The sequence below is a fragment of the Argentina anserina genome, chromosome 6, assembly GCF_933775445.1.
Source record: "Argentina anserina chromosome 6, drPotAnse1.1, whole genome shotgun sequence".
Lineage (NCBI taxonomy): Eukaryota > Viridiplantae > Streptophyta > Magnoliopsida > Rosales > Rosaceae > Argentina > Argentina anserina.
In genome coordinates this window covers 3,682,936-3,791,031 of record NC_065877.1, presented here as the reverse complement: position 1 = coordinate 3,791,031, position 108,096 = coordinate 3,682,936, and the positions used below count along the sequence as shown (strand labels likewise).

Below are 108,096 nucleotides of genomic sequence, written 5' to 3'. Positions count from 1 at the left end.
AATTACACATATGACCTTATCAATGACCTTGTTCTTGCCCTTCTATTGATGATAAATTGATAACCCTAGCATTCCATGATCTGAATCCGTAATTTCAACCTTGGCTATTCCTGAGTGTTTACCATCTAAATTTGTAATATTAACGTGATATAATGCTAATAAGCGCGCTAGGTTGTAACAAACCATAGTAAAAATGGTAACAAACTAAGAGGATGCATAATTAAGGACCGTCATCAAGTTGCCAATTCACTGAATTCAGCATATTAAACTTCTGTGACTAGGGTAGATTTGGGAATAGCAGTGTCTTTTTAAATTGGGCAGTTGGAATTGTCGAAGTCTCCCACCCCTGTAGTAAAAATGGGGTTGTGAACTGGTGTAGAATTTATGATGGTAATACTGTCATACTCATACCTAACAAAAATTGGAAGGACTAAACCAGCTAGCAAAGCAATGGCCCTTAAATCCCAGGACACTGACCTTCACCCTTTACTTTGTCTTTATTAACTTTCCAGTCCCATGCTAAATCGTATATTTACCCCGTACAGCTGGCTACTGATACATTTCTATATATACAAAGGAGGAGCCTCAGACCAAAAAAAAAAAAAAAAAGAGGAGCCCTTTTGTAACGACCCCAAAATTTCGAGCTTAAAAACTCAAAATTCTAAAGTCGTTAAACACCAAATAATCTCAAATAAATCGAAATCATTAAAGCGTAACAGCGGATCACATCTGAGTTTAAAATATAACTCAGTCAAGCCGATTATTACAAACCCAAATGATAATTCAACATATAACAAATGGAATTATATAATCCTCACAACCTCACAATTTAAAATCACACACACAATCCACGCTGGAACCTCACCACGACTGGATGCGATCGACTCCGAGTCTTCGGAGTCGTCACTCAATCACCACTACTCAGCACCTGCGGAAGTATCCCCTACACCATTGAATTTGGTGCACCGGGATTGCAACACAAACCCGGTAAGCTTTACAGCTCGTATGAGTAAAATATAAAGACACAACTCCACATCAACACAGTAAAATGAAAATCATGAGAAAACGAGCAACCCATCTGGTTACTCTAATACTTTCACAAAATGGTAACTAATGAGCGCTGGTACACGTCCGTTACCCCTCACTTAGTATACCGCTGATGTTGGGTAACCACCCGCCACCCAACATCCAAAACAAGCTGAGTACCCATGATCAGATAACCACCCGTTACCTCATGCAGTACTATGGCAGACAGACTAGAGCTCTAACTGTATCGTAACTTTCGCCCGGCCAAAGGCTAGGTTCCGACTTGCCTCACATGTACAATAATCTCACATCATATTGTACCACACATCACGTCCGAAGACAAATCACAATATTTCACATTTTCCGTGATAAAATCACGTACAATAATCACACATCATATTGTACGTTTTAAAACTTTCACGATATATCCACAATAAAAATCATAACAGTATATTATATAGCAAACTATATACATTCGTATTTATTTACCATTTATACAATATATACATAGTCCACTATATCCTATACATGTCATATTTCATAAACACCTGAAAAATTACGTACGATAATCTCACATCATATCGTACCATTGGAATCACATACGAATGCACAATTTTCCTGTCACCGGAATGACTATTTTCAATGAATTAATAACAGTAAGTAATTTAATGAACTATATATATATATGTACTTATTACCATTATACTGTATATATGTAGTTCACTAAATTACATACATGTTGTAATTCATTTAATAAACACACTTGCAAAAATGTTGAATCACCGCGAGGGTAGATTCGTAATTCAGTGAGATTTTACTCACCTTATCGACTTGAGCGTAAATCCTCAATTTCCGATGATAATCCCTTTCCTCGATTTAGCGATCACCTTAAAAAGATAAGACATGCATTTAGAATCGTTTCGTAAACCTTTAAATGCCAAAACAGTAATAAACGGTTACTGTTTAGCAATTTTGGTCTATACGAAGTTACTGTTCACGGTTCACTATTCACAGTTACTGTGCAATACTCCATTAATACGTATTTCTGTACGTATAAGTACTATATACGTATTTCTGTACGTATAAATATTAAATACGTATTTCTGTACGTATAAATATTAAATACGTATTTCTGTACGTATAAATATTAATACGTATTTCTGTACGTATAAATATTAATACGTATTTCTGTACGTATAAATTTTAATACGTATTTCTGTACGTATAAATATTAATACGTATTTCTGTACGTATAAATATTAATACGTATTTCTGTACGTATAAACATTAATACGTATACGTACGATTTAAATGTAAATACAACTCAGTAAATAAAATTTACTAAATTACCCTTTTACAAATTACTTTTTACATTTACTGAAAGTAATTTATAATTACATTTACCGAAGGTAAAAATTAATTACATTTACCGTAGTAAATAAAATTTACATTTACATTTACCGTTACACAGTAAATTACCAAAATACCCTTTCAGTCAAAACTATTTACACCGCCTCACACGGCGGCGCGTGTGGTACACGCGCCACCTCCGGTCGGCCGCGCGTGGGGCCCACGCGCCGAGGCAAACCACGGTGCGTATCACGCCACCGCCGCCTCCAAACTCTCCCCCTCCTTCCCCTCTTCCTTCCTACGGTCCTAGGCCGCCTCCTACTCCTCCCACGCTCCTCCACGCGCCGCCTCTAGGCGGCGGTAACCCTTCCTCCTCACACACCTCCGATCTCCTCAATTCGATCCCAAAATTCATCACAATCACCATCCAACCATCAATAACAACAAATCATACCTTAATCGCAGTTAAAACCTCCGATTTGATGTCGGAAACGCTCGGATCGTAGGTGGACCTTCGATTCCTCGGGGAGGACTTGGGTGCCCCTGGGTCGATAGTGGAGGGCTCTAAGGGAGAGGATCGGCGTCGTGGAGCTCTCCCCCGTGCCCTTGCGTCGCCGAAGTGGTGCTCGATGGTGGCGCGATGCTTGCGGTCTCGGGTTGGAGCGCGGAGGTTAACGACATCGCGAGGAGACGCGTCGACCTCGGGGTCTGCAGAGAAGGGCCGTGCGGTGCTCCTGCGCTAGGCGGTGGAGGCCACGGTCGAATGGCGATGGAGATCGCCGGCGAGGTCAGTGAGGGAGAGAGAGCTCGGGGAGGGAGAAAATCGCGAGGGGGAGAGAGAGAAAAGGGAAAAGGGAGGCGGGGTGAAGGGTTTCCGAAAATGGAAACCCTAACCCTTCAGTTCTTTCCTTTTATACCCTTTTCCAAATCGGAAACTAACTTCCGTCGTTAATAACTTTTACGTACGACGTCCGATTCGAACGTGTCACATATCCACAAACTCGTATCGACGAGCTCTACAACTTTCGTGAAGGAAGTTTTCGCAACCGATCGACGGAATAAAAGTCGATATAAACGTTACTGAAATGTAACGTTTTTCAATTTAAACGTTCCGAGAACGTTTCCGTTTCTCGTTTACTAACGTCGCAACCAAATACGTTCATTCTAATAAAATTCAAAATTTTATAGAATTCCAAATCAAACTAACATTGTCTAAAATTTAGGGTTATTACAATCTATCCCCCTTAAAGGAATTTCGTCCCGAAATTCAAACTCACTCAACAAACAACTGTGGATATCTAGTCATCATGTCTGACACTAGTTCCCAAGATGCAGCACCCTCATCATGGTGACTCCACAGCACCTTGACTAGCTCAACTTCTCTCCTCCGAAGCTTCTTTGTGGATCTATCCAGGATACGAACCGGTTCGACAACAAAAGTGTCATTTTCCTTCACTTCAATGGTGTTATGATCGATCACATATGCGACACATCAGGATCATACTTCCTCAACATGGAAATGTAGAAGGCATTGTGAAAGTCCGGCATGCTAGTAGGCAAGGCTAGTTTTCCCGCCTTCTCGAGAATCTCAAAGGCCCAACATATAGGTGATCAACATGTCTACCTTAAGTGCCTCATAGGGTACCATGCCGATGCTGGAATAGTAACTGTCGTTGTAGGCTAACTCAATCAATGTCAAATGTTTTCACCGCTACCTTAAAACCCAGCACACAAGCTCTCAACCTATCTTCAGTTACCTCAAACTTCCTCCATCAGACAATCTGTCACATGTCCTAACCATAATAGTCGCATGTGAGCTACTCAAAATATAATCATCCTCCCGAAACCTAATGATGTTTTCAGCATGGAGGCGTCAACGCCCTCTTTTGTCTAGTTCACCACTCTCTTGCGATTTGACAGACTATCCTCACGTCATGAGTTAGCTCCTACCACTGAGCATGGTCAAAACTCTCAACATCTAACATGAGTCAACTCAATGATTAACTCATGCCTCCTACTTACATTACACATAGTGATTTGCAAATAAACATGCTTTATCACGACAATAACTTCATGACTTCACCACAATGCATCGCTAGAATAACGAATATACCAATCCTTCCAATTAACAAAATAATCTCATTTCAAGATCATCTTATTATAACCATGAAGTTGTCGTGCATGATACCCGCCCAAGTACCCTATTTGTATCGGTATCACGATAAGGAAATCTTAACTCGTCGAGTTCACAACCATCACGGGACACCATCTTGGACTATGAATTACTCTCAAACAGTTCACCAGAGAATCGACTAATATACGCAAAAGGCTGTAGAAAATTCTACCACCACCACAAGAGAGATGCATCACGCATCCTACCCCTCTCATCAAAACTTACCGTCGAAAATCAATTTCAGCTTCTTGCTTCCCTGAGTGGTGTGCCACAATTTACAAGTCAGACCAAGGTGGTATTTATCCCACAACGGTGAAACATGAAAATTAAGCGAATTTACAGCGCAAAATCCTACAAGACCGCGACCGAGATATACTTTACCCCCTGGTTCATACATGCCTCAAATTCATGACATACGGTCCCACACAAACGCCCCAGTGGCATCATCTAACATATTGATTTCCCCCACCGTCGTAGTACCAATAAGTTCTGCAATTAATTCAACAACAGAAGCTGGTTGTAGGGTCTATTGTCTCCTCAAAATCAACCCAAAAATGGTTGTTACACCACCACTCTAAACAGTTGTTTCTTTACTTTCATTAAGAACCCTCATGGTCAACGCATTCGGCCAAAATAACTTCTCTGCAAGCAGTAATATAATTGATTACTCTTTATTGTAAAATGTATCCCTTGTTGAACACTTCAGTCAACTTCCCCTTATCCAAAAATAAACAATCTGATGCATAGAGGAAAATGACCTCTAAGTCTCCAACACTAACGCCACTTGCAGTTGAAAAGAAAATTTAGTCCTCAACCATTTCTTTATCAGTTAGAAGGTACTTGTCACGACCAATTCGTTAAAACCCCACTAAGCTAAGGTCATCTCACACCTTACCTTCAACAGAGTCACTTCACCGCCATTGTGTCTCATTTGGACCTGTGGCATTGTGAAGTTCCAATCCCCAACACCAAATTAATTAAATCCTGAAAGGCCAGCGTTCTCATTTAAATGCTCATCTAGCAATTAATTAATTCATATCGCCACATTGATATTTCTCCATCACCTTATATTTCTCGCTCAGCCAAGAACAATGCGTAACATCAATTGTCTATAGTCGAACCAAAACAAGTTTGGAATGTCACGTCGACAAAAGTGAATCTCAATTCAATAATTGTATTACCACTTTATGGACGTATCATACGCCCTACCACTCTGTTACCAATAGAGTTAGAGATGCTAGTCACGAAAATTTTCGTTAACCACCTCCAACCTATGGTCTACACATCTCTAGATTAGTCGCACAACTAAAACCTAGTCCTCAACATTTAAACACTGAACATCCCTCAACATAGGGTCAACATTCTCCATCAAGTCTCCTTGATAGTTCTCTGCCCTGATAAGAAACTATATACTCAAACCTGTTAGCATCCCAGTATTTTGGATCGCATGTCAAACTCAGAGAGTATTGTAGCCTCTCTAAGCTGATCACTCTAGTCATTAAGTCTTTGAATTCATTTGTCCCGTCCATACGGCGTCTTCGTTATAGGGGCTATAACACAGTATCTCCTGAAACGTCTCACTTTACTCTGATATCACACGATGTCTGTGATAGCTTCTTCAGATCCACATATCCGACATATGCCATGACTCAAGCTCTCATGGCATTATCCGCCTCGAGTCAAAGATACGAAACTCTGCTTTCCTGGGTCTACGAAGGAACCCACCATGTCAAAACAATCAATCACCGCGTACTGCGGCCTCAACCAATCGATTCCTCAGATCACATCATAGTGTGGTCCGGAATCACTATCAAATAAGCAGAGAACTCTCTACTTCCAATCACTATAGGGTAAGCCTTTCATTGTCTCCAATTTCGAGGAACACTCCAAAGGTGAAGTGACACATAAAGAGTTTCCCATAGGCGTAGGAATCAATCCTAACCCCTCCACTGCCAACTATCCATAAATGAATGTGGCTATCATCGTCTTCTCTAACTCAGAGTACTCAATCATTACCAAGTAAGTCCCAATACTCTCGATCCAATGGTCCGCTACCATATGATCCAAGCGTCATGAAATGACAGCACTAGCAGCTCACTCAAGTCTGTGATCAACCTCAACACACGACTATCGTCTCTAATGATAGCAACAAGATCAACTTGTCTTTCCAGTGGAGCAGCCTCCTAATAAAGGTTCTATACATTGCGGACTCGGCCTGCAGCCCTAACTCGGCCTCGACCTCTCGTCCGTCCTCGGCCCTGTCCACGGCCATTTTCCAAATTCATCACCATTCAACAATTAACACTCAGTCATACATGTTAAGTCTCGAATTCGACAAAATAGATCCAACCAATATCAATCATGAAATTTCAGAAGAAGGTGAATCATCGGAGTATCGTCACAATACTCTCTACAGGACCAAACCATAAGGTATGGCTCCTAACACTCTCGCGTACCCGACAACATATCTATACCGAGGAGCATGTGATGGGAGCCCGCCTGCAGTCGGATCATCGCTCCTGGATGGTATTGATAATCGCCAAATACGCACTTAGGCTCTGATACCAACTGTAACGACCCCAAAATTTCGAGCTTAAAAACTCAAAATTCTAAAGTCGTTAAACACCAAATAATCTCAAATAAATCGAAATCATTAAAGCGTAACAGCGGATCACATCTGAGTTTAAAATATAACTCAGTCAAGCCGATTATTACAAACCCAAATGATAATTCAACATATAACAAATGGAATTATATAATCCTCACAACCTCACAATTTAAAATCACACACACAATCCACGCTGGAACCTCACCACGACTGGATGCGATCGACTCCGAGTCTTCGGAGTCGTCACTCAATCACCACTACTCAGCACCTGCGGAAGTATCCCCTACACCATTGAATTTGGTGCACCGGGATTGCAACACAAACCCGGTAAGCTTTACAGCTCGTATGAGTAAAATATAAAGACACAACTCCACATCAACACAGTAAAATGAAAATCATGAGAAAACGAGCAACCCATCTGGTTACTCTAATACTTTCACAAAATGGTAACTAATGAGCGCTGGTACACGTCCGTTACCCCTCACTTAGTATACCGCTGATGTTGGGTAACCACCCGCCACCCAACATCCAAAACAAGCTGAGTACCCATGATCAGATAACCACCCGTTACCTCATGCAGTACTATGGCAGACAGACTAGAGCTCTAACTGTATCGTAACTTTCGCCCGGCCAAAGGCTAGGTTCCGACTTGCCTCACATGTACAATAATCTCACATCATATTGTACCACACATCACGTCCGAAGACAAATCACAATATTTCACATTTTCCGTGATAAAATCACGTACAATAATCACACATCATATTGTACGTTTTAAAACTTTCACGATATATCCACAATAAAAATCATAACAGTATATTATATAGCAAACTATATACATTCGTATTTATTTACCATTTATACAATATATACATAGTCCACTATATCCTATACATGTCATATTTCATAAACACCTGAAAAATTACGTACGATAATCTCACATCATATCGTACCATTGGAATCACATACGAATGCACAATTTTCCTGTCACCGGAATGACTATTTTCAATGAATTAATAACAGTAAGTAATTTAATGAACTATATATATATATGTACTTATTACCATTATACTGTATATATGTAGTTCACTAAATTACATACATGTTGTAATTCATTTAATAAACACACTTGCAAAAATGTTGAATCACCGCGAGGGTAGATTCGTAATTCAGTGAGATTTTACTCACCTTATCGACTTGAGCGTAAATCCTCAATTTCCGATGATAATCCCTTTCCTCGATTTAGCGATCACCTTAAAAAGATAAGACATGCATTTAGAATCGTTTCGTAAACCTTTAAATGCCAAAACAGTAATAAACGGTTACTGTTTAGCAATTTTGGTCTATACGAAGTTACTGTTCACGGTTCACTATTCACAGTTACTGTGCAATACTCCATTAATACGTATTTCTGTACGTATAAGTACTATATACGTATTTCTGTACGTATAAATATTAAATACGTATTTCTGTACGTATAAATATTAAATACGTATTTCTGTACGTATAAATATTAATACGTATTTCTGTACGTATAAATATTAATACGTATTTCTGTACGTATAAATTTTAATACGTATTTCTGTACGTATAAATATTAATACGTATTTCTGTACGTATAAATATTAATACGTATTTCTGTACGTATAAACATTAATACGTATACGTACGATTTAAATGTAAATACAACTCAGTAAATAAAATTTACTAAATTACCCTTTTACAAATTACTTTTTACATTTACTGAAAGTAATTTATAATTACATTTACCGAAGGTAAAAATTAATTACATTTACCGTAGTAAATAAAATTTACATTTACATTTACCGTTACACAGTAAATTACCAAAATACCCTTTCAGTCAAAACTATTTACACCGCCTCACACGGCGGCGCGTGTGGTACACGCGCCACCTCCGGTCGGCCGCGCGTGGGGCCCACGCGCCGAGGCAAACCACGGTGCGTATCACGCCACCGCCGCCTCCAAACTCTCCCCCTCCTTCCCCTCTTCCTTCCTACGGTCCTAGGCCGCCTCCTACTCCTCCCACGCTCCTCCACGCGCCGCCTCTAGGCGGCGGTAACCCTTCCTCCTCACACACCTCCGATCTCCTCAATTCGATCCCAAAATTCATCACAATCACCATCCAACCATCAATAACAACAAATCATACCTTAATCGCAGTTAAAACCTCCGATTTGATGTCGGAAACGCTCGGATCGTAGGTGGACCTTCGATTCCTCGGGGAGGACTTGGGTGCCCCTGGGTCGATAGTGGAGGGCTCTAAGGGAGAGGATCGGCGTCGTGGAGCTCTCCCCCGTGCCCTTGCGTCGCCGAAGTGGTGCTCGATGGTGGCGCGATGCTTGCGGTCTCGGGTTGGAGCGCGGAGGTTAACGACATCGCGAGGAGACGCGTCGACCTCGGGGTCTGCAGAGAAGGGCCGTGCGGTGCTCCTGCGCTAGGCGGTGGAGGCCACGGTCGAATGGCGATGGAGATCGCCGGCGAGGTCAGTGAGGGAGAGAGAGCTCGGGGAGGGAGAAAATCGCGAGGGGGAGAGAGAGAAAAGGGAAAAGGGAGGCGGGGTGAAGGGTTTCCGAAAATGGAAACCCTAACCCTTCAGTTCTTTCCTTTTATACCCTTTTCCAAATCGGAAACTAACTTCCGTCGTTAATAACTTTTACGTACGACGTCCGATTCGAACGTGTCACATATCCACAAACTCGTATCGACGAGCTCTACAACTTTCGTGAAGGAAGTTTTCGCAACCGATCGACGGAATAAAAGTCGATATAAACGTTACTGAAATGTAACGTTTTTCAATTTAAACGTTCCGAGAACGTTTCCGTTTCTCGTTTACTAACGTCGCAACCAAATACGTTCATTCTAATAAAATTCAAAATTTTATAGAATTCCAAATCAAACTAACATTGTCTAAAATTTAGGGTTATTACACCTTTCCATTAAGGACCTCTTTGTTGAGGACTTAGTGAGGACCTTTAATTTATAAATTAAATCAGTGGCTGTTATCAGTTACACCAAAAAAAATTATGCACACCCAAATCACTCTCCATCTTCCTCCCCATCTCTGTTCTCTCCTCCCGTTAGAACCACCGGCCACGTTAGTAAATTTACTGAACACTTTTTTTAACTATTCTCATGACACTAAGATGTAAGTCACGTATTTTTTTATTTATTATAATTAATTTTTAAATTTCTTAAATTAATTATTATTTTTACTATATATTATTAATTTATATAAATAAATATAATTATAAAATAATTAATTTATGACACATAATTTTTATTTAAATAAGTGAGCATAAAAATAATAAAAAAAGGAACACTCTGATTTTCTTATTTTTCCAATTTCCTTCGCCCATAATTTCTCTCTAACTTTTTCCGATTACTGTTCCATCAGAGTCGATTGATTGCATCTCCTTACCAGTAGCTCTCTTCCAATTGCCATGATTCTCTTACTTATTCAAATTCACGAATGAGATAAACCTGACCACCCACAAATCAATTGACTCAACAAAACAGTAGCAACAACAACTGCAAGAATCCCTGCGGCAATAACTACGGCAAAGGAATCTGCAATCTGATGCCATTTTAGTTTATAGGAAGATTGGTTTCGTCTACAATCCGATAGGCAAATTTTATGTTTCGGTTTCAACTTTCAAGCCCGAAAATTTTGCGTTGATGATAAACAGATTTATCTACAATCTGATAAAAAAAATTAAAAAACAAAACTGACGGAAAAACTTAGAACTGGGATTATAGATTCACCAATTTTTTTGGGAGAAAAGAGAAAAGTGAGAGAAATTGGATAATGTAAGAGGTTTGATGAGATGGGTAATTGGTACAAAAGGGGGAGATTGAAGAAAAAAAAAACAGGGTGGTGGCGATGATGGTGAAGGTGGTTTCCATGGAGGTTCGAACGGGAGAGATAGAGATGAGGAGGAGGGTGAGACGATTCCGTGTGTACAGCTCTCTTTCGGTCTTTCCAATAACAACCGCTCGTTTAATCTAATGGTGTAAATTAAAGGTTCTCACTAAGTCCGTAACAAAGGGGTCCTTGATGGAAAGGGCTCCATACAAAGTATTTGACCAGCAGAGTAAAACCAGCAATATATATTGTTGCAGAAATTTAATTCGTCACCATCAAGCTGGTACCTACACTTATTTAAATTTTGAATTAGAAAAAGGAGAAAGAAGAAAAGAGAGGAAGCTCTGAGCCTCTGACTAAGCCACATGCAAATTTTAATACGATTGCATCGATCATGCAATCAAATATAAACAATTTTGAGTAAAAAAAATTACAGATATATATGATTATAGGGGTGTAAATTAGAAGAGAAGTTGGGGTGCTTTCGTACATTGCAGCATTTGCCACCTTCTACAATTACAGTTTGATTTGAAATAAGCGCATGCAGTGTAAAAAATTCACGTTGCATGGCACAAAACATATTTGCAGATCAGCAAAAAGCATATATATGATGCTCCTATATATATATACTTGCTGAAACCGATCACTTGCAAATTGCAATTGTTTTATTGACATGCGTATGTTTTAGTTGGCCTAGTTATCTAGCTTGAAACTGTATACATTTCTAAAGATTGAATCCTTTTCGTATTTCCGAATCATAACTGATAGACATGTTGCTCCATGAATCTGAAAGTAATAGGTAATCAAACAAAGAGATCGAATGATCTCTACGATGAACTTACTAAATCACCGCCAGATGTCCGTCTTTGCGGTTTGAGAGAGTGAAGCTTTACCCAAAAAATGTAGCGAAACAGATTTCAGAACGATTAGGGTGTCTTTAGAATTCTAGTGCTTGTAGACGACGTCGTTTGGATTATTAACCCCCATTTCACCAAACACGCGCGCACGACGTATAGAAACTTTAACTGCTGGGGTATGTTTGCAATCATTAAAGCGACAAATCCGTTGCAACACATCTTAATATCTTATATTATGGATCCATCCATACGTACGCACACATTCCCAAAAACTGTTCGTACCAAAATCTGTGCAACAATCAAGATCTAAATCCATATTCAGTACAACCAAAAATATTCACTTAATCCAAGACCAAACACGGATAAGAAATTTTAACCTAGCTCATTATTTTGTAGCATATATATCTTTGAAAACTGAAAGTAGAAGAAGTTCACATGTTCGTGAGACACAGAGAGTGAGAATACGCAATCTGGGAAGCTGCACCCTTATCTGGAATTTTGGGTGCATGCATAATGCATGCGTGAACTGATGAAGAAGATGAGGGTACGCACCAGTTCAAGGCGTTGCATGTGGAAACAACATCAACGTTCGCCGAGAATTCTGCTGCCACTGTGGATCACCACCTTCGATGGAATCCCTCAAAATTTCGTTTCCACGAGTTGCATTCGGGACCTGTAACTAGCATCAATATATATACAGACCAGTGACCTTATGCATGTTATGTCTGGTTACCAGCTGATTGTATGAGGGAGTTGGTATGGTGAAATAGATTAGAAACTCTTGCAAGTCTTTAAATAAAGTAGTATAAGATGGCATACCAGTTCAGATTGCTGGGCAGATATTATTGTCTGTTGAAAACTCTGCTGCACCTGTGGATCATCTTCTCGGGGGAGAGCCCTCAAACTTTTATTTCCGCTACTCGCAGGAGATGCAGCCTGTGAAGTTTATATAATGACAAATAAGTGACTCGATAATAATCATGCATACATTGAGCTCTTGTATGATACCTTATTAGATGACTCTGCATTAACCCCAGGGGACTTCTGAGAGCGGATTAGCGTATAAGCGTGTACCAGCTTATCAATCTTGTCAGCGATTTCCCATATTCTCCCACCTTTTGGCATCAAAGGTATATAAAGCCAAACGATCTCTCTGATGCATCTATCTGTTTCATTTGGTTTAGATGGCTGCATATCCATCAGCTCGTTGATGAATTTGTGTACCGTGTATTTACAACCCGGAAAACATGGAGCCTGAGCTTCTTCCACAAGTTTGATCAGCTCCGGGGTTAGTTCATTTGGCCTAACTTCTGGGTGTTCAGCTGTTGGTTCACCAGTTGCAACAGATTTTTCCATCTTTTCTGAGAAAGGTAAGACGATCTGAGATTAAATAAAATAACGGATCACTTAAGTGAAGAGCTTAATTATCAATTGTACAAGGGAAAGATTATAAAGAATAGTATACGTAAGTCAAGCACGATTGCTATATATCAGTAACCTATTTATATGATCTTCCACATGAATTTGTCTGCAAAATGAGATCCATTTCGATTCAAATACCAGTTATCATAAAAATCATTATACAGTTTAAGTGAATATATGTGGATAACCGAGCAATCTAGTTTACTAGCTCCCCAATTTGAACATTTGGGGGAAAATCATTACTTTGGAGTCTCGGCCGAATCAAAGTGTTCAGCATCAACTACTTTAGGAATGATCAATTTTCTTTACTAATCATGAACTTGGACGAAACACCAGTCTAGCTTGAAAGGGTAAAAGAAAAAAAAATGCAGAAGATGGATGTTTGGGACTAGAGAGCCACCGTACCATTGAACCCTAAAGTAAAAGGAAAATCCATGCTAAAAATTTCTGGTCCTTGATTAACAGAACTGACATCCAGAAAATCAAAATTCAGAGCATAAGTTGCTTACACAATTTGTTGGTTTGAATATATACCACTTTCGAAGTTTTTAAGACAAGTAGTACGAAATCGCATATACATACCATCAAACAAAGATACTCTCATAGTTGTCCATTTCACCACTACTGCTTACTTGATCGTCAATTTGTAAAGTTTCAAGTTCAATTCCTACATAGACTGTAGTTTGATCACAACGTACTATTCAGATATATATATAGTATAAACCATGCACGCTCAAAGGAAAAGCCGAACTTCGGAACTCTCACCAGTAAGAATCATAAGTAAACCGAAAGAGAAGTAGATGATTGTTTGGTAATGAAGAGAAGATAGAAGATGTTAGTTATAGACAGCTTACTGAATCAATTAAGGGGCACAGCTCGAGAAGGTAATCAAGGGGCACAGCAGATCAGAGATCGACCTTTCCTCGGCAACGAGTGGGAGTGGGAGTGGGAGTTGCAGTGCGGGGAAGCCACCTAACAAGAGGTTTTGTACAAATTGTTTACAGTACCGAGGAGTTTTTTTTTTTTGGAAATATCACATCATTTCTAACCGCTTTATATTGCTAAATAATTAATTACTCTTCATAATTTAAAACAAAAATGTTCAATTTTCTGATATAAAAGCAAAAACAATTAAAATAGAAAAATTAATATATTATAACTTATTCATATGTTTGGATCCGTAGACCAGTCGTTGTACGTGCTCATCACATGGCGTTTTAAGAGTCCAAACATGTTAAGAGTTGTAGTTCTCACTCAATATGACTTTGAGGAAAAAATGCAATCCAATAATTCATGGAACTTGTTAGCTAAAAGCCTAAACTCAGTCTTTGCCACATGTTTTCATTATTTAGAATATTAGAATAATGTTAAAAGTTTTAGATTTTAAGACATTTTTTTTCGTTCCCACCATCTCTTTGAAGGTTATGAATAGTTATGTTACGGACTTAACTATTTAGCTGCCACACTTAGTCAATGTGGCGTTCTATTACCTAGGAGCCAGCGTTATTTAACATGACAATAGATTGCTTTCGTTATGCTTTGGACTCATCAGGTAATCGGCTCTAGACCCTGACAAATTTGTGTTGGAATGGTATAATCTCTTCTTCGGCGTCAAGTTCTTAACTAGCGACAAACTCCTTAAATTTAACCGGATCGGCCTGCCTAAACTCCAAAGGACATCACACATGCTCTCACACTCTTTGATCTTGGAGCAATCAGATAACATATGCATGAGGCTCGTAAAACCAACGATGTCCACGATAGACACTCCCAAAAGTGGGACGTAACATCCTCCCCCACCAACATACACCTATGATGCCTAAAAGATGAAATGAGTTCTCAAAGATGGCTCAACAAAGCTTTGCGCTGGATTTCTCGTCCAGTCTTTCCTTTAGAGGCGCCCTGCCTACTCGACTCCACTCGTGGAGACCCCCCGTATCTAGGGACATGGCGATACGTGTGAGTGCTTGGTGACATAACAACAATGGTGTTGGATTGGCTATGATCTCACTTATAACGGACCTAGTCATTCGGCTGACACACTTAGTCTATGCAGCGCTTCATCACCTAGGAAAGTTATTAAATAACGATAAACTCCCTAAACTTAACCGGGTCGGTTTACTGAAATTCAGAAAGTCAACACACATATGCTCCCACACTCATTGATTTTGGAGCAATCCCACATATGTATGAAGCTCATAAAATCAACGATGTCCACGATAGACACTCCCTAAAGTGAAATATGACAACTAGCTCTATTACACTGCATATAACCAAAAACATGTGTAGTTACTTAATAACAGGCGCATATCTAGGGGGTTTGTGGGGGGACTCAAGTCGCTCAAAGAATTTGGGAAATAATTAACCAAGTATATGTCATATGTTCATATGGTGTAGTTTTGTATGTTTGGTTTTGAAGTTTTGTTAATATTAAGCCCACTCAAGATCAAATCCCAATAAAATATATATTTTTGTGTCTATTTTTTCATTTACTTCTAAATTTCCTCGATTTCTTTAACAAGTAATTAGTCTATTTTATTTTCATTAGGCATTAATTGTAATTAAGCTCTTTGATTAATTCTAAATTTCTCTTTGCAATTGACTAAACGTATAGTAATTATGAATGAATTGTTATTTCATATCAACAAGGTATATATCTAATACATTATAGTTAAATATTTTATGCATTATAAATTTATATCACTTTGGTCGTTGAGAAAAAAAATTCAAGTTCCCCGAATTTTGAATTATGGATCTGTCACTGCTTAATAATACTAATAATATATATGATTTGATAAAGGAAAACTACAATTAACCGACTACGCAAAATCAAATTCTTGAGATACGAAAAATGGCATTCCGCAATCCGCATTGCAGCTTCTCACTTCTTTATTTATTTAAAATTATAAGCATAAAATTTAATCAAAAGAAAGAAAACTCGGAATGAAGAAAAAATTCAGGGCTAAATTATACGTTCTTTTGTTCCCCGCCATGATAATCCTTGTAGCCAATCAGTAGTGTACTATTACGCGTCATTTGTACGTGCACACAGTAGAATTTTCAAGTGTAGATTTGGATGGAACAATAAAACAATATATACAGTACGTAGAAATGACTCGAGCACAAGGAAACCATGTGATGAATGACACAACTGGAGAAAGAACGAGTACGTTTGAATACAATAGTGCCCACTGCCCAGTAACGAGAGTGAACAGTCATGAGAGTGATGGCACACTCATCAGAACATCGACAACGCAGCATGAACCCCTACAGTTTTGTGGAAAGACGTATTGAACAGTCTGATCAAGCTGCAAAGTTTCTGCTTCTTTTTCCTTTCTTATACATTTAACTTCTCCCAATACGTTTGATTAGACAATACATACCAAAATGACGATGACACAGTCCTGCGTATGCAAAAGTTATGACAGATCAAATAACCCTTCATTAAGATTTAGTTAGAGTGGGTACGTATTTGAATGGTTCTTTAGGGTTTCTTGTGTGTATCGCATGATCCGATCTGAACCTGTTCTTAACTAGCATTCCGTACTCTTTGTAATTTAGTTGGAGAAGTTCAGCCAGATTGCCAGAAAGATCAAATCGATAAGGGTTTATGGCAAACAGAGACTTCAAAGTTCAAATTACTAGACAGAGTACGTGGTTCGCGGGTTCGAGATGATAGCATCAGGGGCGTTGCTCTTTGTGATTGGCAACTGGATTTCACATCGCAGCATCGATTCCTGCTGTGAGAACTGCAGAGAGAAGGTGTGCAACTTCTGCAAGCAATTAAGAAAGGATGAACAGTGTCCGTAGTTCCGTACACCACAAACTAACTAGTGTTTGGGGTGGGGATGGGGTGGCAATCACTAATTAGGGGTATGTAAACAGAAATTTGTCCATGCTAAATAGACGTGTAGATATTGTTCCTCTTGATTACAGTCATTTGTAATTTACTCACCTAGTAGAACATAACTCGGCTCCAATGCTCCATTGTCAATGTAGTTTCTTTCTATATCGAAATTCAAAAGTGATCAGGACTTTTCTGTGGTTTTCTTGATAATGGGTGTACATCTAGGTAGGAGGATTTGAGTTCTGGTTTCTAGTGGCTGTGCTTGCTAAGTTACGATTAGCTATCCATATATTAGCTCAAATTTCTAATACCTAATTGTATAGTCTAATGGTCATTTGTACATGTGATGTTACTAATTTAAGTTTCCATGCCACCTAATGATCGTATGATCTCTACGCGCAACTTCACAACTTCAAAAAAAGAAAAGAAAAGAAAAAAGAGATTAACCACTTACCTTTAGCTTTTATGAGAGTCTTGCAAAGTTGTAAATATATTTTGAAGTCTGAATCTACGCACTTTCTAAATGATCATTGGGTATGAACAAGGTGATCGATCAAAGAAATGGACAAAAGAATTTCATATATTAATCTAACGTAATGTAAAAGGGTGACAACAAATAAACAATTTCAATAAGACAAACCCTTTGCATTTCTGCTAGCTACAGTAGTTCACAACTCGATCTCGCAATCATTTTAGTTAGTTCACAACCCCGCACTTTTTTCTGATCTCACCTTGTTGTCCTGTGAGGACATCAAGGGAACCCATTTTTACCATAGCGGGTGCAAACTTCTTAGCCGAAGCTGGACCAAATCTAGCATTATTCCTCACCATCCCTGCCGTTGAATGGCTGCTAAAAAGAGTTTGATCCGACGAAAGTAGGCCGCGATGGTTCATCAAGTTAGTGTAGTACTTATTGTCTAGCCTGTTTGGTGTAAGACCATCAAGTTGGATCACATTGTTTGATGAGGATGGAGGGCACTTGGCTTTCAAGTCCCGAGCAAACTTGGGATCCAAGGAAGGGTCTTGTGGATGAGTTTCATTGAAGGAATACAAGCGGTTTGAGAAGGAAGAACAGTGTGACACACCAATGGAATGTGCTCCAGATAGTGTGACCATTTCATCTAAGCTAAAGCCTTTGCGTGCGAAACTGGCTCCAAGCTCCTTAGCATTCGAAGAAGGAGAGGGAAGATGTTGCGAAGGCTCGTCAAATAGTGAAGCCCTTCCGTCACGCCGCCCTGAAGGCACTTGGTAGTTTATGCCACCAACTGCCAAGGCACCGTCACGAGCCGCAAATGTAAGAATGTCAGCACATGACACAGTTCTCGGGCATAGAGTTTCAAGTTCCGCCTTTGCCTCATCAATCACTTCAAAGCCTCTTAAGCTTCCTTTGTTTTCTGGATGCTCTTGTTCGGATTGCTTTCCAGGAGTTGATTCAAGTAGGACAGATGCATCACAACCCTGTAAAATTCAGACATTTGATTACGTTCTATGTAATAACTTCGTCACGAATGAGAAATGAAGATGTATACATACCTAACAAAGCAATCATGGAAATGCATTCTAATGAGGCCAGCAGCAATGCCAGGATTCCTCGGCTTTGATCACCGCTTTTCTCACAATTGCTTCTGCAGAAGGACAAGTTGTTCTATAGAAGCCAACTCTGAGAGTTACGGCCGATGACATTAAGACCGTCATGGACATGGTTAGGAATATCAAACACAACCTTAACATTAAGTTACTCATTTCAAACTTCAAAGTATAGTGAAGCCGGTGGGACTACGAAGGACTGATTAATTGGAATTGAGTGAAGTGGTGAAGATTAAGTTAACAGTTGTAATTACATTAGTATTTATAGTTTAAGAAGAAAGGTGAAGTATGGTTTTGGTGAAACGCGTATAGTTTCAAATGCAGGTTCTGCAAGCTGTCTAAGTTTGAAATGTTTAAATATAGCAAAGTTTCACTTATATTTTGAAGATGTCAACTGGCAATCGTTGTCCATTTTGGTAATGTTGTCCACTTCGTGACAAACTGGCATAGCTAGCATTGTTTCTAACGTTTTCTTATAATATTTTTTGCAAATCGTACACTAAGATTTGTATCGTATTTAGTTGGCTAGCCAGTAATGGCTTCTAGTTTACACTCAAACAGAACATAAGTTAAGCGGTAATGAACAAATGAACTTGATGTGCGTTGAGAACCAATAACAATGCATATGTTTTTGGTGTTTGACCGTGCACCAATTGACTTAGCAATGGCACTGAGGCTTCTTCCTTGGACCTTGGTATTATTAATAGCTCAAGGTGTACGACAGAGATCTAATTTGTGGTTGACTTGGTAATGAAGCTAATTACTTTAACAACAATATTAGCCTCTAGACATGCATGACAAAATAACCATGGCATTTGCGGCAGCCCTTCTTTTGTTTCGAGGAAACGTGGACTTAATCCTATAGAACTATCCAGTATTAACTACTGCTATTTATACATTTGGCATGTCATGGATTTCTGGAAATTAACCTTCTTCCTGGGCATTTCTCAATCTAAACACTTAATTAGGAGACTGATCGATGCAAGAGAACAAGAACAAAAACTTCAGCTAGATCAAGTCTTAGGCATATTATTAAACTACCTAGCTAAGGCTACACAGGTCATCAGCCATACCCAAGGCTGCTCCAAGAGGGCATGAAAACTGAAAAGACCTAGCTAGCTAGAAGCCTAGAATGAGGGTATATGATCATAGCAAGGAAAAAGTCTTGAATGGGGTTGCCGACTTCCGTTCAATATTCCAACTTTAACACAAATCCCGACTCTTCATACGACGTATCAACGTATCTTACTGAATGTTGTTAACGACTGTCCAAATTAATCTAATGGTGGTACGATATTCAAATCCAAAACCTTCTCCTTAACTCCATCGAACATGCACTGATGCTCCCAATCTTCAACACACCGGAGAAATGGGGAGATTTGTCCTAACTTTAACAATAGCGTCGGCAGTTTACTCCATTGATCTGACTATTTGAGTGATCAACTTCAATATATGAAAGTTACCTAGGTGAGTCACAATGTCTCCTTTCGAGGTGTCAAGAATCACATTAGCTTTCGGGATTATGTCTAATTATCTATACTTTTAAGGGGGAAAACAGGATAAAATAGAAGCCCAATGGAAGGCCCAGAAGATAAAACAGAACAGTTTTCCTATATCAGCACAACATTGGAGCAGTGAAAGGACTCTCCCGAGTCTCCTTCATTCCCAAATCACAATTAAAGCAAGCCATTTGTGGCTCTCTGAGGGCAAATGGAGCCATTCCAGGAGCTTTTCTTTTTAGGTCAGGTTTCATCTTTATTGCTTGATTTTTTAACTACGCTTTACATTTACAATTACAGGTAAATCGTTTCAAAGTCTGATTAATTTGGATGGTTTGTGTTAGGAGTTTGCTGAAAATGTGGCTGCAAATCATGTTTTAGTCTCTGTACTGGGTTTACAAAGCTGCCGAGGGGCTTGTTCTTCAGTAAGCCTATCAATCACTTTGCTTAATGTTATTGATTTACATATTGATGAACCCATTTGACTGTTTAGTAGTTTGTTTGATTTCAGTTGTCATTTCCTAGTTTACTGAATTCTTACTTCAGTTAATTACCATCGACATGGTTCACTTCACTTAAAAGTATTCATACATCGTAATAATTTTCTCTTGTGTTCTTGATCATTGACTACTTTTAGGTGTGTAAAGTGTGTTACAAAGGAAAAAGGAAACAAAATAGAGGTATAATTTCATTTTAGTCTCGATCAGACAATCTAATTACATATCATCAAATCAAAACCTCAGTTTGATGTTGAAGGATGCAGTATGGCCACTATATTGATATGTAAAACTCAGAATATTGATCTGTTTTGGTCAGACTCATGATATGCCCTTGTTCTAGACAACGTTAGTTGTGTAGAGCAATATTATTGTGTTTATGACTATTAAAATTTTGAATTGCAGTAAGCATGCGCATAAATACGCATCCACAATCTGGTGTATGGCTGATTACATATAGGCTTATGTAACATAGTTGATTACAAGTCCAGTTGCGGAAAAGAAGAAGCCATTCTTAGAACTCGCAGGAATTTTGAAGAGTGAGGAAGATGTATCAGAGCTTGTTTCTCATCCTAGTGGAGTTTGGTGCAGCGCTGCATACCATACATACCGAATTAGACGGTGGATAGAAGGTGTCTTAAAATGCACATGGGATTTGTGGGGTGTATGAATGGTGGATTAGAAGCGCTGCACTCATGCAGCGCTGTACCATAGAATTTTCCGTTTCAGTAGTACTGTTTCCTTGTTTTGGGTCTAGATGGGTCTTAATTAAACTAAGACTTTCCAGTTTCAACTGATGTTGATTTTGACCCAAAAAAATAACTGATGTTGATTTTCATCATGTCTTAGTTAATTTTAATATCATCGTCTAGTTCTCTTCTCTTATCAAAATTTGACGTACAATCACTTAATTAGAAGAATCAATAAACCTCATTGTCTTTTATTTTGCCGGTAATTCGAGTATAGAACCTCCGTGACGCAGTAATACAAAGTTGGATACTGCTATCACGAACGACCTTGCAATTCAAGATGAATCTTCAATCCGAATCACAAATCCAGATCCTTATTGAACCCTAAACAACTAAGCACAATCTTTCCCGCCATATTTTCAACAGAGAATAATAATTTTCCCGCCACCGTCCAACTTCCCAAAGCCCAAGCCCAATCCCCCCACTTCTATTTCCCTCTCAACTCCAACGACGCCGTTTGGCACATATTCCCTTGCACTGACAAACCCCACCCCAAAACCCCAAACTATCCCTCTCAAAACTCCCAATGACCGACACACCACACGAAAACAAGAAGTCATAAACCCAAAGGTCAGGCCCATTTTCGTCACTCCACAAAAACAACCCCTCCTCTTCTAGAGCCCTTGAAGGCAAAAAAGCCTCATTCTCTCACTCTCTCTGAATCGAAACCCTTTCTCTCTGTAAATTTCTAATGGAAAACTGGAAACCCTATAAATACCCACCTCGACTTCTCCCTCTTCTCTTCTAAAGCTCCCACCTTTCACTCTCCCCTCGCTTCTCTCTCTATTGGGTTTTCGTTTTGGTTAGAATCGGGGGACTTGGGCGCGCCGCCAGGGTTGCATAGCGAAACCCTAACCCTAGTTCGCATTGTGGGCGCCGCGATATTTCGCCGGAGAACAACCGCCGGAGGCACCGAAAGGTATGAATTCCACTTGGGTGATGATATCTGTGGATTCATTGAGTAGTTTTGTGCTGTAATTTTGGGTTGTATGAAGCAGATGAAGACCTAATTAGGGTTTCGAGTTTGGGGATTTCGAAAAATTGAAAAGGGGTTGTGATATTTTGGTACTGTAGCTTTTGAATCTAGCGATTTGGGGTCGGGTAAGCACTTTGGGGAAACCCTAAAATTCTACTGTATATCGATTTTGAACTTTTTGGTATGTGAAATTTTAGTACTAAAATGATCAATCAGTAAATGAGACGGAAGATTGCTTTTTTATTTGTTTTCTCTGCATATTAGGATTGCTAGCTACTTCGATTTATTATGAGAATGTATTTGTTTATGAATGTTGCGAATTGTTTCGTTTGATGCCGATTAATGTAGTAGAGGGACTATGTTTGCTATGCAGAGTGAGTTTGTAATGGCTGATAATCGAAATGGAAATAGCAAGACACCTACGAAGGGTGGTGGAGCAGGAAATAACCCCTATGCCATCGATTTGAATGTCTTCAGTCAGAGATTGAAGGCCTTCTATTCGCACTGGAATGAGCACCCTGAGTTGTGGGATTCTAGTGATGTTGTTGCAATTGCAACTCCGCCGCAATCAGATGAAATCCGGTACCTTAAGTCTTCGGCATTGCAGATGTGGTTGGTTGGTTATGATGTTCCGGACACCATAATGGTTTTTATGAAGAAGCAGATTCATTTCTTGGGTAGTCAGAAGAAGGTGTCTTTTTTCCAAGGTGTGAAGAAGTCTGCGAAAGAGGCGGTGGGTGTTGATGTTGTGACGCACGTGAAGGCAAAGAATGATGATGGCAGTGCTCTGATGGATGCTGTTTTGGGTGCAATTGATGCTCAACCAAAGGCTGATGGTCATGATACTGTTGTTGTGGGAAGGATAGCGAGGGAGGAGCCAGAGGGGAATCTTTTGAAATTGTGGTTTGAGAAGCTGAAGAGTGCAACTGTTCAGCTTGGTGATGTAACAAATGCGCTGTCTGACTTATTTGCTGTCAAGGAGAAAGAGGAACTCGGTAATGTCAAGAAAGCTGCTTACTTGAGTTCTGTTGTCATGCAGAAAATGGTGACGAAGCTTGAGAGTGTTATTGATGATGAGAAGAAAATCTCTCACTCTGCTTTGATGGATGAGACAGAGAAACTTATCCTTGAACCTTCTAAAGTTGGTCTGAAGCTCAATCCTCAGAATGTTGATATCTGTTACCCTCCGATCTTTCAAAGTGGAGGAAAGTTTGATCTCAGGCCTGGTGCTGCCAGTAATGATGAAAGCCTTTATTATGATCCTGCCAGTGTGATCATATGTGCTATTGGGTCCCGTTATCACAATTACTGCTCGAATGCTGCTCGGACTTTTCTGATCGATGCCAATTCCCTTCAGAGCAAAGCATATGATGTTCTTCTCAAGGCCCATGCTGCAGCTATTAGTGAGTTGAAACCTGGCAACAAGGCCAGTGCGGCATATCTAGCTGCATTGTCTGTTGTAGAGAGGGATGCTCCTGAACTTGTTCCTAATCTGACAAAATCTACTGGGACAGGCATTGGTATTGAGTTCCGCGAATCTGGGTTAAATCTTAATGCAAAAAACGACAGGGTGGTGAAAGCTGGCATGGTTTTCAACGTGGCACTTGGTTTTCATAACTTGCAGAGTGGTATCAGTAATTCAAAGCACCAGAACTTCTCCTTGCTGCTGGCTGACACGGTTGTTGTCAACCATGACAAACCAGAGGTGCTGACAGGAAAGGTCTCTAAAGCTGTTAAGGATGTAGCATACTCCTTCAATGAAATTGTTGAAGAAAGGCCTGAGAAAGGAAAAGGTCTGGCTAGTGGAACTGAGGCCTTGATATCTAAAACCACCCTGAGGTCAGAAAACAATGAAAAATCAAAGGAGGAGCAACGCAGGCATCACCAGGCAGAACTTGCCCGCCAGAAAAATGAAGAAACTGCACGCAGGCTGACGGGTGATGCACCTGGATCAGGTAATAATCGGTCCACTGCAAAGTCTTTATCTGATTTAGTTGCCTACAAGAATGTAAATGATCTCTCTCCCAAAAGAGATCTGATGATTCAAGTTGACCAGAATAATGAAGCTGTTCTTTTGCCTATATATGGGAGCATGGTCCCTTTTCACATCGCCACCATAAAAACACTAAGTGTCACATCGGAGTCGGCCAGCGCCTATCATTATATCAGAATCATCTTCAATGTTCCTGGGACACCCTTTAGTCCCCACGATTCAAACTCACTGAAAAACATGGGTTCTATATATCTAAAGGAAGTTACATTTCGCTCTAAGGACCAAAGGCACATGAATGAAGTTACACAGGTGATCAAGAACCTCCGGAAGAAAGTTGTGTCCAGGGAGAATGAGAGAGCTGAGAGGGCAACACTTGTTACTCAGGAGAGACTCCAATTAGCTGGTAACAAATTTAAGCCGTTGAGATTGAGTGACCTGTGGATTCGACCTGTTTTTGGTGGACGTGGCAGAAAGATTCCGGGTACTCTTGAAGCTCATGCAAATGGGTTTCGTTATTCTACCACCAGGCAAGATGAGCGAGTGGATGTGATGTATGCAAATATTAAGCATGCTTTTTTCCAGCCAGCAGAGAATGAGATGATCACTCTTCTTCATTTTCATCTTCATAATCACATAATGGTGGGTAACAAGAAAACCAAAGATGTGCAATTCTATGTGGAAGTTATGGATGTAGTTCAGACCTTGGGAGGTTCAAAAAGATCTGCCTATGACCCAGATGAAATTGAAGAAGAGCAGCGAGAGAGAGCTAGGAAGAATAAAGTCAACACTGACTTTCGAACCTTTGTGAGTCGAGTACAGGATCTTTGGCAGCAACCCCAGTTTGAAGCCCATGAACTTGAGTTTGATCAGCCCCTCAGGGACCTTGGTTTCCATGGTGTACCTTATAAATCCTCTGCATATATCGTCCCTACTACAAATTGCTTGGTTGAACTGATTGAAAATCCTTTTCTAGTTGTCACTCTTGCTGAGATTGAAATTGTGAATCTGGAAAGGGTGGGGCTTGGACAGAAGAATTTTGACATGGCAATTGTGTTTAAGGATTTTAAAAAAGATGTTCTTCGGATAGATTCGATCCCATCCACATCACTTGAAGGTATCAAGGAATGGCTTGACGACACAGAGATCAAGTACTATGAGAGTAGAATGAATCTGTCGTGGAAACCTATACTGAAGACAATTACTGAGGATCCACAGAGCTTCCTGGATAATGGAGGTTGGGAGTTCTTGAATTTGGAAGGAACAGATTCAGACTCTGATCAATCTCAGGAGTCAGACCAGGGTTATGAACCATCTGATATGGAGCCCGAATCAGAATCAGAGGATGATTCTTCTGATAGTGCATCTTTGGTGGAGTCTGAGGATGATGAGGAGGAAGAATCGGAAGAAGTCTCGGAGGGTGAGGAGGGGAAGACATGGGAGGAGTTGGAGAGGGAAGCAAGCAATGCAGACAGGGAGAAAGGCAATGAGTCGGACAGTGAGGAGGAGAGGAAGAGAAGGAAGATGAAAGCTTTTGGCAAGGCTCGAGCCCCTCCTGCTAGTAGTATCCCAAAGCGGTCCAAGTTTAGGAGATAGATATGTGGTTGTTTCTTTTCTACCTTAGTTATTATGTTATGCTTTAATGGTGGCTGATCACATAGCTTGGAACTCTTATATTTAATTTCTAGTAGTTTGGTTTTCATTCTAATAGGTTATGTTGAAGTCTTCGAGATTTTTATTTTGCTTGTAAATTGGTAGCATCCTCGCTGGAAGTAAAAGATCCATGGTTCTTTTTCCTATGGTTTTCGCTTGTTCTCTTGAGTTTTGTTCTTTTGGTTTTAAGCAAAACAGTTTATGATCTGATGAGTTCAGGTTTGAGTAGCTTCATTGTCCAAACTCCATAGGCTCTGGTTTCATCGGACTCTACTATCATCTTGCTACCTTCTCTTTTATATATCAATCCTGTATAAGCCTCTCATTTTGGTTTGAATCGCAGATTTAGCTTCTACTTTTCTAGTTTGGAATTTCATGTTCCAAATTGGCTGTCACATGCGCTGATGCACTACTGGATTCGTAGCCAAAACTCGTAATGTACTCAATAGTGTTTTGTGACTTGTCTTTTCATAATTTGAACACTTGAGAGCCGAGGAGGTTATCATGAATCGGATGCTTGCTTCTGTTTGAGTTGAAAAAGTGATATTCCAATCAGGTACCACAATTGCTTGATATTCATTCTTTAGAAGCTCAAGAAGCTGGAATTTGTAGTCGTGGGGACAAGTTTTTGCTTTCCTGCCAAGCTCTACCCTCAGTAGCTGAAGACTTGACACAATGACATAAAATGAAGGCGAAAATCAACTCAGGAACGTCTTGACTTCACGTCAAATGCAAACAAACAGGTACCTACAAATTTATGATCGTTTTTTTTTTCTTTGATGAACAAAAGATATTACAACGAGAAATCTCTTTCACATCCTACATTTACAAGATAAAAGAAAAAAAGAGATGGAGGGGCTGGGTATCACATTCAAAGACAGAATTGGTCAACAATGCATAAGCCATTTAGACAAGTAACTGTTTCTTAACCTTTTCCAATATGCAGAAAATAAATATTCTGTCCATTGATAATGAAAATTGCATATGGAGCTGTCACAAAGCCCCAAGGAAATCTGGAAATGTGTGGGAAAATTGAAATTAAAACTACAGTATATTTTTACCGTGCAACATTGGAATAAAAAAAATTAAGAAAAGGAAAAAGAAGCAGACAATACAACTGAAAACACACATGATATCAAATTCCTAGCAGAGTTATAGTAGGCACTAGCCTGGAAAGCAAGGTGACAATGGCACCAGCATCAGCCTGGCGATACATCGGTCTCAGATCTGTAACAACAGGTACTGCTGCTTTAAGTAATCTAATACACCTTTCTTCACAACATTTTATGCCCCTCTAATTTGTGAAGGACACTTGAGTCATTAATAACCTTCAAAGTACCTGTGTGGCATTTCTCCTTAAACTAGAGTCAGAGATTCAGAACAATAAGATAGAGTCCTATGTATTGTTATGCAGATAAAGAACAGACTTATTACCACAGTGGAAAGTTAGGGATATGTAGAGATTACATTAGTAGTGTTAGTAATTGATACGAACAGGACGTTAATGAGATTTTTCTTTTGGTTACACAAGCACGATAATACAGGCTGTCTACAGTCTTAGTGGAGCTTAAATAAAACAATGAAGCTGAAGAAGGATACAGGAAAGAAAACTTAGTGCTGGCCTTTCACTTTCACCAATAGTCTCCACAGGAACACAATCCATCCTTGAAATGATGGAAACGTTTTGCATCCCTGACAACTATCTCCCTGTTGACAAGCTTAGATATCAGCTTAGTTGCTGCATGACAATTCACACATGCACGCAGGTTTTTACTTATCCTTAGTGTAGTTCCAGGAGCCGTACTGATGAGGCCATAAGCAATTGCCAGCCTTTCACTATGATTGCAAAGTGTCTCCTCTGTCTCTTCATAATTTAAATCATGCAGTACGATTCCGTATGAGGAACAAATCCAGCCTCCTTTAACCTATTCTCTAGACTCTCGAGCTCTACATAGATTTCCTCAGACCTTGGATGCGACTTGTCTCCTACATGAAATGCCTGTAGTTTTCCATTGATCTCAATCAAACTATGTCCAATGCCCTTAACCAGTTCTTTCTCCCTCATCAGAACTCGCACCTGTGCAACGCGATCCCATATTCGGGCTGAAGCAAAGAGATTTGACAGTTGTACATAATGTCCTATCTCATATGGATCTACTGAGAAAAGCTTTTCGGCAGCAAGTTCTCCCAAAGTCACATTGCGATGAATACTGCATGAACTTAGAAGTGCTCCCCATACACTTGTACCAGGTTCAACCGGCATCTTCTTTATAAAATCATAAGCTTGTTCCAACTGGCCTGCACGTCCCAGAAGATCAACCACACAACTATAATGATGGGTTCCAGGCTCAATCCCATAGACTCTCATGCGATGGAAAAGCTCCCATCCCTCATGTACAAGACCTGAATGGTTGCATGCAGTAAGGAGTCCAAGAAAGGTAACATCGTTTGGTACCACCCCAGCCTGCTGCATAGAATGGTAAACATCAATAGCTTCTCGTCCTCGACCGTGCAATCCATAGCCCACAATCATTGCACTCCAGACAACAACATCTTTATCAGGTGTTCTATCAAAGACCACGCGAGCAAACTCTACGCTACCACATTTTGCATACATATCAATTAGGGCTGTGTTAACAAAAACATGATTTCCATACTCACTTCTGCTGATATAATCATCCATCCATTTTGCCAATTCAAGAGAGCCGACCTGGGCGCACGCTACAATAGCAGACCTCAGAGTAATTGAATCAATCCTAACGCCTTTTCCTATCATCTCACGGAATAGCTCCACAGCTTTCTCAGCATGACCATTCTTCACATAACCAGAAATCATAGCATTCCACATCATCACATTTGGTCTTCCCATCCCATCAAACAATAACCTAGCAACCACCACCTGCCCACATTTCGCATACAAGGCCATAAGCGAAACCACCAAGTCAGGTTCAAATTCAAGTCCCAACTTAACCAAACAACCATGAACACCCCTCCCCTGCCCCAAGTCCTCCACATCACTATACCCTTTCAAAACACTAACCAAAACAACCCAATCCGGCTTGACATCCGTCTTCCTCATCAAACCAAACATCCTCAGAGCCTCCAAAGCATCCCCATTCTGCGCATACCCTGAAATGATCGAGCTCCACGACACCGCAGACCTCTCCCCCAACCCATCAAACACAATCCTAGCTCGCTCCACCCTCCCACATTTGGCGTAAAACGCCACGAGGCTGTTCTGCACAAATGCATCCGACTGAAACCCACGCCGAAACACCTGTCCATGAACCCGGCAGCCCAACTCCAGCCCCTTGACTCCCCCACAGGCCTTAAACACATGCGGGAAAGTAAAGCCGTCCGGACGCACACCCCTCTCTTGCATCAGGCAATACATTTCGACGGCCTCAAAGAACTCGTTGTGCTTCGAGTAGCCCCGAATGATTGCGTTGTAGAGGAAGACAGTTGGGTCGGGGAATTCATCGAACAGGTGGCGGGCGTAGGAGATGTGGCCGAGATTGGAGGCGGCGTTGACGAGCTTGGTGGTGAGAAAGGCGGAGGGGGGGAAGCCGAGGACGAGCAAGTGGGCGTGGATTTGGTGGAGGTGGGTTTTGTGGGCGGAGGTGTCGATGAGAGAGGCGAGGAGGGAGTCGGAGCCGGAGGTGAAATGGAGGGTGTGGTCGCCGGAGTTGAAGATGAGAGGAGAAGAGGAATAGGGATTGGACAGAGGAGAATGAAGTAGAAATGGAGGAGGAGAGGAAGGTGGGAATTTGGCGGGAAGAGGAAGCTGAGAGACTCTCTTGATCATGAGAGTCAAACTCACCGCCATCACCGCGCTTCAGAAATCCGCGGGTTCAATTGTTTTAAAGTAAAAACATATATTTTTTGGGGGGTAAATTTTGTTCATACTTCATATGTGGTACTTTGGTAGTGTTGGTATTTTAGGAACTTAAGGTCCATGGATACTTAGCAACAAATTAATTTGTATAACTATGTAGTATAATGACCCGAAAAACGCTCTCATTTCAAATTGTTGCGCACTTTTGTTCGTCTTCTTCTTCATTCTCGACATATCTTACTGATATTACGAGTTATATGACAAAAATTATTAAATATGGACTAACGTGAATTTTTTTTTCTCTAACAAGGAATGAATTATCCTACATTGTGAGCATAAAAATTGGGGTAAAGTGATATGGAGTAAAGCAATTCAACCCCGCAAAACTCTTGTTGTTTGGAAGGCTCTTCATGGGCGTTTACTAACTGATGATGCTTTACAATGACGAGGTTTTTCACTTCCATCTCGTTGCTCTTTTTGTGGAAGTCATGCAGAATCGGGTACACATCTTCTTTTGCATTGTTCTGAAATTGTGGTTTTATGGAAATAAGTTTGCCTTCTATTTTCTCATTCATTCTCGCCTTGGGATACCCTTGATGAAGTGTTTAATAGTGTTGGTGTTTCAGCGTTCCCAAAACCTAAACGTCAACTTTAGTTTCTAGTCTCTTGTAATCTAATTTGGTTTATTTAGATCACTAAGAATCTGGTGCGTTTCGAATGTAAGATTTTTAATATGTTGGAAGCCCAACGTCATATTTTGGAACTGTTCAGAGAATTTGCTTTGCATTCTTTTCATCCTTACAAGATGCATCACGAGATGTCTATTTTCTTTATTCTTGGTATCTCACAACTATCTGTCAATGCTACCAGCTTCATCCCGTCCTTTGATTAAAGATTTCTTGGCTGAGGGTTTGCTATTTGCTAGGGTTTTTATATATATGGTTTTGCATGTGTGAGTGTACACATGCCGGATTGAGCTTTTGTTTATCCTCTTTGTTGGAATTTATCAGACATAGGAGTTCAGATTTTTTTCCCTCCTCCTTTGTTAAATAAATTATTTAATTAAAAAAAATGATATTGTAATTTTTGTTTTCAAAGCGTAGTAAGTTGAACTGATTTTTGTATTACTTAATTGCAAGGGTATTACCAATGGTCTTAGGACTCTTGAAACCGCGTTCATCCGTTCTTACATATCGCCTTTATTAAGTTGGTGTGTATCCGCGTGTCCGAATCGAACACTCGCGTGTCCGGGTCGTGTCCAAAGTCAGTTCGCGTGTCTAAGCCCGTGTCCGTAGCTGTGCTTCATAGTTAAAGACGTATGAGCTTAGCTAATTACTAATGAAGTTGAGTTGCAAGGTACCTTTTGGCAAAGTTTGATGCGCAAAACCTGAGGCTAAACTACTTTTTTTTTTCCAGTCTTTTTTCGAATTTGGTAATGTGTTGGTTTCTATTACATGATCGTGGAAGCGAACGAATACCCAGATCCGCATCTAGTTGACTCTTTCTAAATCGTAGATTCTTTAATTGTGGCTAGTTGAATCCTCGTACAAGACTACAAGCTCATATAGTGTATCGATCTTGCTTTCATTGTTGTTATCAATCACGTCCCCATCATCTGTTTCGAATTCATTAGTGCAGTATATTTGTGTAAGAGAACGTTATATATCATTATCAATACAAATAGTAGCTAGCTACCTGGTTAGTAAATGGATGAACTGGCTTGTTAATTATTACTGGAATTAGAAATACCTATCTAGATATACAACTAGAGATATCAACGAAGTTTGCAATATTCCAGCTAATTAATTGACATCAAATCCCTCTTCTTTATCGTGGTCTCAATCATTAACCCATAATCATTATCACTCGATCGATCGAGGTCCAATCTCTCAAATTAATCTTCTGCTTCTCGATCTCCCTTTCACTATTTAGCAATAATCAGCTGTTCCATCGATCAGATAAAATCTAGTGGATCGGACTAATACATTAGTTGAACAAGCAAACCTTTGTCAACAATTAAGGACGCTAACATAAGAGCTGATCGAATAACTAGCTAAATGCATGAAGTATAGCAGAAATTTCACGTACGCACTCATGCGCAGGTGTAGTGAATAATGTGAATATGGGTGTGTATCGATGTTGAGTGCACAATTATCATGTATATGTACAGACTATATAGACTATTTTCCCTTTGGACAATTTCTTTGCTCATTTCGTACATGTACATATGGCATGTAGAGACGAGATTAGCATCCATTCACACAGACATGTTACTTGTAATATGGCATAACTCAATACTAAAAGTCACCATATATATTAATTATAGCATGCACAACCCCTAATAATGTTATAAGCAATTAATTAACATGGCAATCAGTTGCATGTCATTTTCGATCACAACCAAACCACTCAAGCACTATGCGTACGTAAACTGCAGAATCCTTGATTTCCAGGGCTTATTTATACCCGGTCGTTTTGTGCCCTAAGTATCTCATTCCAATCTGAACAAAAATTGTGTTGGTATCCTTAATAACAATATTCGGTCATGGCTATATTCGTCCTACTGGTCATGCTGTTTCTCTCTTCGAGTGGAGCAGCTAATGCTGCGAATACCTACGATTACATGCAGCTAGTTTTGCAATGGCCGGCTACCTTCTGCTATAATAATCCAGATTGTAGCCCAAATTTCCCGCGCGGTACTTTTACAATTCACGGCCTCTGGCCCAGTAACTACTCAACCCTTGAATATAAATGCGTTGGCACACCCTTTGATCCTGCTGAGGTGAGGTATATTGCACATTAGCCCCACTATTGCACGCATGCACGGATATGTATCTGCATTACTTAGGGCCTATTTTTCATTTCATTTTCCAAATTCTGTTTCTGACGAAATGAATCGAACTTGATTAGATGTTCGCTGCCGAAAACCATGGTCTCAGAGACTATTTTCTGCCGCAAGCATGGCCGCAGTTGAAAGCTGGTTATACCAACTTGGGCTTCTGGAGCTACGAGTACAACAAACACGGGACCTGCTCGGAGAACAATCTGAAGCAGATGGACTACTTCAGGCAAGCTTACTGGGGGTGGATTCGATTCAATCCCTATAATCTCTTTGGAGCCTCCCCTAAGCAAATCTACCCTGGTAATTATTACTATACAGCTGACATTGAAGCAGCCATTCAGATGGTCACCACGGAGAAGCCTCTGCTTATGTGCAAGAAGGTAAAAGTAGGTCCCGTTTATAATTGGCTACTGCAGGAAGTCATCATCTGTCTTGATCGTTGGGCAGTCCGAGTGGTTCCTTGTGGCCCACGACGGTCATCTTGCGACGGTCCAATTCTACATTATGGTTACTGATTACGTATGTAGTTACAACAGTGTGATATTTAGCTTCTGCGCTTATAATAAGGATCAGAAATGTCATGGGGATCGAACACGATGATTTGTGGATAAATCCCTCCCATTTCCTTTATATATAGTTTTTCTCTTATGCATGTACGTAATAATTAAGAATGATGGTATGAATAAAGCTAAAATTATTCCAGTCAGTAAGTATTGCACTAACAAAGTTGACAAACTGATCATCGATTCTAATACATGATTGCAACAGATCGAGACACTTAAGGCTGATACAGTCTAATCATATAACAAGCTTTGATAAGCAGGTGATTAGGAGAACTAATCGAGATATCGCAGGGTGTATTCAGCAATCTTCTCCCACGACTTGAGAGTCTTATCTTTGTAGTCAATTTTGTACAATGCAAGTCGAGTTATGGGGAAGCTCATGCTGGTAATGCTCTCATCCAGACTTTTAACCTTTTCTTGAGCTTTTCTACTCTCTTCTTCTGTCAGATTTCCATATAGCAGACTCAAATGTGGCCTAACACCTGTGCAAATAGCACACACAAATCGCATTCAAGGAATGATTTTTACTAACAAAACCAATTAATCAAGCTAAAGCTCGAAGTGTACTTTAATTATTAGATTTTCAGGTTTTGCAGAATTGTAGAGTAATAGCATTGGAAATTCTAATATATATTGTCTAAATACTCAGCAAGTCAGCAACAATTAATTAGTTTCTCTAAAATGCGCCCTTAATTGGTTTATCTTACTGTATCCCATATTTCAGAGGACAAGGCATATGAATAAACTTCATATTTAGCAATTTAGCATCAGATTTAGGGTAGCATTGTGATGCAACACTAACATATGGCATTTCTGCTTCAAGAACTATGTCATAATCAATTTAAGGAGAGCATCAAAGGCAGAAGGATTGACATCTTAGGGAATAAAAAGAACCTTCATCTAAGTACAAACAATTTGCTCGGGGTTAAAGTTCCATCATTATAGTTACAGGTCGAGATAGTCTTCATAGATTTCATAAACAAAAACGAGATTAAAAGCATAATGAATTTATAAAATCTTTATGCCAGTGGTGCTCTTCAATTAACACGCAATTGAAATTTGAAAGAATATTGGCAACTTAATTAGATTCAAGACTTCAGAATGCTGTATAAAACCACTTTCCCCGTCTCTTTCTCTCAAACCCAACAGATAATCAGATATTGAACATGAAAAATAATTTTATCTTTTATCATCTTCTTTTCGTCATCTACTATATTTTCAATCAGTTTTGTTTTGCATTTTTTACATTTTTTAAAAAGTAATACATTACTAAACACATTAAAATTGTGAAACTCATTTGAGATAGTTATATCTTTTTCTGTCTTTGGTCTGACTTCTTTATAACCAAAAAGTAACATTACTAAACATAGCAACATGATTCGTCTATGGTGTAGCGCTGCATACCATACATACCGAATCGAACGGTGGATAGAGGATGTCTTGAAATACACGTGAGTGTGTGAGGTGTATGGACGGTGGATTAGGGGCGCTGCACGCATGCAGCTCTGCACCATAGAATTTTCCCCAATAAAAAGAACTTACCATTCTTGAAACCAAAACAACTACCGCAGGATCCCGTTGCTGTCCATAACTGAGATAAAAAAATTAAAAAATGTACCAGTAAATTGCATATGAGAAATAATAAGATGTTTGAACAAAAAGTTTCACAATTTTAACCAAATCTCATGCACATAATGCATTTATTCCCAGACGCCGGAATATAAATAGACATTTTAAGTCATCAAAAGATCAGAATGATATCCACTCACAAAAAAATATATCAAATTGATATGAAAGTGGAAAGTTGAATACCTGATAGGACTCATCATCATTCGAAAATGAGGAATCAATGAGGAGCGAAACACACTGGTAATAGAAACTCCTAATTACCACACTGTTAACTTTAGCTTTGTAGCCAGAAGTAACACAAGACTGAAGAGATCTAAACTTGTTACACACATCCTCATGTGTCATTCGAATAGACCCCACAACAGTAATATGCGGCTCAATTTCCGGGCCACCAAACTCCGATCTAAGGCCCTGCATCACCTTCTTGACCCTGAGAGACACATCATCTGGTGGTATTGCCCATACTGAATACGAATGCCATTCATTGCCTACCACAGAAGATGGGAAAGAAGAGTACTCCCAAAAACAAGAGCCATCCTATAAAATAGAGTGAAACAACTATAATTTGGATAGTGCTCCATATCTGAACTATAGAAATTATTTATACATCGTGATTGATGCATATATATTTGTGTCAAGGACTTGAACAGAAAACATAGTACGAAATAAAAACTTACCATGGTATAATTATCCGTTTTCTCCAGCTTGTTGACACCCAAAATTGAAACTATACTGTAATTGTCATAAGCAACAACTTTAGAGTCATTTTGCATGCTTTGAATGGGAAGATACTTGCGCTTCTTGGTACTGAGGTTATAAGAGAATATGTTTCCCTTTGTGTTCATTGTGTCGGCCTCCGCCATAAGGATCTCATCATGCTTCAGAAATGCTAATGGCTTTTCAATGAGCTCGAAAGATACATGTTTGATCCAAGGGCTCTTAGGACCATCAAATTCATCTCTCACCCATATTCCAAAAGATTCACCATATAGTGATCCATCATTTTGCAATCCAAAAAGAGCAATCGATTCATTCCACACTAGGAGTTGATAGCTAAAACAATGTACGAAGGGATCATATAGACTATCCGGCAACAACATCTCATGAAATACCTCCTCAGCCATATCAAACAAAATGATAATGTCCCTAATGATTTCCTCATTCATCGCGTCATATATAAGTATTTCCTTATGCAATTCCTGTCCAGACCAATAACACATTCCATTGAAGTACACCTGGAAGCGTTCAAGCAAAAGGATAGTAGATTCTGTTTCCAAAGAAAAAGTCTTCATCTCTCTCCAAGAATCAGTACTCAATGCATATACAGCTGTTTTAAGAGGAAGCTTAATATCATATCCATCACGAAAATATTCCACACGAGGAACTCCGATGTTAACAACTTTGTAGTCAGTAGACCTGGGATCATAGCCAAATCCTAAATTATCCATGTACGTCCTATGTATAGTGTAGGGAACATCTTTAGGGTAACCCGGCGGCAGCACAACTATTTCTGGGGAATCAGGAAGGTATGGCTGAGGGGGAAGTGGCTTAAATTCATGAATTCCCGGGTTCCATAAAATCACCTCACCGGAAAGGGCTGGAACTAGACAGATGATCCCATTACAATGGCCTACAATATGAAGTGATGAGCCTGCAGTCCTTAGACTCAAAGAAAGAGGAATGTCAATGTCCTCTACCCCCTTAACAAAGCTATGTTCATCACTATCATTATCAACATCAATATTGTTGCGAAATTTAAGCGATGAGAACACCGCTCGAGTCTCAGTATCAGTGTCAGTGTCTTTAGAGACTAAACGCTTCAAAAGGATGCTAGGAGTTGAGCGATTGTTGAGGTTGGAAATGGACAAGTGCTTAGCTACGAACCTGGGATGGGTGATCAGAGCATACCACCTTTTAGATACGCACTTGAATCGCATCAAAGTCTTGGGAGGCAGAGTTGAGAGGATTTGTTCCACCAAATCTTGTTCAATGTTTTTCTGAACCTCCATTATATTCAAACGTCTTCTCTATCATTCACACAGAAACGAAAATGCCAGCCAGGTCAGAAGAGACCATAGTTATATTTGATCAACTTGGACACAAGACTCCACATTTCTTATATAACCAAACAAAGATTACAGTTTGATGATATCAGACGAAATCAAACAACAAATTAAGGAGGTTCAGAGTTCAGAGATTTCGGCAAGTTACCTGAAACCTTGTGGAGGAACAGAGAGAGACAGAGACAGAGAAGTGAAAACAACAACGTGACTGACAGTGAAGAAATGGTAGAAGCGAAATAAGGGATTAAGAATTGGGACGGGATGATCAGAGTGGTTAACTAGGGATTTTATCTTCTGTAGGTCTAACGGTAAGTCGGTAACTGTAAAATTTCTGCAGCAAAAACTAAATTTGGAATTATTAAGAAAGGAAAGAACCTAACCTGTACATATGGTAATCCTCTCCTAAATTTGGGTTTAGTTTCATGTAATTACCAAAAGATAAGAAAACGGACCAAAGTCAACAACACATGTCCAATGTGATTCGGTGACTTTGGTCTAATGGCATAAGTCTCGGTCTGAATTCACCTCACTACAGAGAATTCTTATAGCATAAGAAAACGAACAGAGGAGGTCTATAGTTCTGAATCTTTTACGGTCTCGGATCCTCTATCAAAGAATTCAGTCCTATTGTTCTTTATTGCTTCCGCTGATAATCTATGGAGCTTCATATTCATATTATTTTGCTTCTTCCGTCTTGTACCTTAGCACAAGACTGATACTTTTGAGAAGGGTTCAGACTTGAGAGAGCTGAACTCACACGATCCGTCAATAATATTGAGCAAGATGTGGAGGAACAAATCCTTATAACTCTGCCCAATCTCTTATGTGATTCCAGATTTCCAGTCCATCTCTGGATGCTTATTTCGAGAAGAAATCTGTAAACTATTTCAGTTGAGCCGTAGCCGTATGCAGGAGTGATGCAATAACGAAAGCTTTACGGATTTATATATTTTCTTCCTTCTGTTGTATCAAAAGGCAAATTTGAGATTTAATAATGTACAAAAAGTATTTGAGATGGGTAAGTCATACATCAAAATGGGAGGTCATTATAAAACTACTTAAAAAATATAATCAACTGTAAACACTTGGAAGGGAAAAAATTGAAGGATATCACATACAAAAAATTTCTCAACAATCGGCACAAAGATATGGAACTAGAGTACATTTTTAAATATCGGGTCTTGTGATGAACAAACAGTATATCCAAACTGAGCACGGCGACATTCTAATCTTCAGCTCCTTTTACCAGACTCGTGAGGGAATGTTGTTATGGCTTAATTATTGATTCATCACACTGAACAAATTATATGCTCCATCATTTCACAGATGCGGCATGCAATAAGTTTAAAAAACATCCTGCTGCATTGGAAGTGAGACAAAAGTCAAAAGGGGCTCATCTTTCACAGGCACAAAGGTAACTTGTACGGACATGGATAGTTTTGGTTATGTACTATGAATTTATAGAAAGATAATATTACCTCTATATTACGGATTTTGCTGGACTTGCCGGTGTACTTGAATCATCCAATCAACATAACCGTTGGTTCCCCCCATCTGTTCCTCCACAAGGTTGGCAAGTAGAAGATGACCTTCTCGAGGCTGTTCACCTTGTCTTACAAGATAACACAACTGATGATATGAAGGATCACTTTCCCTGAATTTCTTAAGTATCTGCAATAGCTTCTTTGACATCTCATTATCACGCTCACAAAGGGTCACCTGATTGCCAAAGATAATGAGAATAAAGCAAAAAATATGAGAATCTGATCGGTATTAAGCTCTCTCATACACAGAAAAATAGAGCTCTTTAAACGGCCGTCTTAGAAAATTCAGGAAATTATTAAACCAAAAGCAAGGGCTAGTTATTCTAGCAGAATAGAATGCCGCATAAATAAGTGGAAGCTAGATGTGTAAACTGGGTGAACTTGACGTTCCAAGTGCATCATCACGAATCAGACCACTTAATACAGTAGTTAAAATGTTGTTATTTTCCTTCTTATAATTTAATTTTCTCCCTACCTTTGATAACTCGGCTGCAAAGTCACTCCCAAGAAGATTCTTCGCTATATCAGGCGGAAGAACTCTACCAAACCATAGTACAAAGCGGAACCCATCATCATATATATAAAGCCCTCTGGAATCCAAGCTCTCAGCTACTAGTGGTAATCTATTAAAGTCATTAGCATCAGCAGAAGGCTACAAATACAAGAAACAGAAATGAGTTAATTATTTGTCCAAGGATATTACCCTGGAAAAAATTGAAGTGTATGGATATTCATACCTTCAAAAGATGCTCATCGAGCCGTATTAAACTAGGGTATAGAAGTTTCATCAATTTTTTAACTGGTAAAGTCATCATTATGTGGCCGGCCGCACACCGTTCATCAAGCGATACATCTGCATAACCCCCACGAATAGCTGCTGATTTACAAAGCGCTAATCCATACATAGGTAAAAGCTTCATAGACTCTGGATATATCAGCTTTCCACCCAAGCGATGTTGTACAGCATGAAGATTTCTAAATTCCTTGAGGGCTTTGACAATTCTTAGCTGCAAAGAGTTCCGAGCATCTTCCAACTTGCTCGACAAAGTCTTTTCTATAGCTGCAATTTTCAGCAACAGTAATAAGAAAACTGAATACTCACATATTTACAACATCAACAGCATAGAGTTTCAGGTACCCACCAAGCCTTAAAAGCAAGGTGACAATAGCACCAGTGTCAGCCTGGCGATACATCTCAGCCAGATCTGTAACAACAGGTACTGCAGCTGTATGAACTCTAATACGTCTTTCTCCGCAGGACGCAGTGTATCTTTGATTGTATGTTAAGGACACTTCACTAGGCATTCGTTATGCCATTCAAAAAAAAGGTTGACTATAAATTGGAACTTCAAACAGAAGCAGAGTACAAAAGTAGTGCTAGCAATGGGAAGGATAGCACGATATGTGAATGAGCAGAAGAATAACAAGCACCAAACAGGCCTGTCTATACGTGTACCTTAAATAAAAATAAATTGAGCTGAAGGATACAGTAAAGCTACTTGGAAGTATACTGTCTGAATAGTTAGTAATGTATCTTCAAGAGAGAGCTGCATTGCGAATGCTTTATCACAATCTACAGCTGGAAGTGCTAACAAATCGGTGGATCTCAGCATAAAGTTCCCATGATAAGATGAAAAACGGACTCCTGTGAGTGTAAACAAGTAACAAAACATCAGCATATTTCCACCACAGACAAATATGTACGTATGCGTATACAATGGAATATCTTCGGACAATCATCTATGGCATACCTTTTCCACATCTTATGCGCATGACTGCTTCCCAGGCAGTTTCCCTAGTAAGGTCTCTGGCTAACTCATGTCTCAGCTTTTCTCCATGAATGGTAGATTGAAAGTTTGGGTAATAGTACACCTGACCCCCGGTATATTTTGCCAGAGTACCTACATTCGAAAGACCAGTGAGAATCATAACATTCAAACTTCTGCAGCATTATAAACAAAATTCAGTAAAATAAGATTGTATGTTGAAAATCACAACCATTATCTGCAGGTTATACTGAAGAGTAAAGACTCAATCCATCATATACGCACACTGACAGTCTTTTTCCAAAACAACTAAAGTATTGGATAAGCGAAATAACAGTTGGTAGGAAAAACAGTTAAATGCAAGTATGCCAAACAACATAAAACAAGTTTTTTTTTCACAACTGTGAAACTTGTAGTTAATTTAGAAGTCGTCAATTTATTGAATTTACCAAACTGCAAAAAGATCATATATATATATAGAGAGGGAGGATCGAGAGCGGATGTCTGCAGTGCACCAAAAGTGTGGACGTCGGCGACGCGCCACGACGGCGCGGATGGTGCCCGCCGCACTCCCCCCCCCTCTCGGCGCTCCTGTCTGTGCCGGCTGGAGCTCCAGGGCCAGCCTACGGCAGCCGGAATCTGCAAATTTCAAGTTTTGGGGAAAAATCTGGAAATTTGCAGATTCCAGCAGCCGTGGGCCGGCGCTGGAGCTCCGACCGGCACATACAGAAGAGCCGGGAGGGGGGAGTGCGGCGGGCACCAGCGTTGCGCGTCGCCGATTGCCGGAACGGACAAATCCACACAATGCGGACATCCGCTCCGTAACCGGCCTCTATATATATAAATATATATATATATAATTTTATAAAAATGAATGTGAAGAAAATAATTTCAAACACGTACCTAATGAGGCTATATCAGTGTACTTGTCACTAAAGGTATATACATTTACTCCTATCTGGAACTTGGTGAATTCTGCGGCCATCTGCTTGTAGAATGGGTCTTCAGGTAGTCTTAAAGGATGTTCTTTATCTGTTCCATAAACACGAAGATCATCTCCCCGCAATTTCAAGCGGCCAACACCAAGAGATGGAAGCGTATTTTGAAAGATTAACAATTTTCCACCAAGTTGACTCTGCAAAAGCACACACATCCCCAGAAGTTATGGCAAAACAACTGAATAATCAACTTTCAGAAATTGCATTAAGATGGTAACTACATTACTTGAAAAACACAGAACTTATTCTATAATTGATTGAATTCTCTATTCAAAATGCGAATTACTGGGACTGGAAAAGCTAGCACACCATGAGCATTAGTGAGGCTTTAAGAGCTGGACCAAAAGCAGATTCCACATTTGAGTTGTCCTGGAACATAGACGGTAAGCTATCTAGAAAGGTCTCCACAACACTTCTTGATTCAGATAAGTTGACCAGAAGATCATCTGGCAATGGGACAAATACATCGTCCAAATCTGAGACCACCATCATTTGAGGCTGCGTTAAAGAAGACTGTACAGACAAACCCAGAAGAAACGAGCACAAATATTAGGGGTTGGATGAAACACGGAAAAGTGACTTACATCAACGGCCCCAAAAAACTTACCTTCATATTATAAAAATGTACTGTGCTGTCAAAAGTCGCAAACCCTATTTGTGTTCTGGGGTGGCCAGGCAGCTCATCTAAGCATGACCGGATAGTTTGGGCCACAACCTGCAGAAGGTGAGACTTAAATTTGATTCATTCAAACAGATGAAAGCAAACCTTAACAGTCAAAAGTAGAACAAAATTACACCAAAGTACAAGTCCAACACACGAGCGATTGGTTACATTCACTTCAGATAAGGTTTCGAATTTAAACATTTCCAACAAGGAAAATATGAGCCTTGACTAGTATCGAAAAAAAATCACGAAAAAAAATCACGAAAAAATAGTTAGATGGACTGTATTAAACAAAATCTTATATAAACATAAGTACACAATAATCATGCCACTCCAGCCACTGCAAAACCCTTTTCTATCAGGACAATGCAGGAAAATATGGCCTATACCAAGCAACATCTTATATCACTTCGATAGTTAAAAAAAATAGTATATTCAATTTCCTAAATTAAATCAAAGAACCTCTGTCTTTATACACGCATGCACAACTAAGAAAGAGATTATAATAGCCAGCCCGGTTATGCTGTTGTATTACTGTGAATGAAACAACAGCTTTCAATGATGCAAAACACAGTTTCGTAAAAACATTGAAAAGAACACCTGCTTACCTCAATCATACCACTTTTCACTGCAGATGAAGAAACGTCGATGAGGAAAAAATATAGTGGCGGCATAGGAGCCCGCACCATATATTCAGTTGGAGCAACAAATTCCACACTACCATGTGCAAGCTCAGGTCGCTGGTCCATATCAATTCTTCTGCCAGTGGCATCCAAATTGGCAAAGTAATCACCTGGAACTGAATGAACGAAATAGGGCATATTTTAGGTGCCAAATAAAAATATAATGTAAGATATACTATCCAAAACCGAGCAATGAAAGTTATGAAACAAACACCCACTAGGCCACTATAGTGGACTCAATTAGTAACCGTAGTATGTGGTCTCTAGTAGGAAATTTAATCATTTAACATGATATTGAATTGAACATGATAAACAATGCCCTTAGTTAACATATATATACACATATAATCATGCAAAAGGCTACTGTAGCATAATAGACAAATTATCTGCTTATACTATAATGAGTGGTATTGTGCCAGACCTTTCGGCATTGCTATTCTGTGTGAAATGTCACATACATGTGATGCAGAATATATTGCACACGCCCTACTCAGGGTATTACACTGACCAAATAGAAACAAAATGCAGTACTCAGATGCTTTAAGTACACATTAAGACCTTCACCAAAAAAAACAGGTATACATAAAGAAGCATGATGTCGATCTTAGTAAGTATCGTGCCCACACTATACCTTAAATTTGTTCCCATAACATACAATAAAATATTTGGGGGAAAGGAAATAGGAGTTTACCATCATTAAGAAGAGCACATATATTGCAACGCCATTTTCTTCCAGCATCTGTAAATGTCACATACGGATTTACATATGTCCGACATCTTCTGCAGCGAATAATCCCAGCAGCCCCAAAGTTAACCACTGGCACTTCCTCCTACAGCAGCAAAAAAATATAATTACAGCAAATTGAACTTCAATCATCTTTGATTATTCTGATGAGGATAACACTTACCCCATCTGGTGATACTGCAAGTGGACAAACAACAGCACCCAGAGGTAGATGCCACCTTGAAGACAACGACTGGGAACTCGGTATTGCACCGGTTGTAAGCCTTAGAAATCTAGGATGACAATTCATGGGGTACATCTCAGCAAGTGATTTTGGCTCCACATCACCATCCAAAGGCCTTGGCAGAGCTTTAGGGTCAATTCCAGGTTCAATCGATCCAGGAACAGATCCGATAGATAGTGAGCTGAAGTCCTCCATCAAGGCTTGGACACCACCTAGTGGAGGTCCGGCACCAGGATGCTGCCCACCCAGTGGAGCTCCCACTGGTGGAAGCACACCATAACCTCCTTGCTGAGTGGCGAAAGGGGAAGATGTTGCAGGTGGGGCGGGAAAGCCTCCTTGATGGGTAAGAAATGGAGACTGAGCTGGTGGGGCTTGTGAATTTACACGTGGATATCCCGGGAAAGATGCCTGAGTATTAGGCTGGGGAGCTAGGAAGGATGGATCTGATGAAGACATATGCATGCTTGGTGGACCAGAATTTAAACTTTGAGGTGGAGATCCCATTTGCACAGGAGTCATCTGCTGCTGTGGTCGTTGATATGGAACTTGACCTCCAGGAGGTTGAAAAGGTTGTTGACCCATAAGTGGAGGACCGGTAGGGGGTGGTGGCGCTGTCGAAGGAAACTGTGGTGTTGAAGCATATGGTGGAGATGGGAAACGGGAGAGAGGTCCAGCAGTCGGTGGTGCATTTGTCATTGGTGGAGGAGGCACAGATGGATCATTAAACCTAGCTGGTGTGCTAGGCCTAAAGGGAGCAGTCGGTGGCGCACCTGGAGCCCCAAAAGTTGTGAAAGGCATGGCAGTCTGTGGCCCACCTGGAGCCCCAAAATTTGTATAAGGTGTGGTAGTCTGTGGAGGCGCCGGTGGAGTAGGCCTAAAGGTAGAAACAGGCCCAGACGAAGAAAAAGGTGTCTGTTGAGGAGGTCTAATACCAGGTGCCTCTTGTCCAACAACAGGACCTGAAGATGAAAAGGGGGTCATGGTCTGAGGAGGTGCAGCAAAAGGTGTAGTGGTAGGTCTTGGAGTAAAATTCGGTTGACCAGGATTTTCAGTCCCCATAGGTGTCTCTCTATAATCACTTGCTATTTCAGTAGTGGCAAAGCTCTCATGAGATAAACCTGCTGCTGCACGCAAGAATAGACTTTTGATATATCATCCAAGAAGAGTCACTACGAGAGACTACATCACAGCCTAGACTGACACTCATTCTAAAGCAGCGTGTAAGCTTAACAAACAACAGCAAAGGAAATTAAAATCTCCGTTAATTACTTCTTTTAGATAGTGTAAGAACATATCAAGATACTCCATCTCACTGCTACAGCTCGTCTACTCTAATGAAACTCCCAACGCTTAAATGCATACTCTAATCTGTCAGATTTGACTAGACTCTAGCACCATTACTCATTAAATTAAGTTTCCACCAACAAGAATCAGCAACAAAACAAAATTGAAATAGTTGGCCAAGACTAAAAACCCGACGAATCACCGTAATTCGAGATCTTAACACTCTGAAGTATATAAATCCTACATAATGAATCTACAGATACTGATACTAGATTTCCCCTAACCAATTATGAACCGAATAATAATCAACAATGTCTAAATTACCAAACTTACAAGCCAAACTCGGAAACACTGCAATTCGAAGCCCTAAAATCTACAGCAACTACAAAGAAGAACGTAAATTGACAAATACAAAGGCAGCAGATCTTAGCGATACGATCGAAACAAGAATACTAACCTATTCAAAGTCCATTAACAAAGCAAATACTCATAGCGATCAGGTACGAATATAAACCCTAGATGAAGAATTGATGAGCCAAATTTGTTGCAGCATAATGAAATCGTAAATTAAGAATTAGAAAGTGAAAGTGCGATTGGAGAGTTCAATTATGAAGCTTTAAAAGAATGAGAGTTAGGGTTTGATTGAATCGGCGAAGCGAATCGAGATTAAGAGAAGAAAAGCTTACCTTGCTAGAGAGAGAGTTTCAGAGAGAAGAGAGAGAGAGTAACTGGGTTAATAGAGCATCGACCCAAAACGACGACGCTTTGTGTTTTTTTTTTTTTGGGTTTTTATGAAAATTTCTTTTCTTTTCTGGCCTGCCGCCCTTCCCTTGTATGAGTTGCAAGGATTGGACATTGGTATTTAAACTTGGGCTAAGCCAGTCGGATCTTAATAGCCCGATCCGACCCAAGTCGACTTGGCAACCGAAATGATGAAGCCTTTTAGGGGCCGTTTACTGTGAACAAAACATTTAAGGACACGTTTACTAAACCGTAATATGATTGAGAGGAAATATGAAAAAGAAAGAATGAGAGAGATGAAGAATCATTCATATATCACATGTTTACTTGTTATCAAGATTCGGAAACAATCCCCTAAGCCCGGTGAGGAGCATTATTAGAGAAAAAATAAACTAAGGGCTAACATAATACATGAAATTCACAAGTCCCACAGAAAAGCAAAACCCTAAGCCCAACATTCGACCGAGCCTTGTTCCCAACTCCACTTCTCAAAGCACAAACCACCGCTGCACCAGTCCACGTCCATGACCGTCCAAAAGAAGCCGCCCATCCTGGTGATCAATTCGCATGCCATCCCACCTGAAAAAAAGACATAAGAGTCTCGAAGAGCAGCATAACCACTCCAAAGAGAGAAGGCATGCGTCCCAGGAGTGACACCACGATTCTGATGATGAAACAAGCACCTCTGTCACCGGGAAGAACACAACACCCTCTTATGCCACGCTTGAACCCAAACCCACGACCACACAACTCGAAGAAGCAGCAAACAAAATAAAAGCCAAATCAAACAATCAAACCCTCGGGCCTCACATATCCGCAAAGTCAAAGGACTCCAACTTAACAACACTCATCTGGCGGCCTCATGGCGACGATGAGGCAAGCCTCACCGGCGCGGAGCACCACCGAACAGGAGGACTATGGCAGTTGCTGCTTTAGCGAATAGGAGGAGGCTCGGGTTTTAGAGGTTGCGGCTCTCCTTTTTTTCACCTTTTTGAATTCCGATTAGGATTAGACTCTGAAGTATCAAGATATGTAATAACTCAAATTTTCAATACCATTTCTTTTAATTTATCAGAAATTAAGGGAATGGTAATTTGATTTAATTCACATTTTACACCTTTTATTTTGTCATTCAAAGTAGAAATTGGTTTCGAGAGCCAAAGGTGTGTTATTCGATTAAGTTTATTTGACCCAAGAGTTGACTTTTAATCCGTCACTCTTTTCACGAAACTTCCTTCATGAAAGTCGTAGAGTTCGTCAATACGAATTTGTAGACGCTCAGCACGCTTTAATTGGATGTCGTATGTGAAAGCTGTTAGTAACAGAAGTTTGGTTTCCGATTTTGGAAATAGTATAAAAGGAAGGAGATGAGATTAAAAATCAGAAAATCAGTTTTTTTTTTCAAAAATCAGCTCGGGTATTGTTCACCCGACCCAAAAATCTTCTCCGGTCGATTTCTCCACCATCCGACGTCGCCTCGTGTCGTGCCACCTATCAAATAGACGGGCTCGACGATCTCCATCTTTTGGGCTACGCCTTGCACTCCGGCGACAACCACACACGGTGCAGCAACCGCCGGAAGTTGCTGTTGTGTCGGCGCCGCCTCCTCCGGCCACCATAGCTCGAGATTCTTGGGGGGTTTTCTTGTCTCAGTCCCAGCAACATTCTCACAAAAAGAATCGAGCCAAATCGAAGTGTAAGTACCCGAATCAAATTTTCAATTTCTAGGGTTTGTGAATAGTGCCAAATTTATGTTCTTCGTTGTTTGGACTGTTTAGGCTCGGATTTAGACCTTGGTATCAATTAGAAAGTTGTTGGAAATGTTGTTTAGGTTGTGGTGGTGAAATTTGGTGATGATTGGTGGCGGTCGGTGAACAGTAACGCCACTTGAATAGTAACTGTGAATAGTAATCTGTAACAGTAACTGTGAACAGTGACGCCTCATGAATAGTTCATATGAATAGTGATCTGTAACAGTAAATGTGAACAGTGGCATGGTAACACAGTACTGTGAACAGTGTTTTGCAAAAAACAGTACTATGAGTAGTGGTTTAGTAAAAACATTGATTATTAAACATGAACAATGTTTTATGAACAACATTTAGCTGTGCTGAAATCGTCACTTGATATTTGAAGTATCATTTTCTAAGCATTTATCGTGCTATTAGGTGACTGACGAAACGAGTGAAGAAATTACTTTCAGGGTCGTGGAAGTTGCACGCAGGAAAGAAGGTGAGTAAAATCTCACATATTTACGAATCTACCCTTGCGGTGATTTCAAGATTTTTGCAAGAGTTTTAAATATTGAAATACGACATGTATACGATATAGTGGATTACATATATATTGTATAAATGGTAATAAGTACATATATATAGTTTGTTATATCATATACTGTTATGAATTCATTGGAATTGGTCATTTCGATGACGAGAATTATATGACGAGCATGTGATTTAATTTGTACAATATGAGGTGTGATTATTGTACGTGATTTTAACATGGAGTTTGTTAAAACGTTTTGTCTTTCGGACGAGTTTTGTCTTCAAATGAGTTTTTGTCTTCGGACGTGTTTATGGAATAAGACATGTATATGATATAATGGATTATATATATATTGTATAAATGGTAAATATGTACATATATATATATAGTTTGCTATATAATATACTGTTATAACTTTATCGTGATTATGTCATTTTGATGACGAGATTTATATATCGAGCATGTGATTTTGATTTGTACAATATGATATGAGATTATTGTACGTGATTTTAACATGGAGATTGTTAAAATGTTGATTTGTCTTCGGACTTGATTTTTGGTACAATATGATGTGAGATTATTGTACGTGATTTTAACATGGAGATTGTTAAAATGTTGATTTGTCTTCGGACTTGATTTTTGTACAATATGATGTGAGATTATTGTACGTGATTTTAACATGGAGACTGTTAAAAAGTTGATTTGTCTTCGGACTTGATTTTTGTACAATATGATGTGAGATTATTGTACGTGATTTTAACATGGAGACTGTTAAAATGTTGATTTGTCTTCGGACTTGATTTTTGTACAATATGATGTGAGATTATTGTACGTGATTTTAACATGGAGACTGTTAAAATGTTGATTTGTCTTCGGACTTGATTTTGTACAATATGATGTGAGATTATTGTACGTGTTTGGCAAGTCGGAACCTAGCCTTTGGCCGGGCGAAAGTTACAATACAGTTAGAGCTCTAGTCTGTCTGCCGGAGTACTGCATGTGAGGTAACGGGTGGTTATCTGCTCATGAGTACTCATATTTTTGGATGTTGGGTAGCGGGTGGTTGCCCAATATCGGCGGTGTACTACGAGAGGGGTAACAGATGTGTACCAGCGTTCTTTAGTACCCGTATTATAAATGCATTTGGGTAACCAGAAGGGTTGCTTAATTTCTCATGAGCGCTTCATTTCATTTTTTTTTTGGACAACCAGATGGGCCGTCCATTGACTCATGAGTGCATTTATATTTGTTTGATTTGTGGATTTTCGTATATATTGTTATGCGAGTTATATTTTCATTTTACTCATACGAGCTGTAAAGCTTACCGGGTTTGTGTTTACAATCCCGGTGCACCAATTCGATGGTGTAGTGGATAACTCCGCAGGTGTGGATTAGCGGGAATTGACGGACCACTCAGATGACTTGAAGTTATTTATCTCAAACTTGTGTGAGGATTTGGTGTGACTATCTTGTGAGGTTGTTGTGAGAATTATACATTTCCATTTGTTATAATGTTGAATTATAATCGGTTTGACTGAGTTGTATTTTGAACTCAGAGATGATCCGTTGTGGCATTTTAAATGATTTCGATTTCATTGAGATTGTTTGGTGTTTAACGACTTTTAAATTTTGAGTTTTTATACTCGAAATTTTGGGGTCGTTACAAGATATGAGGTTAAGTTTAATCGAGATATTCCCTTTTTCTGTTTTCACTGTTGCCGCGTCCTCCACCGTTTGCAACTTTTTCCAGCGTCTTCCCTTCTTCATATACATCAAGGCGATCAATACGAGACCTGGGTGAGGTCTGGAAAGATTGTAGAACGTTTAGGCATAAAACAAAATCCGACTCTGGAGGTGGTATGGAGACTAGAGAGTCTCCGTCAAAAGAAGGTGAAAAAACTTAGTCGATCACATGGTAATTAAATACAAAAACAAATCGACTAATCATGGTTCAATTGCCCCTTTCACACCAATCAGTTGGCATGTTAGCCTACTACAAAGTTGTTCACATCGGAGTTCCTCGTGTGGAGTATAATGTTATAATAACAGTGATATATTGCATATATAATTTAATAAGTTGAATTATAAATAATTATAAATCAAAAACAAAGAACACGAAAATGAATTCAACCAAAATACCGAACGATTGATGATGGAAGAACTAGTCGAGACGTGTGTGATACCACACTGTCCTTAAGACGTTTACGTCTCCTATACCGGTGCAAGGATGCTTGGCGCTTGTCTCCCAGGATATAACGACTAAACGATTCTAAGAAGTTGCACTACTAACTAGAATCTTCAACAAACTCGAAAGGTACCTTTTTCTATCACCAGAGAAAAGCTAAAAGAATTTTGAGAGTGGGAGAGGATTGTGTTTCGAATGAAATGATTTTACAATGAAAGGATTGTGGCTATTTATACTGTGAGGATTTGCAATCAGCAATTAATAAGATGGCTGTTATAGAAATCAAAAGATCATAACATATATGAGTTACATATGTTACAAACATTGATTTCAATTCTGTTATCTCCATAACACAATAACTCAGTTGTTACAAAAGAAGAATTTGAAAAGTCTGAACCGAATTTTCAGAAATGCAAAAAGAATCCGCGTTCCGACCCTCAATTCGGTGTTGCATTCGTGTCCGCAGGTCGCACGGGTATACACGAGTTTTCCTTGCGACCTAGGATTTGCACCCCCCCGTGCACGTGCGCGAGAGGGTATAAGGGGGCTTACACACACTTTACAATCCATACACAATGGATTCTATATAAAGTCTTTTCAACAATTCTCTTTTCCAATGTGGGACAAATACATTTCCCTCATTCTAAGTAGTCATCTTTGTGTGACAATTTCTTATTCACCCACAAACCAAATTACACAAACAAACATATGATCTTGTAGCCCTCATTATGGAGAACTAAAATCTATGTTCATCTTTGATTAATTATAAATTTAACTTAATTTAATTAATCAATTAAAATTTGATTTTAAATGGTTTTTCCAACCATTTTCCAACACATACGTGCATTGCTTGTTTGCTGTATGATTGTGTTATATGTGTACTGTATGTATAGTGGTTTGAATGTTCACATTCTGCTCATACATATGCTGACTATGCTAGACTTATATCATTAGCAATAGAAGCATGCATGAATCTAACTCTATTTGATCGAAGCATAAGTACGTACTGGGTTTTGTAGTGTTAGCCTTATACCTATTAATTAATTAGTTTATATAATTCTAAATTCTTCAAAGAGATCTTCGTCATTAGTTCATCACTATCATAAATTGGTGTTGTTTATACACCACTACACGTCTACGTACGCCAGAACTTCTCATTCCAATGTGTCTTAATTTACCAAAAGTTAGCTAGTCCACACCAGAACGTCTAGTCATTACCAAGAGGTATCTAGCAATGCATGCATGATGCATGGCCATGAACTCGATCGTGATGGTGTGTTTCATTTTTAGAATGAAGCCAGGCCCTTTTTTTGTTTTGAAAGTGAGTAGTGAAGCCAGACTTGGGTAAAGAGGTTCCGTATATGATAGCAGCACAGTATCACCCAACTCAGTGGGTGTTGGCGTGTCAGCTTGGCAGAAGCTACTGCTGCAACAACTAACAAGCACAGTGTACGGGTGAATAAAACAGCTGGATATATTCATCATCGTGGTGCAGCTAATAAGTGAGGCTCATGGATTGGTTTCTATCATTGTACTGAGGCTTCATAAAAGTTTGTAGTCGCCTTCAGAGTATTATTGGTGTCCAAAATTTAATTAACAACGAAAAGTAGTTCCTGTGGAATTGAGTACGTACATTTTATTATACATTCAGGCCTCTTAATTTCTGTAATTCATCAAACTAGGATTAGGTCTAGCATATGGTAATATTGTGGAATCTCTATTCGGTCTCTTTGATCACAACAACTCCATTTGCGTTGTCGATCCTCTTCGAGTTCTTTCAATAGTGCGTGAATATATATGGGATCTAGTAGAGACGATTGTTGCATGCTTTTCCACTGAAATAGAAGGATATGAAGTGTTTTGGGGAATTGGGGAATTATCAGTTTAACCACCCAAGATGCATAATCTGTTATTAAGCGTTTTAGATCTGTTTGGAGATATTAAATAGTCCCCATGCATGCGTCAAAAAGTACTTAATTATGCCTCTATTAGGGATCATGCATATTAGAGAGACCATTATCATATTATCACCATAATTTGGTGAGTTGGTGTTTGTTCTTCGATTCGTCATTAGCTAGCTAGCTCGCCTACACCAGATCCTCAATCTGGTCATTACCACATGGTAGCAGTATATACATGGCTATGATGGTGTGTTTCATGACTTTCATCTTTCAACTGAAGCCAACAGTTTGGGCTAAAGAACTAGTATATATGATTATGATTATGATGATTACTTCCACCCAACTCAGTGGGTATTGCCGTGTCGTCAAGGCAGAGGCTACTATTGCAACCAGTGCACAATTCGTCGTCATGCTACGCATAATTATAAATTTATAATGTGCATGCAATTGTGTAGGCTTGTAGATTGGTTTCGATCAATGCACTGGAGGCATCACAAGTTTACGTACTCATATTCAGGGTGTCATTGATAATACAACATTGAACATACAAAGATGAAAGATGGGGGGGGGGGGGGGGGGCTCTTTCTGTGAATCGCCCTACTAGCTAGCTAGCTTTGATTCATTTAGTACAAGTGGTGGAGTCAGCTAGAATTCGATTTATGAGATTTTAGTCCGTCTGTTAGAGACAAGTCGGCTGATACACATTCATAGTTGTCATAGTTGGTATTGGTAGGAAGGACCAACTAAAAGGCAGCATACATACATGAATATTGCGCGCATTAAAGCAAAAACACTATATATAAACTTAATTTCTTCTGGAAAATTCATAATTATAGATAATAAACGCATATGATGGCAACACATTCAAACTTGGTACTTGGTAGCTACGAAGGAGCAATAACATTAAGTACGTACAAAGCAATATTGTATCTGGTTTCTACATTTCTTCATCAAATCGTGAGATTCGATTGCGATCTTCAGAAGCCGATCTGTTCATGATCAGCAATTCCTCTAGGGTTTAGAGTTGCTTCCATTGGCCATGTAATTCGGTTGAGCAACTTGAACAGAGTCTATTTTCATGAGATCTTGCACCAGATTCTCACAGCGCCCTTCGACTTCCTCAGCTGCAGATTTCTTTCCCACAACGTTATTGAGCCAGCGCTCTTGCATGTCCTTGTCGTGCACAGCCACGGTCTTCATAAACATCTTGCTGCCTCGTTCTGCTTCAGCTTGTAGGAGTTTGAACTCCAGGACGAAGTTAGGGGATGCCATAACTCAAAAAAAGGCAAATTAAAGAAATGAAGCAAAAAAGTATGAGGAGCTGGGATAATGCTGTACGTAGAGCTTGAGAGTGGGAAAGTGTAAGAGAGTAGATCGAGAAGGAGGTTTGGCTTGATTGCTTCAATCAATGAGTTAGAAGACTGAAGTCAAGAGGAGATGACGGTAAGGGACAGAGTCACAGAGCTGAGGTCGCCATGCATGCTCTCCTTTATAAGGGAAAGGGCCGGTTGTCTTCACTACGTGTTGCTCTTGACGTACTCTAATTTTCCAGTCGACTCCCAATCATGCACGATTTATTTTTTGTTTATTAATTATTCAGAAACAGTTGCGGAACCATAATTTGAAACCTGAGGTGTCCAGAAAATCTCATAAACTAATACAAAAATGTACAAGTAAAGAATATAGTAATTTATTCATTTATTACTTCAAGCATTTTTTATTTTGGTAAATGCATAGTTTTTTTGAATTTTTCTATTTTCTGATAAAAATTAATCAGTTTTTTTTACCTATTTTGATTGGTAAGGGATAAAAACTAGTCAAAATAATAAATTCACTCCTAATATAATTAAACTTTCATTTCAATTAATTGGTTATGAGAAATTATGGGGGTTGATGATAAAATTAAGTTAGATTTGAACTATTTTTTATATTAATTAGCTAACTAAGGAAGTAAAGATCAAATATACTAAAACCACCTAAGGGGTCTGAACCCCTTCGGGCTTGATAATAAGTCTGCCACTGTTCATAAATTGATCTCATAGATTCCGATGCTTTCGTAGTTATTTTTTTATTTTTTTGTTCATCACAAGTAAATATACATTTTGAGAATATACACCCTACGTTGTTTTCCTAGTCAGTGACTGTCTAGGTGAATTGTTCAAAGACATCCTTACAAATTTTCAGTTTGCTGACTTTGCTCTAATAAGTAATTACTATTTTGAAAATAATTGGTTAGTAATAAATAAACTTCATCATTTTGGCAAACGAAATGGTGAAGCTTATTTATCTTTATTATACATAATTGACACCAACTGAGACGCGCAATATATGTTCGAGTTTGAGTATGGTACTATGAAAGTACAATTACGTTATCTACCTTGTGTTGTGCTCAAATTTGTGATGAGAATTTAGAGTTTAAAATAAAATTAAATAGAATGAAGTTTCATTTTGTAACAAGATAAGAGAAGTAAGAGCGTAAGAACAATTTTTTTTCACATTGTTAATTTGTTTGATAAAATTACCTTAATATGTTACTTTATACTAGCTTTTTATCCGTGTATCTGCCGGGATTCAACTTCTTTCTATTTTACTTTTTTGTGATGTCTCTAATTATAATAGCGGAGATATAACACGATATTAGTACAAGTCTTTATAAGTAAGAAATCTTTTTTCTCTTCATTTTCATTTTCATTTTCGTGCTTAGGAGTTTGCGGTCATTTTTTTATAAGGAAACTGAAGCGCCGCCCACCTAGAACATGTAAGAGTAGCAGCACTTCTACTTCTCTCGCTGAATTGGACCTGTCATCGGCACCGATCGAGTCGAGCTGAAATTTCAGCTGAATTGTGTTTTGGATAGGAATTTCCGCTGAATTATAGAGTATGGTGGTGTTGTAATTTATTGAAATAGTTTCATGAATTTAAAAAATATATAATTAACTTACTTGACACTCCAATAATTTAATAACCCCCGCGCAACCGATTAACAGAACAATACCTTCTTCTCTGAACAGAGAGAAGAGTCAGCGAGGAAGAACTTCACTCCCAAATTTCCAATTCAATTTTGAATCCAAGAAACCCTAAACCCCCAAATCCACCATCTCCGAAACCAGTTCTCTCTCTACAATGGAAAACCACAGACCGCAAAACCCATCCAAGGCAGTAAACGACGCGGTCTACAAGCTCCAACTCGCGCTCCTCGACGGCGTCAAAACCCTAGACCGCCTCTACCTCGCCGCCTCCATCATCTCCCGCTCCGACTACACCGACGTCGTCACCGAGCGCTCCATCGCCGGCCTCTGCGGCTACCCTCTCTGCCCCAACCCCCTACCTCCTTCCGACGCCGCCTCCGGCCACCGCAAAGGCCACTACCGCATCTCGCTCAGGGAGCACAAGGTCTACGACCTACGGGAGACGAAGCTTTACTGCTCCTCCAAGTGCTTGATCGACAGCAAGGCGTTTGGGCAGAGCTTGAGCGAGGAGAGGTGTGAGGTTTTGGACATGGGAAAAGTGGAAAGGGTGTTGAGGCAATTTGGGGAGAAGGATGAGGAAGAGAAGAAGGAGATTGGGGATTTGGGGATGTCTGAGTTGAAGATTGAAGAGAAGAGCGTGAGTTATAGTGGGGGATTCGAGGAGTTTGGTCCTTCGAATGCGATTGAGGGGTATGTGCCGAAGAAGGATAGGGTTTCGAAGGCTTCGGGGTCGAAAAAGAGCAAGCAAGGTATGTATGCTTGCTGCATTGTAGTGTAGTGTGTGTTTTAAGTTGGTAGGATTGTTTTTGTTTTTGTTAATTGTTTCTGTGTTTATTGTTTTTGGTAAAGTGAGTGAGGTTGGCATGTTGCAGGGTCGAAAGGGAAGGATGCGAAGAAGCCGAGTGGCGATGGGAAGCAATTGATAATAAATGATATGGACTTCATGAGTACATTACTAGCTTGTGATGAGTATACTGTGTCGAAATTGCCACCGGCTGTGGCCGAGAGTAGTGTTGATACTGAGATGAATAAATCGAAAGGAAAAATTGGTGAGAACTTAGAGAGTGGGTATAGTGTGTTGGAGACCTCGACTGGGGTGGATGTTGGGGATTTAGGTATGTCCAGGTTGAAGATTGAAGAGGTGGAGGAGTCCTCTGGTGGGAAGGGAGAGAAGTCGAGTGAGGGTACGCTGAGGTCTTCTCTTAAACATTTGGGGAAAAGGAAACTTAATCGCTCTGTTACTTGGGCTGACGAGAGGATTGATGGTACCGGGAGGGGAAATCTTTGTGAGGTGAGAGGTATGTTGGATGGAATAGAATATCCTGGTGAATTTGGCAGCATGCACAAACCTTCTACATCAAGTGAAGCCGGTTCCTCTTGTAGTTGGGTTGATAAAACGATTGATAGTACTAAGAGTGAAAATATTTGTGAGGTTAGAAAATTGCAAGATGCAAAAGAGGTTCCTGAGGCATTAGGCAGTTCAGTCTCACTACATAATGAGTGGTTTGAGTCAGCAGAAGCCTGTGCTGCAGCATTAAGTCAGGCAGCTGAAGCTGTTTCTATCGGGGAATCTGATACTAATGATGCTGGTATGCCATTTATGGATTGATGTTATAGGATAAATGATTCAAATTTAGCTTCATGAATTTGGTCTTAATACATTAAGTGCTTGTTCTCATGTCCCTTTTACTCCCAGTGTCAAAAGCCGGAATTATTATATTGCCACAACCAGATGGTATGGATGAAGAAGAGTTCATAGTAGATGGTGTGGATGAAGAAGATTCCTTAGAGGATGATCTGGATGAAGAAGAGTCTACAGATGATGGTGACATACTTGAACCAGAACATGCTCTTTCAAAGTGGCCAACAAAGCCCGAAAGTTCACAGTATGATTTATTTAACCCTGAGGATTCTTGGTTTGATGCTCCACCAGATGGTTTCAATTTAACGGTAAGAGTTTTCCTGGAGGTGCTTGGAGGTCAAGTTTGAAACTCTTCTCATATTATTTTTCTTTTCCTATATTTATGCTAATAATATGCAACCTTCTATATATTTCAGTTATCTCATTTTGCAACAATGTGGAATGCACTCTTTACATGGATAACTTCATCTACATTGGCTTATATATTTGGCAAGGATGATAGTTCCCGTGAAGAGTTTCTATACGTCAATGGAAGAAGTTATCCACATAAGATTGTGTTGGCAGATGGTCGGTCTTCAGAAATCAAGCTAACTGTGGGTGGATCTCTTTCTCGGGCTCTACCAGAAATTGTTGCTGAACTAGGCTTATCAGTACCTAGTTTAGAGAAAGGAATGGTATGGTTTTGAACATTCAAATACTCAAATAAAGCTACTTAATTTAGTTTGTCCCATTATATATCGATCATGATCATACTGATAGAGTTGTGTAGTAGACTAGTGGTACTCCATTTAATAACCTTTAGTTGGAACATTTATGGGCGTCACGGTATTTGTTATCTTGAAAGTAAGGAAAGTATCTGTTTTGTGATTGTGGGGTAATGTGAAGGTTTAACAAGGATAAACAGAAGTAATTATAGGCTTCAAGGACTTTAAGCATTCGAGCTGAGGACACTGCATTTTTACTATGTGCTTGTCAATGTATTTGTCAGAAGCCAAAATGTCAAGTAGGAGATTACTTATATAGGTGAAATAACCAAGAGTGCGGAAAATATTTCACCATTTGATTTTCTAGAAAAAGAACTTTGCATATTCTGTGTGCTTCCAAATACTGTGAAACTGTTTCTCTGACATTTGTGTTAGTTCTCTGTATTTGGCTTCTATGTCCTTGGCATGATCGTTTCTCGGTGTTCATTTTTTTGAGTATAAGAGACCTATGTTTACCTCATTAGAGCTTATTTGGTTTCATATCCCTAGTTAGGATTTATAAGTGGATTATCTATTGTTTTCTCACAGCCACTGAAATTTTGTGCAGGGCTTCATGTTGAATACAATGTCGTTTATTGAGGCGATACCAGCATTCAGAATGAAACAGTGGCAAGTGATTGCTCTTCTTTTCATTGAGGGTCTCTCTGTTTGTCGGATCCCAGCTCTTACACCTCGCATGACAAACAGAAGGGTACTGATACAGAAGGTAAGTGTATCAGTAGACTTTATATGTCACATACAATTAGAGGAAATATGAGAATTGAATACACTTCTGACCAATATGTCTTAGAATATAAATATAAGTTCAGTAATAAATTTTGTAATGGTGGGGATCTTAAATACTATTTATTCACGTGCCTTTTATTACAAAATTATTGAGCTGTACTTATGGTTTTGGTATTGACTAAACAGGTGCTGGATGGTGCTCGTATAAGTGCAGAAGAGTATGAGATCATGAAGGATTTCCTGATACCCCTTGGCCGAGCCCCCCAATTCTCATCTCAAAATGGTGCTTAATTACATGGAATACTGAGTGCTGACTTCAACCCTCGTCAACACTCATCTTCCGTCGACGTCGTTTGCGATAACTGCCACCGTCATTTTGAAAGTTCCGATTTCTAGGTTCAGCTTCAACTACAGTATGTGAAGCTTAGACTTGAAACTTTCATAGTCAACAGTAGTAGTTTGGTGTCTAGTTGTGACCAGACGACATGGCTCAAAGTTGCGAGGTGCATTGTACATGTTTTCCAAATGCTTGCACAAACTGAAGTCACTCATTCAAATATCTACGGATTCGTGAATGTACAGTCAGTAGAAAACTCTGTAGCGCATTATAGTCTTGGTCTTGAATTATCATCATGGTGGGTCAAATTACCAAAATAGGTGAAGCATGAGGACGATAAGGGTAATCATATTCATATTCTCGATTAGGTTTGACCTTATCTAGCATGAAGCACGAGTCTTCGATTCAGACGCGCTTGGTGGTCCGTAAGTGGAAAAACCTCACTTATTGTCTCCTGTCATTTTCACGAGATGGGCTTGGGCCTAATTTTTTTACCCGTGTACCCACACGAATATTCGAATCTTTTAGGAATTTCAATCTGGGCGCTCCCTCTCTTGATGACAGGGGCACCCCTGATGTAATTAACTGAGCAATTAGGTGAAATATCGGTTTCATGTTCTCTCCTCTTTTTGAGTACGAAAATTAGCTCAATTCGAACAACCAACAGGTGGAGACCAGTATTGTTCCTATGGATTATGATTTTATCACATACCCACCATCGTGTTTGTTGGATGTGAAAGCTAGCTAGCTGGCTTGAACAAGAATCGTTCTAACTAACAATGAAAATTTGTGATTTTGCTTTGTTACACGGTTACACCTAATCCACATGGTTTGTTACTAATTTCTTGTCAAATTCTGTTTCCATTATCTATTAAAATTAAGATATTAACTAACTTAGTACAGTGTGAATATGTTTGTGTTTAACAACATTCATTTGGATTTTATTATTATTAATTTTCATATAATTTCATAGCTTCAAATCCTTTTTGTTGCTCAAAGTATCATTTCATAAACTACCATGAACTCATTGGAAGAAGAATATAGAGTGAAGACCAATGATATACCAAGAAAATGTGGGGTGCCCAATACCAAAAGGCGCCAAAATCAAATCACTTTAAACACATTTGTACTTGCCCACCTTTTTAAAGCTCCACACTCCTCCACAGAGAGAAAAAAAAAAAGACAAACCCAAAGTAAGTTTGAATGGTCAATAAAGAAAGCCAACAACACACAAGAACCAAAAGTACATCTCTCCATACCAACAACACAAAAATAATCAAAACAACTCATTAATCTTTATTCTTTCTCTTTGAAAAACAAGACCTCTAATAATATAGGGTGGGAGGGGTTGAGTTCTTCTTCTTTGACTATCCCTCCCAGCACATCAAACAATCACCAAAAAAAAAAGAAGAAGAAGAAGAAGAGAAGAACCCAAAAACAAAGACATCCAAATCCAAAAGAGGAAACCACTCCTAGATCCTCTCCCTCATCTCTGAGATCATGGATCTCCACCTCTGATTCTCCTCCAAAACGCCGTCGTTTCTTCCGATGATCCCTCCCTCCTGAGCTTCTTGGGTAAATTAAATTTCCTCCCTTTTCTTATAAAGCTTTCATCTTTCTTCAATTCCCAAGCGTTTCTGTGATGGGTTTGTCTTCGTTTTCGTTTTGGGTGTGTGGATCGGCCTTGGGTTTTAGTCTCTGACCCTGTTTTGATTTTTTTTGGGTTTCTATATTTATTTATGGGGAGACAAAGATTGGACATTTCTGGGAGGTGTTTGATTTTGCAGCTATTTTTGTTTTGGGGTTGGATTGTTGGGTGTTTATTTTTTGTTGGATCTCTGTGTTTATAGTGTGTGTTGTGGTATAAATAGAAGGTCAAACACTAGCCTTGTATTTGCTTCCTTCTCAATTTGGGGGTTCATTTAGGACTATCTCTCTTGTGTTCACATGCAAATTCCCTAGTTGGTTAGATTTGTTAATTTTTCTACTTAAGTGTTCAGTTTGGTTTTGAGCTTGAACTGAGTTAGAAAGCTTTGATTTTGGTTTGGGGAGATGGGTATAGTGGTTGTGTTTGGGTTGTACTTGTGGTGGTTTAGTTTTGGAGATGTTGATTATCGTTGGTTAATTGGTTGCAGTAGGTTGATGGTTGGTTTGTCAAGGGAAAAAACAAGAGAGAGAGAGCAGAACAAGTTTGAGGAGAATGGCTTCTGTGGGTGTGGCACCTACATCAAGTTTGAGAGAACCGAGTGGTCATGCTGCTGGTGTGGATAAGTTGCCCGAGGAGATGAATGACATGAAAATTAGGGATGACAAGGTATTCGAGCTATTGATCAAGTGTTTTTCCGGGTTTCTTATCATGTTATATTTAGATTGTTGAGTTTTGTTAGTGGTGTTAACAATTTGCTGCCTCATTTGTGCAGGAAATGGAAGCTACTGTTACTGTGGTCGATGGTAATGGAACAGAGACGGGCCATATAATTGTGACAACCATTGGTGGTAGAAATGGTCAGCCAAAGCAGGTAGAATATCGTTTGCACTTCCATCTCCAAATGATGCGAACCACTAATGTTCTCCTCTTCCAGCTTTTCGTGTTGTGAATCTTTTCTAATGGATTGTTTTGTCTGTTGTGATTTTAGACAATTAGTTACATGGCAGAGCGTGTTGTTGGGCATGGATCATTTGGAGTTGTATTCCAAGTAAGAAATCTAGTCCTTTGCTGTGCAAGTTCGATTCACTATTTGGTTTGAAATTTAGGTCCCCCTGTACAGTCATTAGCAATTGTCATGCTGATTGCTAATTCTTCATGTAGGCAAAGTGCTTAGAGACTGGTGAAACTGTTGCTATTAAGAAGGTTCTACAAGACAAGAGGTACAAGAACCGTGAGCTGCAAACCATGCGTCTCCTTGACCACCCAAATGTTGTATCTTTGAAGCATTGCTTCTTTTCAACAACTGAAAAGGATGAACTTTATCTCAACCTGGTACTTGAGTATGTTCCTGAAACAGTTCATCGGGTGATTAAACACTACAACAAGTTGAACCAACGGATGCCTCTCATATATGTCAAACTCTACACGTACCAGGTAAAGTAATGCTTAGGTTGATTGAGTCTTAGAATCGTCTGTCAAACATTTTCTTTGTTCCTTGTTCTTAAGATTTTTGTTCATATCTGGCAGATCTTTAGAGCATTATCGTACATTCACTGCTGCATTGGAGTATGCCATCGGGACATTAAGCCTCAAAACCTCTTGGTATGTACTTTTATACTCTTATATTTGTATGCCTATTGTCTTCAATGAGCAATACTGGGCTAGTGGGCTTTCTCTCCTTCTTTTTGTATGTGGAGTTAATTATGCGGTAAATAGGAAAGGGATGTGCTAGTTACATGTGATTTCATTGTTTCATATTTTACGCAGGTGAATCCACATACCCATCAAGTAAAGTTGTGTGACTTTGGAAGTGCAAAAGTTTTGGTACGCTTTATTAATCGTAGTGTTTTCCTTTTCAATTTTTTGTTTTTGTTTTTTCAATTTTTTGTTTTTTTGTTTTGCTTTTTTCCCTCCCCCTTTCGAGTGTATTCATCTTGCCTTTTGTTGAGCAGGTAAAAGGAGAGCCAAATATATCTTACATCTGCTCTAGATATTATAGAGCACCTGAACTCATATTTGGAGCAACTGAGTACACTACAGCTATTGATGTCTGGTCTGTTGGGTGTGTTCTGGCTGAGCTATTGCTTGGACAGGTTGGTGTATTCTGGTATTGCATTTTCTGAATTTATTTTGTACAAAGCTAATTGAGGAAAATTTTCTTTTCAACCAGCCTCTGTTTCCTGGTGAGAGTGGAGTCGACCAGCTTGTTGAGATTATCAAGGTAATTCTATTATCTGCACCATTTCGGTATATTACAGCCCATTGTAACTTATCTTGCAATTAATAGCCATATGAGGATAATTTTTGACTTGCAGTAATATTCTAAACAACTGTATTTAAAGTTGGATTTCATCTTATGTCAAATTGATGAGATTTGAACTGTAATATTCTAGGCAAATTATGCCAAAGCTGTTACATGATGATATGGATCTAGATTTCTGTTAAAACTCACTTTTTGGGTGCCCTGACTGCTGAAAACTGTAAAAACAATAATGACTTGTGATGATCCTCATTGAAAGAGGGATCTTTTTAAAGAGCAACCTACAAAATTTGTATTATGCTTCACAGAGTGCAAAGATGTGAACTCAAACCTTTCATATTGGAATTGATTCATTTTTTGCTTCTCTATACATAGGTATTGGGCACTCCAACAAGGGAGGAAATCAAATGCATGAACCCTAACTATACAGAGTTCAAGTTCCCTCAAATTAAAGCTCACCCATGGCACAAGGTATGAGTAAAGATCTATGTGTTTACTTTTTTTAAAAATGATTTTACACTAGACTACAATATTTATATTTGTTATTTTCTTAGATTTTCCACAAGCGTATGCCACCAGAAGCTGTTGACCTGGTTTCAAGACTATTGCAATACTCTCCCAACTTGCGGTGCACTGCTGTGAGTATATAAGATTTCGGTCTTTGTTCATGTTAACTAGTAACAATTGTGTATGAATGACATTTATGTATCTCTTGCAGCTGGATGCCTTGACCCACCCCTTTTTCGATGAACTACGTGACCTGAACACCCGCCTGCCAAATGGACGTTTCCTTCCACCTTTGTTTAATTTTAAATCTCACGGTATGATACTGGTTTCGGCATATGGTTTATTAAATAATGTCTCATCTTTCAAGCATCATACGAAGTTCTAATCTAAATATCACTTGTATTGCTATCCATAGAATTGAAGGGGGTCCCTGCGGAGATCCTGATGAAATTGGTCCCAGAGCATGCAAGGAAGCAAGTCCCGTTCATGGCGTCTGATTAGTGTGACATGTAAGAAACCGCAAGCTTGGGTCCAAGATATGAAAGCAATGTGTTTGCTTTGCCACCTATTTCTATTTTATTTAATGTATCATCATGTATGACCTTGCTATGTAAAAGCAGATTTAGATGTATTCTATTTAATCTCGTCTTATCCAGACGTTTATGGGTACTATTAGTACCCTCTCCCTGTATCATCATGATTGTAACGTCGTGTAGAAGACGAACATCAGCTCTATTTATATGTTTATCTGTATCGGTGTTTCTAGTAAAGACATGGATTTTCCAGTGTTCCTTTGTATTCTCAATTCATTGAGATCAGTTAAGTTCATTCAAAAGGCAGCATTGCTCCAAAAGAAGGAAGCTTTCTATGTTTTACTGGTGGTGCTTTCATTAAGCTGGTTTAGAAATACCAATGCTTTGTGTGGTGAATTTCATAGTCCGTTTTCGACACATTCTACATTAAGCGTCTCTGTTCTGGGAATTCCCACATCAGTTTCTCCATCTCTGGTCGATCTTAATTCTCTGAATTCCTTTCCAACATTCGCAACATTCTCTGAATTCAGTAAGTAAACAAATTTAGTTACACAGGAACAATTTAGAACTACAAACAGCGAACATGTTTTTTAAATTGTTTTTCTTATAATTGCTCTCGAAATCTATAAATTGATCTCGAAATCTATAAATTGATCAAGTGAGAAGCAGAGAGAGAGAGAGAGAGAGAGAGAGAGAGTTGCAATGCCGTTGGGGAAATACGATTGCGAATACTGCAACAAACAATTCCAAGACACTCCGTACGCTCGCAAACGCCATCTTCAGAGCCTCCAACACCTTCGAGCCAAAGCTCAATGGTTCGACTCCTTCAAAGGTAAGCCCCTCACCATCTTCTCTCACCCACGTAACATCTTCATCTGTAGTTCTTTGTTTACTCATTAACTCCGTTTTTTGGTTTGGTTGCAGATCCTAATGATGCTTATGCACAAAGCTTTGGAAGAGGGGTCTGCAACCGCTTTGTCAAAACGGTAATTTATGTTTCTTTGATCACCCAACTGATATTATTGCTCGCTCAATGTCGGGTTGGAGCCAAAATTTGATCTTTCTTTGTTTAGCGCAAGTAATAATCACACAGTTAAGTATTGGAGTTGATTTTGTATATGATTTATATAGGGATTCTGTCAATATGGGGATGCTTGCAAGTATTTCCACCCCAAGAACAGTCAGCAGAATACATTTGGGGCTTCAGGTAAACATATCTTAACATTACGTCTATATTGTCTATATATGCTTGAATGGAGAAGGAATTACAGTAGATATGTTTGTGATATCTAATTGAAGCTGTAATGATGTGATAGGCGTAACTGATGATAACCAATCTTCAACTTTCCAAGGGAATTCAATGGTTGCAGGCAGCTCTTTGCCAGGTAACTATGTGTTGCTTAGACTTCATGTTTCGTTTTTCAACAGACTCCAGCTATGCCGTCGAATACTTGTTGATGGCTCTGTACTCTAGTTAGGTCTGCTTAAATCTTAATGTGAAGCTGCTCTCATGTTGCTTGACAGATGTGGTGGTGAGAGATAACATGGGAATGTCATGGGGAAATCTGCCTCCATCGCTAATGCCTCCTCCAGAGGGTGGATATCCTTCTATTCCATTTGTGGACTGGGGATGAGTCATCTGTGTCTTGTATCCACCACTTAGGTAGTGCTATCCCAGGTATGTTACTAGCTTAGCTGCAAAATGAAATGTGGGTCATCTCTCAGCAAAATGATGGGGTATAAAGATTTCTTCAAGCCATGTAGGGATGATGCTTGTGTTTTGTATAATTTCACAATTTCACCACTGAAACATGTTCATGTATTTGTCTGTAGAAGAGAATGTGTTGCATATTGTACTTTAAGCTCATTTTATCAGCAGGGTGCTTTCTGTACTGTATTGTGTTCAACTGCTATTCACACCCTTTTTCTGTTCACACACCCCATACAATTAAATGAATTAATTAATTTCGTTGATTCACCCTTAAAACTTAGGAAATATGAAAGGTGAATTTGGAAGTCAAACTGTCCCATATCAAGGGCTCTGGAGAAACCCGATCTTGGTTTTGTAAAAGATTTGGTGCCTAATTTACAATCTGCTGAAGTAAACTCCGCGCATGATCTGCTACTAGTCCAGACCAATTTCTTTGAATGTGGTGGAGTAGTGATCGGAATCAACATTTCACATAAGATCATTGACGCCTTCACACTCGGCACATTCCTTAACAGTTGGTCTGCAACTTCCCGTGGCCTGGAACTTCCTCCACATAATTATGTCGGCGAAGCTGTTCCCCCCACTGGAGTTGTTTCAAGCCACGGCTGCAGTTTGAAAAGATTGCTAATGATAGGTGTACAACTAGAAGATTCTTGTTTGAATCCTTGAAGATTTAGTCTCTGAAGTCCAAAGCTGCCAGTACTGCTGTGCCAAATCTTCTATGAGTCATTGTGTCAGCACTGTTTGGAAATCTGCGATGAAAGCATCAACCGCAAACTCAAATTCTGCAAGACCATCATCATCAGCATGGGTGGTTGCAAAAGACTATATGGCTCCACCAGTTGGTGCAGGTTGCCTTTTTATAGAACCAATTTTGGATGGGGAAAGTCATTGATGAGTAGTCCTGCAAATGCAGGATTCAAGAATTTGAATTTCATGAAGGATACCAGTGATGGAGGTGGTATGGAAGCGCGTTTGACATTGAAAGAAGCAGAGATGGTTATACTTGAAAACAATGGAGAGCTGCTTGCATATGCTTCTCTGAATCCCAAAGCCTCCAGAATAACAAATAGCCATCTCTTGTGCTTCTTACATGATGTTCAATTTGTTACTAGCTACTTGTCTCTGTCTCACTTTCAACAATGTTTTTCAGGCATATCAAGATAAAGGGTGACATTATAAGTATCTGGTCTCTTGAAACTGTCAAATACATGTCTGCTTAAGGAGCCAAACATAGCTAGATTCATCTTATTCCATCAACAAAGATTCTAAAAACAGAACCCTAACTACCATAATATTGTACATGATAGACTTGAAAAGGCAAACACGTATTGTGAAGGTCTTCGAATCACATGTTGATAAATTCCATTTCACAATTCTTGTGAAACAAAAGAAATTTCTTGAATAACTCGATCTCTTCCGTAGAAGGAAGGTCTTCTGCTGCAGAAAGTGTCATTTTCTTCAAAGCTCGACACTTTCTATCAAATACTTTGCTGCTTCCATTTCGCTTCGCTGTCCCTTAAATTCCATAATGGAGATAGTCTTCAGGTGTGATGTGAGACAAACAGGCATAGGTTCTGAAAGGTTGCAATGACACCTTTCATCTGATTTGGTTCCCTAAACATAAATAAAAAATGAAATGAGATCAAGAGTACTTGCATAGTAGAATCGAAAAGAACGAATGTAAGAATATTTTATCACCATTTCTAAGACAAGATCTTCAAATTAGGCATCGCGCTGAGAAGTTTAACAGATAGCAACTCCCAGTCATGCAGCTCCAACTTCTTCAAATTACCAAAAACAGGCAGATCACAACCCTTCATGAAAGATACATTAATAAAAGAAAAGTTTATGCAGAAATTAATTATCAACTGGGATATATCTGTGCATAATGTACTATTCAAAAACAGGAGGGTTTCAATCCAGTTAGGCTAAACACAAAGAAAGAACAATAAGAACACTAAATAAGTTGATAATGGAAAATATAGAGATGCAAGTGAAATGTGCATTATACAACTAAATCAGGCGCTATAATGAAGATGCACGACTCTTCAAGCTAGCCTGCATAATGTCAAAATACTCCACCAAATGATTTGAAGGCATTTGTAACTCACAAATTAGCTTTACAGTCTTAAGCTAACACCATACTGAAAGAAACACTTGTAAGATTCTTTTTGTCTAATTTTCATTTTGCATAATCTTCTCTAGTAACATACAGTAAATAAAGAAGTTCCTATCCAAAGAAGGAGCTGAAAGAGCCAGATGCTGAACGCTGGAAATTTCTGCTAAAATCAATTTACTCGGTCCAAGGTCAGTGGATCGCCTTTCAGATGAATATTGGCTTTGACTAAAGATTTTGGATTTCCCAAAGAAAATTTTGAAGTTGGAACGAAATCAATGCTTTCCAGCTTTGGGGATTTGACTAACACAATGTCTAAACTGCGCATACTAGAACAACTTATTTTCAAACTCTTCAAATCAGGCGCAGAATTTTAAGGTTTGTTAATATGCCAACATCTTTAAGACTAAAGTTTTCAAATATGACAACACCTTGAAGATTTATAATCAAATGCTCCAGTATCGGGAGCTGAGATAAAAGGTTATTGAAATCTCTCATGGCACATTTGTAACAACCAGTAATTGTGACTTGGAGAAACTTAAGACTCGGGAAGCGCCCTGATTTCGGAAGACGGTAGGTGAAAGAATTTGAATGTAACTTCAAAACTTGTAGTGTCTTGCAGGTGAAAATGCATTCAGGTAATTTAAAGAAAGGATGAAGATACGATAAGCTGGTACTGAGAGAAAGATCAAGCTCAACTACATTATGTCTGATGACAGTGCGTATCCAAGTATCAATATCAGCAATGTTGTCCTTGGCACAGTAACAATCGATACGAAACTTTGGAATGTCCAATGAATCGTGAAGCAAAAGTACACGAATAACAAATCTGAAAAAACCTGGGTCATTCTTGGGCTTCTCTGTCTGATTTAAATTACAGAAGTATAAACTAGGAACAGACGTCCATATGGTTTTCCATCTCGTGGACAAAGCGCTGGTCCTCACAGCATACTTTGTTTCGATGAATGAAAGGATGTGACAACAAAGTGCATCTGGTAAAGCACTTAGTCGATCTTCATCCTTAAACTAAGAAGGCTTTCTTGGTGAGATTCATCATTATGGATATATGTGAAAGTTGTAATTAAACTAGGGAGTTTGGTCTGTCGGAGCAATTCCCCTTTCGCACTATTATGTTTGGTATCAAGACCTTTCAGGAAATGGTGAACTCGCTCAAGCCCATTCTCATGTTGGTACCAAACAATATACTCCTGATGTTTGATCATGCAAGGACGTTTCACATCAATCTCAGCCTAAATATTGTTTAGTTTGGTGAAATATTGCACCACAGGTTGCCCATCTTGTTGCATCGCCAAAGCGGTGCACATTAACTCATGAACATGTATTAAATCAAAGTCATTAATATATAAGCCTTCAAGTGTCAGCCATATTGCATGAACAGTGTCACATGCCTCTACCATATCAATTATCTCTTCATTCATAGCTTTCCACAAGACGGACATCACAAGGCAATCATCGTCGTCCCACTTAGTGTAGGCAATAATATCATATGCACTAGGAGCCTTAGTTACTCCGGTTACATGCCTCATCTTGTGCATGCCTCGAAGATGAGCCGTCATAAGTCGCTTCCATTTACGGAAATTGGTCCCATTGATTTTAGTTCCCCCAAAGGGCCCACTGTCAGAACTCTTGACAGATACTTCAAATTTCGGAACATCAGCTTCGTCTCCAGAACCCATTGAAACGGAAATTGAAAAAATCAAGATTTATACAGCGGAAACACCAACAAACTGATATGAACCTGTCTTGGGTGCACATGCACTGTCGGTGAACCTACACTGACAATCAAGACAATCAATTCTGGGCTGGGTCAGGTCTAGTTCGGGTCGAATCCGGGTCGGGCCGGGCGGGTCGAAGCTGGGCCGGACCGGGCGGGTCGGATCCAAATCTAGAGCTGGAGGTACTGTTGGGCGCACGTGTTCGAGGGATCGGGTCGGGCGCGTTGGAGAGATCCACCCGGACGTGGAACAACGACTCCGCGGCGGGCTCGACCTGAGAGAGCGGCGCCTGGCGTACGATGGCTGCGAGGTCACGGTGGCGGTGGAAAGCTTGCAGCGGCGAAAGGAGCTCGTCGAGGCGTCGAAGAGATCGGAGACCGCTTCAAGGACGGCGATGCAGTCCCTCGAGGAGAAGCTCGGCAGGGTGAGCTGGGCTGATCGGCGGGGCAGGAGGATCTGAGTTAGCAGGTTTGCTGACGTCGGATAATACCGGGTTGACGTCGTCGAATACCAGGTTAGCAGCTTGCTGACGTCGCCGACGGGCTGTGCTCCGAGTGAGGGTGACAGCAAGCTCGGCTGACGAGCTCGCACAAAAACACTGCAAGGAAAGAACAAACCCAGAAAAACAGAGCACTGCTCTGATACCAACAAGAACCAGATAAGTGTTTCACTTAATCACATAATTATGCTATACAAGATCAAATGGCCTATATAAGCTAACTAAAGTACATTGTCGACAAATGTTTCCTTGATTTCCTCCGTGAATCACGCCCGTGATTCACGGAGTTAGTCACGCTAATAGCTGAAGCTTCAACTTACTGAATTTCATCTGCACCCTGAAAATAATTTTGAGAACACCAAGACCTTACGTATCTTACTGTTCTATGTAGATTCTATAGAAAAAACTGTAGAAAAATTTGATTCCCTTACAATATATCTTGCATGCCTTTGAAAATAAAACCCTAAAATTGTTCATTCTCAATAAAGAAAACCCTAAAAATGGTAAAATGCACATGAAAACAACAAGTTTTATCTACACCATGTACTTGTATTAAACTAGACGAGGCAAGGAAGCCAAAAAGTGGTGAAGAACCATACCTGATCGCAGGGGCGGATCTAGCCTATTTTTGGGGTGACTCAAGCATCCCCAAGCTCAAGACAAGAAAAAAAAACTTGGTTTTAAATCTTTTGTTTTTTTTATTCTTCTAAGCCAAGCATTACCAAGTAACCAACACTACTCATTTATTTCTCTTCCAAACTTTACTCTTATTCCTCAATAGCGTGTCCTCAGCCAAGTATTTATTCTTCTAGAGTGCTAGTTAGGTTAATTACTAGCTAATACGTTGCTTATTTATTCAAATGTGTATTTGTGTTAGATTTTGACTATGTACGCCGTTTTGTTTGATATATATATATATATATATATATATATATATATATATATGAGTATTATTTTTTAATGGTTATAAGTGTCTATTAGACTAAAATGACAAATTTGAGTCCAAACCAAAGTGTTCGAAAAAGATAAATTACTTCATGGTTTCAATGAAATGTCCTGTATATTTTGAATTCAATTAGCAAAATTCTGTCGCACCGTCGGAATTATAGTTAAGTTCAAGCATCCCCAATGATCCAATCTTAGATCTGCCACTGCCTGATCGGATGTGTGCCCAGAAATTCGAAGCTACCAATTTCACCTTGGTTTCAAAACGCAGAGACGGTAGAGATCTATGAGACCTTTATATATATATATATATATATATATATATATATATATACAGTCCCTATCCAGAGTGAAGTTCCAATTTTGGCACACTTTTCGGTCAAATTTTTTCACCATAAGTGATTCAATATTTAGATATGTTATTCAAGATCATCTCTATAAAGTTTCATCCAATTTGACAATGATTTGAGCTTTCAAAATTGAGATTTACACGAACGGTTCACGTTGAACAATTTTAATTCATTCATTGATTTAATATAATTTCAATACCTTAACGATGTCTGAATTAGATGAATTTGTAGAGATGATCTTGAATAACATACCTAAATATTGAATCGTTTATACTGAAAAAATTTGACCGAAAAGTGTGCCAAAATTGGAACTTCACTCTGAAACTTCAGAGTGAACCTTCACTCTAGATAGAGACTATATATATATATATATATATATATATATATATATATATATATATATATTAATGGGTAACTAGGCAGATCAATTGGGTCAGCCCAAATGCCCAACTGGGATCGATATTAGTTGATTACCATGAAAAAGATAAAAAATAAGTAAATACTAATTTCATTCCAAATCATAATAGGAATTGGTTTCTGGCTGAGTTATGTATAACATATCCTATCCTTATCGGGAAAGGGACATATGCCCTCTTCTATAAAATAGGGCATTGCTTCAGCCGAGAGATAAAAACCCATTGAGTTCATCTACCGCCATGAAGAAAAATAAGAGATCAACAAAAAAGGATCACAAGGATGATTATTCCGAGTATGAGAATTGGTGCTTCATCTGCAAAGACGGTGGGGTTCTAATTCTATGCGACCACGAAGGCTGCTCCAAAGTCTATCACCCTCGCTGCGTTGGCAAGAATTTATCTTCCTTCAAATACCGGCGCTGGATTTGTAGTCACCACTCCTGCTCAGCCTGCGGTGGTGCCGCCACTGGAACTAAGAGCATCTCTTGCCTTCTTTGCACTTATTCAGTGTGTGGTAATTGCAGCGCTAATTCGAAGTGTGCAGTGGTGAGAAGGAAGGAGAAAATTGGCCTTTGCAATGACTGCTTAGGTCTTGTTAGGCTTGCAGAAGAAAATGGACAGTATGAACTAGATGGAAAGAAATTAGACTTTGAGGATCCAGAAAGACCCGAATTCGGATTCAAAGAATGTTGGGAAATTATCAAGGAAAGGGAGGGCTTGACCTTGGACGATCTCTACTTCCCATCTTCCAAAGATAAAAAAGATTGCCAGGATGACAGTGAAGAAACAGAACCTCGCAAGTCAAGATTGAGGAAGCGGAAGGCAAAAAATCTCGCCACAAGTAACCACAAGAAGCAAAAATTAATGGGCTCATCAGGGAATGTGACATCAGAATCATCATGCAAATCAGAAAAACATCATTCCAAGGAGGAGGAGGAAATGATTCCTAGTCCAACTGGGAATGAAGAATCAGAAGGCCGCTTTGCATCTATAGTAGCTAGTAATATGAAGCTTGTCTACTTGCGGAGGAGTTTAGTTGAGGAGTTGATCTCCAAGCAGCCTGAAAGTTGGGAAAGAAAACTAGTTGGAAGTTATGTAAGAGTGGAAAATGAACCCGAGGACTATTTTCAGATAAAATCTTCTCACCAACTTTCACAAGTGAAAGGCATAATTAGGGACCACAACAATGGAGAAGAAATTCTCCTTCATCTGCTTACTAGAGATGTTCCAATCTCAATGTTATCGGATTGCGACTTCACCGAGGAAGATTGTGAAGATATGCAGAAAAGAGTGAACAATTACCTAATGGAGAGGCCGCCGTTTGTTGAGATTGAACAAAAAGCTACAGAGCTGCACGAGGATATAACCAAAAATTGGATCCAGCGAGAGTTGGTCCGATTAGAGAATTGCATTCGTTATGAGAATAGTCAGCATGGATGGATCAGCGATGTGTTACCTGAGTATTTGGAACAAAGGGAGTTGCTAAAGCAACCACCTGAGCAGGAAAGACTCTTAAAAAAGGCGCCACAAGTCATTGCAGAGGAATTAGACTTGAGCAACGTAACATAACTCTTTCATACGTACCTCAAGTTGTCAACACAGAACTTGTACAAATATTAACGTTGTCATTAGTACTAAGAAATCATAGTAATATTTTTCATGGGATAAATTGCGATATTCCAACTTCTATATATTATAATGTTGATTCTTAAGTTCAGTTTGTGAGATTAGGATCAGATCCTGTCTGGTGAATATGCTGAATACAAGTATTTACAGTAGCGCAGACAACACTTAATAACTGTTTCTTAGCTAGATAGAAGACTATTTTAAGAATCAACATTCTTCGTTCTTTAGCTAAAACTGGACTAACTTGATTGCAAGCTTTTTAAAATGTCCAAGCATACAGTACTCTGCTTCTGCTTGTTAGCTAATACTTGGCCATTTTTAGCCTCGCATGGAAAGCATGCCAATTAAATTGACTCGTGGAACAAGTTATAGGTACTTATAGGGCACATGATACCGACACAAATGCTATATTTGCAAAAGCGTTTTCAAAGTGTGGATTATATACTGTAATAAGAGTCATCATATGTCATATCCAACTAAGCTAGACAACATAAGTCCATTTGTTAGTATTTTGAGAGTATAGAATGTGATAAGGCTCAATTAACTCTGTAAAAGATTGACAATCATGTTATAGAATAAGCAATGTTTGTTCGATGCCAGAGATTGAGAGTATTCAATCCGCACACAAAAAGAAAATAAAACTCACTAAATAAACTAGACTAATGAATTGGGGGTTTATGATTATCATAAGAAGAAATAAATGAAAATGATAAATAATTCAAAATAGACTTGATAAACATAAGATGAAGATGACGTTAGGGATTCAGTTGTCTACCACCAATTATAATTGAACACAACAAGTAACCTAATTCTTTTACTATGTCATGAGAAAGAAACAAATCAAGAATAAACCGTGAACGCACAGCATAAGCTTTTACTACTTTCCTTTAGTTATTTAATACCGGGATACACACTTTTAGTTAAAAACATTATATGCATGCAATCTCAAAACACTTAGTGAAACGCAGATAAGCAAGTCTATCCGATGAATGCAAAGATAATTAAAAAGAACATGTGGAAGTTTGAATGATTATAGAGTCCAAAATAGTATAGAAAATTAGAAACTATCTAGCATGCAACCCTCACTGTTTGATTTTATTTTATTTCTCAACTGCTTGATTTTTAACTATTGTACTATAGCCTTTATTACTTATGACAAAGGAAACAAAATGATTAGGTGAATTGTTTAACCTAAGTCTAGCAACGATTAGCTACTCCTAGTTCTAAAAATTACTCAAAATAAAATCAACTATTGAAAGCCCTGATGAAATATGGAGGTGAGCTTGAGGAGATGTGGACTCGTTCTCGAAGAGATTGATGATGAATGTAGCTTGAGGAGATAAAAAGTGAACTTGAGGAGTTTTGAATGGTGAATAAATATGGTCTCTCGATCTCTGCCTCTTTCTCCCCGTGTGTCGACAACGCAAAGTCTTATATATATATATATATATATATATATATATACTCTTAATCATTGAGGAGCCCTAGACCTCTTGTGCATTATGCCTCTATGTCTCCTAGTCCCTCTCTATCTCGTCTTTGGTCTAAATCTGGTAGGAGATAATATGCAATATTCCCAAAATCTTCTTGAAAGTCTTACTTGTTGCTTCAAAATAGCCTTGATTGCATCACTTATACTTACAATTATATTATGTTGCCTCACGAAGTACCTAAGAAAATAACAAGGTTAATATGACATTTTAAGGAAGTTAACAAGTACAGATGTAATGATTTACACTATAATATCGTCGCAAAAATGCTCTTATCAGTATGCTAAATCGAATCTAATTTAAAACTACTCTCGGGGGTAAAGCCTGATCTACTAGGATTAAACAAGTTTTAGAAGTGTAATTTCAAAGTGTCTCTCAACCACTACAGCTTCAAGTTTTGAAAGACTAAAGCATATTGTGATAATGTATAAATTGCTAAAAGACCAAGCAATCCTAAGTTCACACAGACAACACAGAATGTGGCCGCACTGCAAAAGAGAATAACCGGCTGCAAGAAGCTATTGGCGGCCAGCCATCACTGGATTGAGTTTCTTCAAAGCATTCAACTTGCTTTCTTCATAACATCATGATAAAACCCTAAAGAACATAATATTTAAATTCTGTCTTCTTCGATACTTCAATTCCCACATATCGTATTTTTCTAACTGAAATATCTAGTTGAAGATTGGAACCATAGAGCTAACGACTTTCCCAAAATGACCACTCCTTTAATCTTCGCAGCTCCTTGTACAATCATGCTATGCAATTCTTGGTTCAGCATAAAGATCTATTCTAAAGATCCCAAAGCACCAACTTTTCTTCACTGAAAATGGGTCTATAATTATGCAAGTGCTCGCATGCATTCTCTCAGGAAAAGAAGCCAAACCCAGAGCTCTATATGGAGGTGGTCGGTTTCTCAACACTATTGTATGTGTTAGCTAGGCGTGGGCCGACCGGCCCGACCTTAACAAAAGTAGCTTCCCACTAAAATTCTTAGTATGAAAATGACTCGTAACACTCCCCAAGTTCCAACTGAATGTTCTGTAACTCTTACAGCCTCTAATATTCCCCAGAGTTGTAGTAGGGTTTTATCTCTTTGCAACTTGTTTGGTGGTGGTGGTGATCAAAGTGGTCTCACATTGTAGCTTTTTTTTTAACTCTTGTGGTAATCTTCAGCTTCCTGATCGTGGGTCCTTGCTTCTATTTAACCCTATAAAATCTAGCTGATGAATGTGGAATTATATCACAGTTGCATTCCTTGAACTTCTTAACCTAAAGAAAACTAAGGGCTACCCTACTCTAAGTCTTCTAGCGCAATAGAACTTCTATTATAAGTACCCAATAGTCTCTCATTCCAGTTGCTCCACATCAACTTAGTGAAAGCCATGCCGATCAACTTTGTTCTTACTCATATTTTCAACTTGTGTTTTTGTTTCTTGTTTCTTCCAATACACGGCAGACTTCACTACGCTTCTTCACTTGTAGTGTCTCAAATTTCAGTGCCGCCTTCTCCTGCACCCGCAGCTGCTGTTAGCCCGACTTACAATGGTAGTTCTGCTCTTGGTACTACTCTTTTCAATGTGAGAACTTTCGGTGCAGTTGGGGATGGTGTTACTGATGATACAGAAGCATTTAAAATGGCTTGGGACAGTGCTTGTCAAACTGAAAATTCGGAAGTTCTTGTTCCGAAAAGTCATTCATATATGTTACAGTCTACCATATTCACAGGGCCATGTAAACCTGGCCTCATATTGCAGGTAACAATGTATTTGATAACTTTCTTTAACTAGTTCTTTTCTTATACCTAATCTGATGTGTTGTTGTTTGGCTTGATGGTGCAAACTGCAGATTGATGGAACATTAGTGCCACCAGATGGACCAAATTCATGGCCGAAAAATATTAGTAAGAGACAGTGGTTGGTTTTCTACAGAATTAATGGAATGTTGGTGCAAGGAAATGGTGTAATAGATGGTAGAGGAGAGAAATGGTGGAATCTTCCTTGCAAACCCCACAAAGTAACTACACCTTTTGTTATTGGTCCTCACCACCATGAGCTATATTTTTGAAAGTATATAGAGATACTTTGTCAGTATTGATCCTGTTCTAAATGCTTCTGTTGGGTTTGGGATCTAGCATGTAGAAATGAGGGCCAGTTTGAGATCGAACATCTTTTGTGTGCCTATGAATGTGACATAATCACTTTCTGTTGCATATACAGAACTTCTTAATGGTTCTAGAGAAACTATAAGAATATATGTGCTTCATCTTCATGTATAACAAGCAAAAACACCTCATATAATATAGTAGAAAATCCATCAAATGGAGACATTTTTGTAGACATAAGCACATGATTAAACACTGAAAATTGTCTTAAGGAGGATCTGAATGAACTCCTTATTCTATAACTCCACGCCAATTCTCTAACTTTTTTGTGTAAATATAATGGAACAGGGACTCAAAGGAACAACACTGCCTGGACATTGTGATAGCCCGGCTGTAAGTTACACATAAGACAGATTTCTTCCGAGTTTACGTTGTATCTTCTAAAGTAAATAGCTCTAGTTGTTACTTGAAATGTTGTTCGGACACTAATATTCGGATTTTCCTGTTGCAGGCTATGAGGTTCTTCATGTGCTCTAATCTGAAACTGCATGGACTCAAAATCAAGAACAGCCCCCAGTTTCATTTCAAGTTCGACAATTGTCAAAACGTTCTCATAGAATCACTTAACATAAAATCACCTGCTCTTAGTCCCAATACAGATGGAATTCACATACAGAACACAAACAATGTGAAAATATACAATTCAATCGTGTCCAACGGTAACTATTCAACAACCGCCTCTGCATGGACGTACTTATCCTTTTCATTTCACAAAGCTAACCCTGTTCTTTGGTTTTCATGTGTAGGTGATGATTGTGTATCAATTGGAACAGGTTCTTATAATATAGACATTAGGAACATTACTTGTGGTCCAAGTCATGGAATAAGGTACGTCCCACAGCTTCCTTAGTTTTTATCTATGGATGATTGGTTCTATGAGTTCAACTATTATCAAAATTTGAATCTACTCAAATACTCTTTGCATGTTGTACAGCATTGGAAGCCTTGGAGATGGCAATTCCCGAGCATGTGTTTCGAATATCACAGTTAGAGACTCAATTATCAAGAACTCTGACAATGGGGTTCGGATCAAAACATGGCAAGGTGGATCAGGATCTGTGTCAAGGATAACATTTCAGAATATTCATATGGACACTGTAAGAAACCCAATTGTGCTTGACCAATACTACTGCCTCACCAAGCACTGCCGAAACCAGACCTCCGCAGTTAACATATCAAATATCTTGTACACAAACATATGGGGTACTTATGATGTGCGAAGCCCCCCTATGCATTTCGCTTGCAGTGACTCAATGCCATGTACAAACCTCACTCTCTCTGAAGTGAAATTGCTCCCTGCCACGATAGCACGATTTGTGTCGACGCCGCTTTGCTGGAGTGCTTATGGAACTATGAAGACAATTACTGTTCCACCAGTTTTGTGCTTGTTAGAGGGCATTCCAGAACTGTTACCCCAGGATGACAGTGATTGGTGTTAGATGTAACCAATCTGGATCAGATTATATATAATACATATAGAATTATAGATGATAGCCTATTTAAAGCAATATTCCAAGGAACTAATAGTCCAAATCTCTGCATATTGTTACATGGTTTGGATCTTCCTAAGCTTTTGTGTTTTCTGTGTTTTGAAGTATATTTGCAACTATCGCAAACAAATTTTAGAGCTTCTCTGCTCTTGGACAGAGAGCAAATGCATTTCTGCTGTATCCATTCTCTCATTTTGTTGTATAATATACATCATGTTAACCACACATGTTGACTGATCAAACATTGTTCGATTGAGATTTAGTTGAGCTGGTCTTTGATTGACTACTAGTAATTTGAAGGTTCTCTTTGTATTCCATACCAATATTTACAAGATGGTCTAATTTTCCTTGGAATGGATAAATGAAAACAAACATAGGACATTACCAAATAATGCATATTGCATAGGTCATGAATATCTCACCAACATGTACATACATCTCTATAGAGAAGTGAGAGACACTAACTAGAGCCAACCCAGAATGATGTGTAATTGACATCACTACAAAAATAGTAGTTATACTTATACACAACCCTTAGTAGTTAGTAGTGATCTTATCCTCAGCTCTCCACGTTATTGATACAAGCAGTAGTGCTGCACTGCTAAGACATTACCATTTTGAAGGTGGTTTTCCTTTTCCATTTCTCGGACACGTGTTTCATATTAAAGCTTGCTTGAATTTGCTTCCTGTTCTTAGCTAGAAGCAAGGGGGGCGAGGATTAAGACAGTTTGGAAGTGATACCCCAACTGACACTACCTCTAATGGGGTTTGAAATCCAACATGAAAGGGAGAGGAGTGAGAAATAAAGCAGACGTACAGTAACATGACCTAAAATGTTTTAATTTTGCCTCAGCTGAATTGCAGCAAAATTAGTATGTCTGCTTTGCAGCTTGTGGATGCAACAAATTAGGGAGTATCAGACATTACCTCGCCTTACAGCTTTTCATGACACATTGACAATACAAGTCTCATTGCAGCTGACGTGAATAAATGAACAAGTTCTGTAGCACAGTTCTCAGTTCTCACAAAGTGTAAGGCCATATGAACGGTTAATCCAGTCATTCATTTCATGAATTAATAAAGCGTATCAGCAAGCTCTAACAGAAAACTGGGATAATGGTTCACAACTGGATTTTGAAAAATTTCGGCTAGTTACCAAAACCTTCTGGAACACGTTAATGAAAATATATCATGTGAACGTTCATTGAATACACTTTATCTTAGATTACACTTGGTGATTATTCAAACTTTTCCATGTATGAAGCATACATCCACCTTGATAAATGCGGTGACTTCATACAAGCATACAAACACTTTTGGCATACAGGTGTGGTTGATGATGCATGAGGATAGGAGTACTAACATAATGATGCAAGTACCTCTAGCAAGGAAGCAGCAAACTTCATTTGGGTGTCCTCATCGATAGTCAAGAAGAGAGGCACATGCACAAAGAGCGATTTGATCCCATTTTGCTCTGCGAACCGAAGGGAATGATAGTAGACATAATTGCATACAAAGCGCCCTGCATCATCTGAGGTCATCACCTCATAACCCTTCTTCACCAAGGCCTTGGTTATCTCCTCAACTGGAAGAGAAGTCTGCACGATGACAGAACAAAATCTATTGATATCTGAACGAAATGATGATTGCTGTCATGCTGTATTGCCATCATACTAAATATAATCCTATCAGTATTCTATAAAGGTGTGAGTTGATACTATAAGAACATAGATAATGAACCATGATCTCCCATTATACCTCTCTTATATGTGAAATTCCACCATCTGAAGGAATGATAGGGACTTTCTGCAAAAGAACCATAACATTAAAACATTATCTGAAAAATTAAGGCCATGTCAAATAAAATTTATATCCACCAGAGAAAAATAGAACAAAAAGAAAACAATATTAAAACAAAAAGAACCTTGAATTTCTATCTAACCTGAGGCTTCCATCCCATCTCATCAGGGCAACGAAAAGTAGCTTCATTGACAGCTTGATGCTCAATAGCAAACTTAGTTGCACCACTATTAACTCCAAAGTGTATCTATATTGTACATAATAAAATATAGAAAGAGTGAGATACATGACACGTTAATGTCATCCCAGTCAAAACCATACTCAGAAGTGCGCAGACATTATTGATATTATGTTTGATACTGAAACTGAATAGTATCCGATTAGGAACACAAACCAAGATGGAAAAGGGCCAATAAGATATCCTTATAAACTCTTTCCTGTAGTCAGTTCCTGTATGGGACAATGTCGAAAACTTTCTTTCTTTGTAGCAGAATCACAAAGCTTATTTAATCCAAAATGCTGAACCAAGATCATGCTAATGTGATTATATATGTATGGTTTTGTGACTCGATGATTAATTGCATATGCTTTGCTCTTTAGCCTAAAGGTGCGATTCAGAAATGTGTATGTATATATGATATATCTATATATTTATTATTAAGTGATGAACTAGACTTTAGACGACTGACCCAAATAATTCTGCTGGAATTCGTAGAGTCCTTCTCGCTTATTGCAGATTGCAATGTCTGGTATAGGGGAAGAACTGCTCCTTGTCCTGCAGTCTCAAGAATACTACAACCACCAATAATCAGACCTTTTGGTGAACCGTTCTTTTTCACATACTCGGTGAGATTACTGACAATCGTCTCAGTTGGATTTTCTGAAACTCCATGAAATTTCTTAAAACCCGTCACATGAATTGTTACAGTTGTAGGACCTTCGGAACCCATTTACAAGTAATTAGAATACACTTGAGGAATGTGCAATCGCATCAATTGAGAAGATATCTAAGTATCTGCACCAAACAAAATGAAATGAGTGAACAAAAATGCAGAGCCATTAGTACAAGAACATAGGAAATTTAGGAGGTTTCTATGTCTAACATCACTATCCTCCTCAATGTGATATGTTACCAATGAGATTTCATTGTAAATCAATGATGACACTTCACAATCGTTAATGTTATTCTCACAATATTGAATTGCTTTTTAAAAAGCAGAAGCTGATTTTTCCATCACCAGATTTCACACTCATATGAATCCATACACTAAAGCAGTTAAATTTCACATATCAGTGATATGATCAAGCAATTGCAGCAATAAGATATAGTTTATGAGCTCACTTAGACATATCAGAGTACTGAACCGCAATTCTTTTCATTTCTTTTACATATGCATCAATCTAACTCTACCTGACTCTACGAGATTATTACATTTTTATTCATATGGAAAACTAAAGGGCATAGAAAACTCGAAAACAACACAATTTATTAATTGAAGAGGTAGACAATCTTCCATTATCTGATACAGCATGAAGATCAAGCAGAAAAAGATAACGAAATATCTAAAAGAGTGGCATATGAAATGAGATTACACCCTCAATTATTAATCAAATTCCTAAGCACGAACCCATCAGAATCCAAAAATGAAAAACCAAACAGAGTCCTATGAAAACACCGAGAACCAATCGACCAAAGATAAGAGCTTGAAAATTAAAAATCGAGTCTTTGGGAATGAAAACATGTACAAGGATTATGAAGATGAATTCCAGGGAAGGAAGAGAGCTCTTGTTCTTGCCTGAAATCTGCAAAAGCTCTCAACCACCAGTCTTATCTTCTCGGAGATGATTTTATTTACAACTGGGGAGAGATTCGTTGAGATTAAGAGAGAGAGAGAGGTTTTGTTAAGAAACGTGTTAGTGGATGAGGGTCACTATCCAACAACAGAAACAGTGTACAAGATTAGATGCATAATGTATTTTATGATTAATTGTAGTCGTTCATCTCCATTATAAAATTTGAAGATGACAAAGCTTTGTTGGATACATTCTCTATTGGAGTTGGCAACTGTTCGTTTTGTTTATCCAATCATTTGTCGTTTATTGTTTAATTATTTGCAATTTGGTCAACAAGTGAACAAACCCAAAATACCAAACTTGAAGAATCCATAGTTTCCATCGTGTTCCCATTGCAAAAATGTCCTCTTGCAAAACTAGTGAAAGACAAGAAGCAAGTGTTACAAACCTAAAAGAAACCACTCACATTAAGAGGAGTATTTTACTAGTTCATGCATATATGTGATGGTTTGTAACCAAAGGGAACAGAGCTTCACCAAAGGTGTAAGTGAAACTATTGATCACTGCCTCACTGGTAGGTAGGCTCTGATTGCTACTTTGAACCCATCTTTAGTCTTGTCCCTATCAAATCAGCTTTGCATACATTAAATTAGGTATAACTTAAACGTGTAGGTTTATCTTAAAATGAGTTTCTTAATTTGGAGTTTTCTATAATTTTCTCTAATCTATAACTTCTTTTTTTTTGAAATGGAAAAGTAATCTATAACTTCCTATACATTAGTTTGGCAATTAATCCCTATAGAAAAGGACAGTCCGACAATTGCTACATGAATCCAAAGTCAGGTGGACACTACACTTATTTATGACGTACGACTTAGCAATAATCAGTCTCTGCAAAAAAGATAGATTTTTGGCGCTCTCATCAGAACCGTTGATTAATATCCAGACACATCCAATCATGGTCATCGTGGATCCCTCAATGGTTTTGTTCTAGTGCATCCAAAACTATAGTCTCTTTAGTTACAGTCGTCCCCCTGTAATACACTTTCTACTAGAACAGAACAGTCTCAGTCTCAGTCTCAGTCTCTTTAGCTTAAAGCTCCAAACTTTAAGAAAGATCTTAGACTGAACTGAGAAACAGAGCAAAGGATGTCCATGTCGTTTTCAGCTGTCTCTCTGCCCTTTATAGAATCCAAAGTTTCAGGGCCAAGCTATCTCTGCTCCGGTGCTTACCAGTTCTCCTTTGGGGTGCGTTCTCTAAACCAGCCTTATTTTTCTGGGCTTTCTGTTTATTTCTAATGCGTTCTACTTCGTACTTAACTCGTATAGTGGTAGTTTAGAGTTTATGTTTCTGAGATATGGTCTGAAAGATTGAAACTTTTTTAAGTTTTTGTGATGTGCGTGTATATGATTGATGGTGAAGAAGCATTTCTCTCATATGGGTCATTGTGGGTGAATGATGAGATTGTGATTATATGGACCAAGAGTATGACCTGTTTATTTGAAACTGAAGTTCTAGAGTGTTTCAAGTATTGGATTTGGCATGTGGCAAGTGAAATTTGAACTTTAGGCATTGTTAATTGCTGCCCATCTTCCACTTTAGTTATTTTTTTTTCTGTTTAGTGCTTTGATTGGTTCATTGTGTGGAGTCTTACTATTTGTATTGCATACTTTTACTTGTATGCTCTAGTGATTTGGTCTAAAGCAATGGCAATTTAGATGCCATGTTTAACGATGCTATAATCTAGTCACATTCGTGCCCTCCTGTTCAGATGTTCTCCAGTTAAATAGTTTAGAAGTATCGCTTGATGGCATTTGACATTGGAGGAGAAGGGATGGTGGTGCTAAATAGCAATATTCATTGTACTTTTTGATGCTATAAATTGTGGTATTATGAGAATTGGGAATGGGAAATGGGGTAGGGATGAAGCTCTTTCTAACTTTTCAAGCTCAGTTCTGTCCAGTTTTTATCTGTAATGTATGATGTTTTCTTCCCTTATATGTGAAATAAGGAAAGACTCATCCTTTTCTGGGTTATATGTAGGATACAGCAAACTACTTACATTTTGAGTCAAGTAGGAGAAATGGAGGCCCTGCCCATTTCTGCCGAAGATTTTGTGGCTTAAAACGATGGATAGTTGAGAACCTACACTTACAAAAGCATAAGCGGAAACTTGGACCTACCAATGAGATTAAGAGTATTAAAAATCAAGTCAAAGGTCACCTACAAGAAGGTATGGTGCATCAAAAAATGCTCGATGGGATAGTAATAATACCATATTTGATTTGTTTTCATTAAAGAATTGATGTTCTGGTCACTGTAATTTCCCATTGTATATAAATGTTACAGATTTTGGATGGTGTATCTGCAGATTCAAATGATGAAACAACAAAAATAACCTCACAGGTCGAAGAAAGTTCTTTGCCAAGTTTCCAATCACATGTTTCTGTTGATGTATCAACTGCTTCTGCGGAATCCACTTTCATGCCACAAACTCTTTCCTCCAAAATTCCCTATGAGTGTGGTGAAGGACCCACACTCTGCATTGCAGTCATAGGAGCAACTGGGGAGCTGGCGAGGGGAAAGATTTTTCCTGCACTTTTTGCTCTCTATTATAGTGGATTTCTTCCTGAGGTAGGTGTAAGATGATTTTCAAATCGTTTTTCATTTGGATATTGAGGGCATTGCTGTTGTGAAAATGTCATCAAACAAAGGTAGAGTGGACTGAGTGGTCCTAGCATAAAACTATATCTCGATAACATTAGAAAACACAAAGAAAATTCATGTTGTACTTTCATTGAGTAAGAGATGTAACCTTTATGTATTAAATTTTGACTGCAGAATGTTTGTATCTTTGGTTATTCAAGAAAAGATATGACAGATGAAGATCTGAGATCCATGATCGCTTCCAATATGACTTGTCGTGTGGAGCATCAGTATGTTTCCTCTGCCACCCCAAGTTACACAAAATATTTTCCAGTTTATAATTTCTTGTTTTCAATTGTATGTGGTATAAAAGGGGCCCAAAGTTCCTCTTTTCGTAAATACGTCTGAATTCAAAGTTAAACATCTTATATCTGATACTCAAATATCTCTCAGACAAGATTGTGGAGACAGAACAGACGTTTTCCTTAGCAGAACATACTATATCAATGGAGGTTATGACAATAGAGAAGGCATGTCAAAACTCGATGCACTTATGAAGCAATTTGAGGTATATTGAATGCACAGACATAAAATCTCATTTCCCTTTATTAATTGCTCGTATATATATTTTTTGAGAGTTAGTTAGATGCTTTAGATAATTGATTGTGTAACAGCTGACCTACCTCAGGGAAAATCTGAAGCAAACAGAATATTTTACCTCTCTGTGCCGCAAGAAGCACTTATAAATGTTGCATGTTCTGTGGCTGATAACGCCCAATCCCTGAAGGGCTGGAATCGAGTGATCATTGAGAAACCTTTTGGCTTTGATGTATTATCATCTCATCGGTTGACACAATCTCTCCTCTCTAAGTTTCAGGAGAAACAGATATACAGGTCTCTTACAATCTCTTCATTTTACATAGCTCAAACAGCAGACTTATGGAATCTCTTCAGATAATTGACACAATTCTTGTTCCAGGATAGATCATCTTCTGGGACGGAACCTTATCGAAAATCTCACAGTTCTAAGGTTTGCTAATCTAGTATTTGAGCCACTATGGAACCGTACATATATACGAAATGTACAGGTAATCCAGTTTTATATATCTTATTCATACATGAGATCTTAATATATCCAGAAAGGTTGTGTTAAACACTTTAATTATGAAACAGGTTATTTTGGCAGAAGACTTGGGTGTCCAAGCAGGAAGGTATTTCTCTGTGTTATGTTAAAACAGTGAATCCAAAAGGAACCTCGATGGTTATTTAAGTTCTGGTCCTTGTATGCAGGTACTTTGATGGTTATGGGATCATTCGTGACATAGTACACAGTCATATACTTCAAACAATAGCATTGCTTGCCATGGAACCACCAATAAGTCTAGATGGTGAAAATATCCGAAATGAAAAGGTATTCTTGCATGCTATACCTTCTTGCAGTGCCTATCCTTTTTATTTTTTCTGATGAGAATCTTCGTTCCAGGCCAAGCTCTTGAGATCAGTACGGAAATTGGAGCCTAGTGATGTTATTCTTGGCCAGTATAAAGCCAGGGCTGGTGATAAGACTGATGTATATACGAACAGCCTGACCCCCACATACTTTGCTGCTGCATTGTATATTGACAATGCACGCTGGGATGGTGTGCCTTTCTTAATCAAAACTGGCATGGGACTTATCAAACACAGGTTAGATGTATTGGACTACTGCTACATAAGGGATAACTCTTTATGTTGGTTCAAATATATTTGCCCCTGCTTGTTCTACTGATTCATTTAGTAACAGAAGGGTCTGGTTTCACATAGAACACAATTCTGGAATAAACTTCTCTGCTTAGTGTACACTCATCTTTTACAGAGTGGAGATACGCATACAGTTTCGTCATGTCCCCGGAAATCTTTATCGTGAGCGGATGGGGCATAATATAGACCTTGCCACTAATGAGCTGATTCTGCGTGATACACCAGATGAAGCCATCCTACTTCGGGTGAACAATAAGATTCCAGGATTGGGGCTGCAGTTGGATTCTCCAGAATTGAATCTGCTTTACAAGGACAAGTAAGCACTTCAGGAAAAGTTTACTCCAATACAAAAGTTATCTGCAAAATGATGTCAAAATGTATGTGTTTTCTTGACACAAATGTGCCCTTATGTCAATATATATGGCAGGTACAATGTGGAGATGCCTGATTCGTACGAGCAGCTTCTCCTTGATGTTGTGGATGGAGACAGTCATCTATTTTTGAGAAGCGATGAGCTTGCTGCTGCATGGAACATTCTAACTCCAGTTCTGGATGAGATAGACAAGAAAAATATAGCTCCTGAGATGTATGAGTTAGGGGGCAGAGGTCCGGTAGGAGCATACTATCTGTGGGCAAAACATGGGGTTCCATGGGCAGAAGACTAGAAAAGCCTCCAAAACTTCTTCATGAACAGTTAAATGAGTGAGTTGTCATTTCATTTTATCATGTAATGTAATGATCAATTTCATTTGAGTTCCCTGTCATCATCACTTTGTGTTTCTGCATATTCAAGACTGAACATGTAGTGTCTCGGCCATTGAATCATATTCATAAGGACTGTTTACCAGATTATGTGAATTAGGATCCTTTTTGAGATCTTCAATTTTGAATTGGGTCCGACGACTACTTCCATGAGTTGGGATTAGAGAATGAATTTGATGCAGACCACATATTCCTAAATCATGGAAAATGGTTAGTCGTTCTCGCCAAGTATTGTCGGTTGCTTCTTGCAAGTGACTCCATCTATTTGGCTAGTTATGTGATTAATGCTTCTAAGCAGGACTAACCCAAAATGATCATATATAAGTTGCTTAGGATCGACTCAAGACTGTTGCTCAATTATTTCACTATAAGCAATAATGCATTCACAGTATACTTGATGGAACAAAAGGGCTCCATATGATATCATAGTCATCCTGAAAGTATCAAGAAAATATTCTAAAAATAATTGAAGCTCCAATATAAGTAAAGCATCTTAACTGCTAGGATATGAACTATCACAGAAGTCTCGGAAAGTTTAGTAGTCTCTTAACTCGATCAGACTAAGAAAACAATTAGTGTTGTCAAGTCACAAGTTTATCAGGGTAGGTCTACATAAGGAAATAGATGCTCATTCGATTGAGAGCAATGTAATCGATCATTAAGAGAGCTTATTCATAATCTATACTTCTCAAATTAACAAACAAACAAATAATCAAACAAATTAGTTCACCGTAAACACGTTCCGCAAAATGGTTGAAAAGAGCAACACAACACATGATACACACTCAACTCACAAGACTATTTTGGGCAACCAAACAACATATGATACACCCTTCTTTGATTTATGTATGACTATTAGTGTGAAAGAATCAAAACCCAGGAAGAAGATGTCAAAATAGCCTCATGTTATAATGCTAGAGTCACGTAATAGTTGGTATAAGCATTACGTTATGGGACTGACGCAATCAATATTCCAAACTAGCATCAGAGTGACCTATCTGCCCATTGCTTGCCCATACTACATTGAATCTTGTTCACGGCGGCAAGTGGGCATTTTCGTCAACACAGAAGACTTTCGTGATAAACAATGACTTGACTCTATATAAAAGAGTCGGTTACACGCTTTCAGTTCATGAATTCACAAGCAATTCTCTCTCTCACTGACGCACAACTCCTTCAGCGATAAGAAATTCACAGATAACAAGTTCAAGTTTGCCTCTCTCTCTCTCTCTCTCTCTCTCTCTCTACCTTATGGAAGGAGAAAGGAAGAAGAGGAAGATGGAATTCGAAGAAGAGGATGAAGAAGCAAAGATAGAGAAGTTCTTTGCTCTGATCAAGAGTACAAGGCAGGTGTGTGAGATACTCAAAGGCAGTTCAAACTGGCCACTGAGGAAGAAAGATGAGAATAAGAAGGAAGAGGAACCAGATAATAAGAGTACCGGCGGGGCATGGAACCCGGCATTTCAACCGGAAGACTTCCTTGATCAAGATGATAAAGCCACTACTGCTGGTCATGGTGCAGGTCCCTCGACAATTCAAGAAGAAGACGAAAAGGAAAAAGATAAAGGAGGTGATGGTCTAGACCTGAAGCTTTCTCTGTAGGAAAGTTAGGAACTGTACTGTGGAAGTGTAGTATGTAGAAACTTAAAAACTTGGAAGGCAGGTCGATCTTGACCTAATAGTGCATGCACCTTCCTCTATATGCTTTAGGTTGACTTGTATTCTATTGTAGTTAAGGCATCAAGAATATCAGCACCCTCTAATTAAGCTACTAATCTTTGTAAACTGACCTGTATGCTCACATAAATCCAACGAAATTTACAGTACTTAAAACTGACCTGTATGCGCCAATACGACCGTGGTGGTAGGGAGCCGATCTTGGGTTTTGACTGATGGGAAAGTAGTGGCCGCCTAATACAAGGCCGATGGATAAATGATTATCACATGATACTTTTCTCACCTCTGGTGAAATTAGCGGAAATAGCAACAATAAAAAATGATACGATATTTAACGAGGTTCGGCAAATAAGCCTATGTCTTTGGGGCAGTAGTAGTATTTTCTTCAACTATACTAAATAATAGAATTACAAGAAATAACTCACTATAGACTAACTAAAATTGTAACACACCTCTCTCTCAAGAGGAATTTTATTCTCACTAATTGAGACACTTTTTCTCTCAATCTATCTAAGTGAGGATCACACTACTACACAAACACTTTATAATTTGTATCTCTTCCTTTTGTGATATATTTGTTGCAATCTTCATGCCTTTATATAGGCAAATGGCTTCATGCACCATGTTATGCAACTCATGCAAGTAACATGCAATTGAAAGCAAAGTTAAATGTCTTTCTCATTTCATGTTTCAATGTTTGCATGCTCATTAATACATACTTCCTTCATCTTCAAAAATTATTGTCACTTTCCTCCATCTTTAAAAATGGCTGCTGCATTCCCACCTATGTTTATAGGTTTGTTTCTTCATTTTCAAACTAAGCTGCACCCTCATGCTATATGAATAGCAAACTAGCCTTGTGTAAGTCAATGGGTCATCAAGGCTCTTGCAACACATATTTATCTCATGTAATAAATCACCACATGAATTTCTACCTCCAATTAAGGAGGGACTTACCCATCATTGACAACTGGTGGTGTTGGTTGTTGGTTTGGTGGTGGCACTTGGCGAGTAGTCGATGAGGATGGATTGCTTGAGGGTGTTGTTGTTTGCCTATTGTCTTCGGCATGGAATTCTGATGGGACCGTGTTGAAGAGGCGACATGTGGAGATTTAGCTTGTAAAATTGACGGCGGAGATGGGGAAACCTATCTCTACTGAGTTTGATTAGTTTTTTTTTTGTATCTGAGAGCAAGTCTAAGTTGGTGTGGTTAGTACATTTTAATGTTTCTTCTGCATTGGTTTAGACTTGTTATTTGTAGCGCTATAAACGGTTGTAGGTGAGTCGTGGTTGTATTAGGTAGTTTTGTCTAGTCTTTAGGGTCAAGTGATTGCTTTTTCTGTCAGCCATGGTGTGTAATCTTTATTTTACTTACTTATTAGAGTTTTTTTTCACCAACAGTCCCTCAACTCTGGTGTACCTACCAATGTGATACCTCAACTCTTAATCGTACCAATGTGATACCCAGACTCTAGTATTGCTATCATTGAAGTACTTCCGTCAGTTTTTTTCAACTTCTCCGTCATCTTGGTGACGTGGCAAGTACGTGAGGCCCACAAAGAGGGTTAAAGACAAAATTAACCCCATCTGAGAGGAGCAATGTTTTTCCCGCCCTTTACCTTGAGAAAGACACCCAACAATTCCAATTTTGGCGCCAATTTTCCCTCCATACTCCTTAATTTGTGTCTCTTATCTAAACTAAATAACTACCGCCAACCAGTCGACCACAATGTGATAAAACCTAGATCAATCTCATTTTCTATTTTTACCCTAGCACTTGTTAAACTAACAGAATAAATATAGAATTCTATATGAAACATCTCATTTCCACAATCTCATAAGAATATAGAAACACATAACTTAACGAAATTCAACTACATGTTTAAGTACCATTAGTTCTTACAAGCAAAAATCATGGCAGATCAACATAAAAGGTGGCAACTAATGGTACTTAACACATGTATTTGAATTTCGTTAAGTTATGTGTTTCTATATTCTTATGAGATTGTGGAAATGAGATGTTCCATATAAATTTCTATATTTATTATGTTAGTTTAACAAGTGCTAGGGTAAAAATAGAAAATGAGATTGATCTAGGTTTTATCAGATTGTGGTCGACTGGTTGGCAGTAGTTCTTTAGTTTAGATAAGAGACACAAATTAAGGAGTATGGAGGGAAAATTGGCGCCAAAATTGGAATTGTTGGGTGTCTTTCTCAAGGTAAAGGGCGGGAAAAACATTGCTTCTCTCAGATGTGGTTAATTTTGTCTTTTAACCCTCTTTGTGGGCCTCACGTACTTGCCACGTACCAAGATGACGGAGAAGTTGAAAAAAACTGACGGAAGTACTTCAATGATAGCAATACTAGAGTCTGAGTATCACATTGGTACGATTAAGAGTTGAGGTATCACATTGGTATGTACACCAGAATTGAGGGACTATTGGTGAAAAAAATTCTACTTATTAATATGGATGACCTTTCGATTACAAAATTAGTTTACCAGAGAAAAAATATCTTGGTAACAGCTAGCATACATTATGTTGAAGAAGAAAATTATCTTTCGACCAAAAAAAAGAAAATTATCTGATGTAATACAATAGCATGTCGATCATCTGCGAAGAAAACCATCAAGTTATGATCTATGCAACTTTGAAAATGAATGACTATAGTTGATGCACATCAAAACATTGGGCCATCATATTTATTCTTAAAAACAAAAAGATATATATCACGAGCAAAAGCATAGATACATAAGTAATGATTATATATAGATCCTAAAGTCCTAAACCATTAATTTGAACCCAATATTAAAAAAGAAGGAATGAACATATATAGGGTCATATTATATTTGCCAGAAAAGCATTAGCAAGAATGATTCGGAGACCAGATCCGATTTGACATCACCAGGCTTCAGACCACCAATAGAGAAATTGTGTTCTTCGCCTTAATATATATTTTCAACTTTTCATACCCCTCCGTCTCCTGTCTCCCTCCTTCTTCCGAGCAAATTTGATCTCCAACTTATTTTCTCACTTTCATTTCCACATAGTTATTTATGCGACACGTGTCCCCTCTAACCTAACCACACTAGCTATGGTTATTCTTATTTATTTTATTTATTTTCTGATTTTACCTATTTTTTTTCTATTATTTCTTATTTTTTCCTTTTAACAAAACATTAAATCCTAAAATAATTTTTATTGGTGTAGTCGATCAATGCCTAATATAGAATTTAGGATTTAATGTTTTGTTAAAAGAAAAAAATAAGAAATAATAGAAAAAAATTAGGTAAAATCAGAAAATAAATAAAATAAATAAGAATAATCATAGTTAGTGTGGTTAGGTTAGAGAGGACACGTGTCGCATAAATAGCTATGTGGGAATAAAAGTGGGAAAATAAGGAGGGGAGCAAATTCCTTCTCTCCTTCTCCTTGATATGCAAGTGCTCTGAAGTCTGAACCTCAAGACTTAAGTCACCAGCGTCCAAGTAGTTAATCTAGTCATATTTGACCAAAAAAAAAAGTTAATCTAGTCATAGCATTCTTCCCTTGCTACCAAAGTTTAAAAGGGTAGTTGATCGACGGGAAATTCTAATATACGCTGCTGCATGGTATGCAGCAGCACTTTCCACCACAAATCCCACACCCACATTTACTGTGCATTTTATCAAACTCCTCTTCACCACACAAAAGTGTGTGTATAGCATACATGTATGTACAACAGACAACCCCGTTGATCGACCTCCTCGGGAATAATATGTAATCTTGCTTCTTCAGAGTCTAGTTATGTAGTGAAACTGATCGATGGCATGAACATGCAATAAGGTGCATACACCTATCAAATCATAATAAACAAACTCACAGTCACAGAAACTAATACTGTTTTTAGTCAAAACAAGAGGCCGAAGCTAAAAAAAGGTTAACGGTTATCACCAGTTGAAGCATAGGCCTCGACAAAAGGATCTTCACAACATCACTTGGTATCAATGTTGAAGCCAAAGCTTCCAAGCATGACGATCAACTAGGATCCTATTGAAGCATGTGATGTTTAAGGTTATTGAGGTATGTGATACAACATCTCTTGTCCCAAATTTTATCGAGCTAATTGTGGATCTTGCAATTGGCTTACATTGAGTATTCTGCATCAATTACTGTAGCAGCCATGCTGGTTTGATTGTTTGCTTTATCTAGGGCTGGGCATTTGGTCTCGAAACCCCAGTCCCATTCCTAAATTTACATGAACGAAGACGGGATTCATGTTTGAAAAATGTACATCCCGTCACGGTCTTGTTTTGAAATAACGGAACGGGATCGGGATTAACTTAATAAGTCTTGTTCAATCCCGTCTCATCCCATATTAATATAATACTAAAATAACTAGTATATATATAAAGTGATTTCATCTCGACCGTTAAATTGATTAATAAATATTAGGTTAACAATAACTACAACTCTCTAAGAGTTTATTTTACCCTTTCAAAAAAAAAGAGTTTATTTTGCTTCTCTAAATATTAGGTAAACCATTGCTAATTAAGATATATAGTCTTTATTGATTATCTAGTAATGGATTTAAGCAAGATATGCATCTAAAGTTAATTAGCAAATAGAATTGAACTTGTTATAGTGTATATATGGTATTTGATTAATTTTCATTATGAGATAATTATTGCATTATTTTACAAATATCATTTTAGGCCGTTTTGGTCCTGATCCTGTCCCGATCCCAAACGGGACACGGATCCGGCAAGATCACTTTTAAAAACACATAATCTCGTCTTGTCCCGTCCTTTATTTTAAATTACGGAACGGGACCGGGATTCACCTAATCCCGGCCCATGCCCAACCCTAAATTTACCTTGTGCTTCACCTTAGCATGTTGTGTAATAGTGAATAGTTGTTAGATAATTGATGTAGCGGAACTAACCGGTTAGAATCCACCAACGGCAGTTTTGAATCCACAAGACTAGGATTTCTCAAATCCACGAGAAGTTCTGGAATCCACCAGGATAATTGAGAAAACTCAATGGTTTATTGATATAAAGTTATCCCAATACAAAGAAATATGATGCTTATATATGCATCAATAACCTAAACAAAATCAAAGTCATAATATAACATTGAAACCTAAAGAATCCAAATTAAAAAGGAAACAAAGAAACCTAAACAATAGAGTTTTAAAAGGAAAATAAAACTAGCCTAAAATACTAAAAGCCGAATCAGAACAGTGAAACATCATTATTTAGCTTAAATCTGACGGGGCTCACTAAAATGAGTCTTGTAGATCTCGTCGTTCACATTCCATAAATGTATTATGCGCCTCAAACGGACATTCTGGCCAAAATTTGTTGAAATCTGATTCACAAATTAAAATCTGCAATTTCGTACGAGTAACCCGAAAAATTCAAATGATCATTTTCTTAAATATTCAAGCAGCAATTTACTTTATAATGCGCGAATTATCTATCTTCAAATCATTCTTCTTGATTGTTCGACGCTTTCTTGCCTTTATATTTTCTGATTTAATTTACCTCATCTTTATCCTACATCAATAATTGTTAGATCTTTGTGTATATAACACACTCTTGACTCTTGTAACACATTATTTTATATCAATACAATAAAAAAGAAGAAGAGAAAATTACTCCAATGCTTCTATTGTTGTCTTTGTTTTTCTACAGATGCACTCCTCTTCTTATGGCAACCAGGAGAACTAGAAGCATCCTCAAAGTCAATAGCGACCAGCATAGAAAGTATCGGTAGTAATAAGGTCAGGTCATAGGGGGTTTATTACCTTGCTACCTACCATATGAATGCTCAGTAGGTAAGAACGTAACTCTTTGATTTTCTGACCTTGCTAACCATGACGCTTATCCTTTTTGGGGATGATTTGAGGCTTGAAGATCCCAATCTTGAAGGTTTGAGTAGTTGGTATATTGTACAAACTACAAACATTACGTTATGGGTGTGACGCAAACATGATTCCCAATAACGTGAATATACCAACTAATATCTTGCCCTTTCCAATTTTGTGTTTCGTTCCCGGGGTATTCTTGTCAATGAATGCGACAGTGTGCATGACTTTTTTGGGCAAAATCTCGATAAAAGAGTTATTCAAGAATCCATGAGCAAACGTGGATAGAGCTAAGGGTGACAATGAGGTTGAACCTGAGGGCATAGAGGTGGACCCAAAAATTAGGAAACTTGCTTCTGATAATGTGATGGTGTACGTCCCAACTCATGACAAGAAGTTGGAGGAAGTTGTGTATGTCAACTCTGATGTGAATCCCTCTTCCCCCGCTTGGACTTATGTTGGCAAAAGGAAGCAAGTTGCTTCAAGGAATGTTGGTGAAGCTAGTGTTACCCAGGGAGCTGACTCAGAAAAAGTAAATAAAGCTAAGGAGTTGCCCATGGGTAAGAAGGTAGCTCTAGTGAAACAATGTATCTCTTATCGGGATGCCGCAAAAGGTCAAGGTACTATTAAGATCTATGACGCTGAGGTGAATGAAACTTTTGAGGATAATGCTAGCAAGGGGTCCTCGAGTGAGGAGGAGGTGTTTGAGAACGTAGTTAATCCGGATAAATGTCATAACTTGGATAAGGATGACCCAATGGCTAAATTTCATGTGAAGGATACCAATGGAAAAAAGGTGTTGATTTCTAGATCTGACAGTTCTGATATGAGTGCTAATACTGGGAATGCTTCTAGGAAGCGTACTCGTGAAAGTTCTCAAGACAAGAGCATGCATGAAGCTGCTGAGGATGGCAGCGAGTCTTCTTCAAAAATGACTAAGAAATGAAATTAATGTGCTGGAATAGCAGGGGCAGTGCATGGGATGGTTTTGTTGCACAAGCCCATTTCTATATTTCATGTTTTGATGTTGAAGTGCTTTGCATGCTGGATACTAGATCTTCAACTACTATGCTAAATAAATTTAGAAAATTTAGCTTAACTGATGAATGTATTATCCCTGCTATTGATCAATGTGGTGGTATTAACCTTTTATGGAATGCTAGTAGAATCAAGTTTTGATCTTATTGTGCCTCATCAAAGATTTATTCATGGTTTAATTACTGATATAAGTACTTCAAAATCTTTTTTGTTACTTTTGTCTATGTCTATCCCAAAAAGGAAAAACAAGCTGAGTTTTGGAATGAACTTTCAAATATTCAAATTGGCTCTCATGATGCCTAGATCCTTATAGGGGACTTTAATAGTATTATGTCTTTGAGTGAAAAATGTGGAGGTGTTCAATGTACAACATAGTTTATGGTTAACTTATGTAATTTTTTAAATGACAATAATTTATCATCCCTTAATGCTGAAGGTATGTCTTATACTTGGACAAATAAACAAGAAGGTAATGCTCTATTTTTTTTTAGAGACTTGATAGAGCCTGTATTAATCCTAGCTTCCTTATGCAATTCCCTTCTGTTAAATTATCAAATTTCCTTATTATTGGCTCAGATCATGGTCCAATCCACTTGTCCATTGAGGACAACATTAAACGGCCACCAAAAAACTTCAAATTCGAAGTAATGTGGTTATCTCATGTAGGATTCAAGCCATTAGTTAACCAATTGTGGAATCAAAGTTTAAATACTAACTCCACCCTTAATTTTATTACTATTGCAGGACAATTTGTTGTACAAGCAAAACCTTGGAATAAACAGGTGTTTGGCAATATTTTTAGGAAGATGGAGGAGCTAAATGACGAATGCCAACTGATCTAGCAGCAACTCATGCTGCACCCGGATTCTATTTTTCTTAGGGAGAAGGATTCCGAGATTAGAGATGAACTTGGTAAAATTTACAAAGATGAGGAAATTTTTTGGGCCCAAAAAGCTAGAGCTAATTGGTTACAGCTTGGTGATAGAAATAATAAGTTTTTTCAAACACATGCTAATATAAGGAAGAAAATAAACCACATTTCTAAGATCCAAGATACTACTAGTAGTTGGGTCACCTCTGAAGATGTCATTTCTCAAGTTTTAGTTAATGATTTCAAGAAAAGATTTCACTCTGATTCTCACCCTAATTAATCCATTATGAATGAGTTTATTTATGTTATAGAACCTTGCATTACTGATTCGGATAATTATGATCTTCTTAGACAGGTAACTGATGAGGGAATTTGGGAAGCTGTTAAGAGCATATGTGCCCTTAAAGCTCCTGGTCTTGATGGCTTGCATGCTTCATTTTACCAAACTTTCTGGGATGAAGTTAAGTCTTCTATCATACCTATGATTAAGCAGTTTTTTAATGATCCAAATGCTATATCCCATTTGAATCACACAAATATTGCTTTGATCCCAAAAGTTGATACTCCAAATAAAGTTAATGATTTTAGACCCATCAGCCTTTGTAATGTCTCATATAAAAAATTTACTAAAATTTTGGTCAAAAGGTTAAGGCCATACCTAGATAAATGCATTTCAAGAAACCAAGGTGCATTTGCTCCTGGTAGATCTATACAGGATAATATTCTTATAGCACATGAAATTTTCTTTGATTTTCAAAGAAAGAAATGAACTATGGGTGTAATGGCTCTGAAGTTGGACCTAGAAAAAGCCTATGATTTTTTAAATTGGAACTATGTTCAATGTTGTCTTGAGAAGTTTGGTTTTCACCAGAACTGGATCAAAATTATTACTAATTGTATGTCCTATGTTTCTTTCTCTCTTTTAATTAATGGACATCCAAAGGGTTGGTTTAAACCAACAAGATGCATTCGGCAGTGAGACCATCTCTCTCCTTATATTTTCATTCTTGCAATGGAACCGTTAATTAGGCAGCTTATTTTTTTGGCAAACACCTACAAATCTCATGTGGGAGTTCTTTCTCCCCGTGGGTTTAGGATTTCTAATTTGATGTTTGCAGATGATTGCCTTATTTTTGCTAAAGCTAGCAAAAAAGGGGCTAGGAATATTTACAGAACGTTGGAGATCTTTGCCTTGGCTTTTGGGCAAAGAATTAACTTCAGAAAGTCTTCTATTTATTTTTCCCCCAAAGTGAATCATTCTTTGAAAAATGATATTGCTAATATTTTGAATATCCAACATAAGGCTACTATTGGTAAATATCTTGGTATTCATAATATTATTTTTTTGGAAAGATCCTATATATTCTAACGAACCCCTACTCAAAATGACAAACATATTTGCAGGTTGGAAGAAAAACACCCTTTCTAGGGCAGGTAGATTAACCTTGAATCAATCTAATCTCTCCTCTATTCCTAATCATGTTATGACATGCTTTAAATGCCCTAAGAAGTTACTAATGAAATGGATAAATGTGCCAGAGACTTCTTTTGGGGCTCTAACTCAAAAGTTAACCCAATTGCTTGGAATCAAATTTGCCAACCAAAATCGGTTGGAGGTCTAGGTGTTAAACCTGTTGCTTTCTTCAATAATGCTGCCTTAGCCAAGTTAGCCTGGAAATTTGGTCACTGATGACCAAAGCTGGTGGACTCATATTGTGAGGAAAAAATACCTAACAAATTGTTCTTTCTTTCAGGCCAGGAAGAAGCAATTTTGTTTCTCGGTCTGGAAGGGTGTTTTGGATGCCAGGGAATTAGTTGCTAAATGTATGAGATGGATTATTGGAAATGGTAGGAAGGTTAATTTCTGGACTTTTAATTGGGTTTTTGATTGCCCTTTAATAAATTTCATCTCTCTTAATATAAGACATAATATCAACTTGGATGAAATGATTATATAACTAATGGTAACTAGAACTTGACCAAGCTTAATGTTGTTCTAGACAATGATATTGTTAGCTATATTCTAGGAGTCCCTCTTCCCATCTCACAACAAGATGATGAATGTATTTGGGCTCCATCTTCAAATGGTAAGTTCTCCATTAAATCTGCCACTTGGCTTCATTACCAAAATTTGAGAAAACACAAGAATATTAAACTTTTGAATAAACTTTGGAAGTTAGATGTTCAACCAAAAATTAAGTTATTTGTTTGGCTTCTTATTAGAGAACGGTTGAAAACTAGGGATAAACTTTCACGGTTTATTCCTAGAGTTGATAACTCATGCCTTTTTACAATGAGAACAATGAAACTGCTGACCATATTTTTGGTGATTGCAACTGTACTCAAAAGGTTTGGCATGGCTCCAATATCTCCGGGAAAATCAATTCGTCTGAGGGATACATTCATATCTTCAACAAGCTCTTCATTGATAAACCCTATGATCGTGAGCTTTTTGCAAAAATGATTACCACTTGCTGGCTCATTTGGAAAGCAAGAAATGATATTGTATTTAGGGGGACAAACCCTTCTCCTTTTTCGGTTATTCATGCAGCTGCCAAATTTCCTTACAGTTGTATAATTGATGAAAGGCAACCCGGTGCTTCTCTTTCAAACCACCATGCCACTATTAAGTGGCAAGCACCGGTTCAGTCTTTTTTTTCAAACTAAACTTTGATGGTTCTGTCAAAAACAAATCTGCAGCTTCTGGTTGTGCCATTCGGAATCATGATGGCAGACCAGTGTTTGCTGTTACTTGCCACATTGGATGTACTTCAGTGCCGGTTGCAGAGGCTACGGCTCTCAGAAATGACTTGGATATTGCGAAGTCAAAGAATCTCTTGAAGATTGAAGTTGAAGGTGACTCAAAGATGGTGGTGGATGCTATCAATGGGATCATTCTCCCCCCTTGGAGGATTCGGAAGCTCATAGAGGATATAAAAATTCTTGTGAAAGATTTCAGGGAAATTAGCTTCAAATATGTGCCTAGAGAAGCTAACTTCGTTGATGATGCTGTTGCGAATCTCGGTCATACATTGCATGCGAGATCATGGGTTGATCAAGTGCCTTTTGAGGCTTCTAATGCCCTTGTTTTTTATCTTATTAATTCTGGATGCCCCAGGGGTTTTAGTTTGTAATTTCATTTCTTGTATCAAAAAAAAAATCATGAGCAAAGCCAAACAGAGAGAAGCAGCTATCAAGAAGCAACATCTGCGTCTATTTTTCACTCAATCATCAACGTATAACGAAATATGGAAGGAGAACGAAAGAAAAGGAAGAGGGAATATGAAGAAGAGGATGCAGAGGAAAAGATTAGGCAATTCTTTGCTCTAATTAAGAGTACGACACAGGTGTCACCTACTCAGGGGAAGATCGAAATGGTCTAAGGAGAAGAGCGATCAGAATAAGAAGGAAGTTAATCAAGAGAAGACGACCGGCGGCAGCATTTGGAACCTGACATTCCTACCAGAGGACTTCCTTGATCAAGATGATAAGGGTACCATTGCTGGTCATGGTGCAGGTCCTAATATTCAAGCAGAAAAGGAAGAAGTTAAAGGAGGTATTGGTTATTTGGTTTGGACCTGATGCTTTCTCTGTAGAAAGTTAGGAACTGTGCAATTGTTGTATGTGGAAATTTCGAACTTGGAAGGCTGGACCGTTCTCCATATGCTTCAGGTTGACTTGTAGTCCGTATTTTAATGCATTGAGAAATTTAGTAGTCATCAAGTTACTAGTTTTTGTTTTTTTTTTAACATGTGCTTTCAATATCTGTGTTCAGTATTAAGTTTGACGAAAGAACAAAATTATGAGTGTTCTGGCTTTTCTTTGTATTTAGCTTTCACTTTGCAAAAAAACAAAATTTTATGACTGATGCAATAGGTATGGCATCAGCAAATCAAATTATGATCTATTACAACTTTATATAAGATAGTTGAGGCATATCACTGGGCCATATTCAAAGACATCACAATTGACATTAGGTCCTACTTAAGTAATTTCTAATTTTCTATATGTACATAATGACACGATTCAGGTGTTACAGAGAGCAAACAACTTTAAAGTTTCAGAAGAAGAAAAAAACAGTCTTCCAACCTGTTTGTTTGATCGTGTTGTGGGAACCATGTGATATGGTTGAGGAAAGTAGATCCTCTAGCGTCTTTATAAATACTTATCTATCATCGTTTTTATCTATAAATTGTGTTTCTCTCTCTCATCAAGTGTTCTGCGACGCAAAACTCTATGATTATGTGATTTATGTTTTTAGAAATTAGAATTTATTCATACAAGTATGTTCAAATAGTCATCCTTTGCAGCAAAGATGACTCTACAGAGTACTGTAATCTAAAGGTTTGATAGTCTTTATCATTTTGACCACACCTAATTTCGATCACTTGATGAACTTTGGAAAGAAGCTCAATACAAGTTTAAGTTCATTACAAAATAGAAAGCAGACCAACTGTTTTTATTAGAGTTCTGGCTTTTGTTTTACTGATTCTGCCGTATCATTTCAAAACTGGGTCTGTTCATGATAAACTACTAGGCACCATGAAGTAGTGCTAGTTCAGTAGTTCCATTTAGAACAGTATTGTGTCGGCAAGAAGTCACAACATGTTTCGCAGGAATATTCATATAGTGAAGGAAATCTGTTCCATTCAGATCTTCAATAGTTCATCATAATCATTAAATTGTTGAATCTGTAAAGCATCTCTTGAATTATTATTCGTGTAAAAGTGCATATGTATACACAAACACACTCAGAAACTTGACAGTTAAAAGTTGGGGCGAAGGAAACTACAGTTTGAGTACAGCAAACTAATGCAAATAAGTAAGCCTGCTCGGAGCTGAAGGCTAAAGCAATGAGTATTAAAGATCATCTTAATTTAGTGAGCTTCTGTGCAGCAGAAGCTTCAAGTTCCAACCTCCTTGGCTCAGTATTCGCTGCGTATCGTATTATGTTCGCCTCTGAATGAGAATATGAACCAAAAAAGTAGCACAATAAGTCCATAAGTAAGGATATTAACAGAAAACAATGTAACACGATGTAATCTTATGTATGTACTCCAGTTGGAAATGTGCTAGTACATGTTTCTACTGCAAAACTCAAAAGAAGCCTCACATAGCAGTCATGCAAAGCCTTTCAAACATGGTGTCTCCTCTAACAATTACTTGAGGCCGTTAAAAAATCGGTTTATGAATCTGAATCTTTTGTACAGTGAAGAGTTAAGACCATAAATTTGGGTATAATAATACAATCTGTTGTAGCCTTGTAAGATCGATCCATTAGCACAAGGTTCTGCAATCACCAATAGTCTCGGCAAGAACACAAACCATTCTTAAAATGATGAAATCTATTAGCATCCCTCACAATGATCTCTCTTCCAGTAATTTTGGCTATTAGTTTAATTGCAGAATGGCAATCCCCACAGACCCGAAGATTCTTCATTACCCTAATGGGCCTCCCTTGTGGCACCTTAAGGAGTCCATATGCTATGGCCAGCTTCTCACTGTGATAACCCAAGCTCTGGACCTTCTCTTCTTCATCCACATCATGCAACACAAAGCTGCTATCAGGGCAGTACCCAGCTTCTCTTAACAATACACCAAGTCTCTCTAACATCCTCATGATCATCACATGCTCTGGGTGGTCCGTTGTCTCTCCCCAAGTAAACATATGTACTTTCTGTTCCACCTCAATCCAGCTACAACCAGGTAACTTGATAACACTTCTGGCTCCCATCATTTTCCTCAGCTCTGCAACCTCATGCCATCTACCTGTAGATGCATAAATATTCGATAGCAACACATAATGCCCTGCATTGTTAGGCTCTAGCTGCACAAGTTTCTTTGCGGCAACTTCAGCCAAATCCATCTTCATGTGTGTTCTGCATGCGGCTAATAAGGCACCCCAAACAATAGCATCTGTTTCCACTGGCATTTTCTCTACTAAATCCATTGCCTCTTGTACCTGGCCTGCTCGACCAAGCAGATCAACCATGCAAGCATAATGAGGAGTTCTGGGCTCGACCTGATACTTTGATTTCATTGTCTCAAAAATCTCATGACCTTGTTCTACCTTCCCAGAATAGCTACATGCTGATAGAACTCCAATAAACGTGATGTCATCTGGTGCTATCCCGAAAGAGCACATCATTTGAAAAATTTGTAAAGCTTCCTCTCCCAAACCATGTTGGGCATAACCAGTGATAATTGAGTTCCACATAACAACATCCTTTTCATGAAACCTGTCGAAGACTTGTTTTGCTTTCACAAGGTTCCCACACTTAACGTACATTGTGATCAAAACGGAGGCAACATATACATCAAGATCAAATTGGTTTCTCACCAACTGGGCATGAATCTGTGTACCGTGATCAAGAGTTGCCAAGCTTCCACAAACAGATAATAGACTTATCAGAGACGGGAAATTGGGCCTAACACCTTGTCGTTGCATTAAAGTAAATAATTTAACTGCTTCCAATTCAAAACCTTTCCGTTCATAGACTTTAATCATAGCACTCCACGTCTGATCATCTTTCTCTCTCATATCGGCAAATACCTGCCTTGCTTCTTCTACCTCCCCATTGTGTCCATATCCCAGAATCATTGCGTTACAAGCAACAACTGACTTAACTGGCATTGCACAAAACAGCTCTGATGCTTCTGTGATTCTTCCACACTGAGTGTACCCCATCAGCATCGCTGTCCACGAAACCTCATTCTTCTCTGGCATCACTTCAAAAAGCTTCCTTGCAACATCCACCCGTTGGTTATGCACATACCCGGATATCATCACAGTCCAAGTAACAACATTCCTGAGTGGCATCTCATCGAAAATCTCACGTGCCTCACCCACCCGGCCTGCCTGAAAATACCCACCGATCATATTAGTCCTGGCCACAACATCCTTCTCCGGCATCAAATCATAAACCCTCCTGGCCTCATCAACCCTTCCATCTTGAATCAATCCCCCCAACATCACCGTCCACGCAACAACATTCTTCCCAGGCATTCGCCAGAAAAGCGACTCCGCCTCCGCCACATCCCCCTCCTGCACGTACCCTTTAACCATCGAAGTCCACGAAACAACATTTCTCTCCGGCATAGAATCAAACACCTTCCGTGCCTCACCAACCATCCCATTCTTGATGTACCCGGATATCAAACCGTTCCAAGAAACCAAGTTCCTGAGCTGCATTGCATCAAAAAGCTTCCGGGCTTCTCCGGGTTGGTTGTTCTGGAAATGCCCGGCAACCATCGAGTTCCACGAAGCCGTGGTTCTGTCAGGCATTTCATCGAACACCTTCCGGGCTTTCTCGATTTGGCCGAGGCGTGCATAGCGAGAAATCTGTGAATTACAGGAAGTTGCAGAAGTTGTGCAGTATCGGCGAATAGGGGTGAATCGGAAGCGCATTGAAAGAGCTCAAAATTGCAGTAGCGGCTTTAACCAGAGCTGCCGGCGTTTAAGTTGGTAAGAGTTTATAAGGAGGGAAGTAGAATACGACGCGGGAAAGAGTTTGGCCCGTTGGGGTTTAAAGAGTGTGGCTAAATATACCTCTTGTGTCAGCTAATGGCATAATTCCTGGTATGCATGCTTTTGGTTTTTATTATCAGTTGCGTGCAATTTTCTTGGGCCATCTGTGTTACCAAGTAAGCTACAAATTAACACTTGTTTATCTCATGTTTTGCATTATTATTCCTACATTAGTGTCCCAAGTGCAGTCTTATGTTTTGGGGTTTCTTCTGCATGAGAAACCCAAATGTTTTTCAAAAACCTAAAAATTACCATTTGTACTTCTAGCTTTGATTGAATTGGGATCTTGTAACGACCCCAAAATTTCGAGCTTAAAAACTCAAAATTCTAAAGTCGTTAAACACAAAATAATCTCAAATAAATCGAAATCATTAAAGTGTAACAGCGGATCAATTCTGAGTTCTCAATACAACTCAGACAACCAATTATTACAACCCAAATTTATAATCCATACATAAAATAGAAATGTAATAATCCTCACAAATCTCACAAATAAATTCACTCAAATTCTCACACAAATCCACGCCAGAAATCTCACCACAACAGGGTACGAACGACTTCGAATCTCCGGAGTCGTCACTCAATCTCCGCTAATCAGTACCTGCGGAATTATCCCCTACACCATTGAATTGGTGCACCGGGATTGTAAACACAAACCCGGTAAGCTTATAGCTCGTATGAGTAAAATCACAATACAGTTCGCATATCAATATATACGAAAGATCACAAAACAACAAATATAAATGCCCTCATGAGTCAATAGTCAGCCCATCTGGTTGACCCAAGAAATATGAAATAAAACGCTCATGAGGAAATTAAGTAACCCTTCTGGTTACCCAATGCATTTATAATACGGGTACCAAGAACGCTGGTACACATCCGTTACCCCTCTCGTAATACACCGTTGATATTGGATAGCCACCCGCTACCCAATATCCAAAATAAACTGAGTACCCATGAGCAGATAACCACCCGTTACCTCACATGCAGTACTAAGGCAGACAGACTAGAGCTCTAACTGTATCGTAACTTTCGCCCGGCCAAAGGCTAGGTTTCGACTTGCCAAACACGTACAATAATCTCACATCATATTGTACCAAAAATCTGGTCCGAAGACAATTCACATTTTAACAATCTCAATGTTAAAAATCACGTACAATAATCTCACATCATATTGTACAATTTCAAATCACATGCTCAATATAATCACAATAAAATCATAACAGTATATTATATAGCAAACTATATATATTCGTACTTATTTACCATTTATACAATATATATATATATAGTCCACTATATCTTATACATATCATATTTCACCACACATGCTCAATTCACCAACTTCCGTCATCGAAATGACTATTTTTAATGAATTAATAACAGTACGTAATTTAATGAACTATATATATATATATATATACTTATTACCATTATACTGTATATATGTAGTCCACTAAATTATATACATGTTGTAATTCATTTGATAATCACACTTGCAAAAATGTTGAATCACCACGAGGGTAGATTCGTAATTCAGTGAGATTTTACTCACCTTATAGACTTGAGCGTAATTCCACAATTCCCGACGATAATTCCTTTCCTTGATTTAACGATCACCTTGAAAAGATAAGAAAAGAATTTAGAATCGTTTCGTAAACCTTTAAATGCCGAACCAGTAATAATCGGTTACTGTTCAGAAATTTTTCGGTTTTACGAAATTACTGTTCAGTGTTACTGTTCACTGTTACTATTCCCGAATACTGTACAAATATGCAATTAATACGTATTTCTGTACGTATAAATATTATATACGTATTTTCTGTATGTATAAATATTATATACGTATTTCTGTACGTATAAATATTAATACGTATTCATGTACGTATAAATATTAATACGTATCATGTACGTATAAATATTAATACGTATTCTGTACGTATAATTATTATATACGTATTTATGTACGTATAAATATTAATACGTATTTCTGTTCGTATAAATACTAATACGTATTTCTGTACGTATATGTACGATTTAAATGTAAATACAAATTCAGTAAATAAAATTTACTAAATTACCCTTTTTACATTTACCGAAAGTAATTTATAATTACATTTACCGAAGGTAAAATTTAATTACATTTACCGCAGTAAATAAAAATTACATTTACATTTACCGTACACAGTAAATTACCAAAATACCCTTCTGTCAAAACTGTTCCCACCGCCGCACGTGGCGGCGCGTGTGGCACACGCGCCACCTCCGGCGGGCCGCGCGTGGAGCCCATGCGCCGACACTCCCAACAGCGCGTGTTGCACCACTGCCGCCCCAAACCTCTCCCCTTCCTTCCTCCGCCCTTCCCACGGCCTCACGCCGCCCCTAGGCTACTCCACGCACTCACACGCGCCGCCTAAGGCGGCGGTGCTTCACTCTCCTCCACACCTCCGATTCTCCTCCGAAACTCTTCCAAATCAATCCCTAAATCCTCCCAAATACTCCCAATCATCATACAATCACACACAAACGTCAAATTCATCAATTCATACCTAGATTAAACCGTGGAGGCTTCGATTTGTCGTTGGTGAAGCTTGAGGCAGTCGACGTCGATTTCGAAAGGAGGTGAGGCCGCGTGGTGAATGGAGGTTCAGGCCTTGTCGTGGAGGGCTCCGGGAGCAAGAAGAATAGGAGGCGTGCCCTCCTTGAGCACAGAGTCGGCGAAGGAGCTCGGGGCGAGCGATGAAGGTCTCGACGGCGAGTTCGTGTGTTGCAAGCTCGGGGTTGGAGAGGGGAGCGGTGCGGTGCTTCCTGGCTAGGCGGTGACAATCACGTCTCCCTGTGAAGGGAGATCGGAGGTGAGGCCGAGAGTGAGAGGGAGAGGGATCGAGGAGAAAGAGAGAGGAAGAGAGAGAGGGAGAGGGGGCGGCCCGAAGAGAGAGAGAGGGGTTTCCACAAATGGAAACCCTAAAACAGAAAAGTTCTTTATATACTCGTTTCCAAATCGGAAACTAACTTCCGACGTTAATAACTTTTATGTACGTCGTCCGATTAGAACGCGTCACATACTCTCGAACTCGTATCGACGAGCTCTACAACTTTCGTGAAGGAAGTTTTCGCAACCGATCGATGAAATAAAAGTCGATATATACGTTGCGGAAATGTAACGTTTTTTTCTAATTAAACGTTCCGTTTTCGTTTTCAAAATGTCGTTAACTACTATTTGTCGTCTTGAATTAAATTCACGAATTTATGAACGTAACAATAATCCAATATTCACTCCGAAAAATCGGGTTATTACAGATCTCAAGGGCATTATGACATGTGTGAGTCTATATTGTTTGAGCCCAATTTAACTAAAGATTAAATCCTAAACGATTAGCTCAAAAACCGATATATGTGGCTCAAACTAGCTTTATTATTTTTATTTTATAAGATATGCGAATCCTATTTGCAAAAGGAAATTGTTCGCCAATTTTTGAGTTGTCAAGTAGGCAAGGAAGTGAGAACTCTTATTGTAATCAGAATCAAACTCTCTAACTGAAGGAAATCTATAATCCTTAAAGACAAATAAATCACTGAAATTTTAATCTAACCACTATATAAAGGGGTGAAGAATACAGAATAACACATAACTCTCAACATATAGATAAACACATTTGCTAAACAAGACTCATCGGTCAAACTCTATTTAAGTCCTCCTCAAGATAAACCTGTGAACAACATCCAAACTACTAAAGACCCCATGTCTTTAGCAACCCAGTTTTACCTATTAAAACTCTGCTTACTCACACCGTAGTGGTTAAGTATTGATAACAACTCGTACTGAGATGCGAAAGAATGCTTGGACAAACAAGGCGATCTACACGTCGAACCAAGCGATGTTACAGTTCTCATTCTTGTCACACTCGCCGGCATTAGAAGTTAAGATAGCGTAATCACATCCAACAGACTCTCGTACGTAAGTACTGGCACACCTATGCATACACACGCTCGGATTGGGAACGTTCGATTATCTAAACTCACAAGGAGTGCGGACATATATGATGGAGTTAAAAGTAGATTATACAAGATGACCTGAGCGAGTGACAGTTTCTTAATCAACATTTTCATGGCATTGATCTTTTTCACACTCCTTTTCCCCCTATGTTTTGTGAGTTCTTGAAATTCTATACATATGGAGTCTCACTTTTGCACTGATGTGGCTAAGTCATTGTTCAACCATTGCATCTACAGCATCTCTGGCTGTGTTTGGTTAAGCTTTTTGCCTCCAGTGATTATAAACAAAGCCCACATAAGTGTTTGGTAAATCAGCTTCTCACTTACTGCTTTTAGAAGTCAAGGCTTTTAAGCTCAATAAGCAGAAGTAAGGTGAGGGCAGCTTTTAGAAGCAGAAGCCGTGGGAGACGCGG

The 108,096-nt window shown here is 38.7% G+C and overlaps 14 protein-coding genes and 1 pseudogene across 18 annotated transcripts; 8 read left to right on the top strand and 7 right to left on the bottom strand.

The window, feature by feature from the left end:
- Positions 1 to 17,862: 17,862 nt before the first annotated feature.
- On the bottom strand, positions 17,863 to 18,909 carry LOC126799740 (peroxidase 5-like; annotated as a pseudogene).
- A 3,289-nt stretch (positions 18,910 to 22,198) lies between these two features.
- On the top strand, positions 22,199 to 26,263 carry LOC126799719 (FACT complex subunit SPT16-like). Its single transcript, XM_050526976.1, has 2 exons — positions 22,199 to 22,417; positions 22,848 to 26,263. The coding sequence occupies exon 2, from the start codon at positions 22,860 to 22,862 to the stop codon at positions 26,058 to 26,060; it is 3,201 nt and encodes a 1,066-aa protein (XP_050382933.1). The 5' UTR covers positions 22,199 to 22,417; positions 22,848 to 22,859; the 3' UTR covers positions 26,061 to 26,263.
- Positions 26,264 to 27,620: 1,357 nt separating this feature from the next.
- On the bottom strand, positions 27,621 to 29,943 carry LOC126799724 (pentatricopeptide repeat-containing protein At3g12770-like). Its single transcript, XM_050526981.1, is given in 2 exon segments — positions 27,621 to 28,008; positions 28,011 to 29,943. Coding segments are annotated over 2 exon segments (2,193 nt in total). The 3' UTR covers positions 27,621 to 27,748.
- Positions 29,944 to 32,497: 2,554 nt separating this feature from the next.
- LOC126800996 (ribonuclease S-F11-like) lies at positions 32,498 to 33,309 on the top strand. Its single transcript, XM_050528431.1, has 2 exons — positions 32,498 to 32,734; positions 32,863 to 33,309. Exons 1-2 carry the CDS (start codon positions 32,498 to 32,500, stop codon positions 33,307 to 33,309), a joined length of 684 nt encoding a protein of 227 aa, XP_050384388.1.
- Positions 33,310 to 33,537: 228 nt separating this feature from the next.
- On the bottom strand, positions 33,538 to 36,662 carry LOC126799733 (uncharacterized). The gene is made up of 4 exons (XM_050526992.1): positions 35,664 to 36,662; positions 35,170 to 35,523; positions 34,900 to 34,948; positions 33,538 to 33,839 (listed from the first exon to the last, which is right to left on the bottom strand). The coding sequence occupies exons 1-4, from the start codon at positions 36,432 to 36,434 to the stop codon at positions 33,631 to 33,633; spliced, it is 1,383 nt and encodes a 460-aa protein (XP_050382949.1). The 5' UTR covers positions 36,435 to 36,662; the 3' UTR covers positions 33,538 to 33,630.
- A 1,305-nt stretch (positions 36,663 to 37,967) lies between these two features.
- On the bottom strand, positions 37,968 to 45,658 carry LOC126799720 (protein transport protein Sec24-like At3g07100). Of its 2 annotated transcripts, XM_050526977.1 has the most exons (14): positions 45,643 to 45,658; positions 43,613 to 44,790; positions 43,396 to 43,534; positions 42,630 to 42,820; positions 41,965 to 42,072; positions 41,667 to 41,870; positions 41,263 to 41,494; positions 40,345 to 40,494; positions 40,082 to 40,238; positions 39,736 to 39,863; positions 39,331 to 39,653; positions 39,069 to 39,245; positions 38,528 to 38,768; positions 37,968 to 38,408 (listed from the first exon to the last, which is right to left on the bottom strand). In XM_050526977.1, exons 2-13 carry the CDS (start codon positions 44,729 to 44,731, stop codon positions 38,535 to 38,537), a joined length of 3,162 nt encoding a protein of 1,053 aa, XP_050382934.1. In that variant the 5' UTR covers positions 44,732 to 44,790; positions 45,643 to 45,658; the 3' UTR covers positions 37,968 to 38,408; positions 38,528 to 38,534. The 2 variants fall into 2 exon arrangements, with proteins under 2 accessions (XP_050382934.1, XP_050382935.1); XM_050526978.1 differs by lacking the exon at positions 45,643 to 45,658 and having other exon boundaries at positions 37,968 to 38,405; positions 43,613 to 44,796.
- A 9,348-nt stretch (positions 45,659 to 55,006) lies between these two features.
- On the top strand, positions 55,007 to 59,117 carry LOC126799727 (putative RNA polymerase II subunit B1 CTD phosphatase RPAP2 homolog). The gene is made up of 6 exons (XM_050526985.1): positions 55,007 to 55,766; positions 55,890 to 56,606; positions 56,714 to 56,967; positions 57,076 to 57,333; positions 57,971 to 58,129; positions 58,336 to 59,117. The coding sequence occupies exons 1-6, from the start codon at positions 55,172 to 55,174 to the stop codon at positions 58,438 to 58,440; spliced, it is 2,088 nt and encodes a 695-aa protein (XP_050382942.1). The 5' UTR covers positions 55,007 to 55,171; the 3' UTR covers positions 58,441 to 59,117.
- Positions 59,118 to 59,823: 706 nt separating this feature from the next.
- Positions 59,824 to 63,691, top strand: LOC126799736 (shaggy-related protein kinase alpha). Of its 2 annotated transcripts, none has more exons than XM_050526996.1 (13): positions 59,824 to 60,061; positions 60,625 to 60,800; positions 60,907 to 61,005; positions 61,123 to 61,182; positions 61,296 to 61,568; positions 61,662 to 61,736; positions 61,902 to 61,958; positions 62,087 to 62,227; positions 62,305 to 62,355; positions 62,770 to 62,865; positions 62,949 to 63,032; positions 63,113 to 63,215; positions 63,317 to 63,691. In XM_050526996.1, the coding sequence occupies exons 2-13, from the start codon at positions 60,687 to 60,689 to the stop codon at positions 63,400 to 63,402; spliced, it is 1,239 nt and encodes a 412-aa protein (XP_050382953.1). In that variant the 5' UTR covers positions 59,824 to 60,061; positions 60,625 to 60,686; the 3' UTR covers positions 63,403 to 63,691. The 2 variants fall into 2 exon arrangements, with proteins under 2 accessions (XP_050382953.1, XP_050382952.1); XM_050526995.1 differs by having other exon boundaries at positions 59,825 to 60,061; positions 60,622 to 60,800.
- Positions 63,692 to 64,115: 424 nt separating this feature from the next.
- LOC126799746 (zinc finger CCCH domain-containing protein 3) lies at positions 64,116 to 66,303 on the top strand. Of its 2 annotated transcripts, XM_050527013.1 has the most exons (6): positions 64,116 to 64,266; positions 64,359 to 64,420; positions 64,566 to 64,641; positions 64,751 to 64,819; positions 64,959 to 65,112; positions 65,427 to 66,303. In XM_050527013.1, the coding sequence occupies exons 1-5, from the start codon at positions 64,137 to 64,139 to the stop codon at positions 65,066 to 65,068; spliced, it is 447 nt and encodes a 148-aa protein (XP_050382970.1). In that variant the 5' UTR covers positions 64,116 to 64,136; the 3' UTR covers positions 65,069 to 65,112; positions 65,427 to 66,303. The 2 variants fall into 2 exon arrangements, with proteins under 2 accessions (XP_050382970.1, XP_050382969.1); XM_050527012.1 differs by lacking the exon at positions 65,427 to 66,303 and having other exon boundaries at positions 64,959 to 65,368.
- A 1,315-nt stretch (positions 66,304 to 67,618) lies between these two features.
- LOC126800990 (F-box/LRR-repeat protein At3g59200-like) lies at positions 67,619 to 68,703 on the bottom strand. Its single transcript, XM_050528421.1, has 2 exons — positions 68,680 to 68,703; positions 67,619 to 68,290 (listed from the first exon to the last, which is right to left on the bottom strand). Exons 1-2 carry the CDS (start codon positions 68,701 to 68,703, stop codon positions 67,619 to 67,621), a joined length of 696 nt encoding a protein of 231 aa, XP_050384378.1.
- Positions 68,704 to 75,711: 7,008 nt separating this feature from the next.
- Positions 75,712 to 77,929, top strand: LOC126800986 (polygalacturonase At1g48100-like). The gene is made up of 6 exons (XM_050528417.1): positions 75,712 to 76,083; positions 76,175 to 76,342; positions 76,779 to 76,823; positions 76,942 to 77,149; positions 77,237 to 77,318; positions 77,425 to 77,929. Exons 1-6 carry the CDS (start codon positions 75,712 to 75,714, stop codon positions 77,927 to 77,929), a joined length of 1,380 nt encoding a protein of 459 aa, XP_050384374.1.
- Positions 77,930 to 79,024: 1,095 nt separating this feature from the next.
- Positions 79,025 to 81,708, bottom strand: LOC126799744 (uncharacterized). 2 transcript variants are annotated; one of them, XM_050527006.1, is made up of 5 exons: positions 81,577 to 81,708; positions 80,470 to 80,795; positions 79,923 to 80,027; positions 79,739 to 79,786; positions 79,025 to 79,578 (listed from the first exon to the last, which is right to left on the bottom strand). In XM_050527006.1, exons 2-5 carry the CDS (start codon positions 80,728 to 80,730, stop codon positions 79,339 to 79,341), a joined length of 654 nt encoding a protein of 217 aa, XP_050382963.1. In that variant the 5' UTR covers positions 80,731 to 80,795; positions 81,577 to 81,708; the 3' UTR covers positions 79,025 to 79,338. The 2 variants fall into 2 exon arrangements, with proteins under 2 accessions (XP_050382963.1, XP_050382964.1); XM_050527007.1 differs by having other exon boundaries at positions 80,470 to 80,796; positions 81,549 to 81,645.
- Positions 81,709 to 82,648: 940 nt separating this feature from the next.
- LOC126799729 (inactive glucose-6-phosphate 1-dehydrogenase 4, chloroplastic) lies at positions 82,649 to 86,813 on the top strand. The gene is made up of 12 exons (XM_050526987.1): positions 82,649 to 82,822; positions 83,619 to 83,808; positions 83,947 to 84,209; positions 84,417 to 84,511; positions 84,675 to 84,789; positions 84,910 to 85,115; positions 85,201 to 85,309; positions 85,395 to 85,432; positions 85,512 to 85,632; positions 85,705 to 85,907; positions 86,077 to 86,277; positions 86,389 to 86,813. The coding sequence occupies exons 1-12, from the start codon at positions 82,724 to 82,726 to the stop codon at positions 86,624 to 86,626; spliced, it is 1,878 nt and encodes a 625-aa protein (XP_050382944.1). The 5' UTR covers positions 82,649 to 82,723; the 3' UTR covers positions 86,627 to 86,813.
- A 1,037-nt stretch (positions 86,814 to 87,850) lies between these two features.
- LOC126799748 (protein NIM1-INTERACTING 1) lies at positions 87,851 to 88,505 on the top strand. Its single transcript, XM_050527015.1, has one exon. The coding sequence runs from the start codon at positions 87,975 to 87,977 to the stop codon at positions 88,323 to 88,325; it is 351 nt and encodes a 116-aa protein (XP_050382972.1). The 5' UTR covers positions 87,851 to 87,974; the 3' UTR covers positions 88,326 to 88,505.
- A 12,689-nt stretch (positions 88,506 to 101,194) lies between these two features.
- On the bottom strand, positions 101,195 to 103,589 carry LOC126799726 (pentatricopeptide repeat-containing protein At1g56690, mitochondrial-like). Its single transcript, XM_050526984.1, has one exon. The coding sequence runs from the start codon at positions 103,565 to 103,567 to the stop codon at positions 101,456 to 101,458; it is 2,112 nt and encodes a 703-aa protein (XP_050382941.1). The 5' UTR covers positions 103,568 to 103,589; the 3' UTR covers positions 101,195 to 101,455.
- Between the last annotated feature and the right edge of the window lie 4,507 nt (positions 103,590 to 108,096).

What these genes read in the sequence shown, in the direction of transcription:
- LOC126800986 (XM_050528417.1), top strand. Translation starts at nt 75,712, where the DNA reads ATGCCGATCAACTTTGTTCTTACTCATATTTTCAACTTGTGTTTTTGT. An exon ending in TTCCTTGCAAACCCCACAAA is followed by an intron (nt 76,343 to 76,778) that starts GTAACTACACCT and finishes ATAATGGAACAG; the next exon opens with GGACTCAAAGGAACAACACT. An exon ending in GGTCCAAGTCATGGAATAAG is followed by an intron (nt 77,319 to 77,424) that starts GTACGTCCCACA and finishes CATGTTGTACAG; the next exon opens with CATTGGAAGCCTTGGAGATG.
- LOC126799736 (XM_050526996.1), top strand. Translation starts at nt 60,687, where the DNA reads ATGGCTTCTGTGGGTGTGGCACCTACATCAAGTTTGAGAGAACCGAGT. An exon ending in CATTTGGAGTTGTATTCCAA is followed by an intron (nt 61,183 to 61,295) that starts GTAAGAAATCTA and finishes TTCTTCATGTAG; the next exon opens with GCAAAGTGCTTAGAGACTGG. An exon ending in TTAAGCCTCAAAACCTCTTG is followed by an intron (nt 61,737 to 61,901) that starts GTATGTACTTTT and finishes TATTTTACGCAG; the next exon opens with GTGAATCCACATACCCATCA.
- LOC126799746 (XM_050527013.1), top strand. Translation starts at nt 64,137, where the DNA reads ATGCCGTTGGGGAAATACGATTGCGAATACTGCAACAAACAATTCCAA. An exon ending in ATGGTTCGACTCCTTCAAAG is followed by an intron (nt 64,267 to 64,358) that starts GTAAGCCCCTCA and finishes GTTTGGTTGCAG; the next exon opens with ATCCTAATGATGCTTATGCA. An exon ending in TGCAGGCAGCTCTTTGCCAG is followed by an intron (nt 64,820 to 64,958) that starts GTAACTATGTGT and finishes GTTGCTTGACAG; the next exon opens with ATGTGGTGGTGAGAGATAAC.
- LOC126799727 (XM_050526985.1), top strand. Translation starts at nt 55,172, where the DNA reads ATGGAAAACCACAGACCGCAAAACCCATCCAAGGCAGTAAACGACGCG. An exon ending in CTAGTTTAGAGAAAGGAATG is followed by an intron (nt 57,334 to 57,970) that starts GTATGGTTTTGA and finishes AATTTTGTGCAG; the next exon opens with GGCTTCATGTTGAATACAAT. An exon ending in GAAGGGTACTGATACAGAAG is followed by an intron (nt 58,130 to 58,335) that starts GTAAGTGTATCA and finishes TTGACTAAACAG; the next exon opens with GTGCTGGATGGTGCTCGTAT.
- LOC126799729 (XM_050526987.1), top strand. Translation starts at nt 82,724, where the DNA reads ATGTCCATGTCGTTTTCAGCTGTCTCTCTGCCCTTTATAGAATCCAAA. An exon ending in CTTACCAGTTCTCCTTTGGG is followed by an intron (nt 82,823 to 83,618) that starts GTGCGTTCTCTA and finishes GGTTATATGTAG; the next exon opens with GATACAGCAAACTACTTACA. An exon ending in ATGGGACTTATCAAACACAG is followed by an intron (nt 85,908 to 86,076) that starts GTTAGATGTATT and finishes CATCTTTTACAG; the next exon opens with AGTGGAGATACGCATACAGT.
- LOC126799726 (XM_050526984.1), bottom strand. Translation starts at nt 103,567, where the DNA reads ATGCGCTTCCGATTCACCCCTATTCGCCGATACTGCACAACTTCTGCA.
- LOC126799748 (XM_050527015.1), top strand. Translation starts at nt 87,975, where the DNA reads ATGGAAGGAGAAAGGAAGAAGAGGAAGATGGAATTCGAAGAAGAGGAT.
- LOC126799720 (XM_050526977.1), bottom strand. Translation starts at nt 44,731, where the DNA reads ATGGGGACTGAAAATCCTGGTCAACCGAATTTTACTCCAAGACCTACC. An exon ending in TACATTTTTATAATATGAAG is followed by an intron (nt 41,871 to 41,964) that starts GTAAGTTTTTTG and finishes TTGTCTGTACAG; the next exon opens with TCTTCTTTAACGCAGCCTCA. An exon ending in TTGCAGCCGAGTTATCAAAG is followed by an intron (nt 38,769 to 39,068) that starts GTAGGGAGAAAA and finishes TTTGGCAATCAG; the next exon opens with GTGACCCTTTGTGAGCGTGA.
- LOC126799733 (XM_050526992.1), bottom strand. Translation starts at nt 36,434, where the DNA reads ATGGATAATTTAGGATTTGGCTATGATCCCAGGTCTACTGACTACAAA. An exon ending in AAACGGATAATTATACCATG is followed by an intron (nt 35,524 to 35,663) that starts GTAAGTTTTTAT and finishes TCTATTTTATAG; the next exon opens with GATGGCTCTTGTTTTTGGGA. An exon ending in ATGATGATGAGTCCTATCAG is followed by an intron (nt 34,949 to 35,169) that starts GTATTCAACTTT and finishes TTTTTATCTCAG; the next exon opens with TTATGGACAGCAACGGGATC.
- LOC126799719 (XM_050526976.1), top strand. Translation starts at nt 22,860, where the DNA reads ATGGCTGATAATCGAAATGGAAATAGCAAGACACCTACGAAGGGTGGT.
- LOC126800990 (XM_050528421.1), bottom strand. Translation starts at nt 68,703, where the DNA reads ATGAATGAAGAGATAATTGATATG. An exon ending in ATGAAGAGATAATTGATATG is followed by an intron (nt 68,291 to 68,679) that starts GTAGAGGCATGT and finishes AAGCCTTCTTAG; the next exon opens with TTTAAGGATGAAGATCGACT.
- LOC126799744 (XM_050527006.1), bottom strand. Translation starts at nt 80,730, where the DNA reads ATGGGTTCCGAAGGTCCTACAACTGTAACAATTCATGTGACGGGTTTT. An exon ending in ATTCCAGCAGAATTATTTGG is followed by an intron (nt 80,028 to 80,469) that starts GTCAGTCGTCTA and finishes TGTACAATATAG; the next exon opens with ATACACTTTGGAGTTAATAG. An exon ending in GAATTTCACATATAAGAGAG is followed by an intron (nt 79,579 to 79,738) that starts GTATAATGGGAG and finishes GTCATCGTGCAG; the next exon opens with ACTTCTCTTCCAGTTGAGGA.
- LOC126800996 (XM_050528431.1), top strand. Translation starts at nt 32,498, where the DNA reads ATGGCTATATTCGTCCTACTGGTCATGCTGTTTCTCTCTTCGAGTGGA. An exon ending in CACCCTTTGATCCTGCTGAG is followed by an intron (nt 32,735 to 32,862) that starts GTGAGGTATATT and finishes GAACTTGATTAG; the next exon opens with ATGTTCGCTGCCGAAAACCA.